This window comes from Megalops cyprinoides, chromosome 3, assembly GCF_013368585.1.
Source record: "Megalops cyprinoides isolate fMegCyp1 chromosome 3, fMegCyp1.pri, whole genome shotgun sequence".
Lineage (NCBI taxonomy): Eukaryota > Metazoa > Chordata > Actinopteri > Elopiformes > Megalopidae > Megalops > Megalops cyprinoides.
This window is the reverse complement of record NC_050585.1, coordinates 8,837,958-8,959,853: the sequence shown is the minus strand read 5'-3', so window position 1 is coordinate 8,959,853 and position 121,896 is coordinate 8,837,958. Positions and strand designations below refer to the sequence as shown.

Here is a 121,896-nt window from a genome sequence, read left to right as displayed (position 1 = left end):
GCATACAGGCATTTTCTCTGAACATGAATTCATCCACTACAGTCACAGACGCACATCTACAAGAGGAAGAAAAGATACTATTTTTCATTCCGCCGAACTCTCATCAAAGGACTTGGGTCTGCGCGGCTAAGAGACAGCTTCATTCGCCATCAGGACGAGCGCTGCACACGCATATTACGCTCCCACTCTTTGTAGTTTTTCCTCTACAGTACCATTAACACAGTCGAGGTTGACCATAAATCTGGTTGGTAAACCTTAAGGACACATCAGTTGCACAATCTTCTTTAAAAAGGCTTCATAACATTTTGTTAAAGCCCAATTCGCAATAATCACCATGAAGGTAATCTTCCGCATGAAATGATAGAAAAATATTTTATTAAAATTCTTTAGGTCAGATAGCCGACAACAGTCTTTAATCTCCCGTCCTGAAAACGGTTTGTCTGTTCACATTAATTTCGGGATTACAGGCAAGGACGACAATATGTAACCACATCTGTCAAGTCCATTGATTATGGTTATGTCTATTAAGGATTGAGAGTTGATAAAAGCAAACAGCGGTTATAATTAAGTTGTAATTCAGAAGCCTGGCGCAACATAGCGGACGTATTCAAATAAATGTTATCAGTTTCAAATAGCATAAACGTTAACGGGTGGTAGTAGCAGTAGTATTAATTTTATCATTGGTCGTAGGTACACTCGCAATGAGGCCTTCACTTGTCCATCGACTGAAGGTTAAAACGTCCAGGGTGTCCACAACTGGACAAGTGAAATGTGAACCTGCCGCGCCATCTTGTGGCCATTTATTAAAGGTTTTTCGTTCTTTGCTGTCCTTTCCTATTAGTAGAAAAGGAAAGAGGATCCTTGTTCACTTAATCCCAAATGAAACGCTTGATACCAGATGATGTCATGCCTTGAGACCATCTTGTAAACACAGCCACACCTTTGTATTATTTTAATCAACAATATGTAGACATGGCACATATTTATAACATATTAACATCAATAAGGCTCATAATTAAAATTCCATTTTCATCTTTGGTTTGACCATTTACTTCCCCATGTTTTGATTGTAAGATATGACATGTAGATATATATGTGATATATACCTGATATATGGATTTAGAACATTCCACCATATTAGATAAAAGATTTGCATGACTGTCAGGCCGGTCAGGTCATCCTGAAACATCAGTTTCAGTCTGTAGCCAGTTCTCCTGGCTGTAGCAGGATGGGACTCTTGACTCCTGCACTTGTTCTGAAGTGGGCGGATTCAAAGCCAGCTGTGAGGTCACAGCCGCGCTGCAGTTCTTACATACTCCATCCACCGGGTGCAACAAAGCCCTTATCAGTTCGCACTGCAGTGCAGTACTTAACCAGTCCGCAGCGTACCACTTTGCCAACCTGTAATGGAAAAAGGAAAACTTTTTTGTACTGTCCTTTATGAATATTTTATTACTGTACTGTAGGGGCTCCATTTCTTCATGTCACCAGCCCATAGAGGCTGAGAGGAGGCAACGTTAGTCATGGCTTTGTAGAACGGAACAGAACAGAACGAATTCACAGAGCACAATTCAAAAGCACTTCTCTAACTTTTTCCTGATACCACCTCTACTCAATCATTCAGTGAAGCTTCTTGGGCATGGCAAGAAACAGAACATAACAGAATTGACCCTTATGGTACACCTAAAAAGCGATTAGCAGTCATTAAAAGTGACTTTGTTTGGAAGTGAGATGTTTTATATGAATTATATGGAATCTGAACATCTTAAATCTGTATAGCTGGTGGAAAGGCAGGCTCAAAAACATTGAGTTTTGAAACAAACACTTGAATGTACAATAGTCAAACAGCATCCCCTTTTCTCCTGTGAAACAACTTCTTAGGCCCTAAGCAGTATGTTGTGAGCCCTGGACACTTCGGAGACGGCTCCAGTCTCAGACGCAGAGTGTTTGTTCTCCCTCATCATTAGTCTTGTGGACCTCTCTTCAGCAGGTCCAACCGGCGGATCACAAGCTTCTCCTGTCAGATCTGCTGGCACTGGATTACTCCCCTATGTCTCTCGCTGCTCCTTCTAGGTTACATTGTAGGTGATGTCAGTCTAATGTATCGCTGTCAGGCACTGCCTGCAGGCTTCAATGCAGAACGCGGAGGCAAGGTGAGGACACCCATGTGCGTGACATCTGGTAAGTAGGTCTCCATCCTACAGAGACGTTGTTAAGCAATGAAAAATGTAAAAAAAAAAAAAAACCAGCCTCTATTTAATTTTATTGCCATACACTTTGTGCTACATTTTGAGTAACAAATGTATGTGTTGTTCTTTCATTATTTCTTGCATTATGGGTTTGGCTGTTGTGCAGATGGATTTTCCTCCATCTTGTGAATTTCCATTAAAAACATTGGCTTCAAGTATGGAATCAAAGTTGTAAATACCACTGGGGCTGGAAGACTGAAATCTGGGCCTTACAGTTTATGAATATCAATTGAATGAAATACTATTTATATAAAATCACACACACCAAGCATACCATACTACTGCTGGTAGTTTTTAGGATACACTGACAGAACCTGCAAGCTGAAGTGTAATCATACCCACTTAAGCAATTTGCGGTCTGTAATGGTCACAGCATTACCAAATGGGAAATGACACACCACAAGTTCAATCTGGTACACCAGGCCTGGAACACTGCCAGATCTGAGGGCACTATGCAATGTTTAGACCAACCAAATCATAGGATTTAACCTTGTCAAAACCTCACTGACTCTGGCTTTTGTGGCCACGGATCCCCCAGTGTGCTTTAACATACTGACAGATATTGTGCAACGCAGCGCTGTGCCTTTCAGGTGTGAGTGCCAGTTTTCAAAAACGTGACAGGTTCTGTGTGCTTTTAATCAAAACATAACATTGAGGAAGCGGTGAAAGGAGAGCTCTGAAATTTGATCCAAAAAGGCAACAATGAAATGGCCTTTTAAAAACACATGAAGTACGTCTCTGGTCAGGATCCAAGGCGAGGGCGAAAACCATGTTATTATGCTGCAAAAATTGCTACTTTCCTGCGAATCAGCCATACTGAAGGTTATTGAACAGGGCAGAGCATTCGAAAATAGGCCTCAAATACTGGCATCCTTCCATGCAGCATTCATCAAACTCCCGGCTTAACCCTCTGGAAAGCCTTGATGCCCAGAACTCGAACTCTAAGAGTGCTCCTAGCGCTCCATTCAGGCCCCCCATCTCACAAAAACCAACTCACACAATCCACACAGAACACTCTAGGCCCAATAAAGTATCTTTATTATTTTAAATATACCTGTACAGTTGTTTTCTTCTTTTATATACATCTATACTCTTTTTAAAAAAAGTAAGCTAATCATTTCCTATGTTGTCGACAGTGCAGCGCAGAAGTGGCAGCCCAGTTTGCATTCGTCACTCTGTGAGAGGAGCACTGCAGCATCACATTCAGCAATTTGATGCATCTCTTCACACGAGGGGGCACTTCCTGAACAAAGCGACTCAAATGGCATGACGATGTGCAGCCATTTGCCTTGCAACAAAGCAATGCCTTTTTCAAGGACTTGGAGGGGGTAGTACTAAGACTCCAAACTAGGCGACAGGCAGACTGCTGCTGCTTTTCCACAGTGTCAGCTTTGTACCGCAGTGAGAATGCTGCACTTCTGTTTCTGATAAGTAAGGGGAATTCCCTGTACATTATCATACACTGAAAGAAAATCTCAATTCTGCTTCACTTTTCAGGACAGCTGTGTAAGGGTGGTCTCTAGCATCGCCATGCTTCCCCATAAGGCCACGTTGTTGTGCCACATACAGGAAGGGATGGAACACGAGCTATCCCTTTCATGAACTATAGAATAAAACCAGGGGAAATATCAAGGGGATACTCTGGTTTAAAAAATGTAATCTATCAAATGTAAAAATCTCATTTCCTTAACAGTGGGATTTGGAGTGCTGACTCAGTGTTTTGCAGGAGCCTCTGATCTTCTCCCCAGCCATCTGGTAGCACTTCCAAAAATCCACAGGACACTCCTGTCACTCAGATCCAGTAGGCACATGAAACACAAGCCATGGACACCCAAATACTAAGGGGGGGCACCACTCTAAAATGGCTTCCGACTCACAGCAAGGGCTAACTCTTACAGACACCTATGTACCAATCATACATTACACTCAAAGTTTAGCACTGCGTGAGAGGAAATGTCTTGCAAGATGGAAATCCGTTCAATATTTAAGTCCCATCTAGATTTGTCTACCTCCACAACAAAGGCAATGTGAATACTTGCTCTTCCTTTTAAAAGTTATGGGATGTTCAGTGTAGAGAGGAGATGGGTTTGGCAATTTATGGATTCTCTGTGATGGCACTTCCATATTTCTTCAGAGGAGGAAAAGAAAATCCAAAAGGGGAAAATACCACAGACCAAGAGAGTCTTGTAACATTACTGGCTTATATAATCAGTCGAGACCTCTGCCAGGGCCAAACTCCAAGATGAACAGGTTACAAAAGAGTGGGGAGAAGGGTGGGTATGGGACAGGGCTGGGCCTCGGCTGGTTGGGTGGCGTGTCAGTCTCCTTTGATGATCAGTGGCTGTCCACCCAGGTGGCATATCCCTGCTTTACAAGGGCGTGGTTCACTGACACCATCTGGGAATGAGAGCAGAGGAGAGTTCAAGGGTCAGACATAGACATCAGTTGCTCTCAGGCCCAACTGAAAGCTTACAGACTTCACTGAGCTCTGATCTAGGACTGAATCACACATTTAAACATTATACTTGATGAAATTGCTGTATAATCATCTGTCATTTTGCCACAATATCAAGAGAGATATAATTCCTGTTATTCAGTGATAAAGGAATGATATATGGCATGTTACCATTCAAATCCTTGATTTCAAATACAAAATGCCTTTTTAATCTTGGTTGCTAAATATGTACTGAAATGGATTCCATTACCATCTTGTGTTAATAAAATCAGATTATGAAAATTATAATGGGAGAGATTCAAAGGGCATAAAGGCTAGCTTGAAAGCATTGCTTTCAATGACATTAGCTAGCTACTTTTACAGCATGCCCTCGGCTGCCTCACGCAATCTACAGAAGCTACAGGAGCTGTGGGGAGTGCTCTAGTCACACAAAGACATCGTACCTCATCCCCGACCTCCTGCCACATCTGTATTAAAGGAATGCCGCTGCTGTCATAGCGTGTGACCTGAAAAGGACAGAGTGTCTTTGTAAAGATGCGCTCTCTTCCAGGGTGTGCATTTGCAGGCTCTTAAAGGAAGCAGTAAAAAAAAAAAAAAAAACTCTTCATCTCATACCTGCGCAAGCAGAGATGTCCCTCTTGTCATCTCCTCGAGTGCAGCTTTCGCCTCTGCTGAAAAGCCACTCTCTCCTACAACAGGAGACGAGTTTCATTTACTGAGGAGGAGGACTCGGCTTTACCTGACTAACGCTGACAGAGGACATGGTTTACACTCTAGCGTTTACTGAACATGTTATCCATTTCTTGACATTGGGTGGTAAACAGAAGCAGGAAAATAATTCCTGGTAAGAAAAGGCTTTCCAAGGCTTTGGAAAAATGAAAGTGAAAGCGTACCTGGTAATGGCTTAACGTTGTTCAATGCCACCTCTGCTCCTTGGAATGGTAAGGTTACAAAATCTGATCTGTAAAAAGAGTTTGATGCAATTAAAGAAGTCAATGCACAGAACAGTAAAAAGAGTATAACCTGAAATCTGACCACAAGAGGCACCTGATGCCCTCCCACAGAAATGAATAGCTGTAAGATTGTGATTGCTCACCTTATCTGCCGAAGGATGTCCATCTCGACTCTTTCATAGCCACCGTAGTCCACATATCGGATCTCTGCCTCGTTGGACTCTTTGAAGAAAGATACAACCTGCGCCCGCCACCAGGCCCCACCCTCTGCTGGAGCTGCACAGATCATTCCTGCAGGGAGGGAGCGCCGCTTCAAAAACACAGCACTGCACTCACACAGCACAGAGCACCGCACCAGAGCTACACTCACACAGCACCGCACCAGAGCTACACTCACACAGCACAGAGCACCGCACCAGAGCTACACTCACACAGCACAGAGCACCGCACCAGAGCTACACTCACACAGCACAGAGCACCGCAGCAGAGCTACAGTGCGCACTAGAGGTTTGTTCTTTCTTTCTGTCTTTCTCTCTCTCTTTTCTCTCTTTCTTTTTCTCTCTCTGTCAGCACAACAGAGCACAGCACTGCACCACAGACACCACACACACACCACAGTATGGGAGTACTGCACATAGCACCACACTCTCTGCAGAGCGATGCATACAGAACTGTCACACATACACAGTATAGCCCTCATCCCACACACAGGCACATGCATGTACACACACAGTTACTCAAACGTCGCGCGTGCACTGGGCAGAGGGACTCACCCTCAGTGGGAGCAGACAGGGAGGGCGTGTCGGGCTGAGTGTAGCACAGCGCCATCTCCTGGTTGAGCACACTCAGCGCAGGGTAGGAGGGATGCGTGTGCTGCTGGACGAACATGTGACCCGCAGACACAATCTTGACCACGGTCACCTTCACAGGCCCCCAGTCAGGGAGCAGCAGCTGAGGGCGAGCAGAGAGAGAGAGAGAGAGAGAGAGAGAGAGAGAGAGAGAGAGAGAGAGAGAGAGAGAGAGAGAGAGAGAGAGAGAGAGAGAGAGAGAGAGAGAGAGAGAGAGAGAGAGAGAGAGAGAGAGAGAGAGAGAGAGAGAGAGAGACCTTCACTCCCAGCTCTGTCCACACCCCTCTCCGCACAGACACGGGGGACACGGCCATACTCTTACCCAGGAGGTGATGGGCAGCGAGGGCAGGGTGGCGGGCAGGGGAGGGGCGTACAGGTTGGTCAAGTCCAGATCAGTGAATTTTCTCCCAATCTGCTCCAGTGCCTTATCCACTTGCTGCTTTGAACCTGGAGTACGAGGGCAAAGGTCAGCGCGAGAGAGCTGAGAAGCAGACATGGCAGCGACGTTCCCCAGGAAGACATTTCCCTCTGGGAAATGGAGCAGGTCTGCTCAGAGGACGGCCACTCACCCTCTATGTGACAGAGCTGGAAACCCTCAGTGTAAGGCTGCTTAGAAATGTAAACCTTTGCACCAGTTTTCTCCTTCAGGAATCTTATGTATCGCCCTCGTTTCCCAATTAATCGCCCCACGAGATACTGCAAAATAAAAGGGAAGAGCAAGATTGATGAAAAATCTTTGGCAGAATGGCCTCGCGAACACTGCAAGTGTAGTGATGTCGGGACTGCGTGTCGGAAAAACTGCATTCGGCAGCGGACCCAGTGACACTACAGAACCATAAGCTATTAAAATGTAAAATGCATTGATAAAAATGATCACTTTTTGAGATTAATTCTCTTATACAAAAATTTAGAAACAACATCTAGGGAGGAGTACATTGCCCTCCATTTATAAGAATCACACTGGACTAGGATTGATCGATTCTTATAAGTGGTTGATTCCTAAGATTGAAAGCACAAATGATTAATATGGGTGTTCATTTATACATCTTCCCCCTGCTCATATTTGCAATTATTTAATTTCCACTGTGCAATGCTTTTATGATTAAAGTATAACTTTTAATTAAGCAGAAAAATGATTTAATGATTGTCTTTTATGCACTGCTTTTTGTTTTGTCAGGGGTATGAATAAATATGGAGGCCACCGTAGGTTTTGAAAGCCCCTCTAATTTCACAGCTCTCTTAACTGGTTTCATTTCAATTTCATGCGCATTATTCACACATCCTGATTAAATTATCTGACTAATTAGTTCCAATATGGAGACAGAGAGGATGATAGAATGTATGGTAGCAGACCAGGCCTTCCAATTCTCATGGCAATATTGATGTCACACTTCAGTCATTTTAGGCAGCAGGTGTTGCAGACATAGTTCAGTTGTTCTATGAGTGCAGACATTAAATGACCGTGCAAATGGTGAAAAATGTCTTCTGAAACCACTTTGTATTGTGAGTAAACAGTTCCTTGAGCAAGGTTGTACCCTTTGCTGTGTGTAACACCCTCACTGAAGACAGGCACACAGGCTTCCTGACTGAGCACCTCCCCAGAAGGGGAGGGCTTATTGGCATTGGCTGGCTCACCTTGGGAACCTGCACCTCCCAGATGATGAGCTTGGAGTTCTGTGGGTGGGTGAGCTGGCTACCCTGGCATTGACCCTCTCTTGGCCCCTTTGTGCAGCCACCCTCACCAGAGTCCATGCCGTTGGTGTCAGAACCTAGGGACGGCACAGCTCACAGTTACAGATGTACCCATTCTGACGACAGACGCTGTAGCACAAGTGCCCACATAACCTAGTCCATGTCTCTGAAGAGAATACCCTGCAACAACAGAAATGAGTGAAGAGCCTCTAATTTAAACAGTTTCATCCATTCCCCAAAGGCATTTCCCTACCAGCAGCTTTGACTTCACAGTTTATTACATGACATCAATCAGGCCTCTCGCTTTGGCAGGAAGGCCTATGAGCCTGTAGCTTTATGCTCTCCACGCACTGTGGAGGACCCGTCTGGACAGGATGATACTGTGTTAAGGGAGGAGTTACATTTTCCCTTAAGGCCTCTCAAGTTATAGCAATGAGATTCACAGCACCAGACAGTGAAAATTAAAGTCTCCACAGTGCAAATCCATAAAACGCAATTATAACAGACTTACAGCTGGGGCTGCCATGCCCTTTGGCAGCAACTCACCACCTTTCTCAGCTGCAACTGAATCAGGCCTGACCTCAGAGCTATACAGCACACTAACAGCCCAGAGTTCTCTACACAGCTGGACTGAAAGGAATATGCTGGCAAGGCTCCAAAACTCACCCTATGCCTTCATATTCAATTCAACGGGAAGCTTACTAGAGGAGTTTGCCTGGAGGAAGTTAAACGTGTTTTAAGGAGAAACGGTAACCTGTTGCGTTTGAAGTGGAGGAGAAGGCTGTAGGTGAGAATGGACTGCAATGCAGACTGTCCAGTGTGCGGTCTGCTAGGACTCACCTCCAGAGCGGTCTGCCTCCGTCTCACTCGCTACAGGACTTCCGTTCTTTGGGTCTGTGCCATTGAGCTTCTCGCCTTCATTGGGGGTGGCCTTCTCAGTGCTAACCATGTCCTCCAATTGATGCATGTTACTCCCAGAATCCTCTGTTCCTGTGACACTCTCCTCTGCCTGGATCTTGGCCAGGCTTGAGGGTGTGGTTTCTGGACTGGGGCTTTTCTGCCTGCTCTCCTCTCTCCTGTTGCTTGTGTCCTCCACCACCTCACAGACCTGAGGAGCCGCACAGCCATTCAGCGACTCCTCGTCCCCAACTGCCTCTGTGACCCCCAACGAAGAGGGACCCTCCTGCAGAATATGCCGAGACTCACTCAAGACCTGGCCGTTTTCCCGCTCGACCTGATCTCCCAGCATGCACTGCTTCCCGTTAGACAGGGGACAGCCGCTGCTCTGATCCGACGGCTTCCCGTCACCCCCTTCTCCGGCCTCGCAGCAGCTCCCTGTCAGGACCTCCCGCAAGGACGCCGAAATGATCTCTGTAATCAGACCCACATCAGTAATGAGGAGAGTGCTGGAATTCATCTCCATAATGCCAACATGCTGCCTTCCAGCTACTGTTTACGCCTTCAAAAATTACCTCATCAACAACCAGCCCTCGTCACGAATCCAGAACATCTTATTTGATGACCTGGAGCCTAAAAATTTCCATGAAAAGCCAGTCCAGACAAGACTGAGGTAAGTTCAGGGAGGAACTCTGCTTAAAACTTAGTACATGTTTTAAGATTCTGGAAAACTGCATACTTAGAGTTGCCTTGACACACACACACTATGACTGGACTGTTGCAGAACCAAGGAGGCCAGAGCTGACATCCCAAGAGTTCTAAAAGGAGGGAATCATACTCTGCGCCCCCCTCCCCCTCAGGACTTGAACACTTTGGAGGCAGGGCATGCAGCTTGCTGGTCTCTGATGTTGCATTTTAAGAGCACAAAGGACGTGGCATCACTCCAGGACACACAGCCATCGACTGTTTCTGTCAAGATGCCCGACTACTTCTTTTCACTCATTGTGCTTCCCTTGCTTGTAGCGGTAGCTGTTTGTGGCAGGATTAATTAAAGCCTCATGCTCCTGCCACAGCTTAATAAATTCCTCATCTTCTGTGTGTATTTTTGGCTTGGTGCCGCACCTCTTGCATTTTATCATTCTTATTCCACGGCTCCCCGGCTGCCTCCCTCTGCTGACTGTAACGATCTGCAGAGGCACCGCGCGGCAGGTTTCGCTACAGCACGCACACACCCCCCCACATCCGGAATCCACTTAGTTTTGCACCGGCACGTACCATCAAGCATTCCCAGGTGTGCCATTGAGTACAGGGTCTAACATGCACGTCTGATTAATATCGCAACGTCAGGTAGTGGGAGAGATGACGGCCATTACAGACGTCGGGTGAAATATACCATTTGCTTTGCACTGAATTTAAGCACTTTGCATACAAATATGTAGCACTGTGGTGAAGCGGTAAGGAGCAGGACTCGTAACCGAAAGGTTGTTGGTTTGATTCCCTGATGCGGCACTGCTTTTGTACCCTTGGGCAAGGTACTTAACCCACAATTGCCTCAGCAAATGCCCACCTGTATAAATGGATAAATTTGTAACCTACGAAGGTTGCTCTGGATAAGAGCATCTGGTAATGTCTGCAACGCAAAGTATGCGGAGAGGAATGCGCCCCACAAGTTCTCCGATGCATTCCGGTCTCCGTACGCGGAGACAGAGGCGAGCCATGCTGCAGATTCAGGGTGGTGGCAAACCTGAAACTGTGTCAAGTATTTAATGGCTCCAAGAAAAAGAAGCCATTCGTTACAGCTTCTCTTTGCCTTTAGCTGCCTGCCAAGAATAACAAAGAATTTCCTTTGCCTCCAGTGATGAAAATAGCTTGGTTACAAAACACTCGTGCGGAGAATGGAGGCGTGTGTGTGCGCTGCAGGGAGACAGCATTGCTGAGCAGTGTTAAAAGGTCAGTCTGGAATATTTGCCCATTAGCTCCCAACATCCATCACATGAGACGAAGATGTAGCTGTCAAACGTAAGTCTCTGACAGGACTATGGCAATTCTTTCATAAAGAATGAGTATTACAGTTATTACTTTCTACAATATCAATGTAATGTCAGTGGCCCCTGTACAAACATTTTTCCAATATAGTGACAATGGTAACACTCATGGCTATGAATCACCATACTGTTTGCATTTCCTTTTTCTGACCTAGAGAACAGACTACAAATCAAATGACTAATCTAAACTAATATGTCAATCTCAGCAATCAACCACTTCCAGCTGCTTTGAAAAAAGGGCCCACGAGTGCCAGAGGGGGTTCTTCCGAACCCATCACCTGTCATTTGGCACTGAGTGGCTGAGAATATCCTACAGTAAATCACCTTTTAGCACAGGCCTCATAGGTAGACACTGAACTAACAGACTAGCGCTCTCTCCAGAGATGGAGTGAAAGGAAGACGCCGTGCAAAAGCGCAGACTTTCAAAGGCCAGAGGCGAAACTGATGAACGGTTTCAAATGCAAAGCCACAGTTAAAGGAAAGAGAACGGTCTGCATGCTTGTGTCCTTGTCCAATACCCCAAGGGCTCCAGCAGCTTCGTTATTCCGGTCATTTTCACTCTGGCAATTTCTAGGCCGATTTGGGTGGCGACTTTTGAAAGGAGTTACTTTTTAAAAGGCGTGAACGGGCTAAAGCCAAACGAAGGAGGATGTATCGGGTTTTCATTTAAAAAGGCGCCACCTGCACACCCGCTTGTGAGGCAGTGCAGGAGACACACATGAGAGACTCGCACCTGTGTGAGGAGATCTCTCTCTCAGAGGGGTTTTCAGATAATGTGAGAATGAGGGTCAAACGGAAACTACCCGCCGGTTTGCGCACCCTGCGCTTGCATACCGTTAGCCATCTGTTCCACAACTGCAAACGGCATGGTGTGTAAAGAAATGGAAACAACTGTAGACAGACCCCTTAAGTGTCTCTGAATCGCGATGTAAAAACTGTGGAATTGTGACGTTTTTCCAGCGTACTGACTGCATATGAACTTTAAATTAAAATCTGCCTAAACAAAATTAACGATCAGCAACAACAGTTTAAGTCTCTGCAAAAGAATATTAGTGATATAAGCAACACAGTGTACCGTTAAGAAGAATATCCATTTCTGAGGACAGAAAATAAACAGATGAATGAAAGAGTCTAGCCCACCTGCGGAATAACAGGAATGAACTGAAGTCATGTTTTTGGGGTGAGATAGAGAGAGATTGTGAAACAAGACTGGAGTGCGATGCAGACTGCCCGGTGTGTGGTCAGCTGGAACTCACCTCCAGAGTGGTCTGCCTCCGTCTCGCTCACCATGTCACTTCCGTTCAGGAGGTCCTCGACGAGCACGTTCTCCATGCAGAGGGTGGTCTGGTGACCCTCCTGCAGATGGGTCTCAGATCTCCTGCCTGAACTGTGGCCCTGTTCCTCTGAGGCTTGCGAAGCTGCTGAAATTTGCATTAGCTCCTCCCCCGTCTCCGGCACTGCACAGGACAGCCCTGCTCTGTGGCAGAGTTCCGCGCTGTTCACATCACACTGTGACCCAGAATCCTCTGTTCCTGTGACACTCTCCTCTGCCTGGATCTTGGCCAGGCTTGAGGGTGTGGTTTCTGGACTGGGGCTTTTCTGCCTGCTCTCCTCTCTCCTGTTGCTTGTGTCCTCCACCACCTCACAGACCTGAGGAGCCGCACAGCCATTCGGCGACTCCTTGTCTCCAACTGCCTCTGTGACCCCCAACGAAGAGGGAGCCTCCTGCAGAGGGTGCTGTGGTTCCATGGGCATCTGGCTGCTGTCTTGTTCTCCTTGGCCCTGAATTGCACTCTGCGTTTCAGTAGCTAGGGTACAGCTGCTGTTCGGCTCCGATGGCCTCCCATCATCCTCGTCACCTACATCTTCAGGCCGTTTGGCTGTTAGGACCTCTTCTGATAATACAGGGATGGCCTGTGTGATCAGAGCTTCATCGGGCTGCTCGCTCTCCTCTGCGTTCTGGGGTGGATCCACGGGCGGGCCGCTCTGCTGAGGCGACCCCAGGCCGCCCTGCTGGGGGGTCCCCTCCGGCTCCAGCTCGGGAAGGGGGGCAGGCGGGGCTGGGACATCGCAGGTCTCCGCAGCAGTGGTGTCGGGGCAGTGTTCTCTCACAACGGGCAACTCACGCGGGCCGCCTTCGAGGGGGAGGCCATCTTCCTCAGGAGCAGCTGTCTGCAGCGTGTCGGGGGAAGGCACCGTGGCCTCATCTGTCACGGGCTCTCCTTCTGGCTCTAGCCGTGCTGCTTCAGCGGGCGGCGTGGCCAATGAGTCCTTCACAATGTCGGGCAACTGGGGGGAATGCAGACTCGACGGCTCCCCCCCCACAGTGGCGGAATCTCTATCAGTCGCGGGCTCTTCTCCCAGACCGGAGGCAGAGGCAAGGGCGGCCTGCTGCTGACAGGCATTCATCGCAACCGCTTCCTCCACGTTCATGTCAGAGGGCCTAACTCCATCCACAGCCTTAGCCTGCGATTGGCTGACTGGCTCCAGTGGTGTAACAGGCGTGTGGGTCTCTGCTAAAGCCTCAGGCTGCCTCCCCTCCTCCACCTCCTGGGTGCCCCTGGCGGCCTCGCGGGGGGAGCCCGGCACACACACCGCTGCCCCCTCCTCCTCGCGCCCGCAGACTTCCTTCTTCCTGCGTGTGCTGTACCACCACCAGCCTATCGCTGCCAGCAGGGGGGCCACGCATGGCAGAAAGAACCGGAATCTTGATGCCATCTCTGCCTGTTGCTTTCCCCAGGTGTAGCTGCGAGGAAAGAGCAAACACAGACTTAAAGGGCCCCTCCAGCAGTTTGCTGTGCTGCTTTTTTTATTATTTAAGATTAAAGCAGAAGCCAATACTACAGTTAGCTGCAGTGTAGAGAGGATGAAGGTGGGGGTGCACAACTGAGCTCAGAATAAGAGAAGAGAAAAAGAAAAATGCCTTTTAATAGCAGACAAAGTCAGACACCTGGCTTGAGAAGAAAAAAACATAACCATGTCACAGGAAATGGTTTGTTTCACAACCACAACTAATGAGATGATTATAACGCTCTCAATACAGCCACTTAAAGTATTTCAAACAATTACAAACATGTACTGATGAGTATGGGTATCAGGTTACAAAAAAAGGATCCTTTACGTTGGATAAATCACGTATGTTCTGACGGCCTTCCCCTCTCCTTCATAAATAAAACGATGCATGCATAAAAGGGTCATTATATCTCCAACTCTTATACAGTCCCTGTCTGACCGCATAACCATGTCACTGAGAATACACTGGGTCCCCAGCTGAACTGCAGCCCCATAGTTCTCCAGTGTATCTTTAGTTAAACCCGCAAGGCACCGACGGAGCTGACGCGCCCCGCTTTCCCGCCCTATCCCCCTGCGGCGGGTCCGCCACGCCCGGCGCCTCCGCTGCGGTGCACGTGAGGACAGCTCGTTCCCCCCGCAGGACGTCGGGCTCCGAAAACAGGGCGGTTCTTGTCTCCAGCGCGTTGCCATCTGACAGGGGACTGACAGAGCGCCTGCGACGGGGCTGTTTACCGGCAGCTCACGAGGGCGAGACGGAGCAGAGCCTCGCACGCGGCGGAAAGCCAGGGTGACAGGCCGCCCGCTCTGCTGCGTGTCCGAGAGAGGGAAATTACACAGCGGCGGCTTAGCAATAACTTCAGGCTGCGATTTTATCAGTGCCTGCCATGCTGGAGGCTTCTGAAAGATACGTTCGAGAATTATGGGGCTGCAATTCGGCTGGGGACACGGCATGCTCTCAATGACAGCAGTATCTGTGACACGGTCATGTGGTTTGACAGGGACTGTGAAAGAGCTGGAGATATAATGAACCTTTTTTGCATGCCGGAGAGAGAAAAGGTCTGGTCAGGCACTCGAATTCCAAACAGCCCACAGAGATGCACAGTGTAATTAAAGCCAAAATGTAGCCATTGTTCCGCTACACATCAGGCATTTCAGGTTATAAATTAGGATTATTAAAAAAAATAATAAAAAATCATCCTTGTTCTCTGAAACACATTCATTGCTTGCTGAAAATTGGCACAAATAGGCAGTATGGACAGAAGTCAGTTATCTAAATATGGAAATGAATCTCCCTGTCAGTATCAGAACCAAACTGTGCTCTTGGAAAAAAAACTTGACATTAAAACGCGATTAGCCAGACACTCCCTCAGTCCTCTGCTGCATTCCAAAAAGGCCCTGCAGATACAGCTGCAAAGCCATAACCATAAAAAACATACTATAAAAAGATTAATGTAAAAATTTCCTTTCCTTAGCATTTTCTTTTTTTAGCATTGAGCTACATTAAGCTCACCTCCTCACAACACGCTCTGTGCTCGCGCAGGAGCGCTGAAGTGAGACTAATGCAATCCTCTGATACACTCGCATGCAGCCAACGGCTATTTTTCCACATTACAAGTCCCACATGCACAACGGAGGCACGAACGCCAAGCGGGAGGGACAGGTGCATCTCTGCTGATGTCATCCGAGCGGCACGCAGGCTCCTTGTGGGCTGCTAGAGAGGGTCAAAGGGGAAGGACGAGGGGACCCCGGTTGATGACACCCTCCCCCACCCCCGCCCGGTGGAACAAAGCCAGTTGTGCTCTGTAGCTGTGGGCTCTCGGGCATTGTCAGCAAATGACACAGTTCAGGCGCAAACCTAGGGTTGAGCTGTAAGGCTCTGCTTCTGCTGGTAACAAGCACCTTAACCGAATGGGCCCGCTCTCAAACCAGAACGTAATATTTTCCTCACAGGCTCTTATCAGCCAGCCAGCAGTAACCTAAAGCCATTTCTTTCAACAATCAACCTGGCATATCCAATGCTGCAATTTAAAAAGTGAAGTCAGACATGGCTTGCTACATACACACACCAGGCAGCAGTGCCATGCTAGTCAAACGCACTGCGAGAGAAAACCACCTTCTCCTACAATGCAGTAGGGCTCCTAAAGCAGCTTCACTTCAGGGCTACGGAAATATGCACACTGTGTAGTGTAGAGGTAACACAGCTGTATACGTCATACCTTACCTCTACCACGTGTGAACTTTCAACCTGAAAGTTAGCCTGACCCAGGGTTCTGAAGAAGGCCCTCCCTATGGTAACAGATTGGCCAGTAGGAACACTGATTTAACGGATATCTTCCCCTCCTGCATTTTAAGGAATGCCATTTTGTAACACATCCTATTGGTAGGATCAGGTATGGAGATGCCTGGCTGCAAAAACAGAACAGCCCATCTAGGCACACTTAACAGAACCAGTGTCTCTGTTACCAGCAGGCAGACTACAGTCAGATGGTCCATGAGTAAAGACGGTGAAGAAATCAAAATAAGCAGGGTAGCAGAACTGCAAGCAAGAAGTTGCACAGCGACAGTAGGGACAGTGTAGAAGGCACCACTGGTTACAAAGAAAGAAATGATTTTAAACCAACCAAAATCCCCATCCCTTGGATTTGGAGGGGTGTCAAGCATGTTCTAGTCTAGTTTGGGTAAAATGTTTCCAGCTGACTGGCATTGCCAAGGCAGCCCTGCTAGGTAAAACATCTGATGACCTTGGCAGCATATCCTACTGGCCTTGAAATATCACACTGATACCAGCTTTTTAGTGTTTATATTGTAAATATTAGAAGAATTCATTCCTGTTAATGACCTTCATGTAAAATAAGCATGTATTTTAGTCATTGTGTGGCTGTTCCCACTTTTCAAACTGAATAATATTTATATAAATGTTTTGAAAACGTAAAAAAAAAAAAAAAAAGCAACCACAATTCCTACACATTTTTACTGCGACTTAAAACACTTGGCAGTTCTGCTGCGTACACGGACAGAGTTGCAAAAAAAAAAAAAAAGACATCAATGGCTCTGAGTGCTAATCCTCCTTTACTTTCACTACTGAAGTTGGAATCCATGTTCTACAGTTAAACATCAAACAAAATATTCTTCAGCTCCATCCCCAACGCAGCACAGGAGAAATGGATAATGTATGTCGAGCTTTGTCAGCAAGTTCATTAAGAGCTTCCTTAGACATTTTTTCTGGGAAATGGGCAGTTAATCACTTGAAGACTTCAGCACATTAGCAAACTACTGGAATGAATTACTCGGTTGCAGCACCTGTATGTTGTGAAACACAACACTGGTATTAAATTGAGCTGAATGTCGTCCTCAGGGATGTTTTGCAGACTGTGCTGAATGAATAAGCTGCCTGTCAAATGAACATCCTTGCAAATAAAATGAATGGGAAAAATTCAAATTTGAATATCAGAATAAATATTTTTCAGTAGGAAGGGCTGATCTCCCAGTGCTGCAAACAAAGACTTTACACATGGATGCAAAGAAGCACCACATACATGAAATCAGCAGTGCTCCAAAAGAATAAGCCTTCATTTCCATCCCGACAGCACCCGGTGAGAAATACATGAGACAGCAAGGCAGCACAACCTTGACACGCATCCCTTCACAGAGATTACACACATAAGAGGCTGAAATTACAGTCGATTAACAGCAGAACAGCAACGCTTATAACACATTAAACCCTTTACCAAATAAAACTTCCCGAGCTGCTCAGCTGAGCTGCAACTCTTATTCAGAGGGGTGTGAATCCAGTGGAGACAACACACAATCTGATGAATCCAATCAAACACACCAGCGCTTGGGGATACAATTAGGAATCTAGAGTCTGTTTTACAATAAGGTTTTCAAGCTGAAAAAGCTGGCGACTCTGAGCTTTTAGCTGGGAGTGCATCAAGAGCTAATGTTTCTGAAATGTGTCAAATTTCAGTTGCCGGAAATCTGAAAGCAAAACTTCTACACGTCTTAAAATTAAAATATTATGAATGTGATGTAAATAAGTGAATGCAATTAAATGTGTGAATGCTTGCTTAAGTTATGATGTGTGAAGTGTGTTTTCTGTCGACTGCACCAACCTTGTCTTATAATGCAGGGTGACAAAACGCACTGCATAATATCTAGCATCTGGACTCTATGAATAGATGTGCAAAGCTAGAGCCTGACCAAGCAATGCAGTGAAAGGTTAAGCATGACCATGGGGCAAGATCAATACATAGAAGGCTGTGCACATCCACAGTCCATTCCTGATAAAGGGGCCACATGTGAACTGAACAAGTGCACATAGTGAAAATATATGGATACATGACAAAAAAACCTGGTCATACTGAGCCTGTCCTGGGATCTAGTACACTACAGCTTCAGATCAATAGACTGGACTGTGGCTGAAACATGTGCCAGATCTGAATCAAGCCAGCCAATGCTGTCAACAGCTACTTGTAGCAGAAGATAAGGGAGAGAGTAAAAGGACAGAGAGAAAGTAGAAACAGGACCAAAGCACATGCCTTTATGCCATTCTGGCATGAAAACCTAAACAACTGGAGTCCAAAATGTACTGGAGGATGTTACACTTCAGCTTCCATTGACCCTTGAGGGGAAAAAAAATATGAATGCAATACCTTCTCTGAGGTAGAGGAAATATTACATTTCCAACGCATAATATTCGTTAAAATATGCAGAGGCAAGAAAACAGGGGATAGACACTATTAAGCAAGATTGAGTAAGAATGCATCACCGCAGACAAGGAGCGGCACCATGGCGTACACTTCCATCCCCAGTCCAATCGCATTCAAGTGCATTGTCTTTAAGCACCATGTATTAAATTGGAAAATGTAACACATTGCAGTAAAAAAAAACTAACCAAAACAAGATGGAATCTTACAGCATCGCAGTAAACAGTAGTGCAAGTGTGTTTTTTCTAGTTTTATGATTACACTTTGGTTACATTTCACATATTATATATGGCACCATGCAGAACTTTGGCAGTTAAGTCTATAACATGCAAACTGAATTGCAGTGCAGCTCACAAGCTATAAAATCATTTATGACTTTAAAACCATAATGAGGAATACAGAAAAACGATAAACAGTCAAAGGCACGACATAATATCCTTATAAGCCTAAATATTTAACGTATAAAAACAGCTGAAAGTGTGCGTATGTCAAGTCTGGCTGGTTTCGCGTACAAGTAGCACAGAACAGACTAACTTGCAAGCGAGGGTACTGTTAGGCTACATGGAGAAGGAAAACAACGGAAAGTGAAAACAGACGACCGTTCATTCACCGGCCCACGTCTCCGTCGTCGACAAAGAATCCAGCTGCTTCTCTCGACGACCTTGGGGGGTTGATGACGAAAGGGGTCATTCTACATTTGCATACCGTTATACAAACAGTACAGCGCACTAAGCACCGTTCGACGGTACGAATGGCTTTTTAGGAGAACACAGTTACATTTAGAAAATAAACAGACGTGCACAATGGACTCATCGACAGTATTTCTGCAGCCCATCAAACTGGGGCCAGGGTTGAGCGCAAATGGAAACACGTATTTTCAATAAAAGAGCCTCATATTTATATAAAAGGAACGACATGATACACGTAGCTTGTAAGCGAGAGACGTGATTACACTGTGGCGAATAATTCTTTTGGAAGCGGTCTTATCTATAGCCTATCGCACTGACGTTGCTTGGACCGCCGCAAGAGCCCAACTTTTTCCAACCAGGCAAAGCTGGGCAGACCTTGTACAAACGGGAATATGTATATTAATGAACTCCCCAGTCTAAAATGAGCAGGACGTCGCCTTTGTCAGGGAACTGCCCAGACATAACACCCCGTAGGCTACCAAATGTACTGGACCCATTAGTTCACCCATTGTTGCCTGTTATAAAAGGCAGGCCTCGCTATTAGACACCAGTTTACTGGATTTATCGCTGGAATGACGACAGAACAATACAGTCTTCAAACTCCATCAACCTGCTAACCCCATCACCATATGCACAGTTAAATTAGCCACTTCCGCTGGTCTTCAGCGCAGTTTGCGGTCGCTAATTACTGACAGAGTGAGTTCATCAGCATCGGAACCCTAAGTCACTTTACCCAAACGTAGCGGTACCCTCCAGTTTGAACGCTGTCGGCAGTCTGACATTACGCTAACAAAACGCAGGCAATTGCATTGTTATCAGCTCGGACAAAAGCTTGCTGGAGAGCCTTTGTAGCAACATAGTTGCAATCGGACCCACACAGACGTACTCACTGTGCTTAAAGTTATTCCTCTTTGCTGGACTGCAAAAGCGGCTAACCAAGCACATTCAGTCCAACCCAGTCCCGAACTTTGTTTGGACAGTACACGTGCAAACCCCTCAGACTTGAAAAAACAGATACGCTGCACCTGCCGATCAAACCTCATGCTAGCCACGAAGCGGGGGGCTTATTGGATATTCATGAGCGTTCGGTCTCGTCTATTGGATAAACGCTGCGCATATAAGATGATAGATTGTGATAACCGGAAACGCGCAGGTGTGTTAATGGTTAAATCATGGGAATGTGTAAACGAAACGAAGTGACTTCCGTCAGTCCATCCAGAGGATTACAAGGTCAGTGCTTCCTCTGAACTGAGACCCGTGAAACACACACCCACAACGGTTGTGATGGAATTTCATTGTTTTGTGGTTTTACCACCCAGCAACCCTAACACCGAAGAAGAGTGATGCCATCATGGCCTGTATTTTACTGTTCTGATTGTTTTAATTTCTCATGACGGTACCTTGTGTTACTTACATGCAAAACACGTATTACGAATAATTACAACGGTTAAATATGCCAATAATATAACATACAGCGCAAAGCAATACTTCCTTGTAATTTCTTCTGTGTATTTTGTCCTTGTTTTTCAGTTTATTGACTAAAGAGAATATGGTCTTTGAAAGTTTGTGTCACAGTTTCAGAAGAAAGTCTATTCAATAAGGTACCCATGACTCACCGCTGCAAGGGTGTTTGATGCCATGTAGGTGAATGTAGTAACAGTTTCGCTGTGTGTTTCATGTCAATGTTCTGTACTCGTTAGCAGATGATTGCGTAAACGAATTATCTTTCTTGTCGCAGTAATGTAATATTTTAATTTGTGTTCCAGGCACTTCAAGTCCTGGAATCCTATTGGTATTATTTGTAGTATGATATCAAATTTGGTATGCATAATTAGTTTTGAATGCCAAACTTCATAAAATAATCATAAAAGTTTTTTCAGTCAATGTCAAATTTAATTTAAGGACTCTGCTGACCACAAGTGTGTTAAAAACACTCATTGTCATCTTGGGTTCATTATACTTACTTACTTATGTTATTTTACATAGATGCTGACATGATCTCTACTTATATGTGTGCACCTATGTACCTGGTGACAAAGCCAAAATGCATCTAGTCAATTTAGGAATGCATCAACTCAGTGATGTTATTTCTGAACAAGTCAATATACCTGAAATAAGAATGCCCTGTTAAAATACATTCTGCTTCTGGATCTTCTTCCTGAAATGGCAAAGTTTTGCTGGATTACATCAGTAACCTGATGTTTTTGTACCTTGGTGCCCCGGTGAGTGAATCATCTCCACCACTGCAATGCAGAATGATGTTTCAAAAGCAGCTCCAGAGATGGATTGTGGATTGGCTTTTTTTTCATATTTAGACTTCCTTCCATTTAAACATGAAAGGCTTTTTTTTCCCCTCAACATTACTGTGAAGAACTACTGATTTTATAGAACAGAAGAACACCAGCACTGCTTTGTAACAGGTTTAATTTACATTTTACTTCCAAAAAAGGAATACATACATTGAGGGACATAAATGGCAAGGGAGAAGAGGGTGGGCGCAAGTTTCCAAACAACGGTTTCTAAGATGGCATCTACAGGTAAGATATCCAATGTTAACAGCAGTTTGTCAACTTCCCTGGCATGATGCTGCCACATAGCATGACTGAAATGGGTTTTTATTACAGTAACATCTGTAAATGTGAGATCCAATTGAGAACAGTAACTTATCATACAGCTTAGGTGTAAAATACACAGTAATTTAAATTCTCTTGGTTTAACCTTTTGTTTTTCCTCAATATGTTTAATGATGATGCAGTGAATGTGGAGAGAGAGAGAAAGAGAGAAGTTATACCTAACACTAGAATAATTCAATTTGTATGTTATACATGTACAGCAACTAACTGCTTTACAAAAAGCAAAATAATACAATATATCGTCACATGTATTTACAGTGTAGTAAATATACCTTTCTGTCAAATTTTACACAAAAATATTTACAGAGGTGAAGCGTACAGCTTAAAAAGAAAAGTGTGGCCAACGCTCAAAAGTGACTTCATGTAGCAAAAAATTGGTTTTGCATAACATTGAGTAAGACGTGCCTAATTTTAGGTCGTTACACTTTACAGACGAAATGTTGGACTGCGGATAGGAATAGTGCAAGTCTACAACTATACACACAGCTCATTCACTTGCCCTCCAACATCCCCCCAAAAAAACACCCCCCCCCCCAAAAAAAACAAAAAACAAAAAACAAATGAAAATTAAAATTAAAACAAAAAAGGCTGTGACTTTCCTCATGCTTGCTGCTCTTAACCCTGGCACTCTACTTGTGAGCACGCTACCTGTTAGCCGCATCAAGTTCTCCAGAGTAAAGGAGTGACAGATCTTGCCCGTCGGACCAACTTGATGCAGCGGCAAATTTCCTATTCTGGTCTTTAATCTGATGTACTGTCCCCGTTAAAGAATTTTACTGATGAATTGGCACCAAAGTAGTCCAAATTGATTTACCTCATAATTATCAAACCAAAAAATGGGATGCACTGGAGCTGTGAAAAAGGATGGTCCACTAGGCCACTGAGTGAACTAGTACTCACACAGCACAAATGTATTCGGTTTCAGTATTGTTATTTAGCGATATTTGTTCAATTATGTCTTGTTAAAACCTTCATGTACTGAAATGTGACTCACTGAATACCTTAAATTAAATTCTTACTGAAGATCTACATTCCTTTTTTGAAACAAGATGTAATACAAGCTATGGTGAGAACTAAATGTCACCCATGCCAAAGTCATTTTTAATCCCAAAATATTTTTAGGTTTAGGCTGTGAAGTTTTTTGAAGCCGCGATTTATACTTTGTAAGCATATGGTCTTTAAAGAACTAATTCTGCTGGCACACACAACAATGTTGCTGGAAGATAAACTGCAGCAAACACAAAAATTTAAATCCAGTCATGGAACCAGGGTGACAAAATAATATTCTGAACTGCCTATTTTTTTAGAGCTGTTCAGGCCCCTTTCAAACACTGACACTAACCCTGACCTTGAGAAAAGAAGAAAAAAAAAAACACGAAACAAACCAAGCCACAAGCCTTCCGACCACCCCTGAAACATGTGGGACACTGTCGATAAGAAATGTGGAAAACCAATAAAGGTCTGCAGAAGTACACTTCATGCATAACAAACGGCGTAAGCATGACAAAGTCCACAGAAAACAAACTAGCAAAAAGAAGAGAGGGGTGTATTTCAGAGCCCCAGAGAGAGAGGTGGGCTTGATCATCATCTGCAGAAGCATGGAGTAACCTCTGTGCAGGCTAAACGCTTGGGTATGGAAAGTGCCAAAACACAGCCTGGAACACACACATTTTTTATTAATTAAAATTATTCTTCAAAAACTTCTTCGTGGCTAGCATTGTTTCGTGGCTTGGTCCGCATTTTCTTAACAAGGTGAATTACACGCAACACCCCAAACCGTAAGCCTTTATGGAGTGTACTTTTCAAATCTATGAGGCTGACTATGTTTCTTCCATAAACAGTTAGCTCTCATGCCAATTGATCAGGGACCTTGTTCTTGTTCTGTATTGCAGTTCCAAGACTTTGGCTTTCTTCATACTATGCTGGGCTGGATAATACTTTGTCTGTTTGGTACCCTTGTTCTGTTTAGTTTTGAAAGCCTTTTTAGTTTTCCCTTTAGGTGATCTCTTTGAGGAGGACTACTTTAAACAGACATGCATCCTCCTGATTCAAGTATATAAAACGCATGTAAACAAAATCCACCTATGAAGCATTACTTCATTATACAGGGTTCATGTGCTCTATTGTCAGCACCTGCACACTTGATCAGAGTAATCAATATTTGAGAGTGTTTTTCTCTCATGATAATAAATCTATTTATGCATAATGTAATGGACACAAACCAGATAAAAAATACATATATATGAAATAGCACTTTTGTTGCTTGTTAAGACAACTAGATAGTTTTATGAGAAGACAAAGACTATTAACTTTACCAATGTGACCCCCCAGCTGTCTGATTCCAGCCTTACGATCCTCCCTTTTTTCTTGTATACCTCTCCCCATATTTTGTGTGCATCCAATCAGTTCTCACAACTTTCAACAGGTCTTCTGTGAACATTTAAAAGAGAAAGCCTAAAAAAAAAAGTTTTCAGAAAAAATGTGGAACTTCCAGAAAGAAACTGTGGAATTGCTCTGGGGATATAACCATGAATGCTAACCACAAACCCGAATGTCAGCGCTGCGGTCTGTGATCGGCAAGGGAGACCGCAAAACGGGTTTGCGGTTGTGACCATTTTCTCTTCCAACAGAATTTGGCACACATGTTCACACATACTCTGCGCCAGGCTGTGTCTCGGAACTGTTGACTTTTTCTTGTCATGGCGTTCGCTTCCCTGCTGTATAAGGGAAGGATCGGCCAGGCAAACTAGAGCCAAGCAGGGCCCCCCACATATTGAAATGAAACCTGCATTACAACACCAGCTGTGTCTAACACTGTGGTACCTACACAAGGCTTAGAGGAACTCAAGAGCAGAGGGTCTTACAGGGTGGAATAAGTTTTTTTTAAAAATGGTGAGTGTAAAAACCAGCAACACTTTAAGAATTAGCGGCGGTAGACAGATTTGATTTTCCTTTCGCTAGTGCAAGCTAGTCTTTGGCGCAGCGTCTCTGGGCCTGCTGCATTGATTCATGGGACTGAACCCCAGCTCACAAAGAATTGTGTACTCTCTGAGGGTCTTGAAGAGGGAAGATGGTGGGAATCTGTTTTCATACCTTCACAAATGTTGCAAACCCACTCAACCCCAACACTAGACATCTGACCCAGTCACAGAGACAGCCTCATTCCACAACAGACAACAGCACTACTGTGGTTCCCATCCTTCAAGATTTCTCGGCATTATTGTATTCGGTGGGCCTTAAAACACAACTCTTGAGGTACAGAACAGAGTTTGAAACAGCCCGATCTGCAATGAAAACCATGTCTTCTTTCAAAGTGTCAGACAAGAGCTAATCAACAGGTTACATTAACCCTCACATAACAACATTTTGATTCTCTCACGTGTTTTGGCAAGTTTGATTTAGCACGTTACAGCTGTATCCATTGTCATCTTCTAAACTGTAAACAAATTAAAATGACACCATTGTAATTATCATTAATAAAGGTGCTCTACTATTTACAAGCTTTATTTCTAGTGTCTTGCAATCAGTTTGTTTCTGAATGAATAAACGTTCTGAGAAAGTAATGAATATTCAATATCGGTAACGAATATTCAGCTATACAGGGCAATTGCTTTCAGGCAGCAGGGTATTGATTGTATATTTGCTTATGATAAGATGCTGTATATAATGCTGATTTTAACTGTATGTACATTTTATATGGTAAATAACTGTAGGAAAGCCCTGTGACTTCCTAACGGGCATAGCAAACATTTCGAAAAACATGTCGAAATCTGATGTATGGACCTTAGCTAGTTCACAGCTGTTTCTACCTGTTGCTTTTTCTTTCGAATGAAATCCAGGGAACTATTTGTAAACCAGCGATAATGTCTAAAATGCAAACAGAATTCAAGCTTACTTCAGCATACTTGATGAAACTACATCCCCTCCCATTAACTGTTCACATATTCCACTGAGTGAATTCTCTGTTCGCTACTAACTCTTCACTAGTAGCGCGGGGGGAGGACGACAGCACTTTTTTAGAGTATAATTAGCTAGTACCTTGGTCTACAGCAAGGTGTCGCCACTTCCCCAGAACTACAAACATCTGACGTTCCTGCCCAAGGCACGCAATAGATAAAGCAACCATAATACATGTGGATGTATGCGTTTTCTTGATTAATATCATCATTATTATTATCTTCAAAATATTCAAAAATTTTATCGGCTTTTGTGACCGTACATTAAAGCGATTCTCAATTATCCGGTGTCCCCTGTGTTCCTCTCTCATATTGATCCATACATACGTAATTTCCCAACTGTTGTACCTAACAGCCAAAGCAAAGCTATAACGGTAGCAATAGTTCTTTTACCCTGTCACTGGCGTGGGGCAGTGGGGTTTGGTTTGGGCTTTGCCCATCGGGCATGTGGAAGGCGGCTGTTGGTGTTGAGGGGTTTTCTTTCAGCACTTGATTACTTTGCACCCACCGTCCATCATATCAAGAGTCCTGCAAATGGTAAACGCGCCATAATGTACCCCCGCCCCCTGCCCCAGTGCACTCAAATATCATTTTCCAAACCAAACCGCTAGGCTGAAAAGGGTCTACGCCACCCGGTACCTGTGTGCTATAGAGATTTAACGGCAGGAAGCCTGAACTTTGAGTTTTACAATCCTGCCCGTTTGATCTATTTCAGCCCCGACAACTAACATCTCTCAGCTCAGGAAGAAAGTGCAGCACGTACTGGACTAACAGTCTCCTTCAACCCACATGCACTCCCAATCCACCAAAGGAACAAAACACCACGCTGTGTGGAATCAAAGAAAAGTGTGCAAATGAAAGAAATTTTCTTTTGTTAATACTTTTTGTTGCTGAAATAAAAAAGTAAAAATAAAAGAGCGAGGACTTTGAGCAATGAGAAAATGGCTTACGAATGACCACCGTCTGCAGCGGTTATAAACTCAGTGCTTTCCTTCAGCTAAAATGAGTCTTTAAAAAAATCCTGTCTATTGTATTTCATTACACAAAAGGATACCTCCTCCCAACAAAACAAAGAAAAAGGGTCTTTTCCCGTAACGCCTCAAACACTGACTGGCTTAAAAAACAAAACAAAAAACATTGATGCTGTAAATTCAGGCAGTTCTTCGATTAATGTTGATCGTCAGGCAAACTTGGCAAAGAAAAAAACGAAACGTACAAAAATTAAAGACAAGAAAAAAAAAAACGAAAATGAGGACGAACGTCGAGGAGAAACGGAGAAAAGAGGTTGCAGCATGGAGACTGGCGCGGCAGGCCGCTTGTTCGGGCTCCCTCTCTCACACGATCTTCTTGATGCTGGGCCTCTTGAAGCTGCCTGCACTGCGCTGCTTCTGCACCTGGCTGGCCGAGCCGTGCCGCGCGCGCCCGCTGTTGGTGTGGCCCGCGGTGGGGGACAGCTCCACGTTCTCCTTGTCAATTCCTGGAAGGGGGGGGGGGGGGGGGGGGGCCCAGGGCATGAGGGAAAGAGCCGGGAAGACACACTGCATGCACGCTCACTCACACAGAGACAGCGTGGTGACCGCAGCACCATTGCTATTCCCAACATAAGCAGCCATATGCTAACAGCGGTTGTTTCAAACAACTACTCGACATAGTCCATAAAGATTCTGCTCCATAATTTTAATAATAATACAATTCTTTTCTACATTGCTTGACAGTGAGTCAAGATCAACAGGTTTTATTCTTCTTGACTAAAAAAACCGTCCAAACCATTTTCCCTGTCCATACACTTTTGGAGAGAAACTCTCGTTCCTGAAGGGATCCTGTCCTAGAGCCACACTACGCATCAGCACAAAAATGAGGCAGAAGGTGGCGCGAAGTACAAGTCCAAAGAAAAACAGAGTCTTTCATTGTAAAACTCCCATCATATGCTTTCAACAGCTTTAACCACATGAACTAAATTCAGTAGCGCTCTGGCCCCCAGGCCTCAGTATCTCACTGTGGCTCAGTAATGCAGGGACACAAATATCTATTCAGACTAGACTGAACTCCTCTACTCCTCCACCACTGCCAGGGGGAATAAAACACAATGCCCTTGGGTCACAGTGCGATTCCTACACAGTGCACCAGATCAAGGATTTGTCTGTGACTTTTGCAGGCCCTGCTAAGAAGGTCTGCTACTGTGGCTGGTGAGGGTGCAGAATGAAGACGGAGCAGGGGGAGGAGTACCTGGACGGGCGAGGTGTGGCGCGAAAACGGCGGACTTAGAGCAAGGCAGAGAAGCTTCGCAGACACAGAGTGGTAAAGAAACAGGAGTGAGTGACCATGAAAACCCAAAGGAAAAGATGAAAAAACAAAAGACAAGATGATTAACACAAAGCGAAGCAAAAATTATACTGAACAGCCAAAATATAAACAAACAATGGCAACAAATGTCTAATTTTTGATGATAATACTATGGACTGAACTGAAAAATATTAATGACCTGGGGTAAAGCTAAAACTGAATAACTACATATGAAAGAAAAACAATACCTTCTTTGTTTCTGTTATTCTATCACCTTCTCAGTTTGCAGTACATAGCCCATAATATTTTCTGTATGCCACAGTCACAGTCATAATTACAAGGATAAAGCTATTACTTTATGTGGCTTCATCCCCAGAATTTAGTAGTATCAGTTCTTTGGTAAAGTAATACTAGCTAAAACAAAAACCACACCATACGAAACAGAAATATGCTATTTAAAAATGTTACTAAAATTTACAAACTATAGGCTTGGACATTACTCGCCCAGTGCAGCTCTATAGTTTTTATTTGTACCAGGCATTTTCTGGGGCACCACTTCAGAGGACCTCAAATGGGACAAAGTTGGGGATCGTCTATAAACTATACCCCGTCCAGCACACAGCAGAGATGCATGTTCACAACAAAGCAAAAGAAGAAAAGTACAACAAATGTAAATAAGCTAGGCTGAATGCATACAAATTAAAATAAATGATAATGAGGAAACAAGACACATGCAAAACATTTGGTAAAATGCTGCCGTTTCTGAGGAAGGAAATGTCTAGAACTGAGGTGTAGCCCTTCTGTTTTACTGAAGAGGAGCTGACTGAATTTTTAGTCTTGTTTAGCCATATCTCACAAATGAAAGCAACCACTGTTAATTCAAATCTAGTTAATATATTATCGGTCTTTCTGACATAGTTTGGTTTTTAGATCTGTCCGCAATCTCTCTCTTTTATTTTTAAATTGATAAAGAGCACTTGGCAAACATATTTAGTTAAGCAGTTCTTATAGAGGCCTCAAATATCTTGTGAAAGAAGAGATATACTTGCACGCATAACTTTTTTTTTTGCCATAGCCTTCTTTTCCAACTTCTAACAAGAGGGGTCCAGTGTTTAAATACCCGATGAGCTTAGAACATTTAGTTCAAAATATATGTGAATGAGACAGCAGTTCACTTTATTTATCCCTATAGTGATGAGTGGGAAAGTCTTTCAATGAGGCTTTGTAATAATCTAACACCCCCCCTCCATCTGCCACACTACAGGAAACACTAAAAGGATCTCTGGCAAGTCTCTTCAGCGAAGATGTGAACGATTTCTGTGTCCTGCCATTTTGGTCACATGTGGGTAGAATTATCCAGTTAAATTAAATGAAAGACTAGATTTTCAATGCATTACTACAAAAAGCAATTAGCATAACAGCCCTCATTCTCACGCACATACAATCTCTTGCAAATGTGTAGCTGCTTCAGGATGTGAGCTTGTGCGTATGAGAGTGCGTACGTTTTTTTGCGTGAGAAGGTGACAAGGCCATGCACAGAAGAATGAATGTTTGATTTGGTGTTCGATTTAGCGTTATGTGTGCGACAGAATGACACAGTTTCTGTGGGACACAGCTGGCTTCAGCTGAAGCGCTAACAATTAGACGTACCTACGTAAACTCAGTCTGAAATCAAAACAGTCTCACTAGATCCTCAACATCCTTGAGTTCATCAAGTCATCACGAATAGAAATGATTTTTTCCATACAATTTAAGGTTAACTTGTCCCTTTGCATGCACATTCAACAAAATCATGCTGCTGGTTTGTATTTGTGTGCATTAAGGTCTTTTGATCCTTGCTATAAGCAACAATACATACCTATAATAAATTTCCTCCCTAAGATATTTACTTTCATTTCTTAAGTTAGTCAACATGACAATATCCTGAGTTCATATTCACATTTATGTTACAATCAATGTTCTCACCTTTGCACTTAACTCATTGTGAGATTTTCACCTACAATCAGTTCAGATGAATTGCAAGAGTGCATAGGTTCAAGGCTGTAGAGACTCAAGCAAACTTTTGGTTCAGCCTCTCAAAAAACCTCAAGGAAAAGTGTTTTTACCATTTAAAACAATCATTCCATTAAAAAGCCCAGGCGCTTGTGCAGTGTGTTTGTGTGGGGCTCACCTGGGGAGTGCTGAGAGGTGGCGAGTGAGGTCATGGAGTTGGAGAGGTTGAGGTTGGCGGTGATGCTGAGCTGGCTCTGGACAGGCGGGGGGTACGGTGACGTGGGCGTCCGCAGCGACTCCTCGCTGGTCTCCTCGTCTATCCCCGGCAGGTAGGTGTCGATCAGGGCGTCCAGGAACTTCACGATCAGCTCAGCGTAGTCCGGGATCTGGGTTTGCTGCAAACAGGAGGGGGGCGGGGGGGGAGGAGGAGGAGCAGCCGTTTAGCGGAGGCTGACAAATCCCCTCTCAAACAGCAGGCAGAATGGAAACGATTCCAACACCATCCCTCTGCTAGTCGGGTGGGGGTGCAGCACTTTTAAGTTGGTTTTGTAAGAAACGAACAAACAAAAAAAATGAGAGCTATGCAATGCCTCTCATCTGTCATGAGACAACAGATGCAAGCTAACATGCAAAGTTTGTAGGGTGCCTCTCAGTCAGACTACTACCGGAGTGCTGGCTCTCCTCTCACTCAGTAAATTTTATATGTTAACAACCGAGCACTTAAAAAAAGAAAGGGGGATTTGGGGATTGCTCAGAAATCAATATGTTCTTGGCAACTGAGGGGCTCCTTCCTGGGAGTATTCTTTCTTACCAGAATAAAATTCATTCATCCTTGTGCCTCTTTGGGAAATGAATGAGAAATCAAAGTGCACATACCTTTGAGAAGGGCCCAGCAAACCTCCACAGCCCATTGAACCCAAAGCCTGGGAGAGATGGAGGAGAACCAATGAGGGGTCACAGAAATGACAGAGAGATGTTTTACTGTAATATAAACTGGAGATAAGCTTATTGTCTTAAATGGTGTGGTTTTATGATGCATGCTTGGGGTCACACAACATTTCCCTTGGTTATGTCTGAACTGGGTTAAACGGTGTCAGCAGAGTCACGTGGCATTTCCCATAGTTACATGCGTGAGTACAGTGGGTACGAGCTTCTTGTCTTAAATGGTGGCATCTTTTTTATGGTAAAGTGCCACATGGCTTTTCTCTTGGTTACGTATTTGAATAAATTGGAGGTAGCGTGGCATTTCGTGTGTGTGTGTATGTGTGTGTGTGTGTGTGTGTGCGCTCTGAGCGGGGCCGTACTCTGCAGGTAGGAGGGCTGGTACTGCGGTGGCGACTCCTCGTGGTACACCACGCTCTGCACAATGCCGTGGATGGGGTTCAGGAGGTTGGGGTCTTGGCACAGTGATAGGAGGGTATTTATCTTCGAGTCCAGCAGGTTGTGGCTGGGAAAGGAAACCAAACAGGTTCAAACCGAAGGTTCCAGACTGCATCCTGTGCCACACGCAATCGCTGCGAGGCTAAGCTGGGCCGCTCTCAGCCAACGCACGCAAAAGAGGGAGAGTGGCCAGCGCAGAGCGTTACTGTGCGCTGATCTCTTCTTTTTTACGCTGCACAAAAAAGCAGGAAACAAATCTGCCGCGCACCAAATTAAACAGCCGTTTCACTTTTTCCATGGAGTCAGAGGAAACGCAGCTCAAAGGACCTGACGCTACAGATGCTGTGGTTTTTAGGAGGAAGTAACACTAACAGCTAAAAGTGACACATCCAAAAGAAATGAAGGCATTTATTTCGAGGTAAAATCTGTCGAAGAGAACAAGAGTAAAGAACAACCATGATTAAAATCTATATGAACGAGCTCATACCCCCGGCCCCAACCCACCAATCACCACCCACCCAGCAAGAGCTACTCATTCAGTATCAAGATCCTGCTGATAAGGTATCTGCAGAGGTTCTCTGAAGCTGCTGCGGTGCACTCGGGCAGCAAGTCTCACTTCACTTCAGCTTCTCCCTTCCCTCTTTAGCTAGGAGGCGTTAGCAACGGCAGAAACTTTGATTTTTTAGATTTAGATTTTGCCGTTCCCCATGAGTCATGGAGAAAAAGTAGACCATGTACACAAAAGCTGTGCTTTATGGGTGAAAGTCAACAGGAAAAAAAGCCTCGTCAGCATGACTTACACAACTGGAAAGACCTTTGGGAAGACAACACTAGCTTCAGCTAAAAACTCATAGAGGATCCTCTGGTCGAACTCATCTGTCGTATTCTTCACCAGGGTGGCCTGAAACACAGGACAAAGCATTGTTTGCACATCCACATATCTGCTGGCCACTTTCAATCAATTATCCACACGGTTCACAAATACACAAGGAATTATATTCTGCAACACAGGGCAGACGGAATAAGCTTCTGGGATAATAATCAATGTCAGTAACTATACATATAGCACTGAGTCTTATACATGTTATGTTATGTTATCCCCATGAAAGAGATGTACTTAACATATGGACTTAATTCATTTCAAGCTGTTGAGGTCATGTGAGAATTATATGGCCACAGAGAAAGAGGTAAGTGTGGGTCACAGGTCTCACCAGGACGGTCAGCAGCAGCGCCTGGATTTTGGGGTCGGTGAGGACCTCCTCATCCAGCAGAACGTTGGACTCGGACACGGAGACCTTGCGCAGGTGGTGGTGCTGAGAGTTGGCTATTCTTTGGGTCTCTGCGGTGGGGAAGGGACACAGCAAAGAACATCAGGACGGCGTCAGGCGACGACCCCGCCACGCCACCCCTCTCCAACCACCACCCCTCTCCGGCAGCTCGCACTGGACTACGCACCTATTTCGTAATCGTTCTCCGCCACTCGCCTCATCTTGGGAGGTGTGGTGATGCCGGATTCAGCCATCTCCGGCCTCTTTGGTGCTTTTGTGTCCGAGATTAAGTGGTCAAAGCTCTTCCTCGTGCCTGGGGAGAAACCAAGAGTGGGGGATGAACACGTCAAACCAGGGAGGGGGGACTGTAATGATCCCCCAGGTATGACCTCCCAACTCTCAACATATAAAATATACAAAATACAAGGAATACTGAGAGTGCCATTCTATACAACTGCTCTGCAATCAGCTACAGAATGCACTGTCTATATCTTTATCCCATTTAATACTGCTTTTTGCAGCTACCAAATAGAACGACAAGCAAAGACCTCGCTTTCCTGCACAGTTTGTTTACATTAGATGTGTGAGAATGAAAACATCTTGATCAGTTAGTCCACAACAATATGCATGCCTACGTCCACTCTCCTCCCTTTTGGAGTACTGCATCTGATTGTGAGCAGAGAAAGACTGGTACCAGCCTAGGTAAGATACACCAAGAAGTAGAGCAAACAAAAACCCAATTGCAAAACCCAGGCAACACTGAGGCAGAGCTGTATCCAGGCTAGCACAAAGGCGGCATCAGAATGAGACCGGTAAAGTGTAGGGGATCCCAGACTTTGGCCTGTGGAGGGATGATGAAGCTGACGCTGGCACCATGGATCTTACCCAGCAGCTTCTTAGTGTTGGCCTGGGAGGGCTGGCCCATGTCCAGGCTCATGGACTTGCGCGTGCGCGGACTGATCTGTCCCACCGTGGGGTAGTGGGCCACCAGGTAGCGCTCCGAGACTTTGGGTGACGCCCAGGGCTGGCTCTCTCGCAGTGTCCTAAGGTTGAGAGGAGCAGGAGGCGCAGAGCTTGAGACAGGAAATGCACTCATTCCACTACCCAAAGCAGATTTAAGCTAAACTTACAGAAGTTGTCCCTCCAACCCAAACATACTTCCGCAGATAAATACTCTTCAAGGTTTCTCTCAGTCTGGCATTAGCTGTATGTTACTAATCCAACTGATACAAATATTTACAAAATATTATTACTAAATATTATTATTCATAGTGATAATCGTCTGTAATAAATAATTCAACATATTACTCATTGTAATAATATTTTTTAATGTTTCTGTCAAAAAAAGGTACAATTCAGCTGATAGCAGTCATGTATCAGAGCTATGCAGGACACTAAAAGCGCCTGCTGCTGTGAAATGAAACAGTCTATGGTTGCAGATTAGCAGCCACGCCCTCTGCGTTTTACCCAGCCACACATCAGCACTGCTGCGCCTGGAGCCTGCTGCTCCCGAGGGAGGGGACGCGCCCGAGAGGTGCACTGACCTGCAGCTGGGGTCGCTGGCGTGCACGGAGTACGTGTCCATGGGAACATTCTCCATGGCGACGTCGGAGAGCAGCAGCGACTTCCTGTGCTTCAGACTGCAGCGGCTGCGCACCTCCTCGGAGACCGTGAGCAGGGCTGCGCAGACGGGTTTGATCACACAGTCAGCAACACGGCACTCGCAAACTCCCGCTAGTCCGATTCAGCCAGCGGACTGGCACATTACAGTACGTGTCTCCGAGCACATTGGTGCGCAAAACAGCAGCGGGGTAAGGCATGATTTGGCTGTAGCTACAGCACCTCTGTGATATTAGTAGCAGTTCTTACAGTAATGATGTTCAAAGTACAGCAGTCCACTGCCAGGAGCTCTGAAAGGTTTCTGTCCCACTCACCTGCAAGATAGGCCACGCTCTGGGTGTTCACCTCAAACTTGTCACAGTTCAAGTGTTTCCCCACCAGAGCCAGCAGCGTGTGGAGGATCCGCACTGTCCGCGCCACCGTGGTGGGGGAGGGGTGCCTGTACCCTGGTAAGGTCAAGCAAGGGCAGTGGTGAGAGATGCTGAATGCAGTTGTATGCACTAAGCACTGAACTCAAATAGGTGCACACATGCGGTACTGAACTCAGAAAGGTGTATAATATGGGAACAAAACCGCAGTCAAGTGTATATATGCAGCAGAAAAACATCTGCGATTTGAGAGACGTGTGACATCTCAGACAGACGAAAAGTACGTGAGTGCAGCAGACCTGTAAACTACCTGCGGTACTAATGCTGCTCTGATGTCAGACATTAGCGGAACGCAGCGTAAAAGTGTAACACTGAGTTCAGATACGCATATGCACACGGGTCTAAAATTAGACACCTCTCTGTGCGCTACACTGACCACAGGAGACACACAGAACAAAAGAACAACCACACTCAAACCAGCCCGTGGAGGAGGCGTCATCAGATACCGTGACACCACAGCTACATGCGGACGGACACATCAATGACCCTCTGTGCTGGCTTCTGCATCTGACACAGATATGGTGCAGCTCTGGTTGCGTATGGCTGCCCACCTTTCAGCAGATGGCCCACTAGTGCGAAGTTGAAGTTGGAGTTGAAGTTGAGGCCCACAAAGTGATCCATCTGCTTGCAGTGCCACTCCAGCGGTTTCCTGATCTCCATGAAGACTTCCTCTGGGCTCTGTGAGGCAGAGGTGGCGGGAAAAGCAACATTACATGGCATCCCATTTATGGATTCATATCATCACTCTCCAAGCCACATGCTTCATACCTGTCATAACAGTCACAGCATAGAATGAATCTTTTATTTGGAAAGTGTGAATAAAAATACAGATGAAATAAAAGAGATGGCTGTTTGGGCTCCATTCATAAAAACAAAACAGGAAATACCACTGTGACAGGAAAAACACCAGTTGTGTTAGTGGGTGTCAGATCCATTTTCTGCTAAATAGGCTCAGCACACAGTTCTGTGTGCTTATTTAAGCCAGAGATGGTAAATCAATCCCTTTGGAACAGGTTTTTAAACAAACCAAGTTTTTTGCTCTAATTAGTTCAGTGTTTGTCAGTCTTCATAATTTTACCTTAATTTTACCTCTGTTATTCACTGTGTCAGTCAGACAACCACTTTTTTACTGTTCATGTCTCTCTGTGACTGTGTGCATGAGCGAGTAATTTTGTCTCTATTTGTATGATGTATGACTAAGTTCATTACCTTGTATCTGAAACCCAAAATGCAATCTGTCTTATCTGTCTGTGTGCGTGCATATATCGGTTAGTATGTGTCTGTGTGGGTGTGGGTGTGTGTGTGTGTGTGTGAGAGAGAGAGAGATATACTGAGCTCAGTGCGGTCACTTGCCGCTGAAAGCCTGCAGGCTGTTCAGCGAGTGTGCGTGCCTGTTTATTTGTGCATGCGTGCGAGTATGTGCATTACAGTGTGTCCGTGTCTGTGCGCACATGCTTCAGTACGAGTAGGTGAGATACTCAGCTAAGTTTGGTCAGGACCTTTTCATTGAAGGCCTGCCCTCTGTCCATTTCGTGTGTGTGAGTCTGTGTGAGTGTGTGTGTGTGTGTGTGTGTGTGTGTGTGTGTGTGTGTGAGAGAGACAGTGTGGGACAGTGGACTCGGTGTGGTCAGTACCTTGTCGTTGAAGGCCCGAAGGCTGTCCATTTCGTGTGTGAGTCTGTGTGATTGTGTGTGTGACACAGTGTGGGACAGTGGACTCGGTGAGGTCAGCACCTTGTCGTTGAAGGCCCGAAGGCTGTCCAGCGTGTGTAGGTTCTGCTCCAGCAGGGCCGTCCCGGCCGAGTACAGGTTCACCTCGTCCAGCTGCAGCACCGCCACTGCCACCCAGAACAGGGCCTTGTGCATGGGGGAGTCCTGAGGGGCCAACACCCGTCACCAACGGTCACACCCAGCGCCCGTCTCTCCCACAGGCTACTTCACACGGGTCTGCCTCACAGACTCGCCAGCTCAGTCAGATTCTGTCTTGTCTGCTTACTCACAACAGAGCTCTGTAGCATCCATAATCAACAGATGGATCTCACTTACTAAGCTTTCCAATATCACTGCTTAATATCACTGACTGATATCCCTTATGCAAACATACATGACTGAGCTACACCAACAACTCTGACCTTACTTGTGGGGGAAAAAAATAACACTCCTTTTCACAGTAATGCAACAAGTACATGTCGAAACCTGATAACAAAGGAACTTCCGAGAAACGATGAGCTGAGAAAATTACTGCAGAAGAGCAGTTTTTGTTTAATGTTTGGAATATGGAAATATTTATATGCTGAATATCCAACATTTAAACTCAATGGACTGTGTGCTTCAAAATATTCGATGAATAGATCTTCCACACCAGCACGCAGACATTGGCAGATACAGACTGATTCACACCAGCAGTGTGACAGAGTGGTTAAGGACTGTGGCTTGCAGCTTCAAGGTTTCAGTCTCACTTTTCTTTGTACGCTTCATCACAGCGCTTAGGCTTAATTGCTTTAGCGAGTATCCACTCCGTGTAAGTGCATAGCCCACAGTATGTAAGCCCTGTAAGAGCCCACCTGCTAAACAAATAACAACAGGAAGAACAGATTCCCATATTCAGACATCGATAAATAAAAACTAAAAGACACAGACAGACAGTGATAGACACAGATAGACATGGCAGTGCCCCACGGGGGAATTGAACCAGGAACCTTTGGGCTACAAGCTCTGTTCCTTACCACTACGCCACACTGCTGCCATAAAGCTGTAAAGTAGGGGGGGAGAGGTGTTCGTTCTGAACCTCAGTTGGCTCCATACCTTGTTGAGAAGAGGCTGCAGCTTAGTCAGGGCAATGACAGTGGCCTCTATTAGCACCTGGCTGTTGTAATTATCTGGGCCCTTTAAGCAGCTCTCTAGACCCTGTTGACAGAGCATAACCGTTTATTAATGAGGTGAGTGACAGAGGCAGAGCAAAAGCACCGTGGACAGAACAGGGGTGAATTAAAGATGCACACAATGCAGAATGTTTAGGGGCCGGAGTCCACCTTTTGAGGTTGCGGACTGTGGCATTAACTACGGTGTCTATGAATGCAACATAGATCTTCAAACAGGTGGCATCGGCAGCAAAAACTGAAATGAGGGCGTGCTCCGCATGATTGCTTGGTTACCAAATATATTCTGTTCCACAGACCAAGGAGCACAAGTTTTCCATGCTTTACGTCTCGGGGGGCGGAGAGCACGTCATGCTGGGCTTTTCTGAGACTATGGTGCGTGGGCCTGCGTCAGCATGCATTAGGAACCGCAGGCATGGATGTGGGAGGGGAGGTGACGGAGTGCCGGAGGTCGAGCGGAAACACACCCGGTCGATGCTGAGCAGAGGACTTGCCTTGCTGAGGATCCGGATGATCTGCTTGATCTGTCCGTGCGAGACACGCTTGCTGATGCAGCCGAACACCACCAGAGCCCTCGGCTGCAGCGACGGGTTGTACTGGAACGCAAACCTGAGGGGAGGGGAGGGGTTTAAGCGTCAATGTACAGGCAAAGGTGCAACCGCTACACTCCATAAAGGGAAGCAGGACATTGTGCATCCATCTGATAAGCTGAGTCCATATGTTACACAGAAAGACACAGCCATTAAGGCTAACTCATCCACTGAGAGTGGGTGACAGCCATTGAGGCGAGTCAACTCACTGGCAGTAGGACACCCCAACTAAAGTGGATCCCCCCATGTTTGTAGAGTGATCCACTGAGGTGTGTCCACACATGGTGGACACACTGGCTGAGTTGAGCCCACTGCTGGACCACAAAATGCCCTTTCCGCTTGAACGTCCACAGAAAATTTTGCATAAGCACATTCATCTCTGAGATGCTAACTGTCTGCGATGCTAACTGACCACATGATATGAACTAGTAATGCAGGGGCTCTTATTTTTACTTGTTACAATGCACTCGATATAGCTCCAAGGGTGTGGCTCTAGTATTATATAATATGAGGAAATTATAAATGATAAATGCACAATGTCCTTCACTGAGAAATGGTGGAACATGTGAAATGACATGTACGCACTTCTGCGCCAGCTCCGTCCACTGGTCCAGCCACTTGCACGCTGGGATGTCCCTCATGCAGGCCTGGTGGAGGAAGCCGGACATGTATTAACCATGAATGAAGTGAACATTCAGAGTATGCTTGCTAACACTATTTAGAGAAACATCAGGGAAAAAAAAAACCTTACGCTTATGTTTACATTCCTGTGTCCCATCGAGTACGTTAAGTTTCAATATAGTTTTACTACAGGCTCTGCTGCAGGCACACTTGTAAGACCCTTGTGACTTCTTGGAAAATTCTGAAGGCAGGTGTCCAATCCACAGATACATTTTCATTAGAGCAGGCAATAAAAATAGAGAGAGGAAACTAAAAGAGGAAGTGACAGAGGAAAACTAATACAAGAAGTAATGACCCAGCTACTATGGATGATAGCAAAGTGCATATAACGTGTTCCCCAATATCTTTTGCATGGGGAGCAACGCACTGTGTAACAATATACTGTGCAGTGTCTAAAGGTATGAATCTGTATTGTTTTGGGGGCAGGTCTACTAGTGTGCATTAGAGGTCCAATACCTGACTCAAACCCAAATGGACTCTACTCTATAGGTTGTGCTCAGGTCAGGTTTTTTTTAGGTTATTTATGTGTTTACATGAAATCATGAATTAAAATAGGCCGAATTTGGCAGACTCAAAAGTTCACTTAAATTACTTCATGTCTTGTGAACTACATCTGTAAATTCTCAGTCTGGAAGTTTATTCTAGTTTACACTGCAAGCTTAATCAGCTCAAGGATTAATGTGAAGGGAAGACTGGATTGGACCACCATTCACTGTTGAGATGCTGTATCATAGCTCAGTGGCTGAGTCAGCAAGGAGGTTGTCTTAAGTGCAGGCTGAGCCCTACAGCCCAGGTGCAAAGCTGGGCATATCATCCACCCACACCGCTGGAAGATACTGGTCTTTCCACCGGGCACAGGGGTGGATTGAATCAGCCAGGGTTTCGTCTTTACACTGCTCTCAGGCACCTGCGAGCTGTTCGGATGAACTCTGCAGCGTAGCACTGCCACCCACTTCACTGTGGTACACACTGTGGTTTCCAGTATGAAAAACAGCCCGTGGCTGTGTGTGACTGCAGAGGTTGTCATGATGAGACTAGCCTAATGTAATGTATGGCAATGCAAAGATACATTCAAAAAAGTATACATTTCTTCTTATGTAGCTGTGGTGTTTCTTTTCATGTTCACTCATCATTTTAATGTGGTTATCATGTTTGCTTTCTGCAGTGGATGCAGTTAACTGGTAAGCTATTTTCGGGGGCAGAATAGTTTGTGTACTGTGATTCCCCAGCAACTGTGTTTATTCTCAGACTAGGGTTTCCGGAGCCTCAGAGCAATGCATTTCGACAAGTTTTGACAAATACATATCTATATATTCATTTTTCCTTCAAAAAAATGGAGCCTAAAACTGTTTTAGGAATCTGGATTTTAGGGCTCCAAAAGTTCATATTTCATATTGCTACATTTCTGAATGAAAACTGGGCTGGATAATCACACAGGATAATGTTTGTGCATTTTAGACAATTTTGGGCTTGTGTCAGATCAGGCATCAAAATAACGTACCCGCCTGCTTGAGTTTGGGTCAGGCTGTGCATAGGTTGATTTTAGACTAAAAATTCATACCTTATCCCTGATCTAGTGAGTAAATTATTGGGAGAGGGCAATATTTATTGAAGTGTACTGATGTGTACAATGTGGGGGACAAGGCAGCTGTAATTTATGCGAGTATAGGGGCAGTTCAGAATGCATGCAGCAGTGTGAACCTGAGGGACACAACAGTGTTTAAGTCATATGTGTTACACAGGCCCGTGCACTGTGTATTGGTGTGTCCTGGCAACAATAGCCATGACGGCGCTGACCTCCATGATCTCCAGCAGAGCCTCGGTGACGGTCTCCAGTGAGGAGAGGGCGAAGGTCTCCCTCTCGTAGGAGCCCGGGGAGAAGGAGCGGTCGCGGTAGCTGGAGCGGAAGGCGATGACGGCAGCCGACTTGACCTTGCTGATGCCGAACAGCAGGTAGAACTTGGGCAGGGAGAACTCTGTCAGGCTCAGCCGCAGCACCTGCTTGGTCTCCTCTGCTCGGGGAGGGGAGGGGAGATCGGGAAAGCACGTTTCAGGAAGGGAGAGAAATAAGACGCCTGCGCTCTGTCACATCAGACAGGTAGACTGCCTGCCAACCAGCTTTCTTATCTTACTCTGCTATTCATTTCACACTTCATTCACAACCAAAACAGATGCCTTACATCATCCACAGGCATCAGCATTTCTGGAAGAGGAAGAAACACTGATGTTCTGTTGCCGTTTGCAGTGCCAATGCCCAAAAGTCTACAGCCTAAGTTGTTTTGCTGTGTGCGTGGGGTGTTAGCAGAATGAAAGCAGAATCAAAGCACAGAAGTGCAGCTATCTCACCACTGACACTCAGACTGACTCATTTTATAAAGCGCTGTTCATCTCATTTTAAAGAAACAAATGTAGGAACCATTCAGTGAGCTTTCCTACCAATGAAGCTACATAACCATTTATCCCACAAGAAATTCTGCTCTCTACTAGATCCATGCACAGCACCAGGGGGCACGGAAACGGCACCAGCGACGACAGTGCGCTCACCGCTGAAGTTGAGCTGGGAGCAGGTGCACAGGGAGTGGATGATGTTGATGACCAGGCCGTGGGTGGAGGCGCGCAGGGACAGGGGCCCGGTGGCCACCAGCAGCGTGACCACGTGGAAGAGGTAGGGCAGGTGGGTGGCCACGTCCAGCGAGTTGTTGAAGGACAGCATGAGCATGTAGCGCGCCAGGATGGCGATGTCGTCCCACATCAGGTGCTGCTCCAGCGTGGGCGTCGGCGACAGGCACGTCTTGTCGATGATCTTGCACATCCTGATGATCACCTGTAGTAATGGTTGGGACACAGGTCTGATAAAGAGGCAAAGTCTTTGCAAACACAGGTCAGCTGATTGGCCGATCCTTTCCCTGCATTCTGTAGTCTCCATAGTTTAAATCTACGTTAGGTTTGACACTATCTGAAAAATGCTGAAGCTTAACGCTTAGCCCAACATTTCAATATTTTTTTTCCCCATTTGACATTTTTAAAATTTAATTTGGCATTTTTCCTTTGAAAATTTATATATTGCACAGTGCACAATTACGTAGTTACATTTTCTGTTCCAACCAGGCACTTTACCACTCAATTCCCCAAACCACTTATCGAGTGAGTGTGAGTGGTTTAAAGACAGCTGCAAAGCTTGCTGGATTGAGGCCCTCCAGGAGCTGAGTAGCTCTGTCACAGAGGTGCACTTTTGTGAAGAGGTGAACTCTTTAAAAAGGGGCGAAGACAGGGATAGGAACCAACACTCACCTTACTAGACACCAGCTTGACGTTCCCTGACGCTAGGGCCACGGCAGTGTCGGCCATCACCTCCGCCTTGATGGACCCCAGGCCACCTGTGGCGCTGGTCTTGATGAAGCTGTCCAGCACCACGTCCAGCAGGTCTGTTATCTGAAGGGGGGATGACACAATAATCCCATCAGACCTGTCAGGGTGTTGTGTTTAAGGGTTAGGGCTAGGGATCCTCTCCTTCTGTCACGGCGATGCACCCGCCCTTGCACTTGCACTTGAGAAATATTGAAAGATGTTTTTCTCCTGCCTACATGTTTCTCCTGCTTCATGCTGCCCACAGCTAAATGTGACCCCCTCAAAGCAGCCGGGGGAAGTTTCCAGGCGCAGACAGCGAGAAGGCCTTGCCTTTAGAGTTATTTTCAGAATTACTTTCCCACTCCCTTTCATTTCCTCATTCCCCTTTCGTATTTGCAGTGAGTGAAGTCTAATGGCTCTTCACTGGCAGCCGAATGTTGCAATCAACGCCAGAGATGGAAAAGGGTCTGGGTGACGGGCTTACAGCATTCATGCTCAAAATCTACCACCACTCCAGCAGAGGATATTACACACAGATGCAAACCATCCTTCAAACAACCTATGCATCTAAGATGTGCGGTTTTAAGGACCTCACTGCTTTTTGGCTTTCTTACGAGACACTTAATGACTGTGCCATAGAGAGAAACAGGGTCAGGGGTACAGCCCTACGGTGTGCTGACCTGTCCCAGGCTGCCCCAGATCTTGGCCTGGATGGAGGGGTACATCTGCTTCTCGTTGATGGTCATGGTGATGAGCTTGTCCAGGATGGCGGTGACGCGCTGCCGCTTGGCGTCGTCGTTGTGCTTGCAGAAGCGCACCAGGTTGAGCAGCCAGGGCGTCATGTACTCCAGGCACAGGTGCTTCAGCTCGATACCTGTGGGGGAATGGGGAACGACTACTAGCGGCGTAGTGGTAAGGAGCAGGGCTCGTAACCGAAAGGTTGCTGCCTCACTTCCCCACTGGGGCAGTATTTCACCCACAGTTGCCTCAGTAAATATCCAGCTGTATAAATGGACAAAACTGTACCCTATGTAGGCTGCTCTGGAAAAGAGCAACTGCTTACTGACAGTAATGTATCCAAATAAAAAAAAAATGTGAATTGTCTTGGATAAGAATGAACATTAAATAACCAAACAACTGGAAAAAAAGGACGCAAAGCTCTGAGTTCAGTACTAGAATGATATAATGTACTTAGTACATACCTGTAAGGGTGGAAATTTGCTTATGGTGTCAAGAACAACCTTTTGGGAAGTTGTAGGGAATAATAGTTTATAAAAATTTAGCTGTTATAATGCATGTAAATGTATATGCATGTAATGTAAAGCAAGTTGTCACTACAGGTGCTCATATATTATCATTGTGTAACATACCTCTAGTATCAAAATACAAGGGTGTAAATATCTTCTTTTTGACATTAAGTGTCATTTACCATTATAAAACCTGCCCAAATGTCAAATGGTAAAGTAAAATTCTGAGAATGATTCTGCCCAATATAATACCCCCACATAATTCTGTTCACAGGAAAAAGGCTTCCAGATGACGTTAAGCTTGATATCTGTTCTCACAAATGCAGCTCATGTCTCACACTGAGATTTGCAACCTTACAGTACATTTAAATGGTAAATTGTGTCTGGTTTCATTTACACTTCAGAGGGAGGATTTAAATTTACTTCACAGATAGTAGGAAAGACAGAGTATAAAGGAGGAGTATAAATATGGGTGATTTAATGGGGCACACTGACTGGACTTGCTGAAGCCGGAGATGCACTCCTCCAGGAACTCCAGCGTGAGGTGGGGCTCGTTGGCCGCCAGCGTCTTGCTGATGGAGACGATGAAGAGTGTGTTGTTGGCTGGGATGCAGAGGCCCGATGTCTCCAGCAGCTGGCCCTCGATCTTCAGGTTGAAGGTGCAGGTGAGTGCGCACAGCAGGTTGTAGGCGGCGGACCTGCGGGGAACACGAGCAGTGGTGAGGTCGGGGGGATTTCCCGGGGGCTGTCCGCCTCCGAAGGGGGGGGGGGTCGGGGGGGGGCGGTGACTCGCGCAACCCGCACGCTTCCCGTTTTCGGTCTCGAATGGAACCGAGCCGCCCGGCCGCAGAGCACCCCGGCAGGGTCAAACCTCAGGAGCGGATGAGTCAGTGTTTTCTGATCTGATCCCACAGATAAGGGCTTAGCAAGCTATCACAGTAAAAAGCCTATGGAGCTGCACTGGACCCAACGACACTATGTTGCTGGTAACAAGCTCTTTTAAGGAAAAATTTAAGTTGACATGGAAAATGTCTCCACAGCAGGGACACAGAGGAGGTGCCAGATATTTTAACGGAGAACCAAAGTCAATGCAGAGAACACCTCCACACAAGGGACTCAAAGGAGATTTGACAATAGTACTCACCGCAGGCTGGGGTCGGAGCTGCCCAGGTTGAGCAGGGCGATGTTGAGCAGGGTGCCGGGCACGTCTTTGGGCCGGATCTTAGTGTGCTGGGGGATGGAGTCAGGCTGGGAGAGCTCCCAGCGCGTGCGGATGTGGATGATGGAGTGGACGATGGCCTCGCACTCCTGGTGCATGAAGGTGAGCGGCGTGCCCTGGTTGGCGATGGTCAGCGTGAACTGGTTCTCGTCCACCAGGCAGATCTCCTCAATCTCCGAGGCGTAGTAGATGTCGTTGAGGAAGACCGACTGGCCCAGGACCCGCGTGCGCTCGGCTGAGGTCACCTGCACGGCCGTGGAGCCCACCTATGCGGAGAAGAACAGAGGGGAGACTGAGTCCCAGGATGTCAGGCTGGGGGACTGACACTCTGAAAACAGGTTTTGCACTCTGCTGATCTTCACTGTCATGCTGAAGACCTCAGATTTGTTTTTTCTGGTGCAAAACAACCATCAGGCACAAACAACTAAACCAAAAATCCTACATAACAGAACTGAAAAATGTTGTACCTACTGTAAATATGGATGTGATAGATACATAAGATGCCTGCTGCAACCAATGCTGTCATAACAAATCAATCTGGAATGTCTCTCATTAAAAAAGTGAACTGCACTTTGGAGAAAAGAAATCTTGCAGCAGGTCTGTACAAATACTAAATGTTTTGTTTAAAGTCACAGATGAGATCAAAGGATGGCTTTCATCTGTGGAAATCAATCATACCGCTTTACAGAGGAGACACAAAGTCACTGAAACTGAGTCAACATTTACTTTTTTTTTTTTGTAGACCATGTGACACAACTACGACCCACCACACAAACATCAACACAGAAACACCTCACCTTAATGGAGACCTTGGTGTCCTTGTGGGCCAGTTTCAGGGCGTTGTGGAACACCTTGAGGTCCTCCTCCAGGGCCAGGGTGGCGGCGGGCAGCTTCTGCTGGTCGGGCTCCACGTGCTCGGCCAGGCGGCCCGGCGAGTCGATGAACAGCAGCTTCTTGCTGCCCTTGAGGCCCGTGAGGAGCCGCTCGTGGTACTTGGTGTACTCCCGCACCCACGAGTTGCAGTTGTAGATGTAGATAGCCGCCACGTTCTCGTAGGCGAAGCCCGGGAACACCACGAACCACTTGGACAGGAAGTCGGTCTTGAAGCGGTTGCTGGGGCCGGCGTGGGTCAGGTCAACCACGATCTCGTAGGGCTTGGCGTAGTAGGGCTTCAGGGTCAGCAGCACGTGGTAGATGAGCAGGTCGCCATTTATCTGGCCCGTCTTAAACCTGGGAGGACACGGGGAGAGTTCTGGGTCACTGTGGTTGCCAGTTTGAAGCAAGCCACAGACGACTGGGTTACACCCATACTCCATGTGATGCAAGACCTACAGGAGGTCTGACTGATGGCGAGGTGAGCATCACAGATTTTTCCATGTGGCAAAAGAAGTAGACAAGTCTAGGGGCAGCCATGACAACAGCTCTGAAATACATCACAACACTGGCACTGTTCGTTAATTTGAACTTCTGTTCCAACTTTGTTGTGTATAGGTTTATACACAAGAAGTTATATTACTATATAGCTGTAGTGTACCTTGTTATGTATTACTGTATACACAAAAAACTGTACTAGAATGCAGGCTGGGCTGACTATCTGTATGGCACAGGAAATGGAGTAGTGTAGTGGGGAACCATGACAACAAGCAACAACAACAAAAAATATCTCAACGACTCTGATCCGTTCACTGAGGTGATCTTCTCGAGGCAGTGAAATTCTGTGAGATAGATGTTCTAAGTGAAAAGACATGTTAAACCGTGGGACCATGACTTCATTCAGATTGGTCTAAATAAAACCACGGTGACCACAACCCCCCCCCCCCACACACACACACACACTCACACTCACTCACACCACGCGCACGCACACACACACACACGCGCACATACACACACACACACACACACACGCACACACACACACGTACAGTATCAGTCACGCTTTGTTCCGCAACCCTCCCCTGCGTGCTTGACAAGCATCAGCACAGTGCGAGAGTCCGCAGATCCTCAAACACAGCAGCCAAGAAGAAGTGGGCAGGGAACAGGAAACGTGTCACCCCAGTGCCACTGCTACCTCCTGCTGTCACGCAGCTCTCCCTCTAAAGAGGACACCTTCCTTCTCGCTCTCACTCGGGCTGCGCGACCGGTCGCTGCATCACCTGACCGTGCGTTCCCTTTCCCCCCCACCCCGCTGCGGACCTGAAGGAGCGATCGGACCCGACCCGAGGACCGCCCGACCACCTGTCGAGGTAAGCCATGATCGCAGTGATCAATGCGCTCAAGACCGCCAGAAACAGAGCAGGCAAGCCAGCACTTACACACATGGCACACATTGTGTTGGAGTCATGCCATTTGGCAAAACATGTAAAAACGTCCGGTGAATTCACTTAAATGGATGGAAATAAGCTTTTTATATACAGAGTTTATTACTGTATTACTACTATTACTACAAGGAATGTCACAGATGACATGTAAGAAGCTTGTTTCCAACAAGGGTGGTTGTAGAAGAACATTTTATTTGTATACGTGCGCAGACACACACATACCACACACACTTGGAACATACATGGAACAAGAGGCAGTCACTGAACTTGAGTCACTGAATCTGTACACAACTGAAGGGATTTTAGGGACTTTTCTGCAAACAATGTGTCTTCAACTGAACACCACATGTGCACAGGGAGCTTAATTTAAACCAGCCTGAAAGTGACCAAAACACTGGCTCAACCTGCCCGGAAACCCCCTCCTCTTTCACACCACCTACGATAGCATAAGCGGAACATGAGACAGATTACGCAGAACGCTACTGAACAGAAACAGATTCCAGTGCTCAGTACTTTTCTATGGGCAAGGATGAGCTGAACTGTGGGATCTTAATGCATTATGGGCTTTATTCTAAGGAGTCTGCCATCTCATTCTACCTACCCCCTCCCTCTCGGCCTTCACAGTCCCTGTCCTAAGTGTCACACCAGACAGGGTTTGAGGCTCTGAAGATCTTGAAAGGGGCAATCGAATCGAAATGGGAAGCAATCGAAAGGGGCGGGGGGGGGGGGGGGGGGGGGGGGGTCCTCGTTAGCAAAGATGAATGCTTCTATTATTTTTCAGCCTGATACAGATGTACCAGAATGGCACCGTCTCCTGTTCCATGTTCCCGTACAGCTTCCCCAAAAACTGAGACGTGACATTCCAACTCAAACTCTCCCAAGCCAGACTCCTTCCTGCAGTCTCTTCATCTTTTAAGCCAGGTGACAAACCTGAGCACACAAGGCTCTGCTTCCTTGTGGCCGGGCAGGGGTTTTTAATCTCCCAGAAGCGCACCTGCAGCACGGCGGCGGCAGCCAATGCGAGTGCGATGGGAGACGTGCCGAGGGGGGTCTGCTCCCGCCGCACCGCGCCATGGTTAGCCGTGACTCAGTGACTGCGCCGCTATTATTAGCAGGGTCATCAGCAGATGCAGAATACGCCAAGCGCCAGAGTCTCAAACCGCAAGTTTTGCTGAGCAGAGAGGAAAAAGAAGAAGTTTGGCTGAGGGGTAAATCGAACACCCGCTTACATTATTACACATGCAGCGCGTGCGCCGTGAACAAGTGTTGCGGCTGCACTGCTAGCGACTCAACATCCCAGACGAGTGACAGGTACATGTAGCTGGATCTGAGCTTAGCTGCGAGGAAAGACTGAATGGTGCTAACTCTCTGTTTCTCTCTCTTACACAGAAGAATGGAGGGGTCAAAGGCCTACTGGTTTTTACACTTTGTCGTCGTTGCTGCGGGAATAGCAACATGTGCTTTTGCTTTACCTACCAGTACAACCCATGCTGGAAATACAACTGGTACACAAGGTTTGGAACAGACAGCGCCAGACAACACCGACACTTTGGGTAACAACACAACAGCACCCAATGGCAGTTTGGCTGTGACGGAATCCTCAATCCCGACCATGGAAGCGAGCTCGACACACAGCCCAGGGTCACCTGCTGCAGAAACCAGCGCTTCCCCTAAAGCCAGCAGCACGGCCCTGCCCCACAGCTCAGCGGCTGGCTGTGACAAGGAGAAGTGTTTATTAGACAGGCGCACGGCCACCCTGTTGGTGATCCTGCTGGGCGTGGCTGTGGTCACCTGCACCTGCCTGCTGGTGATCGCCGTGGTGCTGGCCTGCCAGGTGTGTTACCTGAGGAGCCGGCCGCGGAGCAGCCGCCCTGTCCGCAGCAACGCTGACCTGATCAGCAGCACGGGGTACCGGGGCATCGGCACGGTCGACGCGGAGGCCGAGACCAGCGTGCTGCTCACGGAGGTGAGGCTGAACGGGGAGCAAGAGAAGGGGACGCGCGAGGCTGAGACGGGGACGGGCGAGGCCAACACCGAGAAGGGGACGTTCGAAGCAACCGATGGCAAGGGTGAGGCCAGCGGCGGCAAGGGGGAGGCCGACAAGACGGGGAACTCTGGGAGCGGCGAGGCCACCCAATCCTGTGCCACCGGGAAGTCTGAGGCCACTGAGGGTGCTGAGCCCATCAGCGCCCCTGCCTCAGAGCCTGCCGAGGACGAGGCCAAGGCCGAGGCCGTCCAGGAGGCGTGATGGAGGCGGGGAAGAGAGTCACATCTGGGTGCCTTCGGTGACCGAACACTGAAGACTGAAAAGAGGCCACAACTGTTCCGACATTTTTCACAAGTGAACGTGAGCACATACCCAGTTATAAACATGTTTCCTATGGCAGGAGCGCTTATTTTTCTTTTATTTTCATTTAGAAATGCTCGAGTACCACTGAGATTATGTAACTAACCGTGCCGATCAGATCAGCACTTTTGAGCAACCGATAGGTGCCGGCTATGCCTATCCAAAAAAAAAAAAAAAACTGCAAACAAATCTGTACACCAGAGATACAGCTGACACTGCAACTATAAACAATTATTTGGTTTCACTTGAGCACTTTTTTGTTTCAGAAGCCTGAATATTTTTGTCCAGGCCAGTTTTATGTATTGTATTGAGTAGCAAAGACTAGTAGCTGCTTTACAGCACACTTACTCTTAATTCAAAGAGCTTCTTTGGACAGTTAAACAACTGGTTGTAAGGTACTTCGAAGCAACATAAATGAGATTAGAGCGCATAATTTAATTTCTGTGGATTCAAAATGGTACAGAGTCAAAGTTTATGACTACTTGTGCTATTTTACCAAGTTTAAGTACTGTTATTGCCGACATTGATATATAACCTCAACATACCTTAAAATATTAATGTTATGTCTATCTGTGAATATGCCTGTCCTGCTTGCTGGAAAGAATGACTTTTTAAAGATGAATAAATCCTTTCTTCAGTACCTGTCACCACTGACTGCATGCAGTTGATTCTTACATATTACAAAGGATTGGGTTTATCAAACACAGTGAACAGATGGCGCCCTCTTGTGGACAACAGCCCTACTGAGGTTTACTGTGGTTCCCCCACAATCAGACTCCTATTCTGTGTGATAATGTTCATGCTACACTGTGAAGGCACACAACCCAGTGACAACCATTTGGTAGACATCTACATATACCCGCCTGTGTTAATCTCAGGGCAAGGCATCCTCAGCATGAAAACTCAACAACTAAGACACCTTGAACAACATAGCAATATTACAACATATTACAGTACGTGTCTTTGTTGTAGATACTGAAAAAGGGCTGAGACGCCTGTGTTTCCCTCAACCTTCAGCAGAACCTGTCTCCTCCTGTAGCAAAGGGCACCTCATCTGCCTCTCCCAACCCCGCACCATCTGCAGCTGTCCTCCCTCACAAATCTATTCTTTGCCTCTTACAAATACCCTAATATTTGCCTGCTTTAACTTCCTCTCATACCAGCTTGCAAATGTAAAACTGCTCTGTAAATTCGAAAACATCAGCGTGGTTTGAAACTGCGTCCCTGTATTTGACTGGCTAGAAGTGTGGAGTGGGATCTGGTGTGACTGTGTAGCTGCACACCAGTTAAGGCACTGGGTTTCAGTCCTGAGCTGTTATTTTTCTTCTTAAATGGGGCACTTCACCAGAGCTGCACCAATAACACACACAAAGCCAAGGCTTATTCCAAACAAATTACTGTGTATACACAGAGAAACAGAGCAAAAAATGATATAGGACAAAACAAAATCATGAAACAAATTATCCATTCAATATTCAAGACAATACACTGCTATTTCCAGAGCTGTATAAAGCACTAGTCTGTCTATTGTAGTGCTTTGTTGTGGAATACAGACAGTCTGTACTGTTTGTGTGCATGTGGTTTTCTATTTGTCATGTACTGACATCTACTGATTATAATTCACTACTACAACAGCAACAAATAGCAGTACTTCTGAAATTTAAGACCAAAGAGCATGAGAACAGCATTCTACTGAGGCTGAAAAGGTAAGATGCACCTTTAACTTCAAAGAAGAGTGGGGAGGACAAGCAATATCGAATGAAACAAACATATAGAGATATAGAGCCTCAAGTATCTCAAAGACAGGTGAGTTTGTCCCATTCTACTTAAGATGCAAGGCCATCAAAGCCTAATTGGTCAGTCTGTCATAAGCAAACTGAGATAACAGCGTTAGCTGAATCCAAGCCCTAACATGTATTTGTGCCATGGATGGGCCCTGGGACCTGTTTGGGGATTTGTGCCTACCACGTCCTTCAACGTGCGAGTACACTCTTCAGGAGAACCAAAAGGAGAACCAAAAATCTGTTAACTGTGAAGACTTTATTCTCAGTTACTGCATCCCAAGACTTTTTTGTCAATCAGACAGCTTTTTTTTTTAAAATAGTCACAGCTACGTAAGACTGCGAGCAGACACATATAGACCATATAAATGAAGCTTTCAGAGCTGTCACTTCCTGCAGCTGAAAGGACACAGAGTGTCATGCTCTACAGCAGCCTCCCCTTGCAGGGCAGTGAGAGCCCGATCACGAGCGCCTTGCAGACCTCACACCCTTCAGCGCTTCAGCCTCGGTACATCGTCTCTCTGCTGGCGGGGACACGCAAGCGCCCTCAGGACTGAGCTGGACCAGGGCAGAGGTAAGCGCCGCACGGCATCTCTGTCTCACAGTGGATGAGCTCAGGCTGGCAACACCTGTGGACCTGATGACAATTTAAACGCATGTCTTGTGAGCCTTATAGTCTGTTAACCAGGCGAGTGCAGACAGAAGGGGCTTGGCACTTACACTCTGAGGATGCTGGGCTGTGTTCTGTCAAAGCACCCATCTACGCCTTCCTAACATGTTTTACTTTCATGTTTACAGCCATTAATACATAAAGTTCTTTGTTGATAAAACTTTGTCACCTACATTGAATTGGCAGAGTAAGCATGAGGGTGCATGGAAATGTATTATCGATCATTAGCAACTGTGAAACACAAACGGATGCTTTATGAGCAGAGATAAAGCAAGCAATCCGTCACAAGTTGTAAATGAGATAAGAGACAATCAATTTAGCTCAATCAAGAAAGCTAGGTGAGACAATGAAAGCTTGTGGTGAATTATGTAACTCATAAAGGTGCAGGTGTAATGAGCTGGCTAGTTAACCAGCCAGTTAACTAGCTAATTATTATATTGCTACACAGCTAGAGTCGGTAAGTTAGCTAGAGATTTAGAGATATGTAGCTAATATATCTCTTCAGATGACTTCCAGTGAGAACAGTTTAACTGACTTTTGGATTCACATACAGCCAGAGTATCCCTGGCTCGCAAATACTGTTCTGAGGCATCCAATGTCATTTCCAAACACATACACCTGAAAGGTTGGATTTTTCCGAACTTGTTAATCTAAGATAAAAAAAAAGCCAAACTGGCTCAACATGGAACAAGACATGAGAACTGAGAATACGACAGATATCCCCTCATAAACAAAGCGGCAGCATCCACCCCATTAGGATTACAATTGGGAGAGGATGCTATAACTGCTCTTTAAAATCCATTAAATAGATAATGTTAGGAATTCCGAGTCGAGGTTGCCAGTGCTGTGAAATTAGCAAGTGTATACACTTTTATTATTTATTTATTAATTTGCTGGCTTGCTTTCTTTCATCAGCAATAATTGAACATTCACAGACCTCACTGATAGAGTTAAAAGGCACCTCAGCTGGTTACATGAAAAATGCAATTGATGGAGAAAGCGTTCTCATACCAGCAAGCATTCATGAATCAGCCTCGTCAAGGTTCAGTGGACTGTCAGAGCATTCTTTGGTTCTGTTTATGTGTATTAAAACTAGTACAGCTGTGTTTTAACTTTAGTTTTCTTCTGTTTAGTTTATGAATATGCAGAAACATACAAAACATTTTTACATATGTTACACAAGTTGTTTACACTGCTGAATATTTCACTTCAGGAATTCAACTTAAGCTGCTTGCTTAAGGGTACAGTACAGTAACTGTAGGCGGGGAAAAAACTACCAACTTGGGTGGAGTTCGCCTTTGGTGTGGAAACTCGGTCATAGCCTGCTTACTGGTGTGAAGAGAGTAAGAAATTACATTCACTGACACATTTGCCCTACAACTGTGATACTAGTGTGATTCAGCTATGTTTGCTGTCTCTTCTCTCTGCTTTTTTCCATCAAGGCTCTTCTGTGAAAGACAAAGACGGGACACTCTGAAACGAAGGAAATGTTCCTCTGTCAGTTAGCAATTTTTCTGTGGTTGCTCCCATTCGGGAGGAGCAGCTGCCAGGATGGGTGCACATGCATTTGTCAGTGTCCAACAACCACATCTTCAACCTTCAGAGCAAACACCACTTCAGTGACAGCTTCCGTAATCACGAATGCATCCTCAGAGACGACTTTCACAATTACGGATGTGGCATCCACAAAGACCCCCAACAAAGAGGATGATGTAGTTTCAACGGAGACCACTCTCAGAGCAAGCACAGCTTCAGTAACGACTCCCGTAATCACGAATGCATTTTCAGAAATGATTTTAACAATTACGGATGTGGCATCTACAAAGACCCCCAACAAAGAGGATGATGTAGTTTCAATGGAGACCACTCTCAGAGCAAGCACAGCTTCAGTGACAACTCCCGTAATCACAAATGCATTTTCAGAGATGACTTTAACAATTGCGGATGTGGCATCCACAAAGACCCCCAACAAAGAGGATGTAGTTTCAACGGAGACCACTCTCAGAGCAAGCACAGCTTCAGTGACAACTCCTACAATCATGACGAAAGATTCAGTGATGACTCCCAAAAGTGTGGACAAAATTTCAGGGCCAACTTCCGTCAAAGGAAACGCAAAGACTACCCTCAGTGCAACTGCATCTTCACCACAAACTCGAACAGACTCAGATGCAATAACGAGTCCCATCAGTACAGTGGAGGAGTTCATGGCAACGTATTCAAGAGGAAGAGGTGCCACTACACCCAAAAAGACCCCTCCACAACAGGAGCAAGAGCCAACTGTAATGACCCCACAAGAAACTGTCACAACATCAGAACTGTCTCAGCACTCCAGTACTAGCGGTGTTGAGGGAATAGTCACAACAGTGAGTGACAAAGAAGAGAGGAGAAATCAGACATTCATTAATCTGTCCAACATAAAGACCACACCATCCCCAACAAAACCCACACCGGACAATGGCAGCCCAGCTCTACTGGGCTCCACCGCAACAAAATCGGAGGCTACCATAAAGATCACACCATCCCCAACAAAACCCACACCGGACAATCGCGGCCCAGCTCTACTGGGCTCCACCGCAACAAAATCAGAGGCTACCATAAAGATCACACCATCCCCAACAAAGCCCACACCGGACAATCGCGGCCCAGCTCTACTGGGCTCCACCGCAACAAAATCAGAGGCTACCATAAAGATCACACCATCCCCAACAAAGCCCACACCGGACAATCGCGGCCCAGCTCTACTGGGTTCCACCGCAACAAAATCAGAGGCTACCATAAAGATCACACCATCCCCAACAAAGCCCACACCGGACAATCGCGGCCCAGCTCTACTGGGTTCCACCGCAACAAAATCAGAGGCTACCATAAAGATCACACCATCCCCAACAAAGCCCACACCGGACAATGGCGGCCCAGCTCTACTGGACTCCACCGCAACAAAATCAGAGGCTTCCATAAAGATCACACCATCCCCAACAAAGCCCACACCGGACAATCGCAGCCCAGCTCTACTGGGCTCCACCTCAACAAAATCAGAGGCTTCCATAAAGATCACACCATCCCCAACAAAGCCCACACCGGACAATGGCGGCCCAGCTCTACTGGGCTCCACCGCAACAAAATCAGAGGCTACCATAAAGATCACACCATCCCCAACAAAGCCCACACCGGACAATGGCGGCCCAGCTTTACTGGGCTCCACCGCAACAAAATCAGAGGCTACCATAAAGATCACACCATCCCCAACAAAGCCCACACCGGACAATGGCGGCCCAGCTCTACTGGGCTCCACCGCAACAAAATCAGAGGCTACCAAAAAGATCACACCATCCCCAACAAAGCCCACACCGGACAATGGCGGCCCTGCTCTACTGGGTTCCACCGCAACAAAATCAGAGGCTACCATAAAGATCACACCATCCCCAACAAAGCCCACACCGGACAATGGCGGCCCAGCTCTACTGGGTTCCACCGCAACAAAATCAGAGGCTACCATAAAGGTCACACCATCCCCAACAAAGCCCACACCGGACAATCGCGGCCCAGCTCTACTGGGCTCTACCGCAACAAAATCAGAGGCTACCATAAAGGTCACACCATCCCCAACAAAGCCCACACCGGACAATCGCGGACCAGCTCTACTGGGCTCCACCGCAACAAAATCAGAGGCTACCAAAAAGATCACACCATCCCCAACAAAGCCCACACCGGACAATCGCGGCCCAGCTCTACTGGGCTCCACCGCAACAAAATCAGAGGCTACCATAAAGATCACACCATCCCCAACAAAGCCCACACCGGACAATCGCGGACCAGCTCTACTGGGCTCCACCGCAACAAAATCAGAGGCTACCAAAAAGATCACACCATCCCCAACAAAGCCCACACCGGACAATCGCGGCCCAGCTCTACTGGGCTCCACCGCAACAAAATCAGAGGCTACCATAAAGATCACACCATCCCCAACAAAGCCCACACCGGACAATCGCGGCCCAGCTCTACTGGGCTCCACCGCAACAAAATCAGAGGCTACCATAAAGATCACACCATCCCCAACAAAGCCCACACCGGACAATCGCGGCCCAGCTCTACTGGGCTCCACCGCAACAAAGTCAGAGGCTACCATAAAGATCACACCATCCCCAACAAAGCCCACACCGGACAATGGCGGCCCAGCTCTACTGGGCTCCACCGCAACAAAATCAGAGGCTACCATAAAGATCACACCATCCCCAACAAAGCCCACACCGGACAATCGCGGCCCAGCTCTACTGGGTTCCACCGCAACAAAATCAGAGGCTACCATAAAGATCACACCATCCCCAACAAAGCCCACACCGGACAATCGCGGCCCAGCTCTACTGGACTCCACCGCAACAAAATCAGAGGCTACCATAAAGATCACACCATCCCCAACAAAGCCCACACCGGAGAATCGCGACCCAGCTCTACTGGGCTCCACCGCAAGAAAATCGGAGGTTCCAAAACAGGTCCCTACAACCAGGCCAAGACTCAAGCCAAAGCCATCCCCGCCAAAGCCCACAGGTGGGAGTCAAGACACTGTCGCTCTACTGGGTTCCACTGCCCCAAGACCACAGGCTACCACTGAAAAACAGGTCTCTATTACCAGACTTGCAAAGCCCAAAACATCAATAGAAACCCCAGCAGACAGATACCCTGAGAGCAATGCAAATAGATTTAGGTGGTACGAACTACTGATCATCCTTATCGCTCTGGTAATTGGGATAATTCTGGGAATTACCTGCACCATGCTTGTGGTGAAGGACCGGCATTCGAGAAGGACGGATGATGGAACCTGGGCTGGACCCTCCCTGGTTAGGGGCCAATCATACCAACCCACCCCACCCCCCAGTGAGGAGGAGGGGACAGCCCAGCCTCGGCGGTCAAAACGGGTTCCCCTAGCCTCCATCCTGCCCAGGAACCTTACTAAGCACATCCCCTTCCGGAGATCCAAAGGTGACAAACGGGAGAGGGACAAGGTCCCAAAGGGCTACACAGCCAGTGAGGGGCAGAAGGAGGAACTCGAATCCCTGAACAGCAATACACCCGAGGAGACGACCCAAAGCGAGGCCCAGGATGGCACCAGCAGCTCCTCGCCATCTCCGACAGACGAAACACCGGTCACATCCACTGGGCTGGTTCACTCTGACGTGCCACCACCCACCCCTCAGGCTGAAGAGAGTCCTCTGGCGCAGCCTCCTCAGTGTCAGACCTTGGTGGACGTCAGCCTGGAAACAGATCCCTCTCACGAAGAAGCCACATCCCACACCCCAACTGTGGATGTGGCATCCGCAAAGACTCCCACCAAAGGGGATGTAGTTTCAATGGAGACGACTCTCAGAGCAAACACAGCTTCAGTGACCATTCCTGTAATCATGAATGCATCTTCAGCCACGACTTCCTCAACTGCGGATGTGGCATCCGCAAAGACTCCCACCAAAGGGGATTTAGTTTCAAAGGAGACCACTCCCAGTGCATACACAGCTTCAGTGACGATTCCTGTAATCACCAATGCATCTTCAGCAACGCCTTCCACAACTGCAGATGTGGCAACTGCAAAGACTCCTACCACAGGGGACATAGTTTCAAAGGAGACCTCTCTCAGACTAAACACAATTTCAGTGACAATTCCTGTAGCCACAGTAGAAGTCGTCACACCCCTTCTCTCTCCATCAGCCAACCACTCTACCACTGAGGCACCTTCAGAGGATGCTCACCTGAGCCCTGTCAGTCCCCTGCTGTGTACCACCATACGCATTCCTTCTCCTCCTCTTTCTCCAAATACTCGTGCACGAAGCTTCCTCTACTCATACAAGGAAAAACACATGACTGTACAATAACGGTTCTGTTAGCACTGGGGGTGGCTAATCATTCACTTTCATGAAAGAAAAATAAAACTAAACACAAGTGACTTCTGTCAGCAGACTATGCACAAATCACACAGACAAGGGAGGGGACTTTCCGGTATGTTGTTTTTTTTTTGATGTTTCACTCTGCAAAAAACTCCGCAAAAACCTCTGACACAAGCCTCACCCTGTATTAACACTTCAATTCTTCCCAGCTCTGTTAAGACATCAGAACTTAACTGTGTCTGTTTACTGTAGCTTAGAGGGTAACACCCCTTGCTGAACAGAGGATGTATATATTTTTTTTCCCAGAACGCTGTGCTTTCAAACTACATAATTACATAATGAAATAAACAGTGACTTGATCAATTGTTTTTTAATTGATTGTTTCCTTATTTCTCTCAAATTGTCACAACTCGCATTCAAAATTATTTAATTTTCTCCAGGCTAGCAACATACACAGAAAAACTGAAAGAGTATACCGCAAATGTGTAATGAAATCAAATCAGCAGCATTCTCTCCTTTCTCTGCCCAAGTTTTCCAGGATGCCAGTGGCAGTGCACAATGATGAATATTCTGACACACCTGGCCATTAAAATGTAATAACCTGGAACGCAAAGGAAGACACCTCTACTGTTCTTTCATTAGGTTAGACTTTCTGTTCAGAGCGGTGTGTCGGTTGGGCCTCTAGGTACTGGCTGTCCATTCTCAGAGTGGGGAAGTGGGGCTGGGCAGGGTCTCCAATGTGTGATGTGAAAGGGAGGCACTGCTAATGCAGGATGCTAAGCTGACCTCCGTGTAGATATCTTCAGAAGCAGCTCAGGAGTGCGCAAATGCAGGGGTGTGTAACAAAGTGCATGACTATGTGTGAGAAAGTGAACACGTGTGAGAGAGAGAAAAAGTGTTGGTGGTTTGTGTATATGTATTACTTGCAAACTGCAGACTCACTCATACATTCTGAAGACTGATACCTTCCTCTCATTTGTGTCTTAACGTAAAGCATGCTATATTGCTGTGCCGCAGTTAAGTAACATGCTTGTATCTTGAATTTATTGAGGCCTGTATATACTAGTTACCAATAGTTATAACAGCACTGTGTAGGGGGGTAACCTATGTTCAGATGTGGTCAGTTGAGTCCTGTAGCGACTTGTCTTCCAAGATTCACTCCTAGAAGTCAATTTGGATACAAGCATCTCCTAAAAGAAGAAATGAAAGTGAGGAAATGTGTAGTGTTACGGCTCGTGTACACTGGATGAACTGCTTTAAACAAGTACCACCCTGGGCCTCTCTGATATGACCAAAGCCCGACGAATGTTCCATAATGGCGGACAGAATTAAGGCTGAAAGGAACAAAAACGAAGAATAAAGTAACAGGTATGTTGAGAGGCACGCTGGGAGACACAAACCTTGTGACATGAATAACAAAAACAACCCACAGCAGACGTGAAAGGGAAGAAGACTGAGTGTTCAGTTCCTGCATTAATTAAAAGAAGACTGCATCCTTTCTGTGACAGAACATAAGAGACAGAATGACAGACATATACTTGGAATGACATTTTGCAGACTGGCTGTCACTCTGTGTGTCCAGCTCTGAATAAAATGTCGACAAATGGCAGCACCTATAAAACCAGCACTTCTGTGCTCCCACGGAGCTCTGAGTTCAGTATGTAAACCACATCCCACTGCTTTCCAGGTTCCAGTTTCAGACACACCCCTGTGTCTGAGGTTAATGTGTCAAAGTGCAAAGCAATGTGTGAGAAGTCTCAGACGGAACATGGAAGACACTGGTGTCCTAATTATGACAAACACTGACCTTGTGCCTTCCAATGTCTCACTATATGTGGATTTGAAATTGATCAAAATATTGACATTTGAAACAAAACCACTTTCTTTTTGGCTTCCATGTTTCCCAGCAACTGGCAGAAGGTGCGCTTTCAGAGAGATATGCACATTACAGCTCCACCTTGCCTCTGTGCTTAATTTGCGTGTGAGTTTCAGTGCGACCAAGTTTAATTCCCCCCCCCCCCCCCCCCCCCCCCCCCCCCCAATCAGGGCTGTTTTTTTGTTGTGCTGTGCTTCTCTCTGATGTGGGTCTTTCACTATGCACCCAGCAAATTCATGCAAAAAAAAAAAACTAACTAGACAGCGACCAACATCTCAGCCCTTCTAGAACCATCCATTCTTACACTCTTCGCTGTACTCAGCAGATACGTCAGTATGCGGGCGAGGGGCAGCGCGTTCAACATTTCACCACACCCATCTATCAGGGAGCGGCTAGCTGCTGCTGCTGCTGCTTGAACTCAATGCGTGGCCTGCCTTCCTTCCTACGTCTATCTCTCTCTCTCTGTCTGCACTTGAGCTGCAGCCTCCTTGCACTTGCTTTATCCCCTCCTATAAAGAACGGCAGGGGGAAATACAGCCGTAATAAATCCAGCATGTCTCCCGCACTCCCAACCCCTCTGCCAGAGTTCCGCAGCCAATGCTCTCCACAGGCGAGAGACGGAGTATGTGAGGGGAGACCCTGCCTTACCACAGCATCCATCCTTCCCCATTTTGCTTGAAAATAAAAAAAGAACGGCGGAACTCAATTTGCTGTCCAGATACAGAGGGAGGGCACATGACAATGTGACTTGGGCAAAACATGCACGAGCTTCTCGAGCCGGTCCAATTCTGCTCACACGTGGGCTGGCGGATCTGACGCAAGCCACCGCCAGCAGCGGCGGCCGCTGATGATAGCTCACGGCTCATCACTGCAGACCAACAAAAGCAATAACCTCCAACCTGAGCCCCTCACTGCCTTCCTGTTAACCTCCTGTTAGCCCATCCTTTCCTGCACCATTGCACCCCATTGGCTGTAAACAGACTGTAACAAGTCGGTGCAACGCACTCTGGTGATGCTGGAGCACTGTGCCTGTGAGGCTACAGAGAGAGAGAGAGAGAGAGAGAGTGGGGGGGGAGAGGGAGGGAGACACACTTAGTTGACCAGCTGATCATACAGCACAGTTACAAAGAACAGCGCCACAGGCAGTGTTATACCCGAGCAACAACAGAAAGTAAAAGGGAGGGGGGTGTAGAGAGACTGGGAAAAAGAGACTGTGAGGGATATGCAGAGACAGAGGAAGAGAGATAAGGACAGACAGGGTGGGAGATGGACACAGAGAAAGAGACACCTGGCGGCTCAGCAATCAAAAATGAACGCAATACCACGGAAGGTTTATGTTTTGGATTCTTGAGGAGAAATCGATGGTGGGGAAAACAGCTGAAATATTTTCTCCAGTATCAAGCTGCAGGGTAACTCTAGTCTCTGTTATCATGCTCACATTGCATTACAAATATTATTGTGAGCTTGATGGAATATGAGAAGCAAACTTAAAAAAAAAAAACACATTCCTTCAGAAAAAAAACATTACTTGCGTTGTTTTCAACATTAAAAAATGCACATCATTTTTTAAGCATGATGTTATCAAGGCTTGCCCATTTGAATTATTCCTCTGAATCAGACAAATAATTTCATTTTATTTTTTAGTTTCATTTTAGGGTTAATACAAAAAATACAAAAAAAATCTTGAAAAAGGGCATCATCCACTTTTTCTTGCAGCTGGTACATTTTGTCTTAAATCTTATACTAAGGTTACTCTTATACATGCTGAATGGCATCAATGTACTGGGACACCGACAATGACTACTGTGCATGTGAGAGAAAGAGTAAATTCCTTTGTTTCTTTAGTGAGGGCAAGGTGTAAATGTATATGTGTATGCATCCAAAGTGTGTGTGTGAGCTCCATTAGTAGGCAGAGAGAGCCACACTGCTGGACTGCACCCGTCAGCCTGCTGAGGGCCCTGAAAGAATGACCTTTTCAGAAAGAGGAGAGGAGGGGAAAAAAGAAAACAGAACCACAAAACTGCCTTCAAAACACTCCCTCTCTCCCTCTTTCTGTCCCCTGCTCTGTGAGCCCCAGGTCTCCATTTGTCTGCAGTTAGCACTCACTCAGGTTTTTATTAATCTAACACAAAAGGGACTGCTTCATTCAGAGGACTTAATGATTAGCTTACATTATGAACAGACAGCTGACCACCAGGTCGAATATTAAAAACACCACTCAGAGAAGAGATGAGATCTCTCAGGATGATCTGAAACGGAGTGGGGAGGTTTCATTTCCCAAACCCACTAGAAACATTATGGCGATCCAAAAAGTCTAAAACAAGGAAAAGAAGTGCTGCATTTAACAAAATGGCAGAAGCGAAATTATCTTCTCATCTTCTGCAAGCTCCCCTTGCAGAGCAACAGCGGCAGGCATTCAGCATGGTTACGACTCTTATGCCTGAATTAATTCACAGTAAATCATATCTCACTAGCAGAAATATGGTGGCATACATCCTAACCGTAGCCAAGAACACGTACAGGAGAGACAAGGGGGAGGGGGACTGCTGTCTAACATAAATGCCATTTTCGCTCTTCCTTCCTTTCTTTTTTTCTTTTTTCTTTTCCCTCTTTCTTACCCAATTAAGCGGCCGTCAGTCTCCGGTCAGATCAGCTATAAATGGACTGCTTGGCTCAGTAGGCCAACGGGGTGACACACAGCATCTCTCTCCCAAATAAAATCAATAACGTGCTGCAGAGTAGGTTCTCAGAAACGGGGTCACTTTACCACAAGGTTTGTTAAATACACCTGTGCGTGAGACACAGATTTCGTAATAAAAACCATTCTGCTGTATAATAAAGCAGTCAGGAGGAACCACCTTCTGAATGGCAGGTTTGCTGTTGAAATCACTCTGCAAAACTGTCCCAACCATGTGGAGAAAAATCACTTCAATTAACAACTATAAATTTTGTTTTTTCATTCTGCTTAACAAATAATATAACTTATATATATCCACATTTACATTACATTTACTCATTTGGCAGACGCTTTTATCCAAAGCGACTTACATAGATTACAGTTCTTTACAATGTTACCCATTTATACAGCTGGATATTTACTGAGGCAACTGTGGGTTAAGTACCTTGCCCAAGGGTACAGCAGCAGTGTACCAGCGAGGATTGAACCAGCAACCTTTCGGTTACGAGTCCTGCTCCTTAACCACTATGCTACACTGCCGCCCCACCTCAGTACTCCTGCAGTACAACATAACATTCCAAGAAAAACAATCCACAGTGTCACTCTTTCATTCATAGTGAGGTAATTAAGCCATGTTGGCTGAGGTGAACAGCCTCATGGGAAACTTAAGTGCCACAGAAATAAGAGGCCCAGAGCTTTCTATTCTACAGGCTAATAATTACCTTTCTCTTCCTGTAGTCAGTCCATTTGGTTATGAAGTCAGCAACAATGGATGACGTACAAGAAACCAGAATAGAAGGCCACCTCCATTTACCTCTGCTGGGAGACAATGACTGACCTGTGAAGCACTAATATGCCTTCCACACCAGTGGGTGATCTTTGCTGGGTTTCCACAAAAAAAAAAATGTAACTGTACAATTGTACACTTAAAACTATGTAACTGCAGTTGTGCTCAATGGTGTTCTCTACACCATCCGCGCTGTTGCCATGCAACACTGTTCCTCCTGTACCATCACCTTCTTCTGTGCAATGTATATCTAGTCAATTTTAGCACTACCAGAGTAGGAATACATCAGTGTCATCACAGACCACCCCACAGATACGCCCCAAAACCACCTGCAACATGCAGTTCTGGTAGAGACACACAATGTGAGGATTGTCATAAAATACTATGCCCCCTGTACAGGGGGTCCCTCAGTGCGTGATGATCATGGTCAGCGGTGTGGGCAGCCATTAGGCACTACAGCTGAAGAAGAGAGGATTCAGCGCTGGGTTAATTAACAGGTAGCTGCTGGAGTTATGAAGCCTATCACTCAGGTGCTAGGCTTTTAGTCTTAATTAATCAGCCAGACTTAGCACCAGTGTGAATGTGTTAGAGGAGCTGTGTGTGTGCACAGAGTTGAGGTAAACGAATGTTTGAGTGTGAGCATAAGTGTACGTGTGCTGGCATGGATATATATTCAGGAAGTGTATGTATATGCATTATCAGTGTGTATGTGTATGAATATGTGTATAAATATGTGCATGTGTGTATAACTCTGCATATCTGTGTGTGTAACTGTATATGAGTGTGTGTGTGTGTGTGTGTGTGTGTGTGTGTGTGTGTGTGTGTGTACAGGCATGAGTGTACAGGCATGAGTGTATGCAACCGTGTATATGTATGTGTATGTGGGTATGAGTGTATACACGTGTGTGTATGTATGCACAGGAAATGTATGTGTATTCATGTGAGTGTGTTTATGTGTGACTATGTGCATGTGTGCGCATGCCAGTGTGTGCCAGCAGGTGTATATGGGCGCGTGAGTATGAGATGGACAGTTTAATCAATTGAGTGGATCCTGACTGAAAAGATTGGAGTCAGCAGCACCCCTCTCGCAGCGCCCCCCCCCGCCCCTTTGAGCAGAAGGGGCCGTCTCTGTGCTGCATCTCTCCTCCTCTCCCTCCCTCCCTCCCTCCCCGCTCCGCTGTCAGACAGCTCTCCCCCTCGCAGTGCGATTCGGGAGCCTGCAGAAGCAGCACTGGCAGCAGCGGCCGCTCCTCCTATTCGGGACACTCCGCACTGCCATGCCACAGAGAGGGAGGTGAGGAGAGGTGCGCAGCAGCCCCCCCCCCCCCGACACCCAGAGCCATCCTCCACAGCCCACCGAGCAGCGGGACGGGCGAGAGGACGAGGAACACTCCCGCTCCCGGAGGACGGAGGGGTAAAAAACGGCCAGGAGGAGGGGGGGAGGGGAGGGGGACGAGAAAGAGGTAAACTGAACCTCCAGAAGCTCCCCTCCACTCTGCAGCTCGGGAGAGAGAAGGGGACTCAGAGCAGGGGGGGGGGGGGGGGGGACGAGAGGAAGGGAGAGAAGGAGACAGAAAAAGAAGGAGAAACGGAGGCAGGGAAATGACTGCGGAGCCATGAAGACGACCAGGTGAGTGATTTACTATTTTGCACAGCGAAAACGCCGGGGGGAGCATGTCTGTACACACACACACACACACACACACACACACACACACACTCGCAGACACCGAAACGCAGGCTCGTTCACACAGCGGTGTGCTTGAATCTCTGCCACATTAGCTGGGTAAGACTGCAGCACAGACGCTTCCCTCTGCAGGCCCCGGGCTCAGTGCTGAGACCAGCCACTGCTCCCTTTTCCACGGGAACCCATTTAGCTGATCTCCTTTCCGGCGACTGAAGGGAACGACGGGCCGTTCGATTGCTGATATACGCTGACGAGCTCGGAGCACTAACTGACACATGCGTCAATCTAATTCACTGCTCCTGTCGCGCTGCTCTAACATCAACATCCAAAGACACACAGAGACACACAGGCGCACACATTCATACACACATACACACACACATACACATGTTTGTGTGTGTATTTAGTCACTTATAAGAACATTGTCCCTGGTCATTGAGAAGCGGTTAAAGTGCATGCACACATCTATCTATTCCACCGAATGAAGGGGTGCAGTCTGGGGTACCACGTTAAAAAGCGATCAGCACCGCTCGCTGCTGCAGCACAGTTCTGCTGGCAGGACGTCAAGCCTGTGAACACAGAGCTCCACGCAGACAGAGACGGGACAGCGTGTCCCGTGTTCATCCGTCTCACCCACTCCACGTCCCCCAACCCGAATCAGTCCTACCCAAAGAGAGCTTAACCTGGACAGCGTGCAAGCTGGCGGTTAACACACTGGGCTTTAGGACTGTGTCGCGGGTTCCGATGCTAGACAGGACCCTGCCTCCTCATCCCAGAACCCCAGCGCTTTACTCCATTCCAGAGCGATTTAAACAGATTACAATTTTATCCATTCATACAGTTGGACATCTACTGAGACAACTGTGGGTTGAGTACCTGGCCCATGGGTACAACAGCAGTGCCCTAGGGGGGACTGGAACCAGCGACCTTCCGGTTACGAGCTCTGCTCCCTACCACTACGCCACGCTGTCGCCCATTAACACGTGAAGGGGTTCGTTGGACGAGCACCCAGGAAGCGCCGTCGCTCTCCCCAGAAGGGGGCCTCCCGCGAGCGCGTGGCACCCGTGAAAACACTCGCGCGGCCGGAGTCAGGATGTCCCGAGACCGACGGGGTGAGCGGAGGGAGCGGTGTCAAAGCGCGTTTAATGAAGTGCGAATGGGAGGCGGCGGAGCCCCCGGCGCACGGCGTGGGCCCGCGGCCAAACTGGCCAGCACAGCCCTCCACGCTGTTTCCAGGCAGAGATCCACAGGCCCGGGCCGATCGGTGGCCTCTGTGAACGGACACGCGTCCTTTCCGTCGGTTTTAGATACCGCCGCTTTGTAAAACCTGTCCCCTGCGAATCTGCCACGCTGGTCAGCGTCCTGGATTCACAAAAGTGAAAGGCCTACGGCAGAAACGGAGGCCACCGTCCCGCTTATGGCACGAGCATTCTACATGTACTGAGTCGACCCTGGGCTGAATACTGAGGATAACAAAGCTCTCCACACATGCCTTGACACGTACCAAAGCTCTTCTAATGTGCCCTCATACGTAACAAACCTGTTCAAATATGCCTTGGTATGTCACAGTTCTCTTCAAATAAGCCTTGATACCCAACAATGCTTTTCAAATCCACCTTGATATGCAGCAAAGCTTTTCAAATACACCCTGATATGTCACAAAGCTTTCCAAATACAGCCTATATCACAAGGCTTTTCAAATACACCTTGACATTGTCACAAAGCTTTTCAAATACACCTTGAAACTGTCACAAAGCTCTTCAAATACACCTCAATATGCACCTTGATATGTCAAAGAGCTCTTCACATATGTCTTGATATGTAACAAAGCTTTTCAAATACACCTTGATATGAATCAAAGCTCTTCTTAACAAATCTGTGTGTCCAAACAGATACAGTATGTAGCAAACCTTTTCAAATATGCCTATGTATGTAAAGCTCTTCACATGTTTCTTGTGTATTTACATGCGCCTTTCAGCACGCTTATGAGGCATAGAGCTATACAAGCAGCAGGCTAACAGTACCAAAAAAGCAAAGGCAAACAGTTTTGCAGACAACAGTGATAAAGTAATAAGCACCAGGGCCTAGAAACAAAACCACATCACAGCATTTGAAACAGGTGTCTGAAAACACTGGCTGTTAAATGGAGCTACACAAGCCTCGTACAATGGAGGTGAGCAACCACAAATTCCATTTACTGTAGGAGTTCACTCAAAAACTTCACACAGGATGACTGCACCCGCACCCGCATGCTGAATCAGGACCATGAAAAGGCTGCATTCTGCCATGTGTCCGAAATTAAGCTATTGTCCACGTTCCTGTGCTTCCTCTGCCCCACAGGAGAGCCGTGACAATGTCCCCCTGGGGCCAGCTGCCCTGCGCGCTGCTGCTGCTGCTGTTTTGGGCACGCGTGCTGGCCATCTGCCCGCCGATGTGCACCTGCACCCGCAGCCACAGAGTGGTGGACTGCTCGGGGCGCAGTCTGAGCCAGCTGCCCGACAGCCTGCAGCACAACATCCGCACCCTCAACCTGTCCCACAACCGCCTGCAGGACCTGGACGGCCTGCTCAGCCACTTCGCCCACCTGCGCACGCTCGACGTCTCCCACAACCGGCTGTCGCGGCTGCCCCCGGACCTGCCCCGCGCCCTCTGGGAGCTGCTGGCCTCGGGCAACAGGCTCCGGCTGCTGGACAAGAACCACACGGCCTACCAGTGGAACCTGCGGGCGCTGGACCTGTCGGCCAACGAGCTGGAGCGCGTGGTGTTCATCAACAACACGCTGCCGGCGCTGCGCTTCCTAAACCTCAGCCATAACCGCTTCTGGACCGTGCCCACCAACATGCCGCATAACCTGGAGATGGTGGACCTCTCGCACAACTTCCTGGTGCAGATCCTGCCGGGCTCACTGGACCGGCTGCACCGGCTGGCCCGCTTCTACCTGCACGGGAACCGCTTCGCCGTGGTGAGCGAGCGCGCCTTTGAGCGGCTCGACGGCCTGCAGCTCGTCACCCTCGACGACAACCCCTGGGCCTGCGAGGACGAGGAGAACATCACCGGCCTGCTGGCCTGGATGCACCAGACGCCCGCCCGCGTGCAGGGCTGCCCCTGCCACACCCGCCGCGTGTGCGGGGAGGCCCGCCCTGGCCCGACCGGGGGGTGGCACTTCGCCTCCTACACCCAGGCCCCGCTGGGAACCTATGCCCGGGACGTTGGCCGCCTGCCCGCGAGATCCGTCACCTCGGGGTACCTGTCCGAGCCCGTGCCGCCCAACCTCCCCGGCGGCCACTCTGACCCCGACCCCGACTCCGACTCCGCCTTCCTTGATGGCGCTGTCCCTGACGACAACGGCACCTTCCCCTCTGTACCGGCGGGCCACCTCCTGTTCGAGGGCGGCTTCACCACCGTCAGCACCACCACGAGCACAACGCCCCGCTCCCGGAGCGTCAAAAAGGGCAAATCGGAGGGCGCTCGAAGCACAAACCCGGGGCCCAGGGCCTGCGCTCCAGACATGGCCCTTTTGAACCTTTTGCTAACGACTGCCCTCTTACAAGTGTTCTGAGAGCCCCCCCCCCAAACCCCGCTGGAAACATACAAATTACTAAATCTTTCACAACAAACGCCCCATTCATTGAAGGAGTCGTCTTGTAGCACTGAGGTTCAGTTTTTGTTTTTTTTTCTTTTTATTTAAAACACTTTCTGACTGTTACCGCCTAACGCATAATGTCTGTATCCTCTCTTTAATCGCTTCCAAAATCATAATCAACTTCTACAGAATGTAAAATAAAATATGGCTTGCGCTGTGCATATGATGATCTATATAAATAGCAAGCTGCAGTAATGTACACTTGAACTCTGGTGCTGACTGAATGCTCTTCTCCTGTATCTTGCTTGTCCGCTGGAGGAAGATGCTGCATTTTATTGCTCACATGTTAAAAATACCCATCTGGACTGCGAGTGTGGTTTTGGTACGTTATATAATAAGGGATGGTGTTGCTTCACACCTTGGTGGCAACTGCGAACAGGGTGCTCTGAGAATAAAGGGCTATTTACATGAACAGCTAGTGAACATGGCCTATGTTTCCATTACACCCTGCTATCAATAAAGGCACAGAACACGCGGCCGGCATGTCGACTCTAGACTTCTCTTGGGCGGGTTATGATTTAGGGAGCAGAGTTAAAAGGGAGCGACGCCCATCCCTGTGCAGCTCCTTTCACTGCAGTTCTGCATTTACCCTCGTGCCTCTGAAGGAAACACTGTCATAAACTGTAAAAAAAAAAGAAAAAAACATGGCTTTGTCTCAAGTAAGCTCTACCGTGCAGAAATCTGAGGAACACGCCTCATACTTTGTGCTGTCGCAGCCCCCCCCCACATATTAAAACTACATCCGTTCGACGTGAAGGAGGCGGTTAGCTCTGCTGCTGCGATCTTCCTTTCAGCATGACCCGCTTTCTGCTGGTGCGAGCTGGCCCTCACGTGTTCAACCACCAGGGCGCAATCTGGAAATGACGCTCTTCATAGGAGTGCCGGTCTGGAAGATGCTACAAATGCTAGGGGAGTGGGAACACAAGGGCAGTTTGGTCTCTTCACGTACTAAAATGAATATTAAAAATGAATTCATATGAATAATGAATATGAATAATTATTGCCAAAATGGCAGTGGCACAAAGTGGAATGGGTTGATCAAACCATGCCTTTTCTTTACTACATTCTTGAGTCCAGACACGTGGCTTTTATTACTATTTTGAGTTCACTGGCTAATTTATATGGCAAGCCTCAGGGCTGTAACGCAGCCCAGGGTGAAGTTGCTGGTTAGAATCACTGACACATTTTATCATGGGTGCAGTGAGCGCTGTACTTCATACTCTGCGGGAGACACCGAGAAAAGCCAAACTAGCTCGAGTCACAAAGAGGCTGTAAGGTTCACTCCGAGTTCAGCCGGAACTAAAAAGCCATGAATTACGCACCCCTAGAGCCTGCTGCCTGACTGCACAGTGAAAACGGCCATCTCCTTTACGATTCCTCCCCTGCCTGGACAGAACTGGTAGAAAGTGCGATAACCGGACCCCACCACCAGGTGGCACAACTGCTCAATTGAAAGAGTAGCTTTAGGCTCAAGTCTTTTTGTTTCCTCATGCATCTTTACACTCTTGATTCCAGTAGTTCTGTGCTCTAAATCAAAGAAAAGCAGTGGCACTTGCGTGCAAACAGTGCCAATTCAAGCAGGAGGGAGAGCAGAAGAGGGATGGGGCAGGGCCCCCACAGCTCCTCCCGTGACATCATGGGTGGCTCGGGTATTTATCTGAATATTGATTAAACCAATTCAACTTAGGTACCATTCCCATGGGAACAGCAATGCCCTACCTGGAATCTGAATCTGCAAAACTCTGCCCAGTGTTCCACTGAGAATCACTACCACTGTTTGACCAGTGGGGAGGAGTGAGATACATGCATATACTATTTTTGAATAAACAGCCACTGAACAGAAGGAGAGACCCATCCACCACCACTCAGGTAACCACAACGGAGATTGACAACACGCATCAGAGAGAGCTACTTCCATCTTCTCCACCGCGCTGGTCTCATATTAAAAACAGCATCTCTGATAACAATCTGATAAGCCATTGAAGCCGGCCCCGCCCACGCCTCCCATTATGACGTCATGACCTGGTGATAATAAAAGCCACATGTTGCTGCCACTGGACACAGTCCTGGTCGGGCAGACCGATTCCCACACTGCGCTGAGCAACACAGCCTATCAGACGGTGCACACAAACAGGTGAGTGACTCCTGACACTTCTGACATAATGGGCGACATAATGGGTGTTACCTGCCCCGTTTAGGACGGGGCAGTAACACAAAAGGAAATGTGTGGCCGAAGGGCTTTGTCAATTCAATGGGGGTGAAACGTTCTCCTTTCTGTTGCTGCTCTGTTGAAAATCAGCCAAATGAGACAGAAAAGCTCCAGTCTGTAGCACCAGCTTATGGTTTTTCCTTTTATACATCTACTGGAAGGAAGTCTACGCAGCAATTTTCTTTGGAACCAGAAACACTTTTGTAGCACTGTGGTGACTCTGTTGGGATTTTTCTGGTAAAGAACACAGAGCAGTCCTTGCTAGGTGGTGGGGTCTGTGCAACCCCGCTGGGCACCACGTCACTCTGTTTGAAAGACTTCATGTTTCTGACAGTACATCAAATGACTGGGCTCATTGTCACTGAAGATCATTCTGGGAGGACTGGGGGCATGAGTAATAAAAACAAGGTTGAATCTTTGCACCCCTGACTGATTTCAGGCTTTTCTGACCGCTTGTGTGTGTGTTTAAACACACATTCACATTTACTTGTTTCTTGGCTTTTTTCTAGACAGGTCAGGCAAGATGTCTACCAAGATGGTGATTGGCCTTCTGCTGGTGTTTTTAGTGACAAGATGCCTGGTGGCTGAAAGCACACAAAAGAACATGACGAGCTCCAGCAATAACACTGCCACCTCCGTGGTGGCCCGGGGAGCTCTATGGGCCTCCGTGCCCCTCAGCCTTGCTCTCTCCTCTACCGCACTCCAACACGCGGGGCTCCTGTGATCGCCGGCGACCGACGGCCTCCTTCCCCACCTCCCGACGGGGCCACCCCGCTGCCAGCATCCTTCATTTTCCCACCATCGTGTTGGCAACACTCCCACAGAGCAACAGCATGGCTGTCCTGACCCTGCCTCCTCTCCTCACCCCCCACACATCCCCTAAGATACCCCCGCCAAAAACCCTATACTGGGAAGAAACACGATGGTTCTGAGTTTGTGTCCCTCTCATTTTCCCCTTATGCGCACACATTCATAACTCTCAAGTCGTTACAGAACAATTTTTTAGAGGCAAACATTTCAAGGACTGCTGACAAATTTTGCCGTTTTTTTCTGCCAAACTGGAAGAGGACCAAGACTGAAGTAAACTGATGTGACATTCGCCGAAAATAGCAACAGTGGTCGCTCAAATCCCCAGACCATTCTTTACAACGCTTCATGTTGGCAAGTGGCAGCCCAGAGCTGGAGGGGGCTGTTCCTGTGGCAACGACATCATGGAAGAGAGACCGGCACTCCTGGGAGTTACCAAAGAGATCATGGCACTTCACCCAACTACATAGTCCATGGTAAAGACAAATGCATTAGCACGTCTTTGTAAAGCTCCTGTCTGTAGTTAGATGCTTGAAATGACTTTCTTTTTAAATGATGTCATTGCAAATATCATACTATATCACAAAGAACTGAGTGAGGATGAGCATTTATGACCAAGAAGCAAGTTGCACTAAACAAGGCTAAATGTTACATTAAATGGTATATAGAAGAGATAAAGCATACACTACATGTTTCAATCTACTATACTGCTAACAGTGATCTTCTATCTTGTTCTGAATATGCTGTGAATCTGCAAAGGTCAATAAATACATCTGATTGGAAATATCCTGCCTTTGCAATGTTTTGTCATGGTGTGATACTTAGATCATAAAACAACCAAGGAATCGTAGGAATTTAAGAAGGCAAATTTGCTACACAGCTCTGAGAACAGAACACAATACATAACGCACCAAGAGAATATCCCCTCATTCTGAATTCTCTTTCAGTCTGGCTGACTCCCCGTGAGAGTATTCTACAGCATTAAAAATGTTCCTCACGGTCACGCAATTTGAGAACAGTGCAGATAACAGCGCTTTTTAGCAATGCCATGCAGGTTACAATACCTATTTGCTTATCCAGCGTACATAACACGCTAGCCTTTTATGCAGGTAGATATCTACTGAAGCCAATCGCACCAAGTAGAGCACGTTGCTTAAGAGTACAACAATATCACCCTTAGAACTTGAAACTGCCAACTCCTGGTGATGAGCCAATTCCCAAACCACTACAATGCACTGAACCACTATCAGTATCAGCTCATGAACAGTATCTAAGGGCCAACAGGGTTTACAAAGACTCAAAATCAAAGACCCATACAGGATTTCCATCATAAGAGCAACTGGAGCACTAGCAAAATAAAACATTTAAGCTCAGTTCTCAGAAGCATTGTTGAAAATAATAGTGCAGCTCAATAACATTCAGGTAAACAACAAGGATCAACACATTCCCAAGCAGACTGAGAAAAAGTGTGAAAGACGATATCATATCTATGTACTTTAAGGGAAACAGTACAGCTATGGTACTTTTAGTCAGTGAATGAAATTTCAACAGTACATCTGTGGTATTTTCAGTATGTGAATGAAATTTCAACAGTACAGCTGTGGTATTTTCAGTCGGAGAATGAAATTTCAATAGTACAGCTGTGGTATTTCAGTCAGTGAATGAAATTTCAACAGTACTGCTGTGATACATTCATCCAGAGAATGAAATTTCAACAGTACAGCTGTGGTATTTTCAGTCAGAGAATAAAATTTCAATAGTACAGCTGTGGTACTTTCAATCAGTGAATGAAATTTAAATGAGGGCCTGCAATAACCGCCTGCAAGCTGGCTGCACACCAAAGCCAGCATTACTGCCCTACAGCAGCTGTAACCAGGCTGAAGGCATCTTCATTACAGGAGCCTAAATTAGCTGTGGAATAAAGCCACCGAATTTAATAGTGGGACCCCAGACATATTGCTAGTCAACTGCCAGGCTGTTTCTGCTACCGATGCGGTTGCCTTCGCAAAATGATGCCGGCCATTTTTGAAAAGGACACTGGAGGACACTCCCTAATCAGGCTGGAGACACAGCAGGTAGTGGGCTGAGTGGGGTTTCACAGTGCTCGCTGCGATACAAACTCAATGCAGTGGAGAAGAAAAATAACATTCGTGCAGGAATTTGTTTTCATGATAATTTCATAGACTCAGACCTATTTGACAACATACAGTTAACAGAGGTGGAAAACTCCGGCTTCAGAAAGTAAAAGTCCTGCCACTACACCAGCTGAATTTAATTAGCACAACTCTTCCGCCAGGTAGAGGAGCTAATTAGTGAAATCACCTTGTTTAGTAAATGGCTAGAACAAATGCATGGTAGGACTTTTATTCTCTGAAGCCGGGGTTTTCCACCTCTGACAGTTAAAACAAACCACAGCCAGGGGCACTTAAGCTTTATGTGATGTAACGTGCCCTCTTCACAAGAACAAAAGCAACATGCTGTGCCTTCTCAGGTGTTCTTGGTAATTTGGATCCGTGGCACAGTGCAAGCTGGTCGCTAGCCAGTCGCTAGCTGCTCGCCCTTACCTGCGTGTGATGTAGTAGAAGACTGGGTTCCCGTTCTTGGAGGTGCCTGCCTGGTAGAAGATGTTGAGAGTCTTCAGGGCTTTGAACTCCTCTTTCTCATGTACCTGGTGCCTGCGAGAAGAGGGGATCGTGAGGGGGACGGGTCACAGAGTCACGGATTCAAGGACGTGTATATTAATTCCAAGCGTTAACGTGGCAAAGTACGTTATGCCACCTACCGAAGGGCACCCGCCTCTGAGAACGGAGGGTACCGGCTGTTAACGCAACGTTTCTCAGCAGCTCTTAAGCTGACAACACACAGCGTCATTTTAGGGCCAAACACAGCTGCGAAAATTCAGTACAATTAGTGCTGCATCTCAACACATGAACTTGGCACATCCAGTGATTACGTCCGCTGCTTAGAATCAATGAAACTTGCTTCTGTGAGCACCTACAGGCTGCCATTCGATTTCTAACAAAGTCAGCAAGCTCCTAATGTTACAGGTGCGCTGATCATGGTGTTTATTGGGCTTCATTAATGGACAGTGGAACTGAGGCTCTGTGATGGAGTGAGTCATACACTGACACTACCGTGTGGGCCTTGATGCCTTCAAGAAACACACATCGTTAATAGTCACCTGGACTTTGTTACCTCCATGCTGCACCTTTAACATCACAGGCAGGTTTACCTGGACAGCATTTAGCGCAGCTGGGCTCTTTACCTGGTCATGAACTCCTCGAACTTGGAGCTGGTGAGGTTGAGGCTGGACCAGTGTGTGTCTGCCACAGGTTTGTGCTCCGGGGGCCCCAGGTAGGCCAGGAGGGTGGCCATCTTGTCGAAAGGCCTGCGGCCCACCGCCTTGTGGTCCCTGGGAAAGACGTGCGACCGCTGTTATCACTGCTGTTAGCTTAGCATCCGTGGCCTTTTCCACATCCTTACTTGTGAAAAACCCCTCAGAGAGCAAACGCAAATTTATAGTATTTATGTAAACGAGAGCCACACATGTACACGTCCCCACATGTAACTGTAATGGTGTTGATTTCAGAGAAATGGGGAAGCACTAAGAGGTCAGAGCTCATGACAAGAGATAAGTTGCTGTTATGATGCCTGCTACTTTATGCATATGGCCACACAGGCAAATCAAGGCCACACAGGCAAAGATCAATATCAACCAAAGGTACATTGACAAAAAAACAAACAAACAAAAAAAACACAAAACAAATCATATCCTCACAGTCTACGGTCTTCCAACAGAATACATTTTATTCTAAATCAGTTCTGAAATCATCTGAAAAGAGGAAGGGTACAGTAACAGCAAATGATGTGCTACAGATACAGGAACAACTGGGTGGGGGTTCGCAGCCATTCAGCACCACTTCCTCCTGCCAGCTCCACACAGCAGAGGTAGTGTTCAATAGCTGAGGAATATGCAAAATTTCCTCTTCCTTTTTGGCCAATCTTTTGCATATGAAAATCAGAGATACAAAGGAGCCATTTTTAGGAGAGGAAGGCCGGAGGATGAAGTTTCACGGAAACTGCAAGGTCTCAGTGCACCCTGTTATTGCATCCCTTGAACCTCATGGCGTGCCTGTGAATATGACTGTATTCAGTAGATGGGCGCTCATAAATGCTTGGATGCCAGGTTAATGTGTGCCCTGTTTAAAAGCACAACCTGTGGCTTTTCTGGACCAGGAAATAAACCAACATATTGCAATGTGATGGGATCTGTGTGTGAAGGAGAGCCTTCACCACCTCTCCCGAGAGTCTAAATGTTGATTGTGTGGTCATTTGTTAAATGTGTCCACATGTGTGACTTGTTTGGAGAACCAGCCTACTGGCTAACAAGCCACACCTTACTGATTGAAGGCAGACTAAATACAGGTGTGGCTATACAGCTACTGTGATGCCCAAGGGTACAACAGCATTGCCCCTGTGGGGAATCAAACCAGCATCAGGTACGAGCTCTGCTCCTTACCACACCACACTAGTGATGGGAATAATGGCTCTTTGAAGGGAGCCGGATCTTATGGCTCCGTTCCTTTCTGAGAGCCGTTCAAAAGAACAGCTCATCGTTCTTTTATGGGGTGGGAGTTACTAGGTTTATCTGCAAAATAATGATACTCGTACTGCCAGCTTTACAACGTAACCACCATGAAACAATCTCTCTCTCTCACTCAGCGGGGATCGAACTAGCGACCCTTTAGTTACAATTCCTGCTCCATAGCCACTATGCTACAATGACTGAACTTAGGACACGCAGTGAAATTTGGGCGCAATGATAAAATGAACGGCTCTCAAGTACGACTCTGATCCCTTCGTTCGTATCAAAGAGCCGTTCAAAAGACTCGGATTGGTCACGAACGGTAACATCACTATACCACACCGCTGCCTCTGTTATGTACAGACTATGACAGTTTTCTTGCCCTACAGCAGTCAATATTACAGTGAATAGGAGAGCGTTTGATCACCCCCCTGCTGTCAGACTGCAGCGGCTATGACAGACAGGCAGAGGGTGAGAAGGAGGCCCGGCTTACCTGTTGCTGGACAGGTACTGGCCGATCTTCTCCTGGTTGTTCCACAGGAGCCGGTGCAGGGCGAGCACGTTGCCGTCGCTGATGAAGGACAGGCTGTGGTTGACCGAGTCGCTGGCGGGGCAGTCAGAGGCGATGTCCAGGAAAAACCTGCAAGCGCAAGAGAGTGCAATCAAGGCCTCCGTGTCCTAACCCAAACACCTCGCAAACGCGCAACTAGGGAGACTGCTAACCAGCTGCCCCTCAGGGAAACATGCAATGACCATGTTAAAAGAATTGGTTTGGATGTTTTATTTGTCTAAGACAATGGCAGATGTTCATGCTTATCCAGCATGTCCATGCCAAAGAATAAGGTAACTGCGACTGCTTAATTAATTAGTAAGTTTATCACAATCACCCACGCTGGAACCAAGGAAAGCAGTACGCTTCACTATCCCACCTGTGCCTCTTCACAGACTAACTGGTACTTGATACGTACTGCTTTCAGACTTCAGAGCTCTTAAAAACTGTGCTGCTCTGGTCCCAGTCTTCAGAACTGCCAGCATTAACAGTCAGTGTGCGAAATACCCGGTGGCAATCGGGGGGTCCCCCGTACCCATACCTGCCAACATTTAGGTTTCAAAATACGGGAGATTTTTTCGGCCGGGGGAGCAGGTTGTTGCGGATAGTAAATGAATAAGTAAATAAATAATTGTATGTAGTGTGTGGATTGTGTGAGTAGATTGTGTTTTGTAGACAATCTGGCAACTTGGGTAACGTCAGACTAACATACAAAACTTAAGGATCTGTGTATGACGATTATTCATAATACAGTTTGCCATGCAAATTACAGGAGTTTTCCCAGAGAAACAACAAAACGGGAGGGCGCTAGGAGATGGCCTTGAAATACAGGAGAAACCCGGGAAAAACGGGAGTGGTGGCAGGTATGCCCCTAGTATCATCAGATAGGGTAGGTTCTGCTGTTTATTTTGATATATGGTACGTTGTGAAGCGATAGGGACTTCGTGACTTATTCAACTGAGAAGCAGGAGTGTGAAAATGTGTGAAGAAATTAGTCAAGATATTACTTTGCAGAAGTTTGATCTGCCTTCATAACGTGATTACTTTGGTATGTACAAATATGTGACTAGCATTGTTACAAAGCTCCGGTTCCGCTCTTTCTTGTGACATGTGTTCCATATATATGCAATGACGAGTTCATTAGTAGGCTAATTCAAACAAGAGCAATGGGTGTAGAGATGGATGCAGAGCTGTATGCAGATTGTAACTATGATTAAATGTGATGTAAATTCAAAATTGTTTTTCTCGCCAACACTTCGTCCCATAGACAAGCAACTAGCATCGTTAGCGATGAATACTTTGTGAGCAATTCAACGGAGAAGAAGGGATGTGAATTTGGACGCAGGCTGCGTCTGTCAGGCTTTAAGGGTTAAAAGACATTTTTAGTGACAATTGCAAGTGACAAATAATTTTTTAAAGATTTTTCCAAAGACCCAGCCAAAATTTTGCTGTTGAGGCTTTCAAGTAAGTAACCAACGCTGGGAAGAAAGCCAAATTGCTACTGACATACCGTCTCGCTGCATCAAAATTGCTCTTCACAAAATCGTTGAAAGGCCTCATGTGCTCCTCTTTAGTGAATAAAACATGGTTCGCGATACTCTGGAGGATCTGAAACGAGATAAGGAGACAGATTGAAGGTACAAAACAATGCTGCAGACATTTTAAACTACTGCTGTAACACTGAATTCTGTATCTGCGTCATCATTAAAGGCTTGAACCAGTCGTTTGGCCAGGCAAGGAAACTGCATGTTAAGGCCAGTTGAAAAGAGATCTGACGTCAGATGACCTTTGACCCCAGGAGCACTGGCTGGACCCCTACCTTGGACATGAGCTTGAGGCCCCTCTCGATGCGGGGTGGGGGCTTCTTCTCCAGGATCCCGGCCTCATAGGGCGAAACAATGGCAGGGTTGATGAAGCGCAGGAACATGGCACTGCCCACCGCGCCAATGCTGTTCTGGGGGAAGCGCTGGCTCACCACCTGCAGGGCGAGACAAGGGTGTGTGACACACAGAGGAAAAGGGTGTGTGTGTGTGTGTGTGTGTGTGTGTGTGTGTGTGTGTGTGAGAGCGAATGGTGTGAGTTAGCTTTTGACCGTCAGTGTTTCTGTGTGTGTGTGTGTGTGTGTGTGTGTGTGTGTGTGTGTAAGCGAATGGTGTGAGTTAGCTTTTGACCATCAGTGTTTCTGTGCGTGTGTGTGTGTGTGTGTGAGCGAATGGTGTGAGTTAGCTTTTGACCGTCAGTGTTTCTGTGTGTGTGTGTGTGTGTGTGAGCGAATGGTGTGAGTTAGCTTTTGACCATCAGTGTTTCTGTGTGTGTGTGTGTGTGTGTGTGTGTGCGCGCGCGCTTGGGTGTTATGTGTGTCTGCTACAAGTGTGTGTTGTTTGTATGTGTCTGGTGTGAGTGTGCATGTGAGTGTGACTGTGCGTCTGTACATGGCAAACACACACGCCAGAGGAATCGGCCACCCTCGCCCACCGCCCTCCAAACCAGGCCCAACCCACACTGGGCCAGAGGGAGACGGTGGAGCGCTCAGACATAAACCGCATATGAAAAGGACGAAGGAACATTTTCCAATCTCGCCCGCGGTGAGGAAAAGCACCGTTTCCCCCGAAACAAAGCCTGACTTCACCGTCACCCTGGAAGTGAGGAGCAGAGACACGAGCAGCACTCGGAAAACGCCGAGAGGAAGGCAGCAGATGGAAGGAGAGAGAACATGAGGTTTGAAGTTCCTGCCGCAGCCTTCAGGGAGGGTGAGAGAAGACATTAGGACATACCGACGCCTTGCTTAAGGAAAGAAGGCAGAGTTACGTGCGGCCCCCTCATAACCACTGACCTCAGCCCTAGCATTTGTGGTAAAGCAATCGATCCTGTCTGGGCTCTGGATCGAGCAGGTGGCTCAATGCATAAGAGGAACACTCCTGTTCAGCCTGAGTGCTTTACGACCAGCCGGAACAGGCTTTGTGCACCTGGACTCCCCCCCGACTAGCTGCAGGGTGTTCAAGGGGAACTCAACCGAAAAATCAGGATCGCTGTTGCCCACTTTTAAAGTATTTGGTATACACTCACGTCTAATCAATCCCGGTGACTGGCCACAAAAAACTTGAAAACCTTGAAAGTGTCTGCTCCACCTCTGAACAGACTCTAGAGGGAATTTAGTGTTTGGGGAATTGGAGGTTTGGAGCGATTTTTGAGATTAAATTCTGTGCGCAGATAGTTGTTTTTCAGATTATAACTGTGTACATACTGTGTGTGACACTCCAAAAAGGAGTGCTTGGCTCTGTACGGGAATCAATACTGTAAGGACATACAAACAGTGTGACCGTCCTGCCATTTTTGCTTTTTTTCCCGCCATTTAAAGTCTCATCCCAAAGCCCACTCAAAGCACGCACTTTTGCAAGACAGTGGCACAGCAAAACTCTCTAACCCCTACACTCACAGGAGAAAAACAGGAGTGCCCTGCTTTGAAAGTGTGCTTTGGGAAGAGACGATGCAAAATACCATCTTTCAACAGGATCCCCTTCAGAATATGGTTTTTTGGTTCTTTTTTGGTAATTTAGGGTTTACTGTGTACTGCATGGTCAGCAAAGCCATGACTGTTAACACCCCCATAATCACCCCCTATCCTGACAGAAGCCCTAAAAACCAGCTGCTCCCACAAACACCACCACAAACACCACCCCCCCAACACTCCTCCCATCACCCTGCACCAGTGAAGTGAAAGAGCCGTCCAGAGAAGGACAGCTACAAACTGCCACGGGTTCCTTTTGTGTTGATGGTTAATTGAAATGGAAAGCTACCGGGCAGCCGGAATTAGTAGAATGATTTCAAGTGAAGATCATACAGACCGGAATGTGAGCAAGTTTTGAATAAATAAATTAGGTCATTAATTTTGGAAAAAAAAAAAAGGATTAAAAAATCAGCACGGAAATAAAATAAACAAAAAGAGCTTTTTTTTTTTTTTTTTTTGCTTCCGAAAGAAAGGTGGCTGAGGAAAAATGCTCCGGACTTACTGATTTTTTGCTTTCCTTTTTCTCTTTAACTGTGGCTTTATTCAGTAGAGAGTGGCAAGTTGCCTACAGGACAGAGATGAGCACAAACATGTCACAGCACCAGCTACACACAGAGGGAGGAAACACAACATGAACACAAACCTGCAGCACAATATGCCATACAGACAGAATGGAAGGGTGTGGGGGGGGGGGGGGGGGGGGGGCACACTGTTCTCAGCCCCCCCCAACATGGTGCTAGCTGGGGGTGCGCCTGCGTGACTCTCATTGCCGGCGTGGTGTAAGCAGAGGCAGATTTGTCGAAACGCCCGACTAATGGCACTCCCTGATTCAACCGCTTGGGCTGATTCGAATCGGTGTCTGACGTCTGTCCGCTGATGGGTCACAGTTTTTCAAGCTAAAGTTGTCTGCTAGAGCGTGTGGCTGTCTTTCTGCGTGGCTGTGTTTCCAGACGAGCGAGTCATCGCGACTCCACAGGATCAAAAAATAAGCCCTCAGTCAGCGAGAGAGAGCGCACTTGTCTGAAATTGTTTTTTTTAAACGGGTGGCTGTTGGGCTCAGAAGGGAATATTCAGAGCTGCAGAGAGCGCTGGCTAATGACGGCATGGGTAACATGGCGACAGTCACTTTTCCTGTGTGACAGAGTTGCATGCGTCACCTCAGATCATCTATGGGTGGGGGCCAGGAAACGTGGTGCAGTGTGTGAAGGCTAGGCGGTACCCATAGGACAGAGGTCAGCTCTCATGAGAAAGTGTGACATCGGGAGTGCAGGCCAATACTGGAAGCTTGGAGTACTGCAGGGAACAGGGCGTCTGGGCTTCTGCCCACCCCCCCCCCCCCCACCCCAGAGCAGCTACTCCAAAGCCCCAGTCTGCTATACAAAGAAAGGGGAGGAACCCCAGAGCGCAGACCGAGCTGCCGCAGGGTCCCGGTGTGTGCGTGCGATCTGTTCCCACATGCGGCGCGTCTGCGCGTGGTCCGAGCGTGTCGGGGCTGCGGGCGGCGGGGAGTGGGGGGTGCAGAGCGGGCATTCCGCGGGGGGGTGCGCGGTGGCTTGAGCGGGCGGGCGGGCGCGGAGAAGGGGGGTGCGGGAGGTGCGTGGGGGGTGGGGTGGGGGTCGGGGAGGGAGACAGGGGGGTGTACCTGGAACAGACAGTGGCACACGCTACGGAGCTGCGGGGGGAACTCGCAGGATGAGTTGATGATGGCCAGGAAGAAGCGGTTGGTGATCTGTAACAGGTTGCGCTGGTTCTCCTCCAGGCTCTCCGTCGCCTCCAGCCTGCAAAGGGGGGGGATGGGAGGGCCACAGAAACAGGCGTCATTGGGGGGGGGCGGGGAGGACACACGCATTGCCTGTAAAAACACCTCCTTCGCAGAAGAGTGCAGTCAGCAAGTGGATGTGTGGCCAGCAGTGTGAGGTAGTGGTAAGGAGCAGGGCTAGTAACCAAATGGCTGCTGGTTCAATTCCCTGCTGGCGCACTGTTGTTGTACCCTTGGGCGAGTTACTTAAACCACAACTGCCTCAGTAAATATCCAGCCGTATGAATGGATAAAATTGTTGCCAATATAAGTCGCTCAGGATAAATGACAATAATATAAGGTCAGGTAATGGGTCTACCTGGTGGGGTCCACCTCGAAACTGATCATCTGCCACTCGGGAGCAGTGATGACCCCCCTGAGCAGGGGCTCCAGCAGCTTCTGCAGATAGTTGGCGCCATACACCTGAAACACAAGGAGAAGTGGAGAGGCCAATGGAACCGCGTCCTGCTACCATCCCCACATGTACACCTCACACAGGAGACTGTGCGGAATGGAAAGGTCTGTTCTACACGGCAACTCCCCGGTAAAACCAACACACAAGTACATACAGCTGCAAGCATCTGTGAACGAAGGCCAGGCACAGACTGGCACCCCACCCCAGCACACCACACCCATTGATGATACAATAATGACGTATTTGTCATTCATGTTGGTGGGACAAAAGATTGCCAAGGATTATAAATCATTTGCAAACAACAACATACTACACAAAAAGAAGGCCCACAGAAAAATCACTTCATCTACAAACACCTGACCTAAATGAACTAAAATAGAGTGCTGCATACAATGTGTGGTACTTCCTGCCTGAACACCAATACTGAACCATGAAAAGACCCTTTTAATGGGAGGATATTAAAAAGAGTCTCTCACACTTTCTCTATGGGGCATGAAAGCAGATGCTTAATGTCACACTGGGTGAAGTATGTTAAACAAAAAACAAAAAAGGGGCAGAAATAATAATAATAATCTTAATCTTAATGGGGTGTGTCCTGACCACTAAAATATTTGGTGACTTTTTACTACCTATATTGACAGGCTACGTTGCTTTATATACTATGTACTACAAAAATAAAATCAAAATCATGCCATGTAAATAAAAAGTAAAACAAAATAACTTCTTTAAAAATGGGAAGAAACTTATTTTCATTTTTTTAGGTCAGATGTATTAAATGAATTAATACAGTGGTATTATTACCAGCTGTACCCAGCAATTTCATTTTTGTGACACGCTTTGTTTCTTTAACCTGGTCCTGGATTTTTCAGCATAATTGAAAAGGCAGATTAGCATAGATTCAGTATGAGCTATTTCTGAAAACTTCTTATCATGTCTCCTCTACACGTTCCTTGTACAAGAGAAGCCACCAAATTTTAATAATTGCAAATGAACACACGTCTCGTGTGATACTCGCACATGATAAATACACGTAAGTGCTCCACATAAACAATATTCAAAGCGTACAGCTCCTGGTGTGTGTGGTTGACCAATGGGAGGTTGTCTGCCTCCAGCAGGTCAATCCTTATTGTCCCTTTTACCTTGAAACAGAAGGTCATGATTTTACTGGCCAGGCTGTTTCCGCGGAACAGTGTCTGCATGGAGTCGGCCAGCTCCACCTCCTTGGAGAACATGTTCCACAGCAGCTGGTACAGCAGGTGGCGGGAGTCGAAGAGCGTCACCAGCACCCGGGCCAGCTCGTCCTGGTGGGGACATCCACACGGTCACTCTGGGGCCCACCGACACACGTGCTTACAAGGGGACCGCGTCGGTAACCGACTTCGCAAACACGGCGCGACGGTGGTTCACATCCAACGTTCATAAATCTCTACGCACTGGCTGCGTGTGCAGCACTGATTCCCTAGAGTCTCAGTGGACTCTCAAAAGCTAACCTCGCTGAAGGAACTGGGTCACCTTATTCAACTGAAACAGTGTAATTCTGAATCAAACTGCAATTCAAACCGTAGTCAGACGCCACACGTGACCGTATTGGTGAGGAATAAGTTGGCCGGTTCTACCCACCCACTGCGAGCAGGGCACCACATTGGCCAGCGCCATGGCGATAGGCAGCTCCCCCTGGTCCCCCATCATGGTGACGAGCTCCACCAGCCTCTCGAAGCGGTCGGCCAGCACGGTCTCGGCCAGCGTGTCGAACTCTGTGCCCTGCTGCAGGATCTTGGTCAGCACCTCCATGAAGGTGGCCCGTGTCTGAAGGTCCTTGTGATAGCCCAGGCCTGGAGGGAAGGGTTAGGGTCAATCATCAACGCTACATGCTTGAGAAGCCAAGGTTCTTAAGCACTTATAGTGCATTAGCTAAAGTACCTGATATTTATATTCTGTTGGCTAAAACACTTGTATTGCACTGGATTAAGTATCTATATATCCATCGCTGATTGAAGTATTTATACAGTTACAATGCAATGGCTAAAGTACTTACACACTTTTTTTTTACTGACTAAAATGCTTACACCTTCCTTTCAGCTGGTTAGTTTTAAATCAAGAGACAGAGGAGTAAAATGAGATTAGAAGTCTTAACATGAACAAAACCATCTCTTCACATCCTAAACTCCACTTTCACACAGATCTTCAGACCTAAGCGTGGGAGGCAAACAGGGCTCGAAAAAGGTGATTGCTGGCACGTGTGCCGAGTGTGCGTCTGGCTGTGACTCCGTGCAGGCACGCATCAGCGGTCTGCACAGGTGCCAGCGGTCCGTGCAGGCGGCAGAGGTCTGCGCAGACACCGACACAGACAGCGCCTGGCTCACCGATGGAGTGCATGAGGCCGCTGTCCACGTTGGCGTTGAGCAGGTTGGACATGGCGAGGACGGTGCAGTGCCGCAGGGACGCCAGGCGCCGGGACATCCCGCGCTTGCGCCCGCCCACTTGCTGCCCGTCGTCCTCCACCTCGCTGCAGTCGTTCAGCAGGTTCATGAACAGCGTGAAGTACCTGGGAGGGGGGGGGGGGGGGGGGGGGGGCGAGGCGGAAACGGGCTTGAGTCCAAACCTGCTTCTCAAATATGCACTGAGCATCAGCCTTTGGGAAAGTTAATGAATAAAAGCAATCGCCAAATCAGATCTTAAATCAAATAACAGATTAATGATTACGCATAATACCTACATCTCTGGAGCATGACAGCGCTGTTGTGTGGAACTCCCTGCTTATCACAAAAGCATGGCTTTGTGTCTGCTATTCTATAATACTCACGACAGGAATATGTCTGTCTGTGGAAGGAAGGGTCTAACGTTCAGTATTTTGAGGAAAAATATGTTCAGAAGCAGCATTAATCAAAATCATAGCAGAATAAATCAAAAATCACCCAATCACTCAAATAACAAATAGATATTTATACATAATACCCATATCTTTTCAGCCTGCTTGGTCTACTCTTAAAAGTTGCTGAAAAGATTCCTTTCTGGCACCTTGTACTGGTGTGTGAAAAATGTGCGTTTGTGGAAAGTGGGACTTTAATGTTAGTAATCTTGAGGGTGAGTGGTGGAGACGGGTGGAGGTGCTCTTACTTCAGGAAGAGCTGGGACTTGGCCTCCATCAGCTCCACCCCGTCACCCTCCTCCGGCTGAAGGGGCAGCCCAGCCAACAGCGACACCACCGCCTCCATGCTGGCCTGGTCCAGGTCCCTCGTCAGGCACTTGACGTCGTCATCCGCCGCCTGGTTGGAGGTGCCCATCACCCAGTCTGTCAGGTACTCCACCATCTTGTTCCTGAGCAAAATAAGCAGGGTTAGCGCTTGCCTGTGCCCTTCGACCAGTATGATGTGAACAGCGCAGGAGATGCTGGACGCTTAGAGAAGAGGCTATTAGCCGGGGCTGAACCACACTGGTTATACGCTCATTTTCAACCACGATTCAACAGTGCCAAAGTCAATGGAGGCAAAAGCTAATCTCAGCAATGAATAAAATCACTGGACAATAACATCAGATAATAACAAAAGAATGCATTTGAAACATTCCAGAACTTCAAATTTTTAACACAGAGACATTGACTACATGTTCTGTCAAGACTGTTGTTTTCAGTCCAGCTAAACTGAGCTCCTCCAGCTGAGAGAAGCAGAAGGCCTTGGGGTCTACGGTCACATGACCAGCGTAGGAGCAGCAGTGTAGTGATCTGGTGGCCCCCACCTGAACTTCATCTCCTGGCAGAAGGAGAGGTCGTCCCGCCGCTCCATCATCACCTCCACCAGCTGGCACAGCTTGGTCTTGATCTGGATGGCGTGCACCATGTTTCCCAAGATACGCACGTACCTGCAGTTACAGAGACGGGGGGAGGGTGGAGACATAGCACCCAACTAATCGTCTAGAAATTCAACTCACTAAAAATAAGGAAGTAATAAATAAGGAATAAACAGTTTAACTACCAGGTGAAACATGCTGTTGGAATGTTAATCTTTGTGCCTCTCACTGGGAGGTACTGGAAAATGCCCTAAGCCAATTAGGAAGGCGTGTGAGAGAGAAGTCGCCTAGCGGCTTACCTGACCAGGTTGAGCATCATGGTCTCGATGCTGGCCTGGCCCAGGTGCTCGGAGCTGCCCTCAGTGTGGTTGTCCAGCAGGTTCTTCATGATGGCGATGGTCTGCTCCACAAACTGTGTGTTTGTGTCATTGATGGGGACCTAAAAGGGGACACACCTCCCTTTTACTAAAAGCCATCCACAATCCAGCAGATAATTTCTCCATACTTTACATTTGCAGGAGAAAAAATACAACAATGTGGTGAGTAAGATGCAGGCAATTAAGTTGCCAAGGCTGTGACTTCCAGTACAACTGTAGTTAGATGGCATTTAAATGAAATTGAGTAATTCAAAGGGGTGGGGCCACTCACCGGGCCCTGGGCGTCAAAGAAGCGGCTGATGCTGTTCTTGAGCTTGTTGAAGAGCATGGGGTAGAGGGCGGGGCTCAGCTCCAGCCCCACCAGGTCCCGCACCTTGGTGCGGATCTGCAGGCCCTTCTCGTGGCTGCACACCATGAGCGTCAGCAGCCGGTCCAGGAACTTGCTGAGCGGCGTCTCCACGTTGCCCTCGCTGGAGCCCATGGAGATCATGGAGCCCTTGCGCTCGCTCAGCGGGCCCATGGGCGGGCTGTAGGTGGCCAGGCCGGGCATACTGCGCTGCTGCAGACACACCCCTCCCAGCGCGCACAGGAAACCGGTCATGTTGATCCACTCCTGCACACACACACACACACACACACACACACAGGGAGGCATCATGTTAATCCACTCCTGCACACACACACACACACACACACAGGGAGGCGTCATGTCTTACTAAAAGACTGCCCGTTTTTAATAGGTCAGCAAGCGCTGCTTTAAAATACCCGCAAACGACTTTGAATCAGTCACACAAGCAGATGATACATTTTCAAGTGGATACAGACCCAAACGAACTGCACACAGAACAACTTGGGAAAACGTTATGTGAGCCGTGCTTGCCTGTTCCTCGATTTTCGTCTTTGGGTGATTGAGAATTAATTTCGTGGCGTGCTCCCACTTGGCGTGAGTGTCCTCCCAAGCCTGGGGGGCAGAAGAGAAGTGTTAGTCTGAGAAACGAGACTCGAGGCAGTCTGGGGCGTAAACTAAGCAGACACAGCGTATGTGTCTGTAGCACCGGGGGAAACCTCAAGTGTACGATGCCTGCAGGAGTCCTGGGCTTTAACCTGACACCACAGCGGGAAAAGAAGCTTTCAAAACACCTCTGACCCTTGAAATGAGAGTCTCAATTTAACAGACCAGCAGTCCACAATACACTAAATCGGAACAGCAACCAGACTACCACAGAGCTCGTGCTCAGGCATTAGCAATACACATCAGCATAAACATGAGCTATCTCTAAATGAAATGCTATGTTATCTTTCATCATGTCGTCATATAAACAGACACTGATAAAAAGCCACAGGGTGTCCATGGTGCACCATAGCTTTTACACGCTGCCCATATTGTCCCAGAAAGGCATAAACCTTGAATCATAAACCCTGAAGAACACAGGAGATATCAGGCTGAGAGATCAGCACGGCTGTTCAAATGTAGACACCGAGGCTGCTCCATTTGAATACTTTCCGAACACAACACTCACCAAACTGACAACATGAGTTGAAATGGTAACAACAGCCAAAAAGCAAAATCCAAATCTAAACACTGAAAGGACTGCAATTGACTGAGGCTCTGCTTCTAGACATAATTTGTTCCAGTCAGCAAAGCTGGTACAATTCCAATTTACTGGCTCAATACATAACTTACTGGCCACATATAAAAGCACATGGACTGCGTATGTAACGCTTATACATTGCTAACACGTGCTGGTGTTATGACATAAATATTTTAGTTAATAATCAATTTGACATAAAGATTGTTTGTAGGCAGTATCGTTTGCTGCCTTAAAATGTGGATTAGATTGATAATGCTTACTGGCCTAACAAGTAGTAATATATTGCAGATATTTTCAAAACTGAAAATGACACCTTTGTTTGCCTTAAATTAGACGGGAATTATGTACTGGCGCAAAAAAAGAATAATATCGCTGCTGATTTCCAAAACTGTAGCTGAAATCTATTTGTTAAATGCATCGCTGTCTTGGCAAAGCTGAGCGTTTCAAAATCCTTTGAGCAGCTAGCAACTCCCATCAGCTCATTAACTTTGTCCTCATTAAGGCGGCCTCTCACTACCGAATATATTCCATTTTGGACAGAACCCCATTTCAGCAGGCACATTTGACACTGGGATGGTGCAGGTCATCTCTGCCAGTTTGGCCCAGTTGGGGAAAATCTGGCTGAATTCCCTGATGAGAGTCTCACAGGCTGTATGAAGCTGCATTCCGCTCTATCCATGGAGTGCTGTCATGTAGGGTTTTTGATGTCTTTTTTGAGAGATTTCAATTTTGACAGAGCAAGAACAGAACAAGTTGTTTGTCTAGGAAGATAGCTACTGCAAGAAACATCTGATAGGCTATGCTTGTGAGCGTGTTGCAAGACGACATTAGCAGCTATGTATACTCTAGCTGCACACTAGATCAAAGTCTATCATCCGCCTTGTCAATTGGGTGTTTACAGGCCGACACTCAGTCATGCTCTGAGACTAATGTCTGCGCAGCAGGCTTGCGCAGTCTGGCACTGACCTCAGTGTTTCCTGCAGTTGGGTGTTCTATCCTTCTCAGCAGCGCCATGACTCTCTTCTGCAGGGCTGTGCAACCTGCAGAAACAAACACAGAGTGAGAGGGAGCACAGCATCTCTGAGCCAAGAGTACCCACACTGTTTTGTATGACATGTTGGTGCCCTCTAGTGGCATAACAGCAGATGACAGGTTAAAGTTGCAGCCTGTTTTGAATAAGGGGAGGAAAGCTACAGACCTAGAGCCAAGAGCTCTGTAGGTTACATTTCACATTGGGCCAGAATTGTAGAGTGAGAGATTGCCCTGGTTTATGCATGAAGGACATTTATCCAAACCAGAGGCAGTTCTGAGGAAACAGACCTTGACTGAACTTTTTTATCACACATCTCCACCCATTTTGCTTACTTTTTCAAACTGCCAAAAACTGAAAAGTCAGCTTTATCGCAAATGCAAAAAGAAATGTCTTGAAACATTTGCCCATGGAAAAATCTTGCAGTATAAAAATGTCTGTGCGTTGACCAAGCTGCTAAAAGACAATGGATGCATTTAGGATATGCATTCTTCGCCTTCGTGTGGGCGAGAGAGCCAGATGGTCAGCTAGAGTGAGCGTGGTGGGTCATACCTTTGGACATCATGTTGCTGACGGAGGCGAACTCGATGAAGGTGTTGTAGTTGGGCAGGATGGTCTGCACGGGCACCTCGTCCACGCCGCAGCGGATGTCCGCCTCCTCGCACAGGTGGCGGAAGCAGGACATGGCCACCAGCACTGCCTCCATGTCCGGGCTCCACAGGAACATGTAGAGACACACCTCCAGCTTGGTCTGGGCCTGCCGGCAGATGGGGATGCCGCTGCCCAGGGTGGCACTCTCCTGATGGGGGGGGGGGGGGGGGCAGAGGATGATCACGTATACAGCCACCTACCCACCACTGTCATCCTCACACTACCCACTGCCCACAAGACTCAAGGCTACTGCCTGACCCCGGGACACCATGTCCAAAACTGCATTACCCATGGTGCTTTGCAACTTGCCTTGTTCCTGAGGAGGAACTTGTTCCTGCAGATGAGGATCTCTCGCAGCCACTTGAGGATCTCTGTGCTGTTGATCATCTGGTGTCCAATCAGCTTCTTACAGATGAAGAACAGGACCTGGGAGCTGGAGGGACAAGAGCCACTGTGAGCATGAGGTCAGCCTCAGAGCAGCGAGGTCACCCGCAGCAAAGGACACCACTCATACCTGATGTCCCAAAAGGTCTCAATGGGTGCATCCGGATTCCACAGCTCAATGGTTTCTGGCTGATGTAAGACTAACAAAGCCTGGTGAACAAAAAAAAAAAAAAAAACATTAACAACTCTCAGTGGCTAGACCAGGACAGGCACTGCAATGTGTTTAAATGAAATGGAGGGAGGGGGAGAGAGAGAGAGAGAGAGAGATAGAGAGGGAACAAGGAAAGACAGGGAAAGAGAAAGAGAGAAGAAGCAAGGAGAGACAAGGCAACGAAGAGAGAGAGACAAGAAGAAGAATTTGAGACTGAAAAAGAGAGGGGTCGAGAAAGACAGACTAAAACTAAGCGACAGAGAAAACTGCAATCATCCCACTGCGAAGAAAGTGAGTCCACATCTCAACCACTTGGATTCCATGTTGCTGTGCTAGACGAAGACACAAACTGAGGCGACTCTGGTAGCGGAGCTGGCGAGGGCCTCACCTCCATGGCCTCCTGAGCGATCTCTCCCATGCTGGCCAGAGGAACCAGCTGCACCAGGCCTGTGATGAGCTCTGCCGTGCTGCTCTGGATCTCCTGGCCCTGCTTCCCCGGGTTCTGCAGTACCATGAGTGCCAAGTATCAATACACACGCACGTATGTGCACATTCATGCACACACACACGCAAACTGGAAAAATTGCATCAGACGTGCTGTAAAAGATCCTCATCAATGGCTTCAAACAAATGGAATTATGCAGTGACCCAAAAGCGTTACAAACAAACCAAAACTCTAACATTTTAGATTCTTCAAAACAGCCAAAAATAATTTTCCAATTAAATTTTTTTTGGAAAGAAATTCATACACAGGCATAAACTTCAGTATTTATGTGTAAAAAAATTCAAGACTTTAAACATAAGTCCTTAGATGAAAATGAATGTATGCTTCCCATTATCTCAATAAGGTGCGTCTAAACTTTTGGCTGGTACTATACAGGTTTACAAAATTTAACAACTAAAATCTACGTAGACGGGCTGCAGACTGCAATGTCGTCCTGTGAACATGCTGACTGGATACAGGCAATGAGTATCCCATGTCTAATACCACCGTTTCCAACACTAAGCATATGCTTACAAGTCCTTCCAAACCAGCATCTTAAAAATGATCCTAATACTAGGATAATCTGTGATAATCTCATCCATCTGAGGGGACTGAGGATAATCCCTTAACACAACTGAGCAAAATCACTTCAGTGTGTAAACGATACAAATCCCATATTAAATTCACATTAACAGAAAATCAAAGGGGTCATAATCTACAAGTCCCAGATCTGAGTGGATATTCACACATCTCCACTAGTGTGCAACATGACAACTCAAAGAGTTCCAGTATGAATCAGGGCCTAATTCAAAGTAAAGCCTGGAGCCCCAGGTTAGGGAGGAGAGCAGAGTGTGACCAACTCACATGCAGCATGAGCTTGGGGTCGGCATGGATCAGCTTGACTATGGCCAGCAGCAGGTACTTGTAACTCCTGGTGTCCAGATCAGTGGTCTTCTCTTTGAACTTAAGGCTGGTGGTCATCTTCTCTTTGAATGTGAGACTCTGGCACAATGGGAGAGAGAGAGAGAGAGAGAGACAGAGAGAGAAAGAGATATAGAGAGATGACTGATTGTGAACTAATCTGCACAGTAGAGGGAGGAGGTTTAGGGAGGGAAAGGAGGATGGGTGCGAAAGGGGAGGTGCAAAGGCAGTACTGAGGCCTTCACACTGGTTCCATCGACTTTCTCCCCTATGGTTTCTGGAACACTCCAAATGAAGACAGAGCCCTGCGGCAGAGGGGCGAAAGATGCACGTCTCGGGGTCACAGGACACACCCTGAACAAAAATGTGGTTTCGCATACTGGGGGCAGAGCCACAAAGAGCAGAGGGAAAATGAGGGACGACGGTCCTAGGGGGACAGGTCCAGATTTTGGATTTAACACATTTGCACACGTGAACACAACAGCCAAAAAAAAAAAAATCACACCGTGAGAATGAGGACAGTACGTTTGCTGGCTGATGCTCTCATCCAGAGAAACTTCAACAGATACATGCATGTCGTCCATATCTACGGTTGTACATTTACTGAAGCAGTTCAAGTTAAAAACCCTACCTGAGGGTTCAACAGCCGTGATGGACCCAGCAACCTTTGAGTTACAGACCTTGCTCCTTACTACTACACCAAAATGCAGCGCAGTGCCATCAAAGCTGTGAGGAAGGCATCCTCAGACTTCATAAAGGGCTGAAAAAATCCATAATCCTTGATGAAGTCTTAGCTTGCAATAAAACAAAACCCATCTGAAATGGTCCTCTAGATGGGTCCCTTGACTCCACAGCAGTGGGGACTTGGAGGCCCGTGATGTGATGACAAAAGGCCAAAACATATGACCATAAATGTATGAGCAGGGTGCCTGGACCTGATTTAGAGGTCAGTTCATTCAGATGAGACAGCCTGCTATACACTGCTGCACAGCCCTCATTCACCTACACAACCAAGTCCATTTTTCTCCATGCTGTGTTGAAAACATGGACTTCTATAATATAGCTTCTGTTCCCTATCCTTGTCCAATTTTATGTCTCTATGGTTCAAATCCTGTATCTAGACAGGTCGGGAGCAGTGTTTTTGACTGGATGTTGAGCTAGAGTTGTACGCCGGCTGGTGCACTGACCATCCCCACCGCACCATCACTGGACAGGAAGCAGTGACGATTCAGAGCAGCCAAAGCTGATAACGCAGGCCCCACGGCACAAACACTCCCTGCGGCCTATACTCCGCCAAGACCGATAGCCTGTGCCAGTTCCACAGCCGGTGTACCTCCACCAGGAACTCAGGCCTGGGCGACGTACAGTGGGATGGCTCCTTTTCACTGGTCACACAGAGGCTGTCTGCTCTTAAAGCTCTCAGCAGTGTCCGAGGGGCCAAAATCACTCTGCCATGCCACACACTGGCCACTAGAGGTAGAGGAGAGCAGAGGCACACCCCCATAGCTCAAGCCTCCCTCAGTAAAACACGACCAGCAGCATCCCCTCCCCTGCAGGTGGACCACGGAGCCAGATCAGAGCACGCAGGGGCAGAACACACTGACCTCACGGGGACCCACAGCGCCACTTAGGGGAGACACGGCGCAACCTCATCCCGGCACAAACAAAGGAGCATGCTGCGGGTGTGCGCGGGGTGGGGAGGGGGCAGAGGAGGCGGGGCACAGAGGGGTCCGCTCCAAGCCTGGGCAATGGCGCCCCCTTCGAGAGGAAAAGCACAGCAACCCAAAAAGAGGTAGGGACTGTGAAGCATGCCACACGAGCTAACAGCTAGCAGAGACGGAGAGTGGGGGGGGGGGGGGGGGGGGGGCGCCAGGGCTGGGCACAGAAACGGCAGGGGCTCCTTCTGTAGCAGCCAGGGGCCAGCGGGAGAAGGGGGCGGAGTCATACAGTACTTACGTACAGCGACAGAGGCCCACTGCCATGCAAAACAGTGACTGGGCGGCATCTGATCGATCAAGTGAGCGACAGCAGCCGGTAAAAGAAAATCAAGAGGAAGAGGGAGGTGGAGAAAAAAGAAAGGGGGGAAAAAAGACAAGGAGCAGAAGACAAAGCGCCACAAAGTCAATGCCATCAGAGGGCAGATGCTGTATCTCCACAGCACAGAGCTGGCCATCTTAACACCTCACTTGCTGGAGCACGCAGTTACAGATGAGAGATGGAGTCAAAGACACAGAGCGAGGAGCAGGGTGAGTGAATGAGGTTTAGTAGAATAAAGTTATCTGAGGAGAGGAAAATAAAATTCATTTATATCATCATGCAGTCTCAGCTGTGATGGAGATTGACCCCAGGACAGGAAAGGCTTGCCCCACTACTATGTCCTGCTGTGACCTTTCTGGAAGAATGGAGAAAGACAGCAACATGTCTCCACCAGGGGGCGCACTAGAGCCCTGATTTTTTTCTACTAGTAAGCCAGAGGCCTCTCCCGCTAATTGTATAGGCGTTGGTGGGGGGTGGGGAAGTGGGGGTCTGGTGGACCACTCAGGGTCAAAAGGGGTCATTCTGTAGCCTCAGGTGAGAGTGTGAAACTGCAGGTCAGATTGGTGTTCTTGGGCCAAACCGTCGTGTGTGTCTGTCGAGAGCTGCATGTACATGCATGTGCGTGTGCATGAGAGACCATTTTAGAGGTCAGATATGGTTAGTTTTGGAAGGGTAGTGGGGGGGGGGCACTTACCGGGGTCATGCGCAGGGGGGCGTGTGCGCTGCACCCCTGCATCACGCGGCCCAGGGTTTCGGCAAACATGGTGCGCAGCTCGCCCGAGTAGCAGTACACCGCATCGATCTTGGGCCACCAATCCAGGGGAGACTACGGAGAGAGAAGAGGCCCACACTGAGCTCTTTCTGTGTGTTCATGGGACTGCTTCATGGACAAGCACCAAAGGACGGAGTCAGGGCTGAGTTTTGGGGAAGCTGGGGTAGAGGTGGAGAGATTGGGGCAGACACTGGTATGAAACCCCTCCCTTATGTCTTTGGGGGAGAGGAGGAACCACACCGCAGCAAAGACCAAAAGGATCCACCAGGCATTCTAGTCTATTTTGGACATTCTACTCATGGTCAGGAAGCATAACTATGGCAGACTACAGAGTCAGAGCAGAAACTGGCTAGCTGCTAATGTGGGGCTGACCATACACACACACACACACACACACACATTCTCGCATGCCTTCTCGCACGTACTCTCGCACACACCACCACTCCTCCACCCTCACAGTAGCTGTAATAAAGGCAGCGTTGTACTGAATCTCCCTCGGAGTAGTGCAGACTGGGATACACGCACACAGCATGCATCCCACTGTCTGCACTACTTCCTCTTTATTGACTACAACTTGAGAGCAGCAGACAGATCTATTTAAAGTACATTACAGATGGTGACATCACCTGCTGGAGTCCATGATAAAAGATTCATTAGTGCCCGATGTGAGGGATGGACAAGTAAGCAGCTCTGGAATACTGCAAGGGTGTATGGACACTGTGGGATACTTAAAGGAGTGTGTGTGTGTGTGTGTTGTGGACCACTGTTCAGGGGTGTGTATGTGCTGTGGGACACTGTACAGGAGTGTGTGTGTGCGCGAGTGTGTGAGTGTATGTGAGTGTGTGTGTTTATTGTGGGACACTGTATGAGTGTGAGTGTGTGTGCTGCGGGACACGGCAGTGTGTGTGTGCGAGGTAAACAAAGATTTGTGATGCAGCAGTGTCTTACATTGGTGATGATCCTGTGCAGGGAGTTGACCAGGACGAAGTGGAAGGTGGGCGGAGAGGAGGAAGCCAGGCAAACCTGTGAGAGAGAGGGAGAGGTCAGTACACAGCCAGGACAGTGGAAGCCCCCCAGAGAGAGAGGGAGAGGTGGACACACCCCAGAGAGAGGAGGAGAGGTGGACATACCCCAGAGAGAGGGAGAGGTGGACATACCCCAAAGAGAGAGGGTGAGAGGTGGACACACCCCAGAGAGGGAGAGGTGGACATACCCCAAAGAGAGAGGGAGAGGTGGACATACCCCAAAGAGAGAGGGAGAGGTGGACACACCCCAGAGAGAGGAGGAGAGGTGGACATACCCCAGAGAGAGGGAGAGGTGGACATACCCCAAAGAGAGAGGGTGAGAGGTGGACACACCCCAGAGAGGGAGAGGTGGACATACCCCAAAGAGAGAGGGAGAGGTGGACATACCCCAAAGAGAGAGGGAGAGGTGGACATACCCCAAAGAGAGAGGGAGAGGTGGACACACCCCAGAGAGAGGGAGAGGTGGACATACCCCAAAGAGAGAGGGAGAGGTGGACATACCCCAAAGAGAGAGAGTGAAAGGTGGACATAGCCCAGAGAGAAAGGGAGAGATATGGACATACCCCAGAGAGAAGGAGGGGGACATACCCCAGAGAGAGGGGGAGAGGTCAGTACCAGTGAACACAGTGGATACAGCCCAGAGGGCGAGATGTTTCAAGATGCTTCATTCGACGTTTCAAAGCAAACACTGTTCTGTAACAGTGCATTCTGCAGCGTTAATTAATTAGTATGTATATGTTGGGAAAAAGAAAAGAAAAATGCTATGGGACAATTTCAACAATTCAGCGGAACAACTTAGCCAACACAGTAATTTAGCATACAATTTAACAAACGACCGTGAAAACGTGATCTTGTAGTTTGCTTTTTACTTGTCAAACTGTCCATAAACCGCCCGACCGCTTTGCACCGGTGGTAGGAAGTTTCACTCTCTCTCATAACGCGACTGGCGTGACTCATTTCAGACGGCACGCAGAGTTCGGCTGCCGGATCTGGCTCCTCGGGGCACTGTGGCATTTCTGTCAGGAAGTCCCTGCGGCGGTGCCGGCCCTGCCCTGCGCTCGAGCGGACGGGCGGGGTCGGCCTGAAGCGGCCGCGCTGCGGTCTCGAGTGAGGCTGAAGACCATTCCCACAAGAGCTCAACGGAAACGTGACAGCGACAATACTAGAGAGAGCACACCGCGTGCAAGGCTTTTAATTTACTGTAAAACAAAGCCAAAGCAGGAAAGCAGAGCGCTGCTTGTTAACGTGCTGTCCTCTGATCGGATGTTTTGGTCCTATAGAACATCCAAATGTGTCAAATGTTATTTTTAGGTCTTCTCTGTGTGATGGACACACATAATCTGCAACGTTACTTTGACCTCAATGTCAAAGGAGAAAAATACACGATAATTCAATAAGGCAGCAGGAAAACAGTATCATATATCGACAAATGTGCAGAACAAGAAGAACTAAAGACCACACCCCTCCTCACAGCAGAAGTGATGACTGAACGAGCCACTGGATCCTCTACTATCCAAAGCAGAGACATAAATACTTTCCGCAACCTTAATGGAACATCTGTCATGCAGAGAAAGAAGCAAGTTCAATTGGACGCGGCATCATAACCTATGTTATAAAAACGATTTTAGAAAACCTGGGCTGTGCGCTCACAGAGTGACTAAAAACCACTGATGCACTTTCAATCATATTTAATTAGCTGAGTTAACGCTGATGGATTGATAGCATTTGAATAGTGTGACTTTTCATCCTGTTTTGCATTTCCTATTCATCAGTACTCTGTATGTTGTTCGGCTCAGCTCAACATAGCTCAGCCAGGCTGTGGACTAGCTTAAACGCTGCAAGTTTTGATTGCCCTGGGGTACTGAAGAAGCCTGCCTGGCATGACCCACTTGGGCTCCTAAATCAGTACTTACCTTTTACTGAAACAAGTTAATCAAAAAAACCTGTTCACTGCTGCATTGTAGATAACCGCAGTGTAAAACTACCGTATGTATACAGTCCAATGCAGCCATCACAGTTCCACCACTGTGGAAGCAAAAAGGGTCCCTGGCTTTTGCCCCACTGATACTGGGTAGGCGAATCACAGAGTCTGCTACAAATGATACAACACAGGCAACGCTGGCCATTATCCTCAGACTGCACCCAACAGCACCATTGTTTATTTATGACTGTTGTCTTGATATTGTTGTATTAAATATTGTCTTGATAATCTATAGCCAATAACAAGTCATACTTATTTGGGCAATAAAATCCACGCCACTCCTGCTGAAAACCACACATGGTCATGTGACTTTAGTCATCATGTTGTGGCCATGTGCTTTTATGCATCACCCTAATGATGAGGCACACTGGAAATGCCAAAGCAGTGTGAACCCCCCAATACACACTTTTATGAACACTAAAGTGAGACTTCGTTCTTATGCCAGCTTTAGCATCACAAACTCTTACGCATACACCCCCGTAACTTTCGGAGCTTCACACAGTGTTACTTTCTGTGTTAGTTACAGACTGACCTTAAAGTGCTGGTTGTTGTGAGGGTTGATGCGGAAACATGAGACGAAGCAGTCAATCATTAGGTCGACGTCTGCGCTCTGGCTGCCCGCCCCTCGTGAGAAAGGCTTGGCCGGGTTGAAGAGCAGTGCCTGAAGGGAAGCGGAGGAGAGATGGTTACACTTCCAACAGACACCGAGCTCCATTTTCTGCTGAACGTACACCCAAGGAAAGGGCTGAACTGTACACTGCTCCTATAAACACAGCTTCACGCTGTGGCTTCGTATTAAGACTCTGTGGTGGTGCGCCTTTGGGGGAAAGAGTGTAAGCAGAATGAAAAAGCCTGGGACGTGAGGGGAGATGGCTGGTGCAGTGTATGCAGCAGGGTAGCAGAGGGCAGTAGAGAGGCCTGACCTTGAGGTCCACGACGATGGACTGCACCAGCAGGAAGATGACCGAGTGGTCCTCCCAGTTGATGTAGGTGGAGGCTTTGCAGAGCTTGACGCAGGCGATGGCGGCGCTCTCCGTCAGCTGCTTGCTGCCGCCGTGGCCAGCCAGGGCCTTCCTCAGGTTCTCCAGGAACAGTTTCTGTAAGGAGAGCAACCCCCACCCCTGTTCAGCCAGTGTCACCTCAACAGTGTGTGCCCTCGTCAGGGTCACTGTCTCAATCTCTCCAGCCCTCTTTGTAGATAAAGCTCATGGTTCTGTCTTCCCCCCCAACCCTGTGACGGTTTGTGTGTCATTATCCTGGAGAGTGTTTCTACTGGGTGTCTCTGTGTACATTTCAGCCAAATGAGGGGGTGTGCTTTCGTGTGTGTGTCTGTGTATGTGCGTCTCACCTTGTTGACCTTGCTCTCTTCCACCACCTCTCGGCAGATTTCCTGTGTGATGTTGGGGCAGAGGATGAGGAGGATGATCTGCAGGGGCCACACGGCCGCCTTCCTCTTGGCGCTCTCGGCGAAGCTGTCCACCAGGTCGAACAGCTTCTCTGCGCAGTCTGGAGGGAGCGAGGCACACACAGCCATTGTCAGCACCGTCACTAGCGACACGTTCACTGCGGCTCGCGATACCTTAGGCCTGCTCATACAGCAAGAGCTCCAGTATCCTTCAACGAGCCCGGCGATACGTCCACCACAGCCTGGCCATGTAATGTGGAGCCACCATAAAGTCTGGAGACCTATAGTGTGGTGTAGAGGTCCTTGACCCCAGGTAATGTGTTACTTATCTACACTAGACACTTCACCTTCTGTTCCACTAACAGTCCTGCTGTAAAGGTTTGAACATAAAACTTAGCCACACTCACACAGGGCCTCTTGCTTTACCAGTGAATAATGTAACAAGCATATAAGATAAAAGAAGCTACTGCCACAACACAACGTGCCAACAAACACCACTAAAGTCACATTCCAGGGTTAAACTACAGCTTCTCAAAAGAGTGACACCCAGTCAATAATTTCTGGATGTTCTTCTCTAGATGTCCTCCTTCAAATACATCACCTATGAAAGTGTTCACCTAGAGGCTGGCAAGCCGCCCAGTAATGCAGTGCAAGAGGTAAACTGGGTATGTGGCACAGGAGTGGAGGACCTCAGATGAAACCAAATCTTGGAACTGTAGGGTTAACCCCCCTACCCTGCTCCCTCACTCACCTGCCATATCAGTCTGTGGACGCTGGTACAGCATGGTGAACTCATCAGGGTAGTTCTCCACCCAGTTCCAGAAGGCCTGCAGAGAGAGAACGAACGAGGGAGAGAGAGACAGAGCAACAGACAGCATCAGACACCTGCTGCAGGGCGCACCAAAAAAGCTCACATAAACTGCGTTCTGTGATAACACCCTGTGTTGATTTAACGTCAGAACTAGGAAAGCCGATCAAAGGAGGGCGGTATTTTATCAGGATGCCTGAATATCAGCACTGCAGCCTCGGTGTAAAGCTAACAAATATCAACACCAGGTGGCAGCAGTGAGCCCTCGGGGACCGCAGCCTCCACCTGGATTACACTGTTACGAAGGGATGCTGGAAAGCAGACCTTTTCCAAACTGTTGATGACGCTGAGCTGGGCCGGCTTCTTCAGGGCCTTGAATTTAAACACTGTTTCTGTAGGGGAGAGAATCCATTTGATTATATTCATGAGCACCTAACAGCTTGGTGGTAAAGGTGGTAAGACAAATTGACTAGAGAAAACTGAAATCCATGTCAATAGGTTTGTCTGCTCTGTAGGCACTGTTAACTGTAGAACTATACAGACATGCAGCTTTAGGACAGATGGGGCATACCTTGCAGCAGCCTCTTGAGCTTGGCACAGTCCACATTAATGTACTGTATAAGCTCGATGTCGTGGACGTCCACAGTGTCCTCTGAGCAAACGGTGAGCTCCTGCAACCTACGAGGGATGGGGAGAGGAGAGCAGGGTCAGAGCTTTTCAGAGAGTGTGGGAAGGGGGCTGCGATGTGCTCACAAGCATGGACTGCTCCTCGACACCGCAAACGCAAGCTACAGCACACAGGCTATGGTAACACAACACCTTTCCTCACAGATTCAGAAAACTGTGCCAGCTTTTAGTCTGAACCGCCATATTCAATGTTGGGAATGTCTGAAGAATCCTTTTGCATGTTCCCACTTACAAAAACATCTTGTCGAATCATACACTTTTCTCATATTTGCCGTAAATGTACACCAAACCATAATCAACAGAGCTAAATCAGGAACACCGTCAATTCTAAACCATGTTTGGATTTAAGTCAGGATAGTCTGATTTTAAGCTAGTTTTAGAAGTTCACAGGGAGCGTTTCACACTGCACTTGGTAACTGACACACCAACCCTTCCATACTGAACAGAGGAAGAAACAAGTTCTATACTACTGTGAATGTACACTACCCTAAATGCTATTTTCCATCCCTGTGCATCTGGGCAACAGCACAGAGAGCAGACTGTGAATACTTTTCCAGCTGTGTGTGTGTGTGTGTGTGTGTGTGAGAGAGACACACCACTGAAAAACAGTCGTACGTGTAACCTCAGTGTCCCATTCTTCCTCAATGGCAAAATCGCATTAGAAGAGGACACCCATTCTACAGGGTGAGAGAGGTTGAAATGCACTCTCTTGTGGTGAAATGTTGGCATTAGACAGGCTGGGTGAGTGAGCAATCTTTTTAAAGCTAAAAGCCAGACTGGAGAGAGCGTCCGCGAACGAGTGAAGTGAACTTTCACGCCCCCAACCACCATGTTTTAATAAGCAGCCACCTCTCTGCTCCATTTGTTTGTTTGAGTCTTTCGATGGCGACGTTTACGCACATGCACGCGTGCAGAGTCACTCTGCTGAAACCCAAACTGGACCGCACAACAGAAAGGAGAGACACTCTCTCCCTCTAGCAAATAATTCATAAACCCCTGTGGTTAATGGATATATCAGATGTGTTCTCCCCTCCATCTGCACCATCACCCGGCTCAGGCGCAGTCTGAGACTCTCTCACACACACACACACACACACACTCTCGCCTACACCCTGACACAGTGACACATAAACGCTTCTGTGGTACCACAATATAGACACAAATATCCTGTCACGGTGCCTCACTGGGCCACAATGCACACGCTCGTGCAAATGCACACACATACAGCCTCTCACGCTACCACAAGACACACACACATCCTGTCACAGTATCGCAACACACAACTGCAAGCACAAACACATACTGCACCACTATATATACATATAGAACCTAACATACCAACACACACACACTCCTTCTCACAGTACCACAAGACAGACAGAACCACACACACACACACACACACACACACACACACACACACACACACACACACACACACACAGAGTCAGACCAGCCCTGTCCAGCAGAGCTTGTAGAGAATGAGCTCCTAGTGAAACCCTACTCCCAGCGCCGCACACAAAGGCCTTCTTTATAAAAGTTGCTGGCGGAGCGGAGAGCAGGGAACAGCTCGCCCCCCCTTCCTCCTCCCTGCCCAACCCGGCTAAGCCTCCCTCTAGCCCCCTCACTCTCCCAGCTGCTCAGCCCCGCCCCGGCCCAACACAGCAGCAGGAAGTGAGAGAGGGAGGGTGGGGGGATGAGGGTCACAAGGTCAACAATGTGGATGCCGCCAGCTTGACCCCTCTGGGAGGAATCAGGGTGGCTCCTGGAGTTAACCCCATCCCCTCTTTGCCTCCTGCAGTACCCCCTTCACCACTAGAGTGTCAGTTGCAGGATAGAGGTGAACAAAATAAGTAGATATCTTAACAGTGGTGGGTTAAACGAGGTTCTAGAAAACTGTGCTGTTGGTTTCGCATTGTGAAGTCCTGCTTTAACCCTCACTTAAATACTGGCAGGTATGTGGCCAAACAAATAAAACCATCCCTGATATATATCTTTCAAACAATATCCACAGTGATATCTGTGCAGCAACTGAAGAGTCAACAGGGGGGGGCAATGCAAACCAGGTCCTTAGGTTTAAAGACTAAAACAGTGCCCCCCCTGCAGCTCCAACCCCACCCCTTCTGACCCCCAAGAGGTGAACATCTGCGTTCGTCTCGAAGTGAAGGCACTGGGAGCCTGATCCCCAGAGTGCCTAAAAAGCCCCTTCTAATGGGCCGGTGTGAGGCAGCGGAGGACACTGCAGCAGAGAGGAGCATCTATAATTCAGCACTGGGCTGAGGTGGAGAGACAGAGACGGCGCTACAGGAATGGGGTCAAACTCAGATCAGGGGATGGTTGTGGGGGGGTGGTCTATGAACCCCTGAGCGCTGGGGGATACTGACACCGAAGCTGAGGACCATCAGGAGCATCCCCACCGGCCAAACCTGCTGTTGTCCACTGTCCAGTGTGACGTTCACAGCATCGCGGGTCACTCCGCAATGGACCGTACCTTAGCGGAGTCCCTACACTGGGAGGTGGGAAGAGTAACAGGAGGGACACCAGCAAAAGGGCCCGCCTGGGCCCTCCTCTCAGAGCTGGGGGGGCGGGGTCTCACCTGGTGGAGATGCGGCTGAAGACGGCGCTGAAGTTGTTGCAGCTGAGGGAGAAGAGGACCCCGGAGGCGGAGGCGCGCAGCTCGGCTGCATGCTGGTTGCCCTCCCGGTAGGTGTGGATGAAGTGGCAGATCTCCGGCAGCAGCTGCTTCACCAGCATGGTCTCGTCCAGCCGCATGAAGTCCTTGGGTTGCTGGGCAGAGGGAGGGAGAGGGGCGGATCAGAGGCCGCTCTCGGCCGGGCCACACAAATCTCCCCCTCCCCCTCCAGACAGGACGCGTCTGACGGCGGGGGTCAGGGACCGAGGCCTCGCACCGAGGCGGAGGGCGGTCAGGCACCAGTCACAAGGTACTCGCGCGTAACTGCCGCAAAAATTTGGAGAACAAAAACAGAAATCTGGGAACTGAAATAGGGCAAATAAAACTCATAATCTTGTTTTGTTTTGTTATATTTTTAGCGGCTGATTGTGACTGTGATGGAATTTACAGAGGAGAGAAGGAGAGAGAAGCAGGCCAGGCGCACTGACTGACCTCAGGACCGACAGGAACTGCTGGGGGATAGAGAGGCGTTCTGAGAGCTGCCAGAGAGCTCGGCAGCAAACACACAAACGCACTGAACCACAAACAACAAATCTATCGAGAAACACGAGCGCATTTCGAAATCTCTCCACACACATACACATCAACAAATCAACCCAGACACAGCAATACACAAAAGCATTACCAAATTCATCCACACACACAAAGGCACAAATGATTAACAAATCAATCTGCACACAAACACTTCAGCAATTCAATCCAGACACACAAGCACACAAGTGCATAAACAAATCAATACGGACAAACAAACACATTAGCAAATCAAAGCAGGAACACACAACAACATTAACAAATCTATCCAAGCACACAAACAGACAAATGCATTAACAAATGAATCCAGACACACAAATGCATTAACAAATGAATCCAGACACACAAATGCATTAACAAATCTATCCAGACACACAATCAATAGAAACACACGAACACAAAAGTGTTATGAAAATAAACACATTGACAAACCAATCAAAACACACTGAGAAACTTATGAACAAATCAATCTTAAAACACAAATACTTGCACAAATCAAATGAGACACACAACACACAAATACAAATCAACAATCAACAAATCAACCCAGATGCTCAACGGATAAAACAAATCAATCTGGACAAACACACACACACAAACAAATCACTCAAAATAAAATAAATCCAATCAATCCAGACACACATAAACACGGGCATTAACAAATCAATCCAGGTAGATGGGCCTTGTGAAGCACCTCAATCGTCATTACATCTAACAATCCCAGAGTAGGTGATGATTAGGGGCTACCTGGGATTCTAAATGACTCCATTCATCATTAGACCCAAATTTTCTGGGTCATCCAGAAATCAATGCAAGTGGATATTCTCTCTTTTTTATTATGTTATAATACAACATAATTTAATACACAGCACTCCGACAGCCTTAAAATAACAGCGCAGCACAGACAAAAAGATGGCATACCTACTGAGGAAGGTTTTGTACGGCAATATCAGAATGAACTGTTTCCCAGCATAATGTCTAGTTTTAGCATCTTAGCAGTAGGATATGAACATGCAGTATGCATAGAAGGGTTTTTCTGAGGAACTATTCATTCGGTATGAATGATAAAGGGTGGTGTCTGCAAAAAAGGAGGAGAAAAAATAGGATGTCCTCAACACATTATAGCTGCTGGGTTGCATTTTTGTATAACACACATGTGTGTGTCTGTTTATATATACAAACACACACACATCTTTCCTCCCAAGTAGCAATCATTTTAGCAAGTAAATTAAACTCAAATTATTGGTATAAAATAGAAAAATGAAGCACCATTTTTTATTTGGAGAAACTCACTGAATTAAAAGTAAACATGCATAAAACTCAAGTAAGCCCACATTCAACATATTACATGTGACGTGACCTAAATCTAAATCTAAATTATCGGCTTAATCAACCACATATTTACTTTACAAAAACCACAATGGCAAGCTGCTGTCCTGCTACATACAGCCCATAATACGGGCCCACGGCAACCAGGGATAAGACAAGAAACAAAGATTTGTTCATGAGAGCGGGCCCTATACGGAGGGCTCCGGAGAGCTCTGGAGCAGCTGGCCTCCATCTGAAAGCGTGCATTAATGAAAAATCTATACAGGAAACTCCCGGCAATCCCATTGGAGGCTGTGAAAATGCAAACTCAAGACACGGAAGCACCTGCAAAAGTAATCTCGCGTAGGGGGGAGGAGGCCGATCCACACTCTGGAGGAGAGGGGGGTGGGGGGCTGAGGCGCCTCTGACTGCATGAGCAGAGGCGGGTCTGAGCTGTGCGGGGTGGGGGGGTGGCCTGCGTGAAGAGGTTACTGTTCTCTGAGGGGGAGAGCAGACTGACAAGCTGCCAGAGATGGCCTCCGGGGCTGGACGTTACTGGGGCTTCTGGGGCCGCCACTTTTAAACGGACATCTCCCATCCAGCACCGGCTCTAACACACACACACACACACACACACACACACACACACACACACACACACACACACACACACACACACACACACACACACACACACGGTCCATCTGGCCACAAACACAGGCAAACTGACAAGAAACGAATGTGACGCACACGTACAGAGGGACAAAAAAGTGAGACGACTGAATTATAGATTTGGGCAGAAACAGAATGACAGAAAGACGGATTGGGGAGCTAACAGACAGACAGACAGAGAAACCAGAAGATAGACGAAGGCGCAGAAAGACAGGCAGTCTGCTCACCCCAGCCAAGCACTTCTCCAGTGTGTCCAAGATGATGAGCTGAGAGAGATACAGGTTCTTCTCCGCAGCTTCCCCGAATATCCGCTGGAGAGGGGAGAGAGGAAGGAGAGAGAGAGAGACGGAGAGTTGAGATTCGGGCGGGGGGCCTTCAGAAAGCACAGAGACCGCAGAGAGCTCCGCTCTTCATCTAACGGCGGGCATCCGTGACACCGTGCCGACGGCCGCTGTATGTGAGCTTGCGATGCGTGCCCAGAGCGTGGGCCGCCTTAATAGATCACACCCACTGAGCCACCACTTCACCGGCAAGAGCGTCACTCCCCCGCTCGGCCTTCAGGGGGTGTTGGTTCAGCCGTCTCAGCTGCTTCCACCACAGCGCCGGGGTGCCACAGGCTATCAGCACCAGCATTTCCCCTTGTGGAGGAAAGCAAATCCACAGCAGCGGCAGCACGAGAAACATTCATAAAGTTGACCACAAACGTGATATCATCTGGGTGACTTCATGTAAACCAGCAAGTCTGTGCCGCAGTTTTGACTGTGATGTGAATGAAGGGTGATTCTTCCTCCTGTGTAGCAAGACAAGCTCCAGTATTCAACATGCACAACAACGAGCTGCTACCCAGCGAACACACACACACACACACACACACACCCCCACCCCTTCCCTCCAGCAGCACACTCCCTTTCAGTGTGTAGAGGAGCTGGGACTGAGGCGGGAGCACCTGGCGACAGTGCGTGGAGAGCTGTGCTAGGCCATTAGGTAGGATAAAGCACCCCATTAGCATACAGCAGGGCTGCTTGACTCCAGGGACCCCTGCTGGTGCTGCTGCTGCTGCTGCTGCTGCTGGTGTCCCCTCCAGCCGGTAGCATGCAGCACAACCTTCTCCTGACAGCAACTCTAAACCAGACACTCTGTACGCCCTCCCTATGGTGACAACCTGTTAGCCTCAAAGAGCTTTCTGCAGGCCCCTCCAGAACCCGGGACCCCAGAGGCAAAGAGGCATGGGTTTTGGGCTGAGGGATCCTTTCTATTGGCAATAAATGACTGATGATGAGACGGCTGGCCTCGACCTCGCCTGAATGATGGCAAGTAAAAGTGGAGGCTCCCGGGGACTCCCCGGAGGGACCGGGGCGGAGAGGGGAAGCCGCCGGCACACTCACCATGTTGTTCACATTCTTCAGGATGTTGGTGAGGCCGCTGATGACCAGGGAGAACTTGTACTTGGAGATGTTGATCAGGCACTCCTTGTTGTGCTCTGTGCTGACTTTGGTGTGGGTGCTCTGCTGTCCCGCCTTGACTGGAAGCTGGGAGCCGCAGAGACAAGAGGCAGGGTTAAAGGTCAGACAAATTAAACCAATGAGCTTAACACACTTTGGGCTGCTCTACAACAAGAGAAAACTCACCGACAGCGACGAGTCGAACCGCAGCTTTGAATCTGCCATGTACTTCAAATACTTACACATTTTCCTTTTTCCCCCCCACAATCAACACATTTAAGACTAGGCTCGAGGTATGTGTGTGTGAAATTAAAATTGAGATATTTTAAATTGCAACTTTTAATCTTTTTTTTTCCAAAAGAATGAGCCTCAGTGGCTCACTTTTTGAGACAGTATGTGTCATCTCCTTTGCATGTCAGACCCATTCACTTCAGGGTCGATGGCAAGAATACTGTAATTACATTAAACCTGTTCTGTACCTGAATACTGATACATCATTCAAATAGTGACAAATATTAACATAATTTCAACCTCCAGAAAAAAGAGTGAATCCCTCTGTTAGCGATACCATATACCCCCTCCCCCTAAACTCATCTCAGACAAGAGGCCCTTTTCCTGAACACCCCAATTTTATTAAGGTACTGGATACTGTGAGAGTTCAAAATAGGTGTACATTGACAGACAATATGAGAGAAATGTGGCAAATATTACTTGAATGAGTGCACACTATGGAGGTAAACAACATGGTTACATTCATTGTACAGGTATTAGCTTAATTGCTAATGGCTGTTTGACTAAACAAATTAACAAGAAGCATGCTGAAGAAGAAAAAGAAATAAATGTTTGATGCCAGGCATCGTAAACTGAAATCCAAATTAATCCCTCAAGGACTTTACCAAGTTTCCCCATTGGAGGTCAGTATTTTCTTTCCAGACATAAAACGAACAGGAGAGGTAGGTTTATGTTGCCGGAGTTTTCTACACCAGAACACCACAGTTAGCAACAGCTGGCACGTAGCAATCTCAGCATGGCGCTATGTCATTGGGAACCGGTGCCAGTCAGTGGGCCAGCCCCTCGCTCTCGTGGGAGACCGTTTTTATTTCAATCACATCAAATGGCCTGATCTGACTTGTGACCTGGGGGTATAGATTTTAGGCTTTACCTGCACAGGAGCAGAGGCAGGTTACAGTTCATACGTGCTCAGATTAAGTCAAAGTTGCCTCTGTGGTAACGCCGCTGTTCTTTTGTTTAACCTTGAATCAAGGCGTGGTACTGATTGAGTTTTAGGACTGAAAAGAGCTTTCAAGCCATAAATCTGATTTTCTGCCCAGTTCCTTATTTTTACTGCTCCAGGGAATATGCCGATCTACATTATTTCCAGTGTCAGCGTCAGAAAACCAAATTCCAAGACCGGAAGAACAAAACAGAAATTTTAAATATTCAATTATGTTTCACGTGTTTAAACTTTTCTTTAATAAACCAAGCACCAGGGGACATGACAGGAATGTGGACGGGCTCAGAAAAGGCAGAAAAGAAAAGGTGTGCTCTCATCTGCTTAACTTTGCTCTGGAATCTGTCTGCATGAAGCTGGATGGAGCTTTCTTCTTTCCCTGTTCTCTCTGCCATTACCTTACTTCCCCCACCTGTCCATAAGAAACATAACGGCCCCTAATGGGCGAACCTCGCCAAATTACTTTTGGGACAGATTTGGATTTGAGCTGGGATGAAAATTCATTATTTTTTCCTTTTTAAAATGTATACTGTTCCTCAAAACATTAAGCACTGCTGGTAAAAAAAAACCCATCAGAGGTAAGCCAAATACCCAGATAATCATTAATATCCAAAAGGAACGCTGATAAAATGTATGCAATTAGTGTTTTTAGAAAATTAAAATTACTGCACATGCAGAGACAGCAAGGGTATTGACTGTTTTAGGTGTGGCTGGGTGCGGCCAGGGGCCAAGAGCCATGACCGTAAGCAGTCTGCAGTCATGTGTAGTCCATGCTGGAGAAATGTACCAATACTGAGAGGAATGAGTGAAAAGTTAGACACATGTAAATGTGCGTGGTGGCATGGAAAACAGATATTTTAACAGCCACTCTACCACAGTACCTACAGTAAGTATTCAACCACTCTGGTTTTAAAGGTTTAAGAATGCTTTAATAGTTTTAATTTTTCTACCACAGATATCAGAACCTCCTTTAAGCTCATATTACTGACACACTACTGTACAGTTCATCTGAGTCTGAGTTCCCAGCACGAAAGGAAACGGTCACCCCCATTACACTGCCATTCAAGAACCAAAGCACACAAATAACCACACCTCCAGCCTGACTGACAGCTGTCAGCAGCATTTCAATCTTTAAGCGGAGCCAAACGGAGGAACTTTCCATAAAGCCCTGCAACCGAAATGGAGGCTGGATTCTGGCCTGAGGCTGACCCTGCCTGAGCTGGATTTCATCTAACAATATGAAGCAATTTGGCAAAATGCAATTACACATGGCAACACAAGACAACCTTTCAGACTACCGCAGGGAAGAGGGCAGTCTGTCACACTGCTTTTGATCTCGCACACGCACAAGAGGAAACGGGTGCTCGGGTCTCCGGCTCCCTCTCAGAGATCCCGGAAACAATAAGCGTGCCAGTGTGTGGGGCAGCAGAGCGCTCCTGTAACAGTGGGGGCAGCGGACGTGGGAGCCCCTCACAGCCAAGTGAAGTGGCAGGAGGAGGAGGGCAGTGGGTGAATGGTAGGGGCCTGCGGAGGAGCTGGAATCAGTGAGAGGGAATGCCCACTCTACATGCTGATCCAGGAAACAGCAGAGAATAGAGGGCACACACCAGCCTGTCTTGCTCGTGAGGGGGCATGTGGTGTTGACGGGAGCCCCACCTGTCTGTCCACATACACCTCTGTAGGCCTGACCCGCCTCCTTTACATCTCTACTGGAAAAGACCCCTCTGTTCCCTCATGTGCGTCTGGAGAGATGCCAGACCAGAAAAGGGAGCCAAGTCAAACACAGAGGGCACCGAGGTGGATTGGGGGGGGGGGTAGGGTTTGAGGTTAGTGCAGCGGCAGCTGACCCACCTGCCCACAGAGGCTGGGGGTGGGGGGATGGGACGGGACCGGGGGCGGGCGGTGCTCTGCCGGGCTCCGGGGCACGAACACGAGAATGGAAATGAGAGTCCCGAGACTGGGCAGAGGCAGCCGTGTGAACTCACAGCACCCTCAGCGCACACACAGCGCGGCTTGTTGACATCCATATTAATGCCGTGCCGGCAGACACAGGCCACTTTGTTTCACAGGCCTGGTTTTAAATTCCTCAAAGGTCACGGACCAATCTCTTCCCTTATGTGCACTCTGGCAGAACCAACAGGCATTGTGCACGCAACGGGGGGAGACGGCTAGCAACCATCCGCACACGTTACGCAAGCCGGAGGAAGGGGGCCCCGGGGTACGGCCCGGGGTAGGAGGGTCAGGGCGGCTGCGGAAACGGCGCTTCGTTTCCGAAACTGACACCTTTCGGCCAGAGAAACACCCAGTGGCCACGTTATAAGAATTCACTTTAAAACCACAGACAGAAAGCTCAGGTCGAAAAATTTCAGAACCCGCTGGTACCCAGTAACACAGACCAACTCCGAAAATACTCAGAAGGGGAGAGGACGTTTCTTAGACGGATGTTTAGTCAGACCATACATGTTCCTGTGAAAACCCCGATCATATGACCCACCTTAACCACAGACCTGACAGCACTCGATTAAGAGAGACACATCTATATAAGATATGAGGACTGAAATGACTGTGCTGTTCTCTGAGTGAGCACACACAGAAATATACCCTCATCCCCGTACTGTGTGTGGACCAATGGTGGGTCAGACTGCCCACACGCAGATGGGATACCTATGAAAATTAATGAAGGTTCACCTTTGAATGAGTTCTAACCCAAAGTTCAAACCCAAAGCCTTGACACCAGCTTAAACGTGTCTCCTAACAGGAGCAATGAATTCCTAGGGAACAATCCTGGGACTATTCGCAAAGTTAAGAACTCTAGTATGGGAGAGCAAAGCATTTTGATTGGTTCACATCAGTAAATTAGTGGCAGCACATGTAAAACTCTACCCAAAGTCTGCTGTTGGCTATAGGATTTCAATTAGGTTTAAACTGTTAACATCAACAGATTGTGTATACCCACATACATGTCAACACTAAAGACAGCACTCAGTCTAGAAAAGCTATTATATTTAAAATCCATTTTACTTGATTAAGTCTTTTCATCTCATGAACACATTTTGACCATCACCTGCAACACTTCTGATGGACTCAGTAACTCAGACTTATATTGAATGTTTATATATATTTAAATTATGTATATATAGTTTATGTTAAATATAAACATGCAATATTTAATGCACAGTGGACAATGTACGTGTTAATAACACTGCAGACAACTTTTAGGTCAAACTAAACAACCCTGAGGTTAAAGAGAGTGGTCTTCCCCTGCCTCCGATCACATCATTTGCTTTGATTACCCCATCTATACAGAACACTACACAGCACTTGTTTACTTCCAGTGCATCATTCACAACTTTCAGCAGCTGCAGCTTATTAAGTGAGGCACAGTGTGGCTAAGATACCAAGCTGAAGAATGCATCTACAGCACTGCCATGAGACCTTGCAATCTCCGACTGCTCAGCCGCCAGCCAATACATCTGACAACCCTACTGCAGATAGATACAGCTGGGGTTGTCAGATTTCGGCCAGACCCCATAACGAATGTTTACAACACGCCAGCGAATTAGAACACCCACAGTTCTGGTGAAGGGAGAACTTTCTATGCAGGACACCCAGATCTCATCTGGTCAATACATAAAATATCTCAGTCCACGTATTGTGAACTGCTACTGGTGGTGCGCAGCGTCACTGAATCATGGAGCCGAGGACAGCCTGTCGGTGGAGGAGAGGGCAGGAGCCAGATTGGGTTACCATTACAATGCACCAGCTCTGCAGAACTCCCAGTCGGAAGGCGCTCCACTCTGCACTGCTGAGCAGGCAGCCCTATGCCATGTCCGGACACTCCCTCCCATCACCACCAATGACTAAAACCCCACATTCCCCAGCATGCCCTCCCAGAGCCAACAAACAAGACAGATCTGCCCAGTCAGTCAAGTGGCCTGCGCCATCCAGACCCCTCAGGGACATCTGCATCGGATGCTGAAACCGCCGGTGCCATCTGTGAAGGAAAGGGACTGCACAAGGGTCACCAGGGTTCTGGACCACAGGTCAAGCCTGGGGTCAGATCTAATGAAAGACGACTATCAGCAGTACCTGTATTAAACCACATCCGACCCGTTCCACGACAGACAGACATGCTGTCATTATCAGGAGTCAAAGCTAAATGACGGACTCAGTCGTTTACATGTGGTCACCTTCAAGGTGTGAGGCGCATGTGATGAGAACTGGCAAGTGGGATCTAGCTCATCAGAGTGTATCACGACAGCTCTCCATACAAAAATGCAGTTATGCCATTTTAAACCTTCAGTATTCAGTATAATTTTATTCCACAACACTGTAGAATCCATATAATTATGCAAAGAAACATGCATCCAATGAATGTATGTGCTGTTATTACCTAAGACATAGGCATGACGACCGAGATGAGCCTGTTCTCATCAGCACAATGTGCTTAGGTCCTACACTTCATCAAAATGCTGTGCTATTAAACTTAACAGGACAACCGGCTATTTAAGCATTTTAAATAAGAGAGGCAACAAATTACAATGGTCTGGCAGAGATCTCTGTTAAGAAAATGTGTTATGGAAACATGTAAAAGATGTTGGGAAATAAGTCAGAAAGAGAAGGGATCGCTACAAGTCCAACTCTAATAGCAGGGATTGCAGCCTCGCTAATGCCAATGTGCGCAATCCTCTTTGGCGACTTCTGCAGAGTTCCAAATAGGCTTAACAATGAGGAGTGGACTTAATGTCTATTACACTTTCATCAAAGTCTAATGAGCCACACCCAGCCCTCTAAGCCGCTGCACAATCACTGCACTGTGGCCCTGTGAAAGCGGAGTCCGCCGCCAGCTGCAGCTCCAGAAAGTGCTGAAATCCTCTTTCCGGCCACGAAGAAGGAACCACAGAGGCACAAATCCTGCAGCCGGACTGCCTGATGCTGCCCCGAGGGTGAAAAAAAGTGCCTCCTGTGTTGTGCAGTGGTTAAGGAGCCGAGCTTCAACCCGAAAGCTGCAGGTTCGAATCCCAAGTAGGCCACTGCCACTGTAACCTCGGGCAAGGTGCCGTACCCCACTGCTTCAGCAAACATCCGACTGCACAAGCTGATCGTGTGTAAATTGCGAGTCATGTAGGAGCTCCCGAGCGGTTCAGTCTGTCAAGATGCTTGCCTTGACTGCAGGCAGAGCACTCCGGCGTCGGACACGGTCTCTCTGCGCCACTCAACAGCACCGCTCTGAGACTCAGCAGGGGCTTATGCATTCCTATGCACGGCATTAACAGGGGCTGTGTCAATCCTTTTGGCACTCTTTGGAAAAAAAGTGGTTTGCTGTATGGGAGTGTATTGGCAGACTGCATCCTTCATGCTTCAGTGCAACCGCATGGTTGTTGGGGCAAGGCAGCCTCAATGCAAGCACGACTGGCAATTCGAAAGTTGAGGTGAAAAAGGGAATAAAAGCATTACTACTGTGGCCCTAGCTAAGGAAAAACAACATAATAATGTAAAAACAGAGCAATAGTTACCTTCATAGCAGTTATCCTGAATGCATCAACCCAATGCGCCTGTCACACACACAGCTGGGATATGCCACCCTTAAAGGGCACACCCCTCTAAACAGCAGTAGCGAGAGAAAGGCAGGACTACTGGAGTGGGAAGCCCGATATGGGTCACTGGGATTCAAAGACATGCCTGTAAGTATAGGACAGTGCAGCCCTGAGCTCTATTACAACAGTGGTCCTGGAAACCTTTATACTGCAGTGACCCGGACAGGGAAAGAGCATGAAACAGCGTGCCCTAAAGCCAGCAAGGGCTGCAGGCAAATACGACTGTCTGTGCGTTAATGGGAGATGACTCAAATCACTTGTCACCCACATCAGGGACACACAAAGGCATGAATCGAATTGGCCCGAATCATAGAAAAGGAACGCCCTGAAAGCTGCGCAGACTGCCCAAGGAGATGTACATAAAAAGTAATAAAAGTAATAAAAGTAATAGAGTAATAAAAGCCTAGACTGTGGCCTTCAAGGACCAGGGTTACCAATCTCTAGTGTTGGGGGAATCAGGGGATAGGTGTGAACAGCAAAGAGGACACTGAGCCCAGAATTAACAACATCTCAAAGAAAAAGCTGAGTTTAAAAAAAAATTGAAAAGTTAATACTTAAAAACACAACCCCAGGTGATTACTGGATGAAGCAACCTTAATGAACATTACTTATTAAAAGAGCAAGCTTTTTTTTACCCAGGAAAAAAACAGGCTGTCCAGACAATCTCTGGGATGTGGTCCATGTCTCCTGGTCCCACAAGTCCAAAAATAAAGGGGAGGTAATGGTTTGACATTGAAGCTGCAGAAATGTCAGAAACAGCATCTGCTTGTCTGCCCTGTCACATACCGCACAGTATGGCAATATAATAGCCGTATACAGCTGAGGTGACCATGAACAGATAAGCCCTGATGACAAGCTCAGACACGCCACATCCTCCTAAACCTCTGACATATGAAAGCAATAATAAACAAACCTGTTACGCTGGAATTACGACCCAAAAAATGTTTTCCGAACAAGTTACTCATTTAACTTCTTATTTAACGGCAACAAAATAGCTTTAATGGAAAACTAGCTGATGCACTTTAAATGTGGCTACATTTTGGCTACCACAGGACAACACCAACTTTCAAAACAGTGTCATGCCAACTAAATATTTCGTTTTCACATAAAAACACTGGCATTTAAACCTGGGATAACATATTCTCACTGTTACTGAGAACGGAAAAAATCAGGAATCAGCTTTACATAGACCTGCCAAGAATTCGTGCCACTTGTCGTTTCAACATTTGTAGTGAGATCTACTAAAAGCCAGTATGGTCTCAAGATCAACATTTCCGGTTTCGATACTTCAGATGAAGACGAATGTTAAATTTGATTCCAAAACAAGTAACATGTGCAACTCTCTCCACCCTTGCGTCCTGCAACGTTCAAGAGAAACAACCGGGTGCAAGGTGCACAATTATCAACCTACGTAATCTGCTTTCCTAGTTTTGCCGCAACCACATAAGGCCACATAACCACAGAAATTACATGAACAGATTCAATGAAAGAGACCATAAGACAATCACAGAAAGTCAGAGTATTGCAATTTTACAAAGTAGGGGGAATCCTACAAGTAAGAGAAGAACTACGTTTAAGTTCACTTCTTCACGTTTATGATATCCCGTAAACTTTAAGGCTAATTATAAGAGAATATGTGTGCATTATGGAGAATGAAATCCAGTGTTTCCCACGAGCAACTGAATTCCACGACGTACTTCGATGCTCTTTCAATTAAAAACTACAATCGAAAGTGAAGCGACAGAAACGTGAATAAGGTATTGTTTATAAAGACGCATATACAAGTAGTAATATCATGAATCTGTACTGGATTACGATTCAAAGAACACCACGTACAGCAGAACAAAGCATGCCAAAAAGAATTTCAGGTGCAGGCAAATTTAAACTACAAAAGAAAGTATCAATGAACATACGATTCGGAAGTTGGGTGCTACTTCTTTTGACTTCAGTGTACATTAACTGCAGCCATTAGCTAACTAGCAACCAACTATGTTGCACGTGTTAAAAATTCCACAGTTGAAATCAGAATAAAAATATTTAAGGAAATTTGTTCAGCGTCAATACAAAAACTGCGCTCACAATAGGGAATGTTGCTGTGCTAACTAGCTAACAACTCGCATCGCGCGTGGCTCTTCCTGGAAATAATTCCTGAACGACCTGAAGTTGATCGTGAAGTAGCCTACCTTGATAGCCAGATACAAGGCGATTTTTTGCAAAGTGCAAAACACCGCTGTGCCAAATTACATCTGAAAATTCATATCACACGATTCTTTACAATAACATGACAGCATGCTTTGCAAAAACTGAATCAAGAAAATCTGTTTATTTTCTTCAGAAGCGGCCACTGTTGTGTTCGACAATGCAGAATTTAAGACACGAGTAAAGTATGTTACTTCTGGGTGGCGCATGAAGTGTGGTATTCGGCATTAACTTGCATTGATTCCTGGACACCCATTCTTTTCTCAAATGAGGTCTCACTGTCAGTCCTATTTGGCTGGTCAGCTAGGTAACTATGAGAAACCCATGATACAACCAAGTCGGACGCAAGCAACATGCAACAGCTCTTTTTATTTTGCTGGCCACCACAGTACATGGAAGTTCATCTGATGAGCGTTAGCCAGCTAGCCAGCAAGCTACATCAAAATCAATCTGAGTTATAGCTACTCCCATCTAGCCAATGCTAGCTATCCATCTATGCAGCTGAAACGACAGCAAGCTCAATACACCTAGCTAACTTGCCAGCTAGCTGGAAAAGATTTGGGTGCATCTATTACCTTATCAACGACAGTGAGGAGCATGCTCAAATTGGCTTTGTTTATAGTCTGCATTTCGTGTTAGATTATTTACTGTAATGCAACATGTTAGCAAGTTAGCGAGCCAAGTCGCTGTCTTATGTGTTAGCTATAGGTTGGCTATGTTTCCCCCCTCTGTCACTGTTTCTGCAGCGGCTCTGCTATGATTGAGGAGAGGTTGGCTAGCTAGCCTGCTATCAGTTCTTCATAACCCATCGCAGCATACCCAACTACCACAACCATAATCCAAGCAGATATCTGATTCTGCCCCAGCCCCACTGTCTCGCTGCCACCCAGTCCCTCAAAAAGACATCTGTGGCGAATCCCTGATCGAGGCTGTTATTCTTACCTGCTCGTCGAATCTATTAATTACGGCCTGAACCCATTCCACGGGTTTGTGCGCCGCCATGACCGGCCGGATGGAAGCCGCGATGGGCTACTTGCAATCCCAACACGGATGGTGCCTTTTTTCGTATTTTTCAACCCGTTAATTTTGTGAAACCGCTGTCGGGAAAGGGCGGTGGGGGTTGGCTATTTTTTTTTTCTTTTTAGCAGACACTACCATGCCGCCATGACACTACCGGAAGTTTGAATCCTCCTTTCCAGTGAAGCCGTAATGAAGTACCGAAGCTGCTCTTAGGGGCGGCTTAGTGCGCTTGCGTTGCCTGGGATCTGTGCGGTGTGTGAAAAGAGAGAAGAGCGGAGGGTGGGTGCATGTGAGTGGCTGGGCTATCGCCTTGCCGTTTCATTAATGAAAGGAAAAGACACAGTCGATCAGTGATGTCATTTTGCACTGAGATGCTAGGGATTTATAGTTAGGAGATAACCATAAGGAAGAAACGTGGAACTGGAACGTCCTCTATGCAAACTGTATTTCAGGATGCGCTTGTTTCTAGATGTTACTCTTGCCGTCAGGAAGCGGTTGGCAACAGACAGCACCTGTGTGGTGTTGCGATGATACGACCGTCTTGATTTAGCGTTATGCAGTGCGGTGTGCTGGTATTTCACAGTATTATGTAACAGATTTTGCCGCGAACGTCCCCCCGCATCTGTCTTACAACAATTGGGACAGGTATACGGGGAGAAAAGAGACGAGGTGGGAGGTTGGCACGGGTATTGTCAAATACAATCATGTATTTTGATTATCAAGTTGTTTTGTTTCCTGATGATATATAGTGGTCATATTTAGTGTATGTTCCATGTATAAACATTTGGATGTTATTAGGATGTTTAACATTAGGATGTCAATATTATGAATGCGAGGGCTCGTGTTTGTGAATGTGTTTGGCTGTAGCAAAGGTGGGGGGAGGGTGGTTTGCGTGTGACAATGTGTAGTTGAATGTGTACGTGTGTGAAAAGGGGAAGGGGGGGGTCCTTAACTGGTAATGCCAAGGAATCGTGCTGGCCAAGTGTTATGTAATAGACAGTGTAGTTTCAGTAATGTATCAATACCAGTATACCCCCAGTCCAAAACATTTTCTTATAACTTGTGTGTCATCAAAGTATATATTTATTAGCCTGAGAACACACACCCGTTTCCAGACACAATGTACATAAACCGTATTGGTTAATTGTATTTCTCGAAATCGTACACGTTCTGTAATATTGGGAAATGTTTGAATTTAAAATGCGTTTTATCTGCACAGTTGCTGCGCATTCCTATTTTCTGATGACCGTGTTAATGTGCTGTGGACCTTATACGTGAGCATAGATGTGGTTGTGGAGATCACCGAGGTCTGAGAGTTTAAATTGTAATTTATAGTGCGCAGCGCCTTTGTACCATTTGCCATACCTCTCCTGATGCCTCTGAAGTCATTGCTAAATCGAATACAGCACAATTAATTACCGTAATCAAACCAAAGTGTGTAATTACACCTGTTGCTGCCAGTTTGAGATTTTTTATCGACATGGTGTTGGGAATTGCTGGAAATAGGGACAAACTCTCCGATTAATTCGAGAGTAGGCAACAGAGGTGATGTGTGCACCGACTGAAAAGGGGCTAAAGAGAATGAATCGAGAAAGATGAATCAATCGAGTGAAATCTTTGCAATTATAGTAGGCTATCATTTCCTTGCGCCGATTTGGAAAAGAGTATTTCCTGATGTTCATCAATTTCTTTCATTTTCATGCCTTATAAAAGATGGATATTATGAACAGAAAATATTTCTTTATATTTTAAGGAATATTTGAAATAATCATCCTAAAACTGCAGTCATGATTTGAGAGATCCCTCCTTGTCATCTCTCAAATCTCTTAAATTCCAATGTGCCTGTGCCCGCATCTTGGAATGATTAATTGATATTTCACAAGAAGTAGTCTTCTTGCAGACGTGAACGGCTGCCAACAGATATAGCTCCCCTCTCATCCACTCTCAGGTTCTCTGATGTGGGGATGTGCCGCAAAATAATCCCAATGGACAGAAATAATTTTGTGTGCACATACTAGTCAACCCCTGCCATTCACAACAGGCCCACCGTACTGCATCTAAAGACTTCTGCTTCTCGCGAGTCTTTTATTTTTCTCGCGAGTCTCAGCAGTCGCGAGTCATTCAAGATTATTGTGTAGCGTGTACTACGCCTCCTTCGACTCTGCTTCGCGCAACCCTTATTTGAAGCAATAGCGCTCCTTGCGATCGCAGGCATATATCGCAGTTTCATTGATAATAGTCGGGAAATACGGCCAGCACTGACGCGCTGTAGGCACTCTCTCCTTCCACTATTGGGGTTGAGGGAACGACAGTGTGAATGGAGGTAGAATCTCATTCTGAATGAGAGGCTTGCCACATAAACCGGAGCGCCCTGCAGTATTCCCCACAGACGACCAATTAGGAGGTAATGAATAACAAGTACAATTTAAAGTAACGCTTCGTTGCGTATTCTATATAACCGCATTGATTAAACGCATTTCACAGTTTCTGGGCGAATTCATGACATAGCCTACTGAAAGAATAAAACGGGTGTCATTTTGTCTACAGTCGCATTCACAACTGAATATGGAGGTTGGTAGTCCTAGTCCTAGCTACCATAGGAAAATGCAGCGGTATAGATATATTTTTAATTAATAAATTAATAAATTCAGCAATTCAGCAATTCAGAAAAATATATCAAAAAACACAAAACACCCTGCCCGAAAATGCCTACTGGTCACAAATGTACATCAGGAAAATCACTGCGTCCTTGGGTAGGCCTACGCAAAAATAACCTGCCAGAAATAACCTGCCATCACCCCCCCCCCCCCCCCCCCCCCCCCCCCCCCCAGGGGCTGTGTGTCATTTGTAATAACAACAATTGTAATAACTTGTTAATCGAATAAAATTATTAGTAAAAAAAACTGCACTTTTTATCAAGTAATTCGTCACAGTGATATTTAGTTATTATTTTGAAGCAGTAAAAACACGTAAATGAACTGTTTTGATTACATTTCGATTCCAAAATCAGCCCGATGTCGTGCCGCGGTCTGCACCCTGCCGGAGGGGGTGCGTTTCACTGCAGGGATGCACAACGCGGCACCGGTTTTCGAAAAATAAAATAAATAACGGTACTCTCAAAACGGACATATGTTGCCCTCTACAGGTGAATTTCCGGCACTAACGCTCAAGTACATACTGACGTTCAGTAAGGTGCGCAGTGGATGGAGCCAATCAAACAAATCCAAATCGAAAAAATAAAGAAACCAAAGATGAAAACAAATTAGGTAGTGAAGCATAATTGTGCGCCATACCAACAAGCAATATAAACATATAAAATTCAAACTCAAAACTACATTTAGGACAAGAGATTGGATCGTACGTTTTTGTTCACCTAAATCCATTTGATCTGTGAAAATAAATTTATCCAAACATTTTGGTGTTTTGACGTAGAACAGCGCAAGTATGAATCCCTTCAAGGATGAAACATTGAATGATGTATGAGATGCATGCCTGTTATTCAGATACCAGTATTAGACCGGATTGGTGCTGTGGATGACAATACAGTGTCTGTACACAAAAGTAAAAATCTGTGCCATGAAATACAGATGTTGTATTGCACTATAATTTTGGTGCCCAAAAAATTTAAACTGTTCATGTCTTGTGATCCCAGTATCTTTGCAGGTAATGAATACTGTCCAGAATGCTGTCTGTCTTTAGTGGAGCAGTGAATTATTCCTTTTCATCTAACAAGTTGTTGGACCACACCACTTTGTTTTGAAATTCATTCCATTATTTCATAATTATTCCAGAGTCTGCTAGCGAATACTGTTTATAGTCATATAAACCACATATGGAATGTTAAAAAACAAGGGTGCATTCTTCAAAATACGAGAAACCGTGCTGAGGCACAACACTGTATAAATTTTAGGCAAATAATTTTGATACAATGAAGAGTATTGTTCCACTCATCCAGATGGCACAACTGAGGTGCAAATGAAAAATATCAAGTACAGAAGGATAACAAATCAGCAGACTATGATCACACCCAAAAGAAAAATGTATCAAAATTGAAAGGCTTCAATATGTTCTCCTAATTTTTCAGCATGATATGACTATGCGGTCATCTATATTCTTATTACTTAAATACTGATATACAGCATTTTACAAAGTCAGAAAACAAAATATTGTTTAAAGAACTGCTATCAATGAAAGTTATTAAATTCAGTAAAAGAGGAGGAATTACATGTATAAAGGAGAAAGATGAAATGGCCAGCATATTCTCGATGACTGGGTCTGTCCTCTTAACTGTGCAAGGTAATCGCAATAAATCTCAAATTCCTCCACATTTTTAATTCCACCTCTGCAATTTATTATCTTTTAGAACGTAGCTTTATCACAGCTTTGTAACACACATCTGAGCACAGGCAGATCATTGCATAACCAAGAACTGCCTCAGCCGTGTCACGCACAGGAATATAGTGGATACTCATGGGTGTTGTGATTGGGTCAGCTCTAGAGGGCGCTGACTTTCAAATAATGTACACGCTGAAACAACTGAACTTCAGTCTAGGGCAGTCATTAAATACACAGAGCTCATGCAGCATTCCTGACTTCTCGTGGGTGCGTTACACATTGCATCATATCAGAATCTGTCTGCATGTGTGTTCACACCACCACAGAGGATAAG

The 121,896-nt window shown here is 47.0% G+C and overlaps 4 protein-coding genes across 7 annotated transcripts in view; 1 reads left to right on the top strand and 3 right to left on the bottom strand.

Annotated features, from left to right (window-relative positions):
* Positions 1–4,583: 4,583 nt before the first annotated feature.
* On the bottom strand, positions 4,584–19,328 carry LOC118774111 (A-kinase anchor protein 1, mitochondrial-like). The gene is made up of 13 exons (XM_036523265.1): positions 19,249–19,328; positions 14,478–14,645; positions 12,463–13,885; positions 9,038–9,131; positions 8,141–8,274; positions 7,075–7,201; positions 6,828–6,952; positions 6,431–6,608; positions 5,801–5,948; positions 5,598–5,665; positions 5,320–5,393; positions 5,148–5,210; positions 4,584–4,646 (listed from the first exon to the last, which is right to left on the bottom strand). Exons 1-13 carry the CDS (start codon positions 19,326–19,328, stop codon positions 4,584–4,586), a joined length of 2,745 nt encoding a protein of 914 aa, XP_036379158.1.
* Positions 19,329–22,552: 3,224 nt separating this feature from the next.
* Positions 22,553–117,445, bottom strand: LOC118775757 (neurofibromin). Of its 4 annotated transcripts, none has more exons than XM_036525830.1 (56): positions 117,150–117,445; positions 107,124–107,267; positions 105,966–106,049; positions 103,132–103,322; positions 100,420–100,526; positions 100,173–100,240; positions 99,792–99,867; positions 98,984–99,141; positions 98,559–98,732; positions 98,168–98,296; positions 95,578–95,652; positions 94,552–94,683; positions 91,764–91,901; positions 90,804–90,917; positions 90,335–90,414; positions 90,130–90,253; positions 89,722–89,968; positions 89,106–89,179; positions 87,428–87,508; positions 86,819–87,160; positions 86,470–86,609; positions 86,120–86,242; positions 85,502–85,702; positions 84,748–84,929; positions 84,005–84,216; positions 83,524–83,685; positions 82,289–82,392; positions 81,814–81,949; positions 80,674–80,736; positions 78,483–78,641; positions 78,174–78,271; positions 76,607–76,753; positions 74,794–74,940; positions 74,093–74,203; positions 45,648–46,080; positions 44,776–45,116; positions 44,127–44,329; positions 43,065–43,258; positions 42,328–42,468; positions 41,581–41,860; positions 40,834–41,048; positions 38,941–39,002; positions 38,233–38,374; positions 37,692–37,793; positions 36,621–36,761; positions 35,439–35,565; positions 34,774–34,905; positions 34,384–34,519; positions 33,725–33,882; positions 33,027–33,152; positions 32,783–32,910; positions 32,372–32,472; positions 31,496–31,638; positions 31,068–31,114; positions 30,370–30,586; positions 22,553–27,393 (listed from the first exon to the last, which is right to left on the bottom strand). In XM_036525830.1, the coding sequence occupies exons 1-56, from the start codon at positions 117,207–117,209 to the stop codon at positions 27,251–27,253; spliced, it is 8,295 nt and encodes a 2,764-aa protein (XP_036381723.1). In that variant the 5' UTR covers positions 117,210–117,445; the 3' UTR covers positions 22,553–27,250. The 4 variants fall into 4 exon arrangements, with proteins under 4 accessions (XP_036381723.1, XP_036381724.1, XP_036381725.1 ...); XM_036525831.1 differs by having other exon boundaries at positions 38,260–38,374; XM_036525832.1 differs by lacking the exon at positions 80,674–80,736.
* omgb (oligodendrocyte myelin glycoprotein b) lies at positions 64,748–68,574 on the top strand. Its single transcript, XM_036525834.1, has 2 exons — positions 64,748–64,812; positions 67,210–68,574. The coding sequence occupies exons 1-2, from the start codon at positions 64,799–64,801 to the stop codon at positions 68,426–68,428; spliced, it is 1,233 nt and encodes a 410-aa protein (XP_036381727.1). The 5' UTR covers positions 64,748–64,798; the 3' UTR covers positions 68,429–68,574.
* Positions 117,446–121,874: 4,429 nt separating the features above from the next.
* LOC118774110 (galectin-9-like) overlaps positions 121,875–121,896 on the bottom strand; it is an 871-nt gene continuing 849 nt past the window's right edge. The window contains exon 2 of the mRNA XM_036523264.1: positions 121,875–121,896. This exon is cut by the window's right edge and continues 125 nt beyond it. Coding sequence (XP_036379157.1) covers positions 121,875–121,896 — 22 coding nt within the window.

Excerpts from the sequence above, each read along its gene's own strand:
- LOC118775757 (XM_036525830.1), bottom strand. The coding sequence starts at position 117,209 with ATGGCGGCGCACAAACCCGTGGAATGGGTTCAGGCCGTAATTAATAGA. Across the intron at positions 100,241-100,419 it reads GCTCAAGAGGCTGCTGCAAG|AAACAGTGTTTAAATTCAAG; the intron begins GTATGCCCCATC and ends TCTCCCCTACAG. Across the intron at positions 42,469-43,064 it reads TCTGGGGCAGCCTGGGACAG|ATAACAGACCTGCTGGACGT; the intron begins GTCAGCACACCG and ends TCCCCCCTTCAG.
- LOC118774111 (XM_036523265.1), bottom strand. The coding sequence starts at position 19,328 with ATGACCCCTTTCGTCATCAACCCCCCAAGGTCGTCGAGAGAAGCAGCT. Across the intron at positions 9,132-12,462 it reads CCACCCTCTGCATGGAGAAC|AAGGCCACCCCCAATGAAGG; the intron begins GTGCTCGTCGAG and ends GTTAGCACTGAG. Across the intron at positions 5,394-5,597 it reads CAACGTTAAGCCATTACCAG|GAGAGAGTGGCTTTTCAGCA; the intron begins GTACGCTTTCAC and ends CTCCTGTTGTAG.